This window comes from Coregonus lavaretus, assembly GCF_964263955.1.
Source record: "Coregonus lavaretus genome assembly, chromosome: 2".
NCBI classification, from domain to species: Eukaryota; Metazoa; Chordata; class Actinopteri; order Salmoniformes; family Salmonidae; genus Coregonus; species Coregonus lavaretus.
Genome location: NC_139989.1, coordinates 7,492,868 through 7,637,046, shown reverse-complemented (window position 1 = coordinate 7,637,046; position 144,179 = coordinate 7,492,868). Strand labels below are relative to the sequence as shown.

Below are 144,179 nucleotides of genomic sequence, written 5' to 3'. Positions count from 1 at the left end.
ATAAGCTGTAGACCACAATACCTACCAAGTTTTCATCTATATTTTTTGTAGCTGTCTATTTACCACCACAAACTGATGCTGGCATGAAGACCGCACTCAACGAGCTGTATAAGGCCATAAGCAAACAAGAAAATGCTGATCCAGAAGCGGCGTTCCTAGCGACGTTCCTAGTGACTTTAATGCAGGCAAAATTAAATCTGTTTTACCTAATTTCTACCAGCATGTCACATGTGCAACCCAAAAAAAAAAAACTCTAGACCACCTTTACTCCACAAACAGAGACCCGTACAAAGCTCTCCCTCGCCCTCCATTTGGCAAATCTGACCATAACTCTATCCTCCTGATTCCTGCTTACAAGCAAAAACTAAAGCAGGAAGTAACAGTGACTCGCTCAATACAGAAGTGGTCAGATGACGCGGATGCTATGCTACAGGACTGTTTTGCTAGCACAGACTGGAATATGTTCCGGGATTAATCCAATGGCATTGAGGAGTATACCATCTCAGTCACCGGCTTCATCAATAAGTGCATCGACGACATCGTCCCCACAGTGACCGTACGTACATATCCCAACCAGAAGCCATGGATTACAGGCAACATCTGCACCAAGCTAATGGCTAGAGCTGCTGCTTTCAAGGTCGGGACACTAACCGGACGCTTATAAGAAATCCAGCTATGCCCTCCGACGAACCATCAAACAGGCAAAGCGTCAATACAGGACTAAGATTGAATCCTACTACACTGGCTCTGACACATGTTGGAAGTGGCAGGGCTTGCAAACTATTACGGACTACAAAGGGAAACCTACATGTTTCAAGCAGACCACCATAGTCCCTGTGCCCAAGAACGCGAAGGTAACCTGCCTAAATGACTACCGCCCCGTAGCACTCACGTCGGTAGCCATGAAGGGCTTTGAAAGGATGGTCATGGCTCACATCAACACTATCACCCCGGAAACCCTAGACCCCCTCCAATTCGCATACCGCTCCAACAGATCCACAGATGACGCAATCTCAATTGCACTCCACACTGCCCTTTCCCACCTGGACAAAAGGATCACCTATGTGAGAAAGCTTTTCATTGACTACAGCTCAGCGTTCACCACCATAGTGCCAACAAAGCTCATCACTGAGCTAATGACCCTGGGACTAAACACCTCCCTCTGCAACTGGATACTGGACTTCCTGACGGACCTCCCCCAGGTGGTAAGGGTAGGCAACAACACATCTGCCTCGCTGATCTTCAACACGGGGGCCCCTCAGGGGTGCATGCTTAGTCCCCTCCTGTACTCCCTGTTCACCCACGACTGCGTGGCCAAGCACGACTCCAACACCATTATTAAGTTTGCTGACGACACAACGGTGGTAGGCCTGATCACCGACAACAATGAGACAGCCTATAGGGAGGAGGTCAGAGACCTGGCAGTGTGGTGCCAGGACAACAACCTCTCCCTCAACGTGAGCAAGACAAAGGAGCTGATTGTGGACTACAGGAAAAGGAGCGCCAAACACGTCCCCATTCACATCGACGAGGCTGTAGTGGAGTGGGTCAAGCTTTTCAAGTTCCTTGGTGTCCACATCATCAACAAATTATCATGGTCTGATTTAATTATTACTGAAACAGGATACAAGTGTAAAATTTAAAGATCCAGTCCATTTAAAAAATTGGAGGCCCCTTACACTTCAGTGTTGTGATGCAAAAATTCGAGCAAAATGTATAGCGCATAGAATAAAAAAAGTATTGTCGGACATTATTCATTCTAATCAGACAGGTTTTTTACATGGACGATACATTGGAGATACTATGAGGCAAGTACTGGAAACAATTGGAGACTATGAAAAATCTGGGAAACCAGGCCTGCTATTAATTGAAAATGCATTTGATAAAGTACGATTGGGGTTTATATATAAATGCCTGGAGCATTTCAATTTTGGAGAATCTCTTATAAAATGGGTTAAAATCATGTATAGTAACCCTAGGTGTAAAATAGTAAATAATGGCTATTTCTCCGAAAGTTTTAAACTGTCAAGAAGAGTGAAACAAGGTTGTCCACTATTGGCATATCTATTTATTATGGCCAATGAAAATGTTAGCTATTAAAATCAGATCCAACAATAATATCAAGGGATTAGAAAATCGAGGGCTTAAAAACGAAGGTGTCATTGTACGCTGATGATTCATGTTTTCTTTTAAATCCACAACTTGAATCCCTGCACAGCCTCATAGAGGATCTAGATACATTTTATAACCTCTCTGGATTACAACCAAATTATGATAAATGTACTATATTACGTATTGGATCACAAAAAAATACAATTTTTACATTACCATGGTGATGTGGATATACTCGGAATACATATCCCAAATGAAATAAATGAACTCACTCCAATACATTTTAATAGAAAGTTACCTGTCAATTTGTGGAAAAATCACCCTGATTAACTCTTTAGTATTATCCCAGTTTACCTATTTACTTATGGTCTTGCCTACGCCTAGCGAAAAGTTTTAAAAAATTATATGAGAAAAAAATATTCAATTTTATTTGGAACAGCAAGCCAGACAAAATTAAACTGACCTATTTATATAATGAATATGAATTCGGAGGACAGAAATTATTAAATATTTGTCAGAGGCGTCAGTGAAATGCGGTGGGCGAAGTCAAACGCAGGACACAGAGCTGATCAGAAAAAGTACTTTACTAGAAAGTAAACTGAGAATACACAATCTCCACACAGGGAGGAAATAACCCGCACACTAACGACTGCCGATAACGATAACAATCACACACAACATACAGTGTAAGACAGAGGGTTAAATAGGGAAGACAATACAACATAATGGGAAACAGGTGTACACAATCAAGACAGAACAAGTCGAACACAGAAACATAGATCGGTAGCAGCTAGCACTCCGGTGACGACGAACGCCAAAGCCTGCCCGAGAAAGGAGGAGGGGCAGCCTCGGCTGAATCCGTGACAGTACCCCCCCCCCCCCCCCCCCTTGACGAGCTGCTCCAGTGGGGGCGGAGGAACCTCTCGTACCTCACTCCTGGAGTGGACCAGCTACTACCGGCCTGAGGAGAGACACATGGAACGAGGGGTTAATACTGTAATTAATAGGAAGTTGTAACCTATAACAAACCTTGTTCAATCTCCTCAGGACTTTAAATGGCCCCACAAACCGCCGATCCAGCTTCCGGCAGGGCAGGCGAAGGGGCAGGTTTCGGGTCGAGAGCCAGACCCGATCTCCCGGTGCATACACCGGAGCCTCACTGCGGTGGCAATCGGCGCTCGCCTTATGTCGCCTGATAGCCCGCTGCAGGTGTACATGCGCAGCGTTCCAGGTCTCTTCCAAGTGCCGAAACCACTCGTCCACCGCAGGAGCTTCGATCTGGCTCTGAAACCAAGGTGCCAGGACCGGCTGATAACCTAACACATACTGAAAAGGCGTAAGGTTAGTAGAGGAGTGGCGAAGTGAGTTTTGGGCTATCTCTGCCCAGGGGATATATCCTGACCACTCCCCCTGCTGGTCCTGGCAATAGGACCTCAGAAACCTACCCACATCCTGGTTAACTCTCTCTACCTGCCCATTACTCTCGGGGTGAAAACCTGAGGTAAGGCTAATCGAGACCCCCAGACGTTCCATGAACGCCCTCCAGACTCTAGAGGTGAACTGGGGACCCCGATCTGACACTATATCCTCAGGTACCCCGTAGTGCCGGAAGACGTGTGTAAACAGGGCGTCAGCAGTTTGTAGGGCTGTAGGGAGACCTGGCATAGGAATGAGACGGCAGGCCTTCGAAAACCAATCCACAACGACCAAGATCGTGGTATTCCCCTGTGAGGGGGGAAGGTCCGTGACAAAGTCCACCGATAGATGAGACCACAGCCGTTGTGGAACAGGTAGGGGTTGTAATTTCCCTCTGGGCAGGTGTCTAGGTGCCTTACACTGGGCGCACACCGAGCAGGAGGAAACATAAACCCTCACGTCCTTGGCTAAAGTGGGACACCAGTACTTCCCACTAAGACAGTGCACTGTCCGACCGATACCAGGATGACCAGAGGAGGGTGACGTGTGAGCCCAATAGATCAATCGATCACGAACCTCGAGCGGCACGTACATCTGATCCTCCGGACACTGGGGGGGAGTAGGCTCGGTACGTAAACACAAATCGCGTGAAAAACATAGCCCATCTTGCCTGACGAGGGTTCAACCTCCTCGCCGCCCGGATGTACTCCAGGTTATGGTCAGTCAAAATGAGAAAAGGGTGTTTAGCCCCCTCAAGCCAATGCCTCCACACCTTCAGGGCTTGAACCACAGCTAACAGCTCCCTGTCCCCCACGTCATAATTGCGCTCCGCCGGACTGAGCTTCTTAGAAAAGAAAGCACAGGGGCGGAGTTTTGGTGGCGTACCCGAGCGCTGAGACAGTACAGCACCGATCCCAGCCTCGGACGCATCCACCTCAACTTGGAATGCCAAGGAAGGATCCAGATGAGCCAGCACCAGAGCCGAAGTAAACAGGTCCTTCAGATGCCTAAAAGCCCTGTCCGCCTCAGCCGACCACTGCAGACGCACCGGCCCTCCCTTTAGCAAGGAGGTAATGGGAGCCGCTACCTGCCCAAAGCCCCGGATAAACCTCTGGTAGTAATTGGCAAAACCCAATAACCACTGAACCTCCTTCACCGTGGTTGGAGTCTGCCAATTACGCACGGCCGAAACGCGGTCAATCTCCATCTCCACCCCTGACGCGGACAAGCGGTGTCCCAGGAAGGAGATGGACTCTTGGAAGAACAGACATTTCTCCGCCTTCACATACAGGTCATGCTCCAGCAGTCTACCAAGCACCCGACGAACCAGGGACACATGCTCGGCTCGTGTAGCGGAGTATATTAGAATGTCATCGATATACACCACTACACCCTGTCCATGCAGGTCCCGGAAAATCTCATCCACAAACGATTGGAAGACTGAAGGAGCATTCATCAGACCGTATGACATGACGAGGTACTCATAGTGACCCAAGGTGGTACTAAATGCTGTCTTCCACTCATCTCCCTCCCGAATACGCACCAGGTTGTACGCGCTCCTGAGATCCAATTTAGTGAAGAAGCGCGCCCCGTGCCATGACTCCGTCATACTAGCAATCAGAGGTAGTGGATAGCTGTATTTTATTGTGATCTGATTTAGACCACGGTAGTCAATGCACGGGCGTAAACCACCATCCTTCTTCTTCACAAAAAATAAACTTGATGACGCAGGGGAAGTGGATGGCCGTATGTATCCCTGTCTCAGAGATTCGGTGACATATGTCTCCATAGCCGCCGTCTCCTCCTGTGACAGAGGATACACGTGACTCCGGGGAAGCGCAGCGCCTACCTGGAGGTTTATCGCACAATCCCCCTGTCGATGGGGTGGTAATTGAGTCGCCTTCTTTTTACAGAAGGCGAGAGCCAAATCGGCATATTCAGGCGGAATGTGCATGGTGGGAACCTGGTTCTGACTTTCCACCGTAGTTGCCCCTACGGAAACACCTACACACCTCCCCAAGCACTGATTAGACCATCCCTTGAGAGCCCTCTGTTGCCATGAAATAGTGGGGTCATGAGAAGCTAGCCAGGGAAGCCCCAACACCATGGGAAACGCAGGAGAATCAATCAGATACAAACTAATTTTTTCCTCATGCCCCTCCTGCGTTTTCATCCTGAGAGGCGCTGTGACTTCCCTAAACAACCCTGACCCTAAAGGGCGGCTATCTAGGGCATGGATAGGGAAGGGCACATCGACTGGCACAATAGGAATTCCTAACTTATGGGTAAACTGACGATCAATAAAGTTGGCCCACTCCAGCGCTTTACCGGACAGACAGGAGATGAGGGCGGACACGCTCTCGTATCCCGAGGGGGCCGGGTGGATGGTTGCCTTGTAGAGTTCTACCTGGAGCAGAAAACCCTGACACCCGGCAGCTGTGCCGTCATAAGCCCTCGGGAGCGAGAGCCGAATCCCACTGGACCCCGGAGGTGAAGCGATGGGTATCGATGATGGTGGTGGTGTAATTGGAGGAGGTATAGGAAGACCTCCTCTCTCCCATCGCTCCATTGTGTTCACCACATGTTCCATGGCAGTGCCGAGAGCCTGGATCATGGCCGCTTGTTGTTGTACGCATTCTTCCATCGATACGGCTGGCACCGCTGCTCCTGCTGACTCCATGTCGTAGGTGTGTGATTCTGTCAGAGGCGTCAGTGAAATGCGGTGGGCGAAGTCAAACGCAGGACACAGAGCTGATCAGAAAACGTACTTTACTAGAAAGTAAACTGAGAATACACAATCTCCACACAGGGAGGAAATAACCCGCACACTAACGACTGCCGATAACGATAACAATCACACACAACATACAGTGTAAGACAGAGGGTTAAATAGGGAAGACAATACAACATAATGGGAAACAGGTGTACACAATCAAGACAGAACAAGTCGAACACAGAAACATAGATCGGTAGCAGCTAGTACTCCGGTGACGACGAACGGCGAAGCCTACCCGAGCAAGGAGGAGGGGCAGCCTCGGCTGAATCAGTGACAATATTAAAGCATTAGACCTATCACTAAAAGCTTCAGTCAAACAAAAGTTATACTTAAATCCGAACTGGTTCTCTAGCAAATTAGTAATATTGTCTCACCCAATGTTCAAGAAGGGCCTTTTTCCCTTTATTAAGATTACAACCTCTCACTTTCAGTTATCTCACTTTCAGTTATTTGAAAAGGAAATCATCTCCCAAATATCACTATTTCTAAAACAAGCCATAGAAAGTTGGTTGCAATTTCAATTTAATCCTCCAGAAACGACAGAACAAATAATGCAACAAATATACTAATTGATAAAAAAAACATTATTCTTTGAATAAAAAATAAAAAAGGTATAATATTTGTAAATGATATCATCGGTAGGACTGGTGGAGTTATGTCGCACATGCAGCTAACAAAAACATATGGAAATGTCTGCTCTACCCGAAATTACAACCAAATAATTGCAGCATTACCGCAAAAATGGAAGAGGAAAGTGGAAGGGGGTAAAAGTAAGGAACTTGTCTGTCGGCCCTGCATTAAAGAGCATAATTGGTTAAAAAAAATTGTGATAAATAAAAAAGTATACCAGTTTCATTTAAGGACCAACGGATTGACAGCCGTCCCATATAGAAATCCAATATGGATGGTGTTAAGAGATAGATGGGTGGTGTTGAATGGAGTTGAAGGATGGGACTAATAACAACTAACAACAACTAATAACAACAAGATAACTAATGTAACGCATACTGTGTCCATAATAAGTATATAGGTTCTGGTTGAGAGCTTTTGTGAAAGAGCACAGTTAGAAAGATATGTCATATAGAAGCAAACCGGATGGACATCATGTAAATGATCAGAGTGGTTGATGGTAGAGGAAGTTCAGGAGTAAAAACAAACAAAATATAATTATTGTAAAATTGACTGGGTCCATAAAATGTATATAGTATGTATAAGCTGGAAGTAGAGGCCTAAGCATTGTTGTTCACTAGTTTACTCCAATTAGGGAAGGGGTGGTGGGGTTGGAATGTAATAAAGGGAACTATATTTTTTTAAAGGATATGTATACATATATATGTATATTTATTTATATGTATGCATGTGTATATGTATGTGTATGTATATATATATATATATTTGCGATAAGAAAAAAACATATGGGGGAGTGATGCAGACAATTACATTGATGGAAGTTACAATCTATCTGCAATATTAAAGCTGATCTACCCCCTAAAAAAAAAAAAAAAAAAAATGAATATCATGGTCCAAACACACCAAGACAGTCGTGAAGAGGGCACGACAACACCTCTTCCACCTCAGGAGATTGAAAAGATTTGGCATGGGTCTCCAGATCCTCACAAAGTTCTACAGCTGCACCATTGAGAGCATCCTGACCTCTATACTAGGCGGTGTCAGAGGAAGGCCCAAAAAAATTGTCAAAGACTCTAGTCACCCAAGCAATAGACTGTTCTCTCTGCTACCGCACGGCAAGCGGTACCGGAGCGCCAAATCTGGGTCCAAAAGACTCCTTATCATCTTCTACCCCCAAGCCATAAGACTGCTGAACAATTAATAAAATGGTCACCTGGACTATTTGCATTACCCCACCCCCCCTAGCTGTTTATTATCTATGCATAGTCACTTTACCCCTACCTACATGTTAAAATTACCTCAATTACCTCGACTTACCAGTACCCCCTGTATATAGCTTCGTTATTTTATTGTGTTACTTTTTTTTTAACTTTAGTTTATTTAGTACATATTTTCTTAACTCTATTTTCTTAAAACTGCATTGTTGGTTAAGGGCTTGTAAGTCCCAATTCTGCTCCCGAGTGGCGCAGCGGTCTAAGGCACTGCATCTCAGTGCTTGAGGCGTCACTACAGAACCCCTGATTCGATTCCAGGCTGTATCACAACCGGCCGTGATTGGGAGTCCCATAGGGCGGCGCACAATTGGCCCAACGTCGTCCGGGTTTGGCCGGTGTAGGCCGTCATTGTAAATAAGAATTTGTTCTTAACTAACTTGCTTAGTTAAATAAAGGTCAAATAAAATAAAAAAATAAAAGTACAATGTTTGTTCCCACACTCAGGACTCTGACTCTCTATTGGTTATACAGACTCTTGGCCTCCCATCCTATTCTAACCACTTCTCGCCGGCTTTGTATTCATGTTACCTGATTAAATTGCTGTACAATATGATCTTGTTGCCATCTAATGCACATTCAAATGTCATAAATCAACACTGCAGAGCTCTCCCTGTCCTCTACCGTGCCCTGATTGTATTACTGCTGATGATATCTGGAAATGTGCATGTACACCCTGGCCCATCTACTGTTGCTAGCCCCAATTCCGAGTTATGCTCTGATATCTGCTTCACTGATTTCTGCTTTCCTAAAAGCCTGGGTTTTCTGCATGTTAACACTAGAAGCTTATTGCCTAAAATTGATCAATTGAAAGTGGGGGTTCACAGCTCCAATCCAGATGTGTTGGTCATTACTGAGACGTGGTTAAGAAAGAGTGTTTTGAACACTGATGTTAACCTTTCTGGTTATAACCTTTTTCGGCAAGACAGATCTTCCGAAGGTGGTGGACTGGCAATCTTTACCAAGGAACACCTTCAGTGCTCGGTTGTCTCCACCAAGTCTGTTCCCAAACAATTTGATTTGCTGGTTTTAAGCATTCAACTTGAATGTTGATGTTGTGGTTGTTACAGACAAGGAGCACATGGCTGAGCTCTTTCATCACCACTTCATTAAGTCAGGATTCCTATTTGACTCAGCCATGCCTCCTTGCCGGTCTAACATTTGCTCATCTCCCACCCCTTCTAATGCAACTAGCCCCGAGCGCCTCCCTCTTTTTCCCCTGTCCCGCTACAAAGCTTCTCCCTGCAGGCAGTCACTGAGTCTGAGATGCTAAAGGAGCTCCTTCAACTTTGATCTGAAAAAAACCTCTGGGTTGCTGCCCCTATCATCGCCAAGCCTATCTCTGACCTTTTTAACCTGTCTCTCCTCTCTGGGGAGGTTCCCATTGCTTGGAAGGCAGCCATGGTGCGTCCTTTATTTAAAGGGGGAGATCAAGCTGATCCTAACTATTATAGGCCAATTTCTATTTTGCCCTGTTTATCAAAAGTGTTGGAAAAATAATCAACTGACTGGCTTTCTTGATGTCTATAGTATTCTCTCTGGTATGCAATCTGGTTTCCGCTCAGGTTATGGATGTGTCACTGCAACCTTAAAGGTCCTAAATGATGTCACCATTGCCTTTGATTCTAAACAATGTTGTGCTGCTATTTTTATTGACTTGGCCAAAGCTTTTGATACAGTAGACCATTCCATTCTTGTGGGCCGGCTAAGGAGTATTGGTGTCTCTGAGGGGTCTCTGGCCTGGTTTGCTAACTACCTCTCTCAAAGAGTATAGTGTATAAAGTCAGAACATCTGCTGGCTCAGCCACTGCCTGTCACCAAGGCAGTACCCCAAGGCTCGATCCTAGGCCTCACGCTCTTCTCACTTTACATCAACAACATAGCTCAGGCAGTAGGAAGCTCTCTCTTGCATTTATATGCATATGATACAGTCTTAAACTCAGCTGGCCCCTCCCTGGACTTTGTGTTAAACGCTCTACAACAAAGCTTTCTTAGTGTCCAACAAGCTTTCTCTGCCCTTAACCTTGTTCTGAACACCTCCAAAACAAAGGTCATGTGGTTTGGTAAGAAGAATGCCTCTCTCCCCACAGGTGTGATTACTACCTCTGAGGGTTTGGGGCTTGAGGTAGTCACCTCATACATGTACTTGGGAGTATGGCTAGACGGTACACTGTCCTTCTCTCAGCACATATCAAAGCTACAGGCTAAGGTTAAATCTAGACTTGGTTTCCTGTATCGTAAACGCTCCTCTTTCACCCCAGCTGCCAAACTAACCCTGATTCAGATGACCATCCTACCCATGCTAGATTACGGGATACGTAATTTATAGATCGGCAGGTAAGGGTGCTCTCGAGCGGCTAGATGTTCTTTACCATTCAGCCATTAGATTTGCCACCAATGCTCCTTATACGACACATCACTGCACTCCTCTGTTAACTGGTAATCTTTGTATACCCGTCTCAAGACCCACAGTTTGATGCTTATTTATAAAACCCTCTTAGGCCTCACTCCCCCCTATCTGAGATACCTACTGCAGCACTCATCCAACAACAACAATACAACAACTGTTCTGCCAGTCACATTCTGTTAAAGGTCCCCAAAGCACACACATCCCTGGGTCACTCCTCTTTTCAGTTTGCTGCAGATAGCGACTGGAACGAGCTGCAAAAAACACTCAAACTGGACAGTTTTATCTCCATCTCTTCATTCAAAGACTCAATCATGGACACTCTTACTGACAGTTGTGGCTGCTTCGCGTGATGTATTGTTGTCTCTACCTTCTTGCCCTTTGTGCTGTTGTCTGCGCCCAATAATGTTTGTACCATGTTTTGGGCTGCTACCATGTTGTGCTGCTGCCATGTTGTGCTGCTGCCATGTTGTGTTGCTACCATGTTGTTGTCATGTTGTGTTGCTGCCATGCTATGTTGTTGTCTTAGGTCTTTCTTTATGTAGTGTTGTGGTGTCTCTCTTGTCGTGATGTGTGTTTTGTCCTATATATATATATATTTTTTTCATTTTTCATCCCAGCCCCTGTCCCCACAGGAGGCCTTTTGCCTTTTGGTAGGCCGTCATTGTAAATAAGAATTTGTTCTTAACTGACTTGCCTAGTTAAATAAAGGTGAAAAAAAAAAATGAAAAAAAGAGTAAGCATATCACGGTAAGGTAAGGTTACCTGTTGTATTCGGCGCATGTGATGAATAAAATTTGATTTGATTTGAACACCAGTGTAGAATTGGCATTGTGTTTTAGGTTATTGTCCTGCTGAAAGGTGAATTCATCTCCCAGTGTCCGGTGGAAAGCAGACTGAACCAGATTTTCCCACTACGATTTTGTCTGTGTTTAGCTCCATTCCATTAATTTTTTTATCCTGAAAATCTCCCTAGTGCTTAACGATTACAAGCATACCCATAACATGATGCAGCCACCACTATGCTTGAAAATATGGAGAGTGGTACTCAGTAATTTGTTGTATTGGATTTGCCCCAAGCATAACACTTTCTATTCAGGACCAAAAGTTAATTGTTTAGCCACATTTTTTGCAGTATTACTTTCCTGCCTTGTGGCAAACAGGATAAATGTTTTGGAATATTTGTATTCTGTACAGGCTTCCTTCTTTACACTCTGTCAATTAGGTTAGTATTGTGGAGTAACTGCAATGTTATTGATCCATCCTCAGTTTTCTCCTATCACTGCCATTAAACTCTGGAACTGTTTTAAAGTCACCATTGGTCTCATGGTGAAATCCCTGAGAGGTTTCCTTCCTCTCCGGCAACTGAATTAGGAAGGACACTGTGTTAACAAACCTCCAAACGAGCTTCAATGCCATACAACACTCCTTCCGTAGCCTCCAACTGCTCTTAAACACTAATAAAACTAAATGCATGCTCTTCAATCGAAAGCTGCTGGCACCCGCCCACCCGACTAGAATCACTACTCTCTCGGCAGGTCTGACCTAGAGTATGTGGACAACTACAAATACATAGGTGTCTGGTTAGACTGTAAACTATCCTTCCAGACTCACATTAAGCATCTCCAATCCAAAGTTAAATCTAGAATCGGCTTCCTATTTCGCAACAAAGCCTCCTTCACTCATGCTGCCAAACATGCCCTCGTTAAACTGACTATCCTACCGATCCTTGACTTTGGCGATGTCATTTACAAAATAGCCTCCAACACTCTACTCAGCAAATTGGATGTAGTCTATCACAGTGCCATCTGTTTTGTCACCAAAGCCCCATATACTACCCACCACTGTGACCTGTACGCTCTTGTTGGCTGGTCCTCACTACATATTAGTCGCCAAACCCACTGGCTCCAGGTCATCTATAAATCACAGCTAGGCAAATCCCCGCCTTATCTTAGCTCATTGGGCACCATAGCAACACCCACCCGTAGTATGCACTCCAGCAGGTATATCTCACTGGTCATCCCCAAAGCCAACACCTCCTTTGGTCGCCATTCATTCCAGTTCTCTGCTGCCAATGACTGGAACGAACTGCAAAAATCTCTGAAGCTGGAGACTCTTATCTCCCTCACTAACTTTAAGCATCAATTGTCAGAGCATCTTACCAATCACTGCACCTGTACACAGCCCATCTGACATTAGCCCACCCAACTACCTCATCCCCATATTGTTATTTATTTTGCTTATTTGCACCCCAGTATCTCTATTTGCACATCATCTCTTGCACATCTATCATTCCAGTGTTAATACTAAATTGTAATTATTTTGCACTATAGCCTATTTATTGCCTTACCTCCATAACTTGCTACATTTGCACACACCGTATATATATTTTCTGTTGTATTTTTGACTTTATGTTTTGTTTACCCCATATGTAACTCTGTGTTGTTGTTTTTTATCGCACTGCTTTGCTTTATCTTGGCCAGGTCGCAGTTGTAAATGAGAACTTGTTCTCAACTGGCTTACCTGGTTAAATAAAGGTGAAATAAATATAAATAAATAAAACAGATGCAGTGCAGATAAATGAAACACTTGCAGCGAGGACACACACACTTTTTGCAGCTCATCCTTTTTCACCCAATGCTAGCCGGACTTGGCTTGTGGACTATAGTGACTGGGTGTATTGATACACCATCCAAAGTGTAATGAATAACTTTACTATGCTCAAAGGGATATTCATTGTCTGCTTTTAAATTTTTACCCATCTACCAATAGGTGCCCGTCTTTGTGAGGCATTTGAAAACCTCCCTGGTCTTTGTGGTTGAATCTGTGTTTGAAATTCGCTGCTTGACTGAGGGATCTTACAGATAATTGTATGTGTGGGGTACAGAGATGAGGTAGTCATTCTAAAATCATGTTAAACACTATTATTGCACACAGAGTGAGTCCATGCAACTTATTATGTGACTTGTTAAGCAGATTTTTACTCCTGAACTTATTTAGGCTTGCCATAACAAAGGTGTTGAATACTTATTGAGTCAAGACATTTCAGATTTACATTTGTATGAATTGGTAAACATTTTTAAAAACATGATGGGGTATTGTGTGTAGGCCAGTGACCAAAAAATCTAAATTCAAACCATTTTAAATTCAGGCTGTAAAAACAAAATGTGGAAAAAGTCAAGGGGTGTGAATACTTTCTGAAGGCACTTTATGCTTATCACCGCCCACCAGTGTCTATAGATTGCAGTCTAATTTTACCTCCTGGAATGGTGGGTGTCAAGCCGTGGCCGATTGGTGCCTCCAAGCCTGCTCCTAACATCCCCGTAAGTCTGTACACTTGGCACTTGCGGCAGATTTAAGAGTGTTGAGGTGAGGCAAGGCCACTTTCCACAAGTGAACATGGGAGCCTGGAGGACTAAATCATGCTAGGACGATGTGGACAACTTGGCTATGGTCACTGACTCTAATACTCTGGCATAATTATGTTATCATTTGTTGTTGGTGTGTAGAGCTTTCCTCTCCATTATTGTGAGGTTAGGACAAGATTCACACACAGTTCATGGAAAAGTTCGAATTGAGGGGCGATGAAGTTTGTGCCGTTGTCCATTATCAAGACATGAGGTGTTCCAGAATCTGGGAGCACAAAGATGTGTATTGTAGCATTAGAGGACTTCCATAGCCCCAACTAAGATGCATTAACTGTTCCTGTACCCTGTCGTCTCCATATTGTGTTTACATTGTGTTATTGTGTACTGAAGTTACAGAACCAAATCTCTGATGAATGCCCTCCTTGCCTGGTCCGTGAGTTTTGGTGGGCGGCCCTCTCTTGGCAGGTTTGTTGTGGTGCCATATTCTTTCCATTTTTTAATAATGGATTTAATGATGCTTTGTGGGATGTTCAACGTTTCAGATATTTTTTTTATAACCCATCCCTGATCTGTACTTCTCCACAACTTTGCCCCTGACCTGTTTGGAGAGCTCCTTGGTCTTCATGGTGCCGCTTGCTTGGTGGTGCCCCTTGCTTAGTGGTGTTGCAGACTCTGGGGTCTTTCAGAACAGGTGTATATATACTGAGATCATGTGACACTTAGATTGCACACAGGTGGACTTTATTTAACTAATTATGTGACTTCTGAAGGTAATTGGTTGCACCAGATCTTATTTAGGGGCTACATAGAAAAGCGGGTGAATACATATGCACGCACCACTTTTCCATTATTTATTTTGTAGAATTTTTTGAAACAAGTAATTATTTTCATTTCACTTCACCAATTTGGATTATTTTGTGTATGTCCATAACATGAAATCCAAATAAATATCCATTTAAATTACAGGTTGTAATGCAACAAAATAGGAAAAACGCCAAGGGGGATGAATACTTTTGCAAGGCACTGTACAAGGTATCATGCTCGCTACGACATTAGCATATTAAACATTCCAATTTAATCAGATAGGTCAACACGTGTGTCATTGAAAACTCTTCACCTCATTAACATAAATATTATAGCCAGGATCAGAGCAGGCGTACCAATCCGCTGTATCGCAGCTTCGGGATCATCGCTTTACTAGCCATGACCCAGAGATGCTATTAGCATGAGATGGTATTAGCATGTGATTCTGAATGGTTGATCTTTAGGTGGGCTTCGTTTGTAATGATTCGTTTGAAGGAGCTCATTAAGAGGCATGGCCACAGGAGCCATAAAAAAGGTTGTAAATGCCGGAGGACAAAAGGACAGTCAAACTGCTCTTATACATTTCAATAGCAGTTTGGGGTTGATGGTGCGTTCAGCCATTTTACAATTTATTATGATTTGGTATTTTGAATGCTAAGTGAATATTGAGAGAATTGTCATACAAACATTGGTTATGGCATATGAAGCACAACTCTGCCAGAATGAATGTAAGCCTTTAACACAGACATAGTTCAATATTAATGCCATCAACAACTATTTATAGGGAGTCACATTAACATTCTTTGTGTGCTGCAATCCTTGTCCAAATGTATTTTCTCATAAGATAGAAATAACACAATAACGCTAATCACATCTTTTTAGTGGAATTATTAAACAGGTTCTGTTCGAATTCATTTCTAATTTATCCGTATAAATCATAATATTATATCAGTTTTACAGCAGTTATAGAATCTCTCCATCTCATAGATCATCTTCATTAACAATCATATGAAGCCACCTAATAAAAAGACAGAGTGGTATTGTTACAGTATGTGTGGAAAACCCCCAGAGCAGATAATAGCAATGGTGGACACTGGAGCCATTATCCCTGAGAGCTTTGTCTGATCTACATTTTTTTTGTCATTTAGCAGACACTCTTATCCAGAGCGACATACAATAGTGAGTTCATACATTTTCATAGTTTTGTGACAAATAACATTTGATTTGATTTGATATAAAGGAATCCTAGGACCATATCTCAGAACAAAACCCATTTGGAGACTCTACTGACCAATCCCAAAGCAACCCCTATAGCTCCTACCAGATCTGACAGGGTTTCATACTGTAGGTGTAAGCAATATGATAAAAAGTCCCCCTAACCTATTACCTATCCATTCCTCCCAGATCTCCACAAGTGAGTAGGGGATAGGGGTTAGGGGTCGGTTTGGGATTGGACATAGGTAGGAGATTAGAAGTAAACGAGAGGGAGAGGAAGATAGCGAGAGGAAGAGGGGAGGAGAAAGAGAGGTGGGTAGAAAGAGAAATGTTTCTATTACATATGAAGAGTGGGAGGAGGGTAAACCTATTAGTAGCTCCTCCATGCTTATGAAACAGCAAACTAGCCCCGATATACATTCTCCCCATTTAGGTTTCCTGCGTCAGCGAACGTTGTACCCACTAACAAGTTGTCCTTTCCCCTTCAAGGCGTGATAAATAATGCATTTTCAATCATGTGCTGGAGACGAATGTGAATGCGGGGATGTGCACCCCACCCTCCATCCAGTCCTTACATACAGCACGTGCTGAGCTGAGCTGTTAACAACATAGATCTGTCGGTGCCTCCTCCTCCTTGCCGCTGTACTGTAAATGTTGTCCATGTCTCTGTCACTGTCATTGGACCCCAGCAGCACATCTGGGTGATATTCATTAGGCACTAAAACATGAATGTACTACCTGGATTTGTCTAATAAGAAATAGTCATTTTTGCTTTCTGTTGCAAAACGTTGTCTGCTGCATGCTCTAATGAACACGACCATGGTTTTGGCACCCATGTTCTTTAACATATGCAGTGTTGTTATTGATTGGTGGATGAGAGGGGAGGTGTTGGGTCGGAGGGGAGGAGTGTGGTGACACGTTACTGTGACATGTTAGCAGGAAGTGTCTCTCTCCATGGTGGTGGGCGTGTTCCCCCGTTGCCATGGTAAGGTTGCCTGGGAACGTGGAAGTGAAAGTGTAGAATGTTTACGCTTATTAAATGTCCCTACAGACACCGACCTCAACCATCCACAATGACTTCCCACCCCATTCACACCCCACCCTATTAATCTGTCCAACATAGGTCTTAGACAATATTTCTGTGTTCAAAATACACACATCCAATATATTTCACAGTTGTAGGGTGCCAGTCATATTCTGAGAAACCCCCCTTATGCATTTATATAGGATTTATGATAGTGGTTGCATGTTTGCACTTCAAATGTGGGTGTTACACAGCTATTCAATATACTAGGCTTTTGCTCAGAGAAACTCGGGTTCGGGAATCCTTTTTCATGATTTCTTCATCATGTGGCCATTGGTGACGTCAGACCGTGGTTGCCAGAGGTATATCCAGCAGCTCTATTAGGAAACAGAGCTCTCAAGGTCTCTCTATGTACTCCTGGATAACACATTAGTGCACAAGTCCGGCGGCTTAGAGATGGCCAGGAGCAACAGTACATCACACCCTTCTCTTAATAGAGCCAGCCTCAGTTCCTGTGTTTGTAGTCTTATAGCTTTCCACATGCCCCCCAACCGCGTGATCCTTCATGTGTCAAACCAAGAAGAGGGAGCACACACATGTGGGTTTGTGTACACACACACACACCCGCACTTACACACCCAAGCAAGCCCCCCCGCCGTATTAATTATATATACAGTCACAATAGAGGCGGTTTGCAGGAAAAAGCACATGATCAATAGTTTCCTGCTTGGTTTAAGCGAATGATGGGAGGGCCTTGATTTCCCTAGGGGGCTGTTCTAGGCCTCTCATCTAAGGGAGGAGGAGAAACGGATATCTCCCCCATAAAACTTGATTGTTAATTTTGAGCGAATGGGGACAGCGATTAAAATGGATGACATTTCAAAAGCATAATAACAATGCAGCCATGATTGACTGCGACTGATCTGTGGCCGGCATGCTATTATTGTTACTTGAAGGCTTACTAGAAGCCAGGAGAATGATATGTACCAATATTTCATATTTCGCTAATGGTTTTTTTTTCTGTCACAAATGTAACCAGCATGATATGAACATGAATGAGTTCTCTGATCCCTAGTACCACTCCAATATCTATATTGAAGGAGTTTTTTCCCCCTTCCATTACACCTCTGAAGTGCTATCGCGTAGACTCCTCAACTCTAGCTCATTTCGGTGGAGTGTTGCTATCTCTCTATGGGAAGATAAGCCATCCCCTGAAACCCTTATCTGCTCAGAGGGAGGACTGCCCCTTAATGAAGTGCACTGTATACACACGCACGCACACACACACACAGACACACACACACGCACGCACACACATGCACACACACACTTGTTTACTTAATGCCTAATGCCTTTATTGAAGTTGTAATCTGAAAGGCAGGTGTATTGAGGGAGGAGGGAGCACTTTGTAAAAGGTTGGATTAGAGGGGCCCTTGCTAGTTTAATGGATTAATGGATGGTTCTCATTTGTATCCTTATAAACCTGTCAAGAACCTGTTAGGAACCATTACGGCCGAGGATTGCTTATAGAGGAAACAGAAAAAAGAATGAGTAAGGAATCTCCTTTCGTTTTATGTTATTCTAGCAAGTATTTATCTTACATTTAACCAGGCATGTCTCTTGAGCTTGAAAACATATTTTTTAAGAGAGACCTGGCAAGAAATCTAGTAATATAAATATTTTTCTATTCTTGACAACAAAATACAAAAATATCTCTTCACTTGTTGACATCCTAACTGAATCCTAATGATATGTATGAAAACTATTTGCCCATTGGAATCCCATATTGTATGTCGGATAAACCTGTAATGTGAGAAAATGCTCAATATCACATGAATGTAGTGAAATGGTAATTATAAAGTAAATATTCACATCGTCAGTGCTAGAAGACCTCTGGGAATATTTGACTAGCTGGACCCACACACACTAAAACGCCTCAGAAAAAGCCAACCACCGTTTTTCTCCACCATCGTGATGTCGCAAAAGGCAGACCCTGCATGGCTAACATTGTATTTATAGCCCCAGGAAGTAGGCCACTCTCCATCGCTTACATCCTAGCATACATCTTAAACATGTTACACAATAATGCGGTTATGTAACAATTCAGAGAAGTGGCACTTAGGGGTTACCGGGTGCAGCCCATCTAAGAGCTCTCTGCGATGCTCCAGCAATCTGTATCTTACTGGGAATCTCTGATACGTTGGGATGAAGGAGGAATGAAGGAAGACAATATCCAGTATCCTGATCCACCCTTGCGGTGTAAACACATGTAAATTCATATGGACAAACTGTATGCATCAGGATAAATGAAGAATACCCACTGGGCATACCACCTAATTTAAAAGTGGAAATGTGGGTAATATTTGGTTGAGACGTTGATCAATGAGATTTCAACCTTTATTCGCCCACTCAAAAAGACAGCCAGAAGTTTGTTGTCATCTACAGTGAGGGAAAAAAGTATTTGATCCCCTGCTGATTTTGTAAGTTTGCCCACTGACAAAGACATGATCAGTCTATAATTGTAATGGTAGGTTTATTTGAACAGTGAGAGACATAATAACAATAACAAAATCCAGAAAAATGCATGTCAAAAATGTTAGAAATTGATTTGCATTTTAATGAGGGAAATAAGTATTTGACCCTTCTGCAAAACATGACTTAGTACTTGGTTGCAAAACCCTTGTTGGCAATCACAGAGGTCAGACATTTCTTGTAGTTGGCCACCAGGTTTGCACACATCTCAGGAGGGATTTTGTCCCACTCCTCTTTGCAGATCTTCTCCAAGTCATTAAGGTTTCGAGGCTGATGTTTGGCAACTCGAACCTTCAGCTCCCTCCACAGATTTTCTATGGGATTAAGGTCTGGAGACTGGCTAGGCCACTCCAGGACCTTAATGTGCTTCTTCTTGAGCCACTCCTTTGTTGCCTTGGTCGTGTTTTTGGTCATTTTCATGCTGGAATACCCATTCCCGACCCATTTTCAATGCCCTGGCTGAGGGAAGGAGGTTCTCACCCAAGATTTGACGGTACATGGCCCCGTCTATTGTCCCTTTGATGCGGTGAAGTTGTCCTGTCCCCTTAGCAGAAAAACACCCCCAAAGCATAATGTTTCCACCTCCATGTTTGACGGTTGGGATGGTGTTCTTGGGGTCATAGGCAGCATTCCTCCTCCTCCAAACACGGCGAGTTGAGTTGATGGCAAAGAGCTTGATTTTGGTCTCATCTGACCACAAAACCTTCACCCAGTTCTCCTCTGAATCATTCAGATGTTCATTGGCAAACTTCAGACAGGCCTGTATACAGTATGTGCTTTATTGAGCAGGTGGACCTTGCGGGCACTGCAGGATTTCAGTCCTTCACGGCGTAGTGTGTTACCAATTGTTTTCTTGGTGACTATGGTCCCAGCTGCCTTGAGATCATTGACAAGATCCTCCTGTGTAGTTCTGGGCTGATTCCTCACCGTTCTCATGATCATTGCAACTCCACGAGGTGAGATCTTGCATGGAGCCCCAGGCCAAGGGAGATTGACAGTTATTTTGTGTTTCTTCCATTTGCAAATAATCGCACCAACTGTTGTCACCTTCTCACCAAGCTGCTTGGCGATGGTCTTGTAGCCCATTCCAGGTTGTGTAGGTCTACAAACTTGTCCCTGACATCCTTGGAGAGCTCTTTGGTCTTGGCCATGGTGGAGAGTTGATTGCTTCTGTGGACAGGTGTCTTTTATACAGGTAACAAGCTGAGATTAGGAGCACTCCCTTTAAGAGTGTGCTCCTAATCTCAGCTCGTTACCTGTAGAAAAGACACCTGGGAGCCAGAAATCTTTCTGATTGAGAGGGGGTCAAATACTTATTTCCCTCATTAAAATGCAAATCAATTTATAACATTTTTGACATGCGTTTTTCTGGATTTTGTTGTTGTTATTCTGTCTCTCACTGTTCAAATAAACCTACCATTAAAATTATAGACTGATCATGTCTTTGTCAGTGGGAAAACGTACAAAATCAGCAGGGGATCAAATACTTTTTTCCCTCACTGTAACTGTGTTATCACTGCTAGTAGATACCCATAGACTTCCAGTCATTGTGCTAACGCTAGTTAACAATGGTTTGCCAAACTACCTCTAACTTCCTTCATACTGGACACAGAGACATAAAAATGGAATCCACGAGTTCATCTGACTCTGGGGAAGTAGATAAAGGGCCTCATTGCCAAAATCCCCAAGTATCCCTTTAAAGGAGATGTATCTAATGCTTGGATAGTTTTATCTGAGCCACTGGCTTAATCCTATTCTTTAACTTTTATTTTTGGTTTAGTTGGAGACGTGCATCCAACATATAATTTGTTAACTTGTCGACAAGTTAATAGGCTATTTACTGTATTGCAAAAGTGCTATTGAATTGTGTTTGGTTGTCAACGCAAGCAAATATCAACATTTGAAGGGGATGTATCTTTTGTACCACTGACTTAGTCTGGCTTTAATTCCAGTTTGTCTACAAATTAATAATTGATATATGTTGGATTTACGTCTCCATCTCAATCGAAAATAAAAGTTAAGATTAGGTCTAAATCAAATCAAACTTTATTAGGGGTTTACAGCAAAGCTGTGAAACCTATTGTTATTCGCTGAATTCTCAAATAACTCAAACAAAGATTGGTAACTTTTTTCTAATGGCACACAGAAACTAGATGCCATGAGTAACTTGGTCAAAAATAATGTAATCGATTGGCCTATGGGTGGCGCTGTTATAAGCAGTCTCACTTAAACCCTCATATCCGTCGCCCATTTGACTTAGAGACTTGAAACTTTGTATGTAGGTGTCTTTCCTCATTCGGAACAGATTTGCCTCAAAGACCCATAAGGTCCGCCAGGATAGATACAGTATTCCTCCATCACCAAATTCGGTATGCAGGCCCATGGTACATCTATTAACTTACTTTGAGAAAAGCTAAAGGATTGGTTAAGAGATGGCTGAGTTATTGATAAATCATCAAAGCCATTACCATGATGAACCATGTTATTTGGCATTGATATCTTAAAATATAAGGAAACTAGGCCTCCCGAGTGGCGCAGCGGTCTAAAGCACACATTACTACAGACCTGGGTTCAATCCCAGGCTGTGTCGTGACCGGGCGGCACACAATTGGCCCAGCATTGTCCGGGTTAGGGGAGGGTTTGACCGGGGACGCTTTACTTGGCTCATTGTGCTCTAGCGACTCCTTGTGGCGGGCCGGGCGCCTTCAGGCTGACTTCGGTCGTCCGTTTAACAGCGTTTCCTCTGACACATTGGTGCAGCTGGCTTCCGGGTTAAGAAGCGCGGTTTGGCGGGTCATGTTTCAGAGAACGCGTTACTCGACCGTTGCCTCTACCGAGCACGTTGGGGAGTTTCAGCGAGGAGACAAGATCGTAATTGGATATCACAAAAAAGGGGGGTAAAAAATAAGGAAACTAGTAACAATTCACTTGTTTGACTATTTAACGCTAATGATTAAAATAATCGTAAAAAATATACTTCTCATGGACTAAAAGTCAGATTCACTCCAAATGTGGTATTTGGACTCATCACAATAGTCCCTAAAGTTAGAGAAAATAACATTGATGCATTCAAAGATGGCCACACTATACCATAAGATGCATATTAGCAAATATGCTCTCATAAACCATATGGCCAAATGACACCAAATTCGGATGGTACATGTCTTAAAGGTCATGAACAGTCAAAATCATGTTTTTAATGAAATTTGATGATGTTTGGATAAAACCAGATCAAAGTATGATGGCCAAAGTATGAAAAATGAATGTTGCTTCTACATTGATAAAGTTTGATCGTAAAGTTACTGGTCCGCTACCCCATGTCAAACACTTGGATTCAGGAGGTGGTATTATTAAGGGGCAGTGGCGGCTCCTGAAAAAATTCTCAGGGGGGGCAATTTTTCTGATGATTTAGGTGACCTACACACATTTTAAAAAAGATATGTCCAGCAACAACATGAAGACAGGGGCAGCATATAATTCAATACCAGAAGCATTTATTGACTGATCTCAAAAGTGTTGGCTTACCAGGGTTGGTGGAGCCCTCAGTTTCATCTTTGCCTCGCAAAGCTAACTCAAACACTCCGCAAAACTTCACACACTGGATTAGCCGGCTGAGGATGTGGCGGTTCTTGCTAATGTCGTAGTAAATATATTTGTTATAGTGAATATGGAATATGATATGTTGAGTAAAATGTTGTGCTAAGATCTATTTAGGTCAGGAGCTGGTTATAAGTTCTGTTCCTATCCAATAACAATGGACAAAAGGGTCCTATCTTGTCAGCCTTGTCAGCAGGTGGCCAAGGACAACACCCACGCCATAGGCCTCTCAGTTCTTCCAACTCACGAGTTCTTGCTCTGAGGACACACACACACACACACACAAACACACACACACACACATCATCACTGTTAAACACACACACACACACACACACACACACACACACACACACACATCATCACTGTTAAACACACACACACACACACACACACAAAAATCCCCTCTCTTAGGCTGAACATTTGAAGACAGAGAACCCGACTCAGAGCCAATGCAACAGTGACAGTAGCCTGGAGGGGACCTCGCCCAACTCATCAGGACCAATCAGAAGATCAGAACTACTAGATTCAACCTACTTCATTTATTGCATAAAATGTCTGCACACAATGTTTCGGGGCTCTCTTCAGATAATAATAATAATAATAATAATATGCCATTTAGCAGATGCTTTTATCCAAAGCGACTTACAGTCATGCGTGCATACATTTTTGTGTATGGGTGGTCCCGGGGATCGAACCCACTACCTTGGCGTTACAAGCGCCGTGCTCTACCAGCTGAGCTACAGAAAGTGGATACTCATGGATGCGCATCGCAATTGTAAAATGTCAACACAATTGGAGACACCACGTCATTTTTGGAGACATGTTATTGACAGTAAACTATTGTAGATGCGACTGCTAACTAAATAAAACATTTTAGCTGGCTAGCTAATCATCTTAGCTAAATGTGGGGCAAACAATTCAGTTATTTACCGTTAATTTGAGGGATTGGGGTGAAAGAAATCGAGTTACATAGTGATACTTTACGATATACTGTATTGACAATATCGCAATATTTTAGCGCTAGTTGGCTGTACCTGCACCAAAACACCATTATTGTTCCTTCATAGCTTGTTCTCAATCTTTTCACATTGGGAGCCAATTTGTTTTCAGCACTTTTATTTCCATGACTGATCAAAACTCGTTCTCATGGCTTTCTGATCCCTCTGCAACAGACATATGGTGCGCAATAAAATCACAGTATCGAATCGCAATACGTATAGAATCATGAGACTCGCAATGCATATATCTTATCGTGAGGTTCCTGGCAATTCCCAGCCCAAGTTCATTTGCCACAACAAATCTCTTCGCTAGCAAACGCGATGTCTTCTCCAAAACGGCAATGTGTCTCCAGCAATGTTTACTTTTTTGACGTTCTATGGCATCTCCACTTTCCAAGCATATATGACCACATGTAATATTTTGGTAAGTGATGCAAATAGTGAACTATGTAGGGCCAGGATGTAAAATATATGTAGCTGCAGCAATTTCTCTTATCTGATATGGTAAGTAATGGGGCTTAATGTATAGCTCCCTAAGAGTTTGACGAATGGGTCCGTGCACGCGATTCCAGATATCTTTATCTCTGAATAAACTGCCTTTATTATACCATATCCACCCTGTCCAAAGTCTCTACTTGGTCTCAGTTCTCCAGTAAACTTGTGATTATCAACACTAACCTCATCGTTGTGGCGGCGGACAGCTAGCCTGTATCCCTCATCCAGTTGAGTGGCAATGTTATTTTTTCGTTCGTACCAATTTTTGGAAAATCCTCGGGTGTAGGACTTTCCGCCTTTAGTAGAAACCTGTTGAATTATTAAATTTGGTCTGGGAGGTCCTAATTGTTTCGTTGCCAATTTATCTTGATTTGTTCGCCGACAAAAAGGAACTTCTTTCAAAGAGACAATCGAGTTGCACTGCCATTTTGACAGTAATAGTGAATTGATTGATGAGGCTACCCGCTCTTTTCTTAGTTACGTTCATGGTTATGTTACGTATGACGAAAGCGCGTAAGTGCAAGCCCTCAGACACCCATAGAGATTGTATTGAAAGCTCTGATATTTGAAAAAAATAGATTTTACATGGGAGTCTATGACAGACTTCTGGGCGATTTTCAACCTGACTGAAATCGACCCAAAAGGGGGGGTGGCCATTTGAAGCACGACTTTAGCCTGATTGGACATTTAGTGGCAGATCAGACCAGACGTCTAGATTACAACACTGATAACTACTGTTGCCGTGATATAATTGATTAGAAAAAAAATCCCTTCCTTTTCCCGTTTGGCAGTGCGTCGCCCATATCGCCCTATTGAACACACCGCCCCTGTTAAGGGGATATGGTGACATCCCCCTAACTCTCATTTTAATACACCAATGGTAACATGACATTCTCTTACCTAATTTAAATAAGTACTGCCTTGTAACCAACATTGGAGAAGGCGTGTTTGCAGAGGGGCACAGTTTATATAGCTAGATAGTTACTCTACTGGTCCCAACATTTGGCTGTAGGGTTTCAGCAAATATAATTAAAAGTTTACACTATTAATCTATGGCAAAGATACTTATATGTTTCCACTTTCATCTGTGTCTGGAATGAGGGAAGGGTCGTTCAAAACTCTGACGCAGTTGTCATGTCAACACATCTGTCCGTGCTGCTGTGAACCACATCACAAAAGACATTACATTTACATTTTACATTTTACATTTTAATCATTTAGCAGACAAATGGAAGATGTATAAAACATTTCTACATCATTAGCTAGGTTTCCATCCAATTGGCGACAGATTTGCAAGCCGATATTCTCAAATCTGCATAAAGAAAATATGTTAATTTTCCCACCAGTGGTGTGTTTCCACCCAACGGATTTGTTGAATATAATATAAGATCCCCGCCCACTCAGCCTGTCTTTTCAAACTTCCTGGTAGTTAGTCATGAGAGAAAAATTACTTTTTGCTCAAATTTGACAATTTCTATGGGTGATATTTGAGTCACTCAAAAGGCTCTTTTATATGGGAATCAGAATGACTGTTTGGGACCTTTAACTTAGTTTGAGAAAAATAAATATGATTTTACGTGTCCATTTAAACCACTGTAAATCCACTCCACAGTGGCCTATCAACTTACGACTTGTCATCCCTATCATGGACGTCCCTAAGATGAACCACACTGAATTTGGTATTGATATATCAAAAACAAGGAAACTAATCATCTGCAATCATCTTCTCCTCATGAAACTTACGTCAGATTCACTCCAGATTTTGTATTTAGACTCATTAGATCAGTCTTTAAAAAAAGTTGCTGCATTCAAATATGGCCACACTGTACCTATACATTGCATTCGGAAAGTATTCAGACCCCTTGACTTTTTCCACATTTTGTTACGTTACAGCCTTATTCTAAAATGGATAGCATTTTTGTTTTTCCTCATCAATCTACACACAATACCCCATAATGACAAAGCTGATTGAGAGAATGCCAAGGGTGTGCAAAGCTGTCATCAAGGCAAAGGGTGGCTACTTTGAAGAATCTCAAATATAAAATATATTTTGATTTGTTTAACACTTTTTGGTCACTGCATGATTCGATATGTGTTATTTCATAGTTTTGATGTCTTCACTATTATTCTACAATGTAGAAAAGAGTAAAAATAAAGAAAAACCCTGGAATGAGTAGGTGTGTCCAAACTTTTGACTGGTACTGTAAGTATTCAGACCATTTACTCAGTACTTTGTTGAAGCACCTTTGGTAGCGATTACAGCCTCGAGTCTTCTTGGTTATGACACTACAAGCTTGGAACACCTGTATTTGGGAAGTTTCTCCCATTCTTCTCTGCAGATCCTCTCAAGCTCTGTCAGGTTGGATGGGGAGCGTTGCTGCACAGCTATTTTCAGGTCTCTCCAGAGATGTTCGATCGGGTTCAAGTCTGAGAGCATTCAGGCCAAAGAGTTTAATCTTGGTTTCATCAGACCAGAGAATCTTGTTTCTCATGGTCTGAGTCCTTTAGGTGCCTTTTGGCAAACTCCAAGTGGGCTGTCATGTGCCTTTAACTGAGGAGTGGCTTCTGTCTGGCCATTGGGTTCTTGGTCACCTCCCTGACCAAGGCCCTTCTCCCCTGATTGCTCAGTTTGGCCGGGTGGCCAGCTCTAGAAAGAGTCTTGGTGGATCCAAACTTCTTCCATTTAAGAATGATGGGGGCCACTGTGTTCTTGGGGACTTTCAATGCTGCAAAAAATGTTTTGGTACCCTTCCCCAGACCTGTGCCTCAACACAATCCTGTCTCGGAGATCTACAGACAATTCCTTCGACCTCATGGCTTGTTTTTTGCTCTGACATGCACTGTCAACTGTGGGACCTTATATAGACAGATGTTTGCCTTTCCAAAGCATGTCCAATCAATTGAATTTGCCACAGGTGGACTCCAATCCAGTTGTAGAAACATCTCAAGGATGATCAATGGAAACAGGATGCACCTGAGCTCAATTTCGAGTCTCAAAGCAAAGGGTCTGAATACTTAAATTTTACATTTTAGTCATTTAGCAGATGCTCTTATCCAGAGCGACTTACAGTTAGTGAGTGCATACATTTTTCATACTGGCCCCCCGTGGGAAACGAAAACCCACAACCCTGGCGTTGTAAGCACCATGCTCTACCAACTGAGCTACACGGGGCCCTTAAGTAAATTAGGTATTTCTGTTCTTTGTTTTTTATACATTTGAAAGAAATTCTAAAATCTTGTTTTCGCTTTGTCATTATGGGTTATTGTGTGTAGATCGATGAGGAAATTAATTCATTTAATCCATTTTAGGATAAGGCTGTAACGTAACAAAATGTGGAAAAAATCAAGGGGGCTGAATACTTTCCGAATGCACTGTAGATGCACATTAGTACATACATGCAGTATGCTAATGCTAAAAATACTTTTAAAATCTTCTTCTCATGAACCATAAGTCAGATTGACTCCAGATTTGATATATAGACTCAGTGAATTAGCCTCTAATGAATTTGAGAATGATTAGTTGCTGCATTCAAAGTCGGCCACACTACACTACTAGATGGTACCACATCACACCTGGGCTATAAGAACTGAACCGATGGACAAGGGTCCATGAAATTCGGGAATGTAAACCTTAGGTATATGTTCTTAGAAGATGTGTGAAGATAAAGTCACTGCAGCCTTAGACGGCTGCACCAGACCAGTTGGTGGCACTATAGATGCCATTGGCACTAGTGGCACCATAGGATACTAGAGCAATACCTATTGATCAGGTGAACTTTGTCTCATGCAAATTAATGTTAGATAAAAATTATGTAGACGAACAATGTGAAATATCGTGAAAATAACACTGACATTTTTTCACATATCTTAACAAGTCAAATCAAATCAAATTGTATTTGTTACATGCACCGAATACAACAGGTGTAGACTTTAGCGTGAAATGCTTACTTACGAGCCCTTTCTCAACAATACAGAGTTAAAAGGTAAGACAAATGTGCTATATAAAAAAGGAAATAGTAACACAATAAAATAATAATAACGAGGCTATACAGTATACAAGGAGTACTGGCACCAAGGCAATGTGCAGGGTTATGATGTAGTTGAGGTAATTGAGGTTATACAGTGCCTTCAGAAAGTATTCACACCGCTTGACTTTTTCCACATTTTGTTGTGTTACGGCATGATTTTAAAATTAATTAAATTGAGATGTTTTATCACTGGCCTACACAAACCCCAAAATGTCAAATGTTACAATGTCACGATCGTCATACGAAGCAGACCAAGGCGCAGCGTGATATGCGTACATCTCTTTAATAGGTACTTTTCAAACAGCAACAAAAACAACAAAACGAAACGTGAAGTCCTCGGTCATGAACACAAACCAACACGGAACAAGATCCCACAAAAGACAAGTGCACAAAAGGCTGCCTAAGTATGGTACCCAATCAGAGACAACAAGCAACAGCTGATTCACGTTGCCTCTGATTGGGAACCACCCCGGCCAACATAGAAAACACATGAACTAGAAACTGAACATAGAACACAAAACATAGACCCTACACACCCTGGCTCAACATATAAGAGTCCCCAGAGCCAGGGCGTGACATACAAATTAATTACAAATGAAAAGCTGAAATGTATTGAGTCCATAAGAATTCAACTTTTGAATGAATACCTAATCTCTATACCCCAGAGAGAGTGTGTGTGTCTGTGTGTGTGTGGGTGTGTCAGTGTAGTATGTGTGGGTGTGTGGGTAGAGACCAGAGAGTGTGCATAGAGCCGGTGCAAGAGAGTCGATACAATAGAAAAGGGGGTCAATGCAAATAGTCCGTATAGCCACTTGATTAACTGTTCATCAGTGTTATGGCTTGGGGGTAAAAGCTGTTCAGGAGCCTTTTGGTCCCAGACTTGGCGCTCCGGTACCGCTTGCCATGTGGTAGCAGAGAGAACAGTCTATGACTTGGGTAGCTAGACTCTGACTATTGTTAGGGCCTTCCTCTGACACCGCCTGGTATAGAGGTCCTGGATGGCAGGGAGCTCGGCCCCCAGTTATGTACTGGGCCATACGCACTTTCCTCTGATGCCAAACAATTGCCATACCAAGTGGTGATGCAGCCAGTCAATATGCTCTCAATGGTGCCGCTGTAGACCTTTTTGAGGATCTGAGGGCCCATGCCAAATCTTTTCAGCCTCCTGAGGGGGAAGAGGCATTGTCGTGCCCTCTTCATGACTGTTATGGTGTGTTTGGACCATGATAGGTCCTTAGTGATGTGGAAACCGAGGAACTTGAAGCTCTCAACCCGCTCCACTACAGCCCTGTTGATGTGAATGGGGGCATGCTTGGCCCTCCATTTCCTGTAGTCCACGATCAGCTCCTTTGTCTTGCTGACATTGAGGGAGAGGTTGTTGCCCTGGCACCACACTGCCAGGTCTCTGATCTCCTCCCTATTGTCTCATCGTTGTCGGTGATCAGGCCTATCCCCGTCATGTCGTCGACAACCTTAATGATGGTGTTGAAGTTGTGCGCAGCCACGCAGTTGTGGGTGAACAGGGAGTACAGGAGGGGACTTAGCACGTACCCCTGAGGGGCCCCCGTGTTGAGGGTTAGCGTGGTGGATGTGTTGTTGCCTACCCTCACCACCTGGGGGCGGCCCGTCAGGAAGTTCAGGTTCCAGTTGCAGAGGGAGGTGTTCAGTCCCAGGGTCCTTAGCTTAGTGATGAGCTTAGAGGGCACTATTGTTTTGAACGCTGAGCTGTGGTCAATGAACAGCATTCTCACGTTATGTTCCTTTTGTCCAGGTGGGAAAGGGAGTGTGGAGTGCAATAGAGATTGCATCATTTGTGGATCTTTTGGGGCAGTATGCGAATTGGTGTGGGTCCAGGGTGTCTGGGATGATGGTGTTGATGTGAGCCATGACCAGCATTTCATGGCTACAGTTCTGAGTGATACGGGGCGATAGTCATTTAAACAGGTTACTTGGCGTTCTTGGGCACAGGGACTATGGTGGTCTCCTTGAAACATGTAGGTATTACAGACTGGGTCAGGGAGAGTTTGAAAACGTCAGTTGGTCAGCGTCTTGGTAATCCGTCTGGCCCTGCTGCCTTGTGAATGTTAACCTGTTTAAAGGTCTTACTCACATCGGCTATGAAAAGGGTGATAACACAATCGTCCGGAACAGCTGGTGCGCTCATGCATGGTTCGGTGTTGCTTGCCTCGAAGTGATCATAGAAGGCATTTAGCTCGTCTGGTAGGCTCGTGTCACTGGGCAGCTCCCAGCTGGGTTTCCCAATAGTTTGCAAGGCCTGACACATCCGACGAGCATCGTGATTGATACCAGAATTGGTGTATAAACTCAATACATTAAGTAATGACTTTAAGAATGATTAACTGCTGCGTTCAAAGATAACCAATCTAGAGCACTAGACTAAATTTCACCTGCGTCATCTGTGTGGTATTGCGGGATAAACATGGTAATGCTTTCACTGATTGCACATAAAGGAAGATAGTTCCTACATTGCTTGCTTTGCTGTCCAACTGATCTTGTGTCATATCTGTCATCCTGTGAACCCCGTTCATTACTGCTCGCAGCTATATTTTAAAGTGCATTTACTGTTTGATTTGATTTAATCCTTTTCTTTAAATTAGATTATTGGTTGAAATGGAGACGTGAATCCAACATATCAATTATTAATTTGGAGACAAAGTGGATTTAAAGCTAGACTAAGTCAGCGGCACAGATGGAAATATCCAAGCAGAAAATATAATTAAATATCTAGTTTGTCTGCAAATTAATAATTGATATGTTGGATTCATGTCTCCATCTCAACCAAAAATCAAGTTAAAGAAAAGGACTAAATCAAATCAAATCAAACTTTAAACACATTTTAAACAAAGTTTGATTTAGTCTTATTCTTTAACTTATATTTTTGGTTGAGATGGAGTCATGATGAAATCCAACATATGAATTATTAATTAACTTTAAGATTCCATTTGAAATCAACCAAAGCTTGAAACCCTATATGTATTGTCTATTTTTAGTTGAACCCTGGGTTGAATTGAAAAAATAGCTGTTGATGACTTTGCAAATGCTATATACTGTAGGCCTAAATAGTGTCATTGATGATATATGACTTATAAAGTATGGTAAAATTGTATTTGCTCTGTTAAACCTTCCCTTTGGAATGAATTCGATAGCAACAGTGAATCTATTTACGTACAGTGGGGAGAACAGGTATTTGATACACTGCCGATTTTGCAGGTTTTCCTACTTACAAAGCACGTAGAGGTCTGTAATTTTTATCATAGGTACACTTCAACTGTGAGAGACGGAATCTAAAACAAAAATCCAGAAAATCACATTGTTTGATTTTTAAGTAATTAATTTGCATTTTATTGCATGACATAAGTATTTGATCACCTACCAACCAGTAAGAATTCCGGCTCTCACAGACCTGTTAGTTTTTCTTTAAGAAGCCCTCCTATTCTCCACTCATTACCTGTATTAACTGCACCTGTTTGAACTCGTTACCTGTATAAAAGACACCTGTCCACACACTCAATCAAACAGACTCCAACCTCTCCACAATGGCCAAGACCAGAGAGCTGTGTAAGGACATCAGGGATAAAATTGTAGACCTGCACAAGGCTGGGATGGGCTACAGGACAATAGGCAAGCAGCTTGGTGAGAAGGCAACAACTGTTGGCGCAATTATCAGAAAATGGAAGAAGTTCAAGATGACGGTCAATCACCCTCGGTCTGGAGCTCCATGCAAGATCTCACCTCGTGGGGCATCAATGATCATGAGGAAGGTGAGGGATCAGCCAAGAACTACACGGCAGGACCTGGTCAATGACCTGAAGAGAGCTGGGACCACAGTCTCAAAGAAAACCATTAGTAACACACTACGCCGTCATGGATTAAAATCCTGCAGCGCACGCAAGGTCCCCCTGCTCAAGCCAGCGCATGTCCAGGCCCGTCTGAAGTTTGCCAATGACCATCTGGATGATCCAGAGGAGGAATGGGAGAAGGTGGTCTGATGAGACAAAAATAGAGCTTTTTGGTCTAAACTCCACTCGCCGTGTTTGGAGGAAGAAGAAGGATGAGTACAACCCCAAGAACACCATCCCAACCGTGAAGCATGGAGGTGGAAACATCATTCTTTGGGGATGCTTTTCTGCAAAGGGGACAGGACGACTGCACCGTATTGAGGGGAGGATGGATGGGGCCATGTATCGCGAGATCTTGGCCAACAACCTCCTTCCCTCAGTAAGAGCATTGAAGATGGGTCGTGGCTGGGTCTTCCAGCATGACAATGACCCGAAACACACAGCCAGGGCAACTAAGGAGTGGTTCTGTAAGAAGCATCTCAAGGTCCTGGAGTGGCCTAGCCAGTCTCCAGACCTGAACCCAATAGAAAATCTTTGGAGGGAGCTGAAAGTCCGTATTGCCCAGCGACAGCCCCGAAACCTGAATGATCTGGAGAAGGTCTGTATGGAGGAGTGGGCCAAAATCCCTGCTGCAGTGTGTGCAAACCTGGTCAAGACCTACAGGAAACGTATGATCTCTGTAATTGCAAACAAAGGTTTCTGTACCAAATATTAAGTTCTGCTTTTCTGATGTATCAAATACTTATGTCATGCAATAAAATGCAAATTAATTACTTAAAAATCATACAATGTGATTTTCTGGATTTTTGTTTTATATTCCGTCTCTCACAGTTGAAGTGTACCTATGATAAAGATTACAGACCTCTACATGCTTTGTAAGTAGGAAAACCTGCAAAATCGGCAGTGTATCAAGTACTTGTTCTCCCCACGGTAGTAGTTAGTGACAAATATCAAATCCAAGCAGGGGTAGCCTTCGGTACAACCCTGGATGGGAAACTGAAGGGATAGCTGTAGATAGATCAGCTCTCCAGTAGGAGGTGCTTCCCAGTTTACCGTTTTTTTTTTCCTGATAGTGGATATGACGTAGAAGATCTGACATTGTTTCAAAGGTACAAAATCATCACATTTTATACAAGGTTTGTCTATGTTGAAAATTGGTTACCATGATGACATAATCCTGTGGTCAAAATGATATCCTCAAAACAACAGTTAGAGACCTTGGGACTATAAGGTTCTATCTGACAATTTGGTCAAAAATGAGTTATTCACATAGTTGCTCTTTAGGAGGTCCTTCACATGTGAGATATGTCAAATTTGTGAAAAAGTCCTAAAAGAACACTTAAAGAAAACAATCTATCTGCACAAACACCTTTGAACTTGGCGCTATAAGGTTCTATCCCCCACACACACACACACACACACGCTCTTTATGGTAAAAACTAATAAATACAGGTGCCTTAGGCCCATTGGAGAGGCATGCTGTTTTTGTCTTGTTCTATGTCAATATGAAAACCTCCATGGAAGGAGTATTTCACTACAATTACAAACATACCACATTTTATTGATAACTAGCAAGTAGTTTACTGACTTTGGGTGTCAGAGACTAGAAAATGTATCAGTTTACTCATCCAGAGCTAAGCTTTAGCAATGTTGCTAGTTCTCCATAGGACATAGTGTATTTGTCATTTTAGTGAACTATCGCTTTAACAAATGTGTGATGAACATTAATTAATATATTTGATCATGTGATTAGAAAGAAGGAAGGGTATTCTCTTTATTTAATCATTAAATGTTTGTACTTTTCTATTGAAATTGAAATAATTGTAAAATTCTGTGCCAGATAGAACCTTATGGCTGAACCCAGATTGACATTTCAGTACCATAAGGTTCTATCTGGGTTTGCACCGCCCCAATAAAACAGATTTACAAATGTTGATACTCTGCACTTTAGGTACCTTTAAGGGGAGGACCTTAATGGGTTATGAAAGAAGAATTCACTACAAAGCAGTTCTGAGATCTGGGATGTGAAAACTTTGATGCTCAATATCTCAGAACTATGCTTTGCGCAGATAAACCTTTATAGTCCCAAGGTCACGAGATTACGTTGCTGACTTTTTGCAAATCCAATGTATTTTCCACGTCACAATATGTTGACAAATTACGTTGAAACAACGTTGATTCAACCACTTTGTGCCCAGTGGGTAGCGACTATCTGATCCCGGCCATAATATGGACGAGGTTGTCGATGCATCGGTATTACATTTTACTGGAACAGGTAAACCCAAGGTGTCACACACGACAGAGAACTATAATGTCATATTTGCATTGATATGTGACCAAAACGATGGGTTCGAAAGTAGTAGCCTATATGGCTGCTAGGATACGAGAGACCCCATTCAATAAAAAACAGTATTTAGTCAACAATAATATTTACCCAGTGCAGCGGGAACTCATCTGTGAATTGATATGAGGTTGAGTTGTTCTGTATTTCTCAAAGTTAACATTGTTTTGTAGAAAGCATGAATTCAAAGCAGCGCTCCCCTGCAGCGCATTAAGAAATACAGTGCTCTCAGAAAGGATTCACACCCATTAACTTTTTCCACATTTTGTTGTGTTACAGCCTGAATTTAAAATTGATACGTTTAGATTTTTTTGTGTGTGTGTTACTGATCTACACACAATACCCCATATTGTCAAAGTAATTTTTTGAGTGAAATTAATCAAACAAATAAAGCTAAAATGTCTTGAGTCAATAAGTATTCAATCCCTTTGTTATGGCAAGCCTAAATAAGTTCAGGAGTACAAATGTGCTTAACAAATCGCATAATAAGTTGAATGGACTCATTCCGTGTTTAATAACCCCACACATACAATTATCTGTAAGGTCCCTCAATCGAGTAGTGAATTTTAAGCATAGATTCAACCAAAAAGACCAGGGAGGTTTTTCAATGCCTCGCAAAGAAGATGTGTAAAAAAAAAAAAAAAACTGATGCTGAATATCCCTTAGAGCATGGTGAAGTTATTAATTAGGCTTTGGATGGTGTATCAATACACTCAGTCACTACAAAGATACAGGCGTCCTTCCTAACTCAGTTGACGGAGAGGAAGGAAACCGCTCAGGGATTTCATCATGAGGCCAATAATTATTTTAAAACAGTTACAGAGTTTAATGGTTGTGATATGAGAAACCTGAGGATAGATCATCAACATTTTAGTTACTCCACAATACTAACCTAAATGACAGCGTGAAAAGAAGGAAGCCTGTACAGAATAAAAAATATTCCAAAACATGCATCCTGTTTGCATCAAGGCACTTAAGTAATAGTGCAAAAAATGTGGCAAAGAAATGACCTTTTTGTCCTGAATACAAAGCGTTATGTTAGGGGCAAATCCAACACAACACATCACTGAGTACCACTCTTCATATCTTCAAGCATGGTTGTGGCTTCATCATGTTATGGGTATGCTTGTCATCGGCAAGGACAAGGGAGTTTTTTAGGATCAAAAGAAACAACATACAGCTATAAGCACAGGCAAAATCCTAGAGGAAAACCTGGTACAGTCTGCTTTCCAACAGACACTGGGAGACTAATTCACCTTTCAGCAGGACAATAACCTAAAACACAAGGCTAAATCTACACTGGATTTGCCAAGACGACATTGAATGGCCTAGTTACAGTTTTGACTTAAATCGGCTTGAAAATCTATGGCAAGACTTGAAAATGGCTGTCTAGCAATGATCAACAATCAACTTGACAGAGTTTAAAGAATTGTAAAAAGAATAATAGCCAAATATTGTACAATCCAGGTGTACAAAGCTCTTAGAGACCTACCCAGAAAGATTTACAGCCGTAATCTCCACTAAAAGTATTGACTCAGGGGTGAGAATACTTATATAAATTAGACATTTCTGTATTTCATTTTCAATACATTTGCAAACATTTAAAAAAACATGTTTTCACTTTGTCATTATGGGGAATTGTGTGTAGATGGGTGAGAAAAAAAAATCAATTTAATCCATTTTGAATTCAGGCTGTAACACAACAAAATGTGGAATAAATCAAGGGGTATGAATACTTTCTGAAGGCACTGTATGTTATGGACTTTTCCCCTGAAGTCCAGCTCCGCTGATTGACTGAATAGGGCCTTGTGTATATAGAATTCTTCTTCTCCGTTTCAAAGGCCTACTAAAAAGGTGCCTGGAGGACGCAAAGCGGCTCCCAATTCCTTAAACCTCCCCAGTATTATTAAAGATTCAATCTATCAGGCAGTCGGGCAGAAAGTATGTTCTACCAACAGGGATTTACAAGACAGGCCATGCCAAATAAACACTCTCCCATATGAGTTTCAGGACCAACTTTTATTAAAATTGCACATAAAAAAGCTTAATAACTTCTCACAAGAATAAGGAAGCTGTCTCATCGAATGTGGAAGAAGTTAAGGTTATTTCCTCAAGACTAAACACACACAAACACATACACATACACACACAGACACACACACGCACACACACACACACACACACGCACACACACACATCAAATAAAAATCAGACAGAGCACGATAATTTCATGTTTGCTTTTCATCAGTAGGGACTGAGAAACTGGTCAGAATTGAAGGAATGATGGATGGCGCTAAACATTTTTTTGTCTTATTTCTTGTTTGTTTCACAAAAAAATATTATTTTGCATCTTCAAAGTGGTAGGCATGTTATGTAAATCAAATGATACAAAACCCCCAAAAATCCATTTAAATTCCAGGTTGTAAGGCAACAAAATAGGAAAAATGCCAAGAGGGATGAATAGTTTCGCAAGCCACTGTAGCCAAACATTCCTAAAAACAACTAACTCCATAGAACTAAACATCAATATCCAGCAACAATTATCAGAATGTCACAATACTCTGATTCTGAGAACGAACTGTCAGTTAAAGACTTGGTTGTGTCTCCCTGTCAACCATGCCCTTGGGACTGTGGAGCTGTGGTATCTTATCAATAAAGGCCAGAGGCTGATATTGTCTCCAAAGGAGAACAAGGAGCGTACTGCATCTCCAGAGAATGTCATACCGCCTAAATAATTGCATTTATCATAGCAACGGATCATTGATTGGCAGCCCTTTCTCCTTTTGTTCTCCTTAGCTGATGAATGTGGACGACAGGGTGCATAGGAGGCCTTTAGTAAACATCTATAACAGGATCTTCTCATTCATCCTGACAAAGGAAATGTTGGCTCTGGCGAAAGAACGGATGAGTACTTATTGACAAGCTGAAGAAGAACAGATGACTGGCTTTTCTTTCTATTGCTGCCATGGCAAGTCTGTCTGGTCGTCACAAACCACCTTAAAGAAGAATGATTACTGACTCAATCTAAAGGATATGCTGATGATGACGTCCAAGCTATACAGCAGAATATCTTCTCTATTATACTTCATTCAATACATTTTTTCACTTTTCACTTTTCCTTTTGGACCTTTTTTCATTCACTAAGACAACTGCAAAAATATCAAATATCATACATTTCATCAATTAAGTAAAGCAGATTTACCTGACTGATGATATTTATGATATTTAATATATATTTATTCCGTTGTGTTAGAGAATAAAACAAATATCATAAAGAAAAATATTATTTAAGGTGATGTTTGTGACAACCAGACAGTAGGAAGAAAGGCAGTCATTTATTCTTGTAAATAAGTATTCATCAGATGGCTGATTGAGGACCTTTTTTCTATTGATGTGTATAGTTTTTGTAATTACAGGGCTCATCTTTAAAAGAGACCTTGGTGTCAGCACGACTCCCTGTTAAGACAAAGGTTAAATAAAATCAACTTTGCACATGATGGAGTGTTATTGAGTGTTTTGTCGCCACTGCAGAAATAAGGACCAACGTCTAGTTTTGGATTGTCATTGTTCAACTTTGTTCAAATCCAATCGGTTTTCCACGTTGATTCAATGTCATCAGATTGAATTGTATTATTGAAATACGTGGAAACAATGTTAATTCGACCAGTTTTTGCCCAGTGGGCTATACATTTTTCAAGACACTCTTGGCACAGCTCCAAGTTAAGACCTGGTTCACTATAAACTCCATTATAAACTGGGTGGTTTGAGTTCTAAATGCTGATTGTCTGAAAGCCGTGGTATATCAGACCGTATACCACAGGTATGACAAAACATTTATTTTTACTGTTCTAATTACGTTGGTAACATGTTTATACAGTAATAGCAATAAGGCACCTCAGGAGTTTATGGTATATGGCCAATATACCACGGCTAAGGACTGTATCCAGGCACTCTGCGTTGCGTCATGCATAAGAACAGCTCTTAGCCGTGGTATATTGGCCATATACCACACCCCCTCGCGCCTTATTGGTTAAATATATCACATCAATATAAGAAAATAACGCTCAACAGTGACAACAGGAGTGAAATACCTTTCTTTTTTTTTTTATCAAGTCATCAATGTATTTCTCCGATATGTTATAAGGAATTGTTTGGGCACACCAGAAATTATTCTACCAGCCCTGGGTTCAAAAAGTATATATTTTTATTTAAACTACTTTTGCTCAGTGCAACCTAATCCTGTGACCAGTTAGGACTGATTGCTCCCATTGTGAAAATCTTTATTTCCCCTGATGCTCGCCCGAATTGTGTAAGCAGTTAGCAGCCCATTCAATATGCCTCTCAGTATGTTGTGTCACATAGCTGGATGGCTTCACCATGGCTACTTTACCCAGGCAGGCAGGCTGGGCGGGCTTAACAGGGGTCCCTTGGCTGTCAGATTGGGATATAAGCAGTGGTGTAATTCCACCATTGATTTCACACACTGAAATTAATGACCATCTCCTCCAGGTGTTTCTGTGTACGTTACTGACGAGCAGCAGGCTAAACGGATGTGTTATTCTTATCACACACTGAATACACAAACACCACACACACATGCACGTACACACACACACACACACACACACAAAAATAATCCTGAACACTGACATTCAAGAAGAGGCACCACCCCACAGTGGGGCTGTGAAGATGCCAATATTTCCATGGCAAAAATTAAAACACAAAGCAGACCAAACTCTTTGGTAAAATATTGTGTGCTATAGTTTGGAAAATACAGTGAGGGAAAAAAGTATTTCATCCCCTGCTGATTTTGTACGTTTGCCCACTGACAAAGAAATGATCAGTCTATAATTTTAATGGTAGGTTTATTTGAACAGTGAGAGACAGAATAACAACAAAAAAATCCAGAAAAACGCAATTGATTTGTATTTTAATGAGGGAAATAAGTATTTGACCCCCTCTCAATCAGAAAGATTTCTGGTTCCCAGGTGTCTTTTATACAGGTAACGAGCTGAGATTAGGAGCACACTCTTAAAGGGAATGCTCCTAATCTTAGTTTGTAACCTGTATAAAAGACACCTGTCCACAGAAGCAATCAATCAATCAGATTCCAAACTCTCCACCATGGCCAAGACCAAAGCGCTCTCCAAGGATGTCAGGGACAAGATTGTAGACCTACACAAGGCTGGAATGGGCTACAAGACATTGCCAAGCAGCTTGGTGAGAAGGTGACAACAGTTGGTGAAATTATTTGCAAATGGAAGAAACACAATAGAACTGTCAATCTCCCTCGGCCGGGGTCTCCATGCAAAGATCTCACCTCGTGGAGTAGCAATGATCATGAGAACGGTGAGGAATCAGCCCAGAACTACACGGGAGGATCTTGTCAATGATCTCAAGGCAGCTGGGACCATAGTCACCAAGAAAACAATTGGTAACACACTACGCCGTGAAGGACTGAAATCCTGCAGCACCCGCAAGGTCCCCCTGCTCAAGAAAGCACATATACAGGCCCGTCTGAAGTTTGCCAATGAACATCTGAATGATTCAGAGGAGAATTGGGTGAAAGTGTTGTGGTCAGATGAGACCAAAATCAAGCTCTTTGGCATCAACTCAACTCGCCGTGTTTGGAGGAGGAGGAATGCTGCCTATGACCCCAATAACACCATCCCCACCGTCAAACATGGAGGTGGAAACATTATGCTTTGGGGGTGTTTTTCTGCTAAGGGGACAGGACAACTTCACCGCATCAAAGGGACGATGGACGGGGCCATGTACCATCAAATCTTGGGTGAGAACCTCCTTCCCTCAGCCAGGGCATTGAAAATGGGTTGTGGATGGGTATTCCAGCATGACAATGACCCAAAACACACGGCCAAGGCAACAAAGGAGTGGCTCAAGAAGAAGCACATTAAGGTCCTGGAGTGGCCTAGCCATTCTCCAGACCTTAATCCCATAGAAAATCTGTGGAGGGAGCTGAAGGTTCGAGTTGCCAAATGTCAGGCTTGAAACCTTAATGACTTGGAGAAGATCTGCAAAGAGGAGTGGGACAAAATCCCTCCTGAGATGTGTGCAAACCTGGTGGCCAACTACAAGAAATGTCTGACCTCTGTGATTGCCAACAAGGGTTTTGCCACCAAGTACTAAGTCATGTTTTGCAGAGGGGTCAAATACTTATTTCCCTCATTAAAATGCAAATCAATTTATAACATTTTTGACATGCGTTTTTCTGGATTTTTGTTGTTATTCTGTCTCTCACTGTTCAAATAAACCTACCATTAAAATTATAGACTGATCATGTCTTTGTCAGTGGGCAAACGTACAAAATCAGCAGGGGATCAAATATTGTTTTCCCTCACTGTATATATCAAAGAGGTGTTGTGAAATCTCATAAGGATGGGCTAATGATTAGGAGGGTAGAAAATCAGAAGTCAATCAGAGTGTGATACATTTCTTCCCCTTGGCCCAGCCAACCTCCGTTCTCCCTGGGCTTGAAGATGTGCTGAAACGGCTGCCGGGTCTGTAGCACGGCCGGCCAGCCCATGATTTATTGAGATGATACCAATGACTCCAATTTGTTCATTTTAACAAAGCAGCGTCAATTATGTATGCACCTTTATTTCTGGCCGGCAAATTAATTACCCTGTTTGGTTTCAGAGGAGAGCGGACTAACCGACCGTCGTCCAATTGCGAGTTCATCTTCTCGATGGCAGCAGAGAGAGAGAGAGAGAGAGAGAGAGAGAGAGAGAAGCTGTACTGATCATCCGTCATTTAGGAGTTCAGGAAATGGCAACACCGGGCCAAGCGGAATGGTAATGGGAAATAAATGGTGAAAGAAACAATGATAATTGAGGACATTCATCCTTTCTGCTGCCTCGTTGGAGAGAGAAGGGCCGTTGGAACTGCTTGACTTCACTCAAGTGACTTTAACTGTCTCTATTGTTAGCTCTGCTAGTTTTCAAATGGCCAGTGGTGGAATGGTGACATTGTGGATCCACTGAGCTGTTCCCCTCGAGAATGTTATTGTTAATAAGTAAAATGAAGGTTGGATTCGAACACATTCAATTTGTAAGCGAGATCGGCAACGTTCTGATCACAGAATAACAGTAGAACATTATATTGTATCTCTACGGTTCTGATCCTGATAGGCCTGCAGTGCAGTCTAAGGTGTGGTCTAGAGTAGACAATTGCTTAATTGAAGCTGTTTTTCTGTTTTTCCTAACTATTTTCCTATGTTCTGTCCTCTGTGCATTTGCCAGTTTGTGGGATTTTTTCCCACCCAGCTTTTTTTACCCTTGTCTCCATGCTGGCATGCCTACCCTTCCCATCGCCTCGGCAACAGTATTTGAACATCTGCCTCTGCCCGGGCACACCACACTGCTGGGTTAGATTAGAGGCTTCATACTGGACTGGACAGACGCTCCTCACACACACACATACACACACACTACTCTTTATTTCTCTCTGCTGCTCTCTCTCTCCTCAATTTTATTTTCTCTCTCCCCATCTAGGTTTTTCTCTGTTTGTCTCTCGCTCTCCTCTCTTCCTCCCCTTCTCTTCCTCTCTCACACTCGCTGTTTCCTCTCTGCCACTCACTTTCTCTATTTTTCCCTCTCCCTTGCCAGTGGTGTTGATTTTACCTCAGATGATTATACCTACAGGTGTAGGATCATAATTTGACCTTTTGTTGCTGAGAATTTTCCTGAGCCACAAGAAATGCAGATGAGCTTTGTGGTTTACATAAATTCACTGAAAACCCACACTAACACACAGTTATATTTACATTTACGTCATTTAGCAGATGCTCTTATCCAGAGCGACTTACAAATTGGTGCATTCACCTTATGATAGCCAGTGGGACAACCACTTTACAAATTGTTTTTTTATATATATATTTTTTTTAATTTTAAATTTTTTAGAGTATATTCTTAATTTTCATTAGTTTTATTTATATATAAAAAAAAATTGGTTCATATTTTTCTCTTAATTTTCTTATTTTTTCATTTGTATTATTAAAAAAAGAAAATTGTAACAGATTTGTATTTCTTTATTTTTGTGGGGGTGGGGGGGGGGGGTAGAAGGATTACTTTTATACTATCCCAGGAATTCCTTAAAGAGGTAGGATTTCAAGTGTCTCCGGAAGGTGGTCAGTGACTCCACTGTCCTGGCGTCGTGAGGGAGCTTGTTCCATCATTGGGGTGCCAGAGCAGCGAACAGTTTTGACTGGGCTGAGCGGGAACTGTGCTTCCGCAGAGGTAGGGGGACCAGCAGGCCCAGAGGTGGAAGAACGCAATGCCCTCGTTTGGGTGTAGGGACTGATGAGAGCCTGAAGGTAAGGAGGTGCCGTTCCCCTCACAGCTCCGTAGGCAAGCACCATGGTCTTGTAGCAGATGCGAGCTTCAACTGGAAGCCAGTGGAGTGTGCGGAGGAGCGGGGTGACGTGAGAGAACTTGGGAAGGTTGAACACCAGACGGGCTGCAGCGTTCTGGATGAGTTGTAGGGGTTTAATGGCACAGGCAGGGAGCCCAGCCAACAGCGAGTTGCAGTAATCCAGACGGGAGATGACAAGTGCCTAGATTAGGCCCTGTGCCGCTTCCTGTGTAAGGTAGGGTCATACTCTGCGAATGTTGTAGAGCATGAACCTACAGGAAGGAATATTAAGGGATATTAACAGTATTGCACTTTTCATGTAGCCTACTTTTGGCCAGCTAATATCCTAACCACCGATCAAGCAACATTATGGACTAAATGTTCAAATCCTGTTGCTGCAGGATTATTTTGCTATGACAACATAGGTCAAATTAAGATCCTACACCTGTACACCTATATATCTATATATCCCCACAGGAGACCACTGGTCATTCAGATACAGTTATAAATTACTTTATCATACTCAACAATTCTCATGAAATGTACAATAAGTGTTACGGCCTATATTGCAGTAACTAATCCGTAGATGTTTTAAGTTAAATTACACTAATATTACTGTAAGAGAATGTAAATACTTTTTCAAACTTGCCATTGGAGATTGATGGGGGCTTGATCAAATCTCTTCTGACTCCTCATAATAATGGATCTCTTAGACCAACCCGATAACGCCGTGTAAATTACTTCCGATCTTATCTCAAATTTGTCAGACTACAGTATTTCTGCTAAACGCAGAGCCAGGGAAGGGAACGAAACCAACTGTCAGGTTCTTCCCCCATCTTTTGGTATGAAATGTTTCCCTATCAAATAATTAAAGATTAACTAAGTCGTCTTATCAGTTTTCGTTTTCTTCCCACTGATTTACGAGTCTAAAAGGGTTAATAAAGCCAACTCAAATTAACCCAGATAAAAATCTGCTCCGGATATAAATAAAACAAGCCAGGTTATTTTTTTGGGAACAAAGGCCAACGTGATACATGTTCCTCCTGCAGGAGTGAGACTTCTTGTAGGAGATATGCATCTGATGCGTTGGTGAGGCTGCATCTCCTTCACCAAAAGCGGATGCACTGTTTGTGTGCATATGTTTACTGGAATGGAGGCGTGGAGGTGGAGGCACACAAACCTGCAGTGCTGGAGGAACCCTCTGCCTCGGCTTGGGAGCTAATTTGCTGCCACAGGGTTGACAGATTGAACAGAGGTATGCCACCTGGGGGAATACACACACTCACGAGCGTGCATGTATACACACACACGCACAAACACATGCGCACGCACGCACACACACAGCTGTCAACTTTGGCAGGGTTGCTCTCCCTCTCTCTAAACCACAACCCCCCAACCCAAAATGACAATAGAAATGCAATGTCAGGTCAAGGCTGTATAGTCTGCGACTCTTTGCATGTCCAGGTAAAGACAGGATGATTTATGATAGCCATACTGGCTATATAGGCAATTCATTGCATTCTTTTGTTTCCCTCAGGTTTCATTTTGCTACGTAAAGTGTGCTCATACGAGTCATATACAGTGGGGAAAAAAAGTATTTAGTCAGCCACCAATTGTGCAAGTTCTCCCACTTAAAAAGATGAGAGAGGCCTGTAATTTTCATCATAGGTACACGTCAACTATGACAGACAAAATGAGATTTTTTTCTCTCCAGAAAATCACATTGTAGGATTTTTAATGAATTTATTTGCAAATTATGGTGGAAAATAAGTATTTGGTCAATAACAAAAGTTTCTCAATACTTTGTTATATACCCTTTGTTGGCAATGACACAGGTCAAACGTTTTCTGTAGAGGAGCCTCTTAAAGAAGAAGTTACAGGTCTGTGAGAGCCAGACATCTTGCTTGTTTGTAGGTGACCAAATACTTATTTTCCACCATAATTTGCAAATAAATTCATAAAAAATCCTACAATGTGATTTTCTTGAATTTTTTTTCTCAATTTGTCTGTCATAGTTGACGTGTACCTATGATGAAAATTACAGGCCTCTCTCATCTTTTTAAGTGGGAGAACTTGCACAATTGGTGGCTGACTAAATACTTTTTTTCCCCACTGTACATGACCTTTAGCTCATTGGGAAAACATTACTGAGAAAATGTTTGTGACTGGTTAACAATTGAAAGGTGAAACATTTCTCTATTGTTTCCACAAGGACCCTCACACAATGGCTCCATTGTGACCTAAACAGATGCAGGATCTTAATTTGACCAGTTTCTCATAGCAGGAAATATTATTGTGTGGATTATAATTAATGGACATTTTTGTCGGGGTTGATACATTTTTGGTTAGGGCAAATGAAGTCTGAAATTTTAAAATGGAAATCACAAACTTTAGAATCCTTTCCAAACCTTGAACACACTACAGGTTTGCATTCCCTGCTGTGCAGGACATTTCCTGCAACAACAGGGGGATCAAATTAAGATCCTACATCTGTATGCTGTCTTTTCTAAAGAGGCTATGATATTTTCTCCCCATACGAAGGTCATCCCTGAGCTGTGTATAGATCTTTCTCCTTTGTGCATTGGCTCGCCTTTGTTTCTCTCACCGGAGCAGCCTTGCAGTTTTGAAAGTAGCCACACGTAGCATTCCCTCCCTCTTTCCCCTCACTCTCTTTCTCAATCTCTCTCTCCCTCTGTCAGTCGCTTGCTCATGCCCCCCCCCCCCCCCCCCCCCCCCCCCCCCCTCTCTCTTTCTCTCTCGCTTGCTCGCTCTCGCTCTCGCTCTCTTCTTCTCTCTCCCTCTTGGTGTCTCTCTGTTGTTCGCTCTCTTTCTTGCCTGATAGCTCTCTCTCTCTCTCTCTCTCTCTCTCTCTCTCTCTCTCTCTCTCTCTCTCTCTCTCTCTCTCTCTCTCTCTCTCTCTCTCTCTTCTCTCTCTCTCTCTCTCTCTCTCTCTCTTTCTCTCTCCCTCGCTCTCCCTCTGTTCCTGCTTTCTCTGTCTCTCTGTCTTTCTCTCTCTCACTCTCCCCATACCCACACCATACACTGAAAATGCACCCAGTCGCTATCGACTGTTCCGGTCTGCTGTTCCGGTCTCTTTCCTCAACTGATGAATAAGATTAAATAAACATGAACAATTAGGAAAAAGGCCATACAGTGGGACAAAAGTTTAAACACCAGCTATGTACATGCATATGAGTCTTTGGTGTGAGGAGTCAATCATATCCTATCAGGGAGTGGGAAATAACATATTGCCTCCAGGGCCAAATCGCAGATTCATTTGAAGAAGCACTAATACTTGTAATCAAATCAAATTAAAGTTGATTAGACGCTTACACAGATTTGCTGATGTTATCGCAGTTACAGCGAAATGCTTGTGTTTCTAGTTCCAACAGTGCAGTAATACGAGCAATGAGCAATGTCAGAGACCAGAATATAAATATAAATAATATTCTAGTCATGGCTCATCCTATATAACTACTGCTGTACACACCTTTTCTATTCACGTACTGTCCATACTGTCTTTAAACACCATTATACAGTGGGGAGAGCAAGTATTTGATACACTGCCGATTTTGCAGGTTTTCCTACTTACAAAGCATGTAGAGGTCTGTAATTTTTATCATAGGTACACTTCAACTGTGAGAGGCGGAATCTAAAACAAAAATCCAGAAAATCACATTATATGATTTTTAAGTAATTCATTTGCATTTTATTGCATGACATAAGTATTTGATACATCAGAAAAGCAGAACTTAATATTTGGTACAGAAACCTTTGTTTGCAATTACAGAGATCATACGTTTCCTGTAGGTCTTGACCAGGTTTGCACACACTGCAGCAGGGATTTTGGCCCACTCCTCCATACAGACCTTCTCCAGATCCTTCAGGTTTCGGGGCTGTCGCTGGGCAATACGGACTTTCAGCTCCCTCCAAAGATTTTTTATTGGGTTCAGGTCTGGAGACTGGCTAGGCCACTCCAGGACCTTGAGATGCTTCTTACGGAGCCACTCCTTAGTTGCCCTGGCTGTGTGTTTCGGGTCGTTGTCATGCTGGAAGACCCAGCCACGACCCATCTTCAATGCTCTTACTGAGGGAAGGAGGTTGTTGGCCAAGATCTCGCGATACATGGCCCCATCCATCCTCCCCTCAATACGGTGCAGTCGTCCTGTCCCCTTTGCAGAAAAGCATCCCCAAAGAATGATGTTTCCACCTCCATGCTTCACGGTTGGGATGGTGTTCTTGGGGTTGTATTCATCCTTCTTCTTCCTCCAAACACGGCGAGTGGAGTTTAGACCAAAAAGCTCTATTTTTGTCTCATCAGACCACATGACCTTCTCCCATTCCTCCTCTGGATCATCCAGATGGTCATTATCAAACTTCAGACGGGCCTGGACATGCGCTGGCTTGAGCAGGGGGACATTGCGTGCGCTGCAGGATTTTAATCCATGACGGCGTAGTGTGTTACTAATGGTTTTCTTTGAGACTGTGGTCCCGTGTAGTTCTTGGCTGATCCCTCACCTTCCTCATGATCATTGATGCCCCACGAGGTGAGATCTTGCATGGAGCCCCAGACCGAGGGTGATTGACCGTCATCTTGAACTTCTTCCATTTTCTAATAATTGCGCCAACAGTTGTTGCCTTCTCACCAAGCTGCTTGCCTATTGTTCTGTAGCCCATCCCAGCCTTAAATAAAATAGCCTTGTGCAGGTCTACAATTTTATCCCTGATGTCCTTACACAGCTCTCTGGTCTTGGCCATTGTGGAGAGGTTGGAGTCTGTTTGATTGAGTGTGTGGACAGGTGTCTTTTATACAGGTAACGAGTTCAAACAGGTGCAGTTAATACAGGTAATGAGTGGAGAACAGGAGGGCTTCTTAAGGAAAAACTAACAGGTTTGTGAGAGCCGGAATTCTTACTGGTTGGTAGGTTCTTACTGGTTGATCAAATACTTATATCATGCAATAAAATGCAAATTAATTACTTAAAAATCATACAATGTGATTTTCTGGATTTTTGTTTTAGATTCCGTCTCTCACAGTTGAAGTGTACCTATGATAAAAATTACAGACCTCTACATGCTTTGTAAGTAGGAAAACCTGCAAAATCGGCAGTGTATCAAATACTTGTTCTCCCCACTGTATATATATATATATATATATATATATATATATATATATATATATATATATATATATATATATAGTGGGGGGAAAAAGTATTTAGTCAGCCACCAATTGTGCAAGTTCTCCCACTTAAAAAGATGAGAGAGGCCTGTAATTTTCATCATAGGTACACGTCAACTATGACAGACAAAATGAGAAAAAAAAATCCAGAAAATCACATTGTAGGATTTTTAATGAATTTATTTGCAAAATGGTGGAAAATAAGTATTTGGTCAATAACAAAAGTTTCTCAATACTTTGTTATATACCCTTTGTTGGCAATGACACAGGTCAAACGTTTTCTGTAAGTCTTCACAAGGTTTTCACACACTGTTGCTGGTATTTTGGCCCATTCCTCCATGCAGATCTCCTCTAGAGCAGTGATGTTTTGGGGCTTTTTCTATGGGGTTGAGATCTGGAGACTGACTAGGCCACTCCAGGACCTTGAAATGCTTCTTACGAAGCCACTCCTTCGTTGCCCGGGCGGTGTGTTTGGGATCATTGTCATGCTGAAAGACCCAGCCACGTTTCATCTTCAATGCCCTTGCTGATGGAAGGAGGTTTTCACTCAAAATCTCACGATACATGGCCCCATTCATTCTTTCCTTTACACGGATCAGTCATCCTGGTCCCTTTGCAGAAAAACAGCCCCAAAGCATGATGTTTCCACCCCCATGCTTCACAGTAGGTATGGTGTTCTTTGGATGCAACTCAGCATTCTTTGTCCTCCAAACACGACGAGTTGAGTTTTTACCAAAAAGTTCTATTTTGGTTTCATCTGACCATATGACATTCTCCCAATCCTCTTCTGGATCATCCAAATGCACTCTAGCAAACTTCAGACGGGCCTGGACATGTACTGGCTTAAGCAGGGGGACACGTCTGGCACTGCAGGATTTGAGTCCCTGGCGGCGTAGTGTGTTACTGATGGTAGGCTTTGTTACTTTGGTCCCAGCTCTCTGCAGGTCATTCACTAGGTCCCCCCGTGTGGTTCTGGGATTTTTGCTCACCGTTCTTGTGATCATTTTGACCCCACGGGGTGAGATCTTGCGTGGAGCCCCAAATCGAGGGAGATTATCAGTGGTCTTGTATGTCTTCCATTTCCTAATAATTGCTCCCACAGTTGATTTCTTCAAACCAAGCTGCTTACCTATTACAGATTCAGTCTCCCCAGCCTGGTGCAGGTCTACAATTTTGTTTCTGGTGTCCTTTGACACCTCTTTGGTCTTGGCCATAGTGGAGTTTGGAGTGTGACTGTTTGAGGTTGTGGACAGGTGTCTTTTATACTGATAACAAGTTCAAACAGGTGCCATTAATACAGGTAACGAGTGGAGGACAGAGGAGCCTCTTAAAGAAGAAGTTACAGGTCTGTGAGAGCCAGAAATCTTGCTTGTTTGTAGGTGACCAAATACTTATTTTCCACCATAATTTGCAAATAAATTCATTAAAAATCCTACAATGTGATTTTCCGGAAAAAAAATTCTCAATTTGTCTGTCATAGTTGACGTGTACCTATGATGAAAATTACAGGCATCTCTCATCTTTTTAAGTGGGAGAACTTGCACAATTGGTGGCTGACTAAATACTTTTTTCCCCCACTGTATATACACAGTGCCTTCGGAAAGTAAAAATCCTCAGCAATCTACACACAATACCCCATAATGACAAATTGAAAACTGGTTTTAGAAATCAATGAAACAAAAATACCTTATTTACATAAGTATTCAGACCCTTTGCTGTGAGACTCGAAATTGAGCTCAGGTGCATCCTGTTTCATTGATCATCCTTGAGATGTTTCTACAACTGATTGGAGTCCACCTGTGGTAAATTAAATTGATTGGACATGATTTGGAAAGGCACACACCTGTCTATATAAGGTCCCACAGTTGACAGTGCATGTCAGAGCAAAATCCAAGCCATGATGTCAAAGGAATTGTCCATAGAGCTCCGAGACAGGATTGTGAAGAGGCACAGATCTGGGGAAGGGTACAAAAAAAATTCTGCAGTATTGAAAGTCCGCAAGAACACAGTGGCCTCCATCATTCTTAAATGGAAGAAGTTTGGAAACACCAAGACTCTTCCTAGAGCTGGCCGCCCGGCCAAACTGAGCAATCGGGGGAGAAGGGCCTTGGTCAGGGAGGTGACCAAGAACCCATTGGTCACTCTGACAGAGCTCTAGAGTTCCTCTGTGGAGATGGGAGAACCTTCCAGAAGGACAACCATCTCTGCAGCACTCCACCAATCAGGCCTTTATGGTAGAGTGGCCAGACGGAAGCCATTCCTCAGTAAAAGGCACATGATATTCCACTTGGAGTTTGCCAAATGGCACCTAAAGAATCTCAGACCATGAGAAACAAGATTCTCTGGTCTGATGAAACCAAGATTGAACTCTTTGGCCTGAATGCCAAGCGTCACGTCTGGAGGAAAGCTGCCACCATCCCTACGGTGAAGCATGGTGGTGGCAGCGTCATGCTGTGGGGATGTTTTTCAGCAGCAGGGACTGGGAGACTAGTCAGAGTCGAGGGAAAGGTGAATGGGGCGGCGCACAATTGGCCCAGCGTCGTCCAAGGTAGGGGAGGGTTTGGCCGGCAGGGATGGCGTTTGCAATGCCAGGGTTGTGGGTTCGATTCCCATGGGGGGCCAGTATGAAAAAAATAATGTATGCACTCACTAACTGTAAGTCGCTCTGGATAAGAGTGTCTGCTAAAATGTAAAATGATGATGAATGATCCTTGATGAAAACCTGCACCAGAGCGCTCAGGACCTCCGACTGGGACGAAGGTTCACCTTCCAACAGGACAACAACCCTAAGCACACAGCCAAGACAATGCAGGAGTGGCTTCGGGACAAGTCTCTGAATGTCCTTAAGTGGCCCAGCCAGAGCCCGGACTTAAACCTGATCGAACATCTCTGGAGAGACCTGAAAATAGCTGTGCAGCAACGCTCCCCATCCAACCTGACAGAGCTTGGGAGGATCTGCAGAGAAGAATGGGAGAAACTCCCCAAATACAGGTGTGCCAAGCTTGTAGCGTCATATCGAAGAAGACTCGATGCTGTAATCGCTGCCAAAGGTGCTTCAACAAAGTACTGAGTAAAGGGTCTGAATACTTATGGAAATGTTATATTTCAGGGTTTTCTTATTTATAAATTAGCAAAAATGTCTAAAAACCTGTTTTTGTGTTGTCATTATGGTGTATTGTGTGTAGATTGGTGAGGGGAAAAAAATGTAATCAATTTTAGAAGAAGGCTATAACGTAACAAAATGTTGGAAAAGTCAAGGGTTCTGAATAATTTCCGAAGGCACTGTATATATACACTACCAGTCAAAAGTTTGGACACACCTACTCATTCAAGGGGTTTTCTTTATTTTAATTATTTTCTACATTGTAGAATAATAGTAAAGACATCAAAACTATGAAATAACACATATGGAATCATGTAGTAAACAAATCAAAATATATTTTATATTTCAGATTCTTCAAATAGCCACCCTTTGCCTTGATGACAGCTTTGTACACTCTTGGCATTCTCTCAACCAGCTTCACCTGGAATGCTTTTCCAACAGTCTTGAAGGAGTTCCCCCATATGCTGAGCACTTGTTGGCTGCTTTTCCTTCACTCTGCGGTCCGACTCATCCCAAACCATCTCAATTGGGTTGAGGTCAGGGGATTTAGAATTCAAGGCACACTTAACCAGCATGGCTACCACAGCATTCTGCAGTGATACACCATCCGATCTTGTTTGGGCTAAATGGGTCTATCATTTGTTTTTCAAGAGGACAGTGACCCAACACATCTCCAGTGACACTCTAATGTATTTGTCCTCTTGCTCAGTTGTGCACCGGGGCCTCCCACTCCTCTTTCTATTCTGGTTAGAGCCAGTTTGCGCTGTTCTGTACGAGATCTTCAGTTTCTTGGCAATTTCTCGCATGGAATAGCCTTCATTTCTCAGAGCAAGAATAGACTGACAAGTTTCAGAAGAAAGTTATTTGTTTCTGGCCATTTTGAGCCTGTGATTGAACCCACAATTGCTGATGCTCCAGATACTCAACTAGTCTCAAGAAGGCCAGTTTTATTGCTTCTTTAATCAGCACAAAAGTTTTCAGCTCTGCTAACATAATTGCAAAAGGGATTTCTAATGATCAATTAGCCTTTTAAAATGATAAACATGGATTAGCAAACACAATGTGCCAATGGAACACAGGACTGATGGTTGCTGATAATGGGCCTCTGTACGCCTATGTATTCCATAAAAAAATCAGCCGTTTCCAGCTACAATAGCCATTTACAACATTACCAATGTCTACACTGTATTTCTGATCAATTTTATGTTCTTTTAATGGACAAAAAAATTGCTTTTCTTAATGGTGTTTAAAGACAGTATGGACAGTACGTGAATAGAAAAGGTGTGTACAGCAGTAGTTATATAGGATGAGCCATGACCAGTGGGTAAACATTAAAGTGACAAGTGTTCAATGACTATGTACATAGGGCTGCAGTCTCTAAGGTGCAGGGTAGAGTACCGTATGGTAGCTGACTAGGACAGTGACTAAGGCTAGTAGTGACTGTTTAACAATTTGATGGCCTGGAGATAGAGGCTGTTTCTCAGTCTCTCGGTCCCAGCTTTGATGCACCTTTACTGTCTCCGTCTTCTAGATGGTAGTCGGGTGAACAGGCCGTGGCCCGGGTGGCTGAGGTCCTTGATGATCTTCTTGGCCTTCCTGTGACATCGGTGCTGTAGATGTCCTGGAGGGCAGGCAGTGTGCCCCCGGTGATGCAATGGGCTGACCGCACCACCCTCTGGAGAGCCCTGAGGTTGCGGACGGTGCAATTGCCTTACCAGGCGGTGATATATCCCGACAGAGTGCTCTCAATGGTGTATCTGTATAAGTTTGTAAGGGTCTTAGGGGCCAAGCCAAATTTCTTCTGCCTCCTGAGGTTGAAGAGGCGCCGTTACGCCTTCTTCACCACGTTGTCTGTGTGAAGGGACCATTTCAGGTTGTCAGTGATGTGCACGCCGAGGAACTTTAAGCTTTTGTATGAGCGTAATATCCATTAATTCAATTTTATGACACCATCTGCGACATGCTGAAATGCCAGAGCAGCAGTTAGCACTTCACTAAGCCCTCACCTCACCTTAGCTTACCTCTGATTTACAAGGAGTCATACAAGTGTGACTGTGGAATCACTGCCACAACACAACCATAATGGCCTGGTCCTTGTCGTGAACATAGACATAGACTCCAAACAGACCAGCTGCTAATACATGCCTGTTAACACGTGCAGTATGTATCCATAAGGAAAATGTGTCATTAGACATCATACTGACGTAATTTTCTGGTTGTTTAGTTGGAGACATGTCCGAAAAAAACAGACCTAATAACCTGCCCAGGGACTGCGGTTGAAAATTTGCCGGCTGGCTAAAACCAGCACTTTTACTGAAACGTTGATTAATGTGCACTGTCCCTGTAAAAATCTAAATAAACTCAAACTCAAACCTTAACCAGGTAATGAAAGGTGTCTGGGAAATAGGCCTACCTCCTCTCTCTCTCTCTCTCTCTCTCTCTCTCTCTCTCTCTCTTTCCAATAGTTAATGGGGTGTTATACACCAAAGCGCTGATGTTAATTTACGAAACCCCTGAGTAACTCATTTTACTGTTTCCATGGGGGTTCTATAAATTGGTAGGCTGTTGATTATTTCGTGGTAGAGGGAGCAGAGTGTGGGGAGCATCAGGGCAGCAGGGGATGGTGAGCATCAGGTTTGGCTATTACAGGCGGTGGCTGAGGCGCTGCACGTGGGCCCCAGAGGATGTGACAGGGGAGAGGAGCGTGTGGGGTTATAAATCAGTCGCGGCGCTGCCTGCGCACACTGGTGATCTATTCTGCAGGAAGGAAGAGGGGAAGGGCTGGAGTCACCCTCCCCTCCCTGCCCTCTCCACCCCTCCTTGGGGCCCATCCAGGCCCATAAGAATGCAGGTGGTGACCTGGAAGACCGTCACCTCGGCTAGGGAGTGCTGAGCGACGAGGGCTGAGCGGGGAGCAGGAACTATGGGCAAGATTAGAGGAGTGGCCTGAGACATCATAGATCAACACCTTCAGTGCCCCTGCATCGGGTTCCAAGAACACCCACACGCCCACATGCATAGATGTACAAACAGCAAACAACCACATACACACAAACCCTCCCGCATGCTCACAGTCACACACATTAATACAGAAGCAAATAGACTGATGACTTGCTGACACACACACACACACACACACACACACACACACACACACACACACACTGGATGAATGCTGCAATTGGTAATTGTAGCCACAGGGCAGCATTTAGTCTTTTTCATGAGGAAGTTGACCCCACAGTGCCTTTCACTCTCCATTGCTAAACTCCCCAGCCAGAAAGAAATGGCTCTAACGTTTTCAAGCCCCAGTACCACAGCACTCTGTCAACTGTCATCTTTACCCATCCCATGTCTGCTCTGGGCTTTCTTTACATGATCAATTATCAAATAGGGGAATAGTTTTCAACTAAATGTTTTGGTTAATAATGATGACATACGACAATCCTCCGAAGTATCAACAACTGTGTTTTTTGTTTGATGCATCATAATTTTATCTGCAATTATATCAAAATGAGATTGAGCAACATTTACAAACAAAATTAAATGAGCAGAAATGTGCATTCACATGAGGCCATCATTCAGGTTATTAAGGTACAATTCAGGATACTTACATTTATAGATTTAGTTCATATAATTGATGTTCTATCTTCATCTCTATAATGCCCCATACCTACTGACAAATCGTGAAATAAATAATCTGTGATTTTTAAATTCATGACCTTTCGTTTGAGGGGAATTTATGTAAATCAGGTGTAGCTTAGTGGATCCCTTCAGACTAGCTATCCATTTCATTATGATTGATGTGAATTTATGCATTTTTATGGCCCAAAAATATCACTATGGCAGAATGAGTTAAGTGGAATTAAATTGACTGTGTTTTTGTCTGTGCATCTTGACCATTTAGATAATTTTGCTAGTTTGTCTTCAGGTTACCTCATCTAAACTACAAGCACCAACACATTTCTACTAAACGAATGCCTTCTCATTTTCCAAAAGCATGATACTCTAGGCCAGTGGTTCCCAAACTGTGGGGCGTGTGGGGTCGCAGGGGGGAGCGGAGTAAGGAACTCAGTCTGGCTTTCAACTTACTCTTGAAAGTAGTAATAGTAGAATGCACAAGGTGAAATTTAGAAATTGGTTAGTGCATCATCAGTTTTCCTCGTCATGTCAGTCATTGCATACCTTAGAGAGCGATTTGTAACTTGTCAGAAATGCCCAGATCAACTAGCCCATGTTTAGCTAGGTTTTTTGTTGTAATGTTTGAGTCACTCAAATATCACACGAATACACATTTGACATGGCAAAATGTATAGAATTGCAAGAAAATGAGCTTTAAAACGGCAACATTTTGCAGAATGTGCAAAAAAATGTATCCACCAAAAAGAGGGATGTCAACAGTTTGTGTGTTGAACAGTGCTTGTGCCCATAGAAATGGCGTGCGCTGTAGGCAACATTTTCGTGGTGCAAAAGTGCAGATATCTGTGCAAAAAATACTGTAAACCTCATTTGAATCTGGCAGCATGATATTATGTAGACTTTTCTTCAACAATGTGCAATGCAAATCCTGCTGCCAGATTATAATAAGATGTACAGTATTTTATTTTCTCCACAGATTTGGGCTTATTGGCACCACGAAAATGTCAAAATATATTATGTCCTGAATTTCAAAAGAGTGAGTAGATAATTTTACAGTTCGCCCACAGATTTTCCTGAAGAAAATGTATTTGTCTCTTCAATGGTGCATAGGCCTACAGATAAGAGCTTTTGGACATTATTAAGTAGATGGATATGTTTCCCCTCCACTTAATTGCTTATGATTGATTTGATGTTTGCCAGAGATATTGCTTTGCTGGAAAATGATTTCCTCCACTCCGTCAAATATTGACACAGTTCCAGCTCTGTGAGTCATATGAGATGCTTCCCTCAAGATCAGCATACAGCAAATGTAAATGTAGCAATCACTCCAACACATAGTGGACAGATTGGCCTCGGCTTACATTTTATCAAGAGCTATATTTGTATAGAAACATATCATATTTTTGATGTGGGTAAAGGCTTCGTATAGATCTGTGGGCGAGAATGCTATCTTGTATATGATAATCACCTCTCATTATGAAACATAATGGGGAGCATTAATCATTGATGGACATTAGGAACACATTGTGACCATAGAGGACTTACATCATGATATTCGCCTGCTATGACCACAGCCATATACTGTATATATTAGGCTCTGCTGATGACGGGGCACTTATGCAAGGCCGTCATGTGATGTTCCCTGGCCGTGCATCAAATCCTCCAGCCTCACAGAGACACAATGCTGGTGCCTACGTGGACATACTGCACGTCTATCAGTACATTAACTGAATGTGCCGTGGTGTGTGTGTGTGTGTGTGTGTGTGTGTAATGTGATACAAGCAACCCCAAGAGGAAACAAACAATATGTTGACATCTATCATATTGTCTCTCCTTCAACAGAACGCTATCACACACCACATGCCGTTCAAAGAGCGCAGCCATGTTGGCCTCTCATAAGTATACTCATTTTCACATCTGAAAGCTAGCCGTCCTCTAATCTCATTGCTAGCTGTCATAGTCAGAATTGATAACCACATACTGGTAACTGTCAAAAGAATGGAAACACTTGTGTAGCCCAACACCATCTTTAGACGCTTTATGTTGGCGTTTCCTGTATTTTGGCAGTTAAACGTATGTCCTCCTCCAGCTCGGCATGTCAGTATGGTTTGCTGAATCATGGGAATACCTGTCCTGCCTGTTGAGTCATGGTGTGCCCTCAAGGGCGCAATGAAATCGATACACTCTGACCGGAAAGGACTGCTAGCACGCCATTCACCTATGTGTGTGTGTGGCTGTGTGTGTGTTTGTGTGTATGTGTGCCATGTTGGTGTGCCTCTGTAAAGTATGCTGATACATATCATTAGTGTGTGTGTCCTGTGCATACAGAGGAACTATGTGTTATTCACCTGAGGCTGTGTGTGTGAAAAGGACTCTCAGTGACATGTTGTCTTGAGCATAGCCGTGGGAATTAAGGGTGCTGAGGGTGCTGCAGCACCCCCTGAAAATTCTGAATAAAAAGAAAAAATATGAATACATTTCTGTCTCTCATCTTGAGGACATATGGTCTTGAGGACATATTGTATGGTATGCTACTGTTGATGTGGTTAACCTGTACATGCCAAGTTACATACAGTTATGTTAGCGAGACAGTCTACTGTCATTCCATTCACTGGTGTGTCTGACAAGACCTTCAGGGGGATGTACTGTTGACTGACGAGTCTTTTACCTGTACGTAGCATGTACAAACCTGCTCTGAGATTTGATCCAATGTTCAGAATGACATAACTCACTCCACATTGTCCAGGAGGCCTTGTAAGACATGCTGCCTGGCTCATATATAGGAGTGTGTGAAGTAGTGTAGTGCCAAAGACAAGGAGACCACTGTCACCATAGACCTTCTCTCAACTGATAAGCACTGTATTAGTACTGTAGTATGAAATCTGCCACTAAACGGAACAGGCCTTTCTATATTGGCAGTGGTTGTTATACAATTGTTCCTGATGTATGGCCAGTTGCTACCTGCGATACAACAAAAATAGTAATTACACCACAGTTGTAGTGGATGGGTTGAATGAGGGAGGTCATCAGGGCTGTGTGTTGACTGATGATAGTATCACACCGTTTGTCTTTTTCTAAAAGCTACAGAGCTTTTTCAAACTGAGCTGTTGTGCACCATGCCATTTGATTAAGTGAGATTAATGTTTCATTCAAACATGAAAGAGTAAACTGATTGTGTTTAACCACAAAGGATGCATTGGCTATAAAAGCGTCTGTCGACAGGTTAAACAAAAGGTGCCGCTAGGATCAACCACTGTCTTAAGGATATGTTAACCTTTTCTGCTGTTCCCATGGCAACCATTAAGGGTGGAGGGATAGATGAAGTACATAAACGTGAAGAGGGAGCATTTTACACACTACTGCTGGTCAATCAGTGCATGTGAATACCTCATCTACTGATTTAACCAATGTAATTTCCACTGGTTTGATCTCACACAACTAACTCTTGACACCAAACATCCTTTGTTTCGAGGATGTGTCTAAATCTGAAAGTTTTGCTTTGAGTCCCTCTTTCATGATCCCTCTCTCTCTCTCTCTCTCTCTCTCTCTCTCTCTCTCTCTCTCTCTCTCTCTCTCTCTCTCTCTCTCTCTCTCTCTCTCAATTCAATTCAATTTCAATTTCAATTTAAGGGCTTTATTGGCATGGGAAACGTGTGTTAACATTGCCAAAGCAAGTGAAGTAGATAGTAAACAAAAGTGAAATAAACAATAAATATTAACAGTAAACATTACACTCAGAAGTTTCAAAAGAATAAAGACATTTCAAATGTCATATTATGTATATATACAGTGTTGTAACAATGTGCAAATAGTTAAAGTACAAATGGGAAAATAAATAAACATAAATATGGGTTGTATTTACAATGGTGTTTGTTCTTCACTGGTTGCCCTTTTCTTGTGGCAACAGGTCACAAATCTTGCAGCTGTGATGGCACACTAAGGTTTTTCACCCAGTAGATAAGGGAGTTTATCAAAATTGGGTTTGTTTTCGAATTCTTTGTGGATCGCTGTAATCTGAGGGAAATATGTGTCTCTAATATGGTCATACATTTGGCAGGAGGTTAGGAAGTGCAGCTCAGTTTCCACCTCATTTTGTGGGCAGTGTGCACATAGCCTGTCTTCTCTTGAGAGCCAGGTCTGCCTACGGCGGCCTTTCTCAATAGCAAGGCTATGCTCACTGAGTCTGTACATAGTCAAAGCTTTCCTTAAGTTTGGGTCAGTCACAGTGGTCAAGTATTCTGCCACTGTGTACTCTCTGTTTAGGGCCAAATAGCATTCTAGTTTGCTCTGTTTTTTTGTTTGTTTTTCCAATGTGTCAAGTAATTCTCTTTTTGTTTTCTCATGATTTGGTTGGGTCTAGTTGTGTTGTTGTTGTTGTTGTCCTGGGGCTGTGTGGGGTCTGTTTGTGTTTGTGAACAGAGCCCCAGGACAAGCTTACTTAGGGGACTCTTCTCCAAGTTCATCTCTCTGTAGGTGATGGCTTTGTTATGGAAGGTTTGGGAATCGCTTCCTTTTAAGTGGTTATAGAATTTAACGGCTCTTTTCTGGATTTTGATAATTAGCGGGTATTGGCCTAATTCTGCTCTGCATGCATTATTTGGTGTTTTACGTTGTACACGGAGGATGTTTTTGCAGAATTCTGCACTCTCTCTCTCTCTCTCTCTCTCTCTCTCTATTGAATTCGTTGTAAAATTGAAATGAACTAAATCTGGGACTTCAGTGCAGATCTACCGTTACGTCCAAGACTGACGTTTCTTTGAGATGAAAAAAACAAAAAAAAAACAGACTGCGATAGAATATCTATCAAGGCCCATATGTTAAGGGAAGAGGAAAATATCAGATCGAGTTTGAGCTAACCATGAAACAGAGGCACGATCCTATCCGAAGCCTGAATACTTTTTAATCTTCACAGTCCTGTCCACTTGGCCAATATCCCAGTAACTTACTAACACAAATACTTTAGTCTACTACAAGAATGAGACTAAGATCATTTCCGGTTCTAAAGGCTTAAACATATTAGTGACAATATAGAATACACCTAATGTTAATTATCCACGTTATTGACTTGCTATATGCAGTCAGATCATTTGGCTAACTCATTCAAGCAGTGATCACACTTTTGGACATTGACAGTGAAATACTAATTTCTTCTTTCTTCAGCTCAGAGAAGCTGTGTGTGTGTGAGTGTGTGTGTGTATCTGTGTGTATGTGTGTGTGTATGTGTGTGAGTTGGAGGCCGGCTATTATCTGCTCCTGTAATGTCACTATGAGAAATATCCAGCCAGTCTGTAAACTGTGTCCCGTCCCCCCGTCCCTGTCCAAACCAAACCTGGAAAGAATAAGAGGTTACATATTCCATTCCTCTAAAGCTAAGTATGCGAGCCATCCCTTGTGTTGTTAAAAATATGTTGCTGAGGTAGCAAATGTTTATAACATGTCATTACATAACTTGAACTAAAATGCCATGTCTCACCCTAGTGTATAAGAGAAGATCCACAGTTGGTGATTAGCCAACATATTCTCCCTAGTTCAGGAATGCTTTCTAGACCAATTTCATAATTAATGCAATTTATCTTTGGACGAATTCCAATGTGTACACTGTGTAAAAACAAAGACATGTGTTTCCAAGTTATGACATAAAACCCTTTGATGTGTGCAAGACTTGTTTGACGAGTTGCCAGATTTTGATAAAGCTGATCTACTTTCTTACAACTACAGACTAGATATGCATGGTTTATACAAGGCTATAGGCCAATGGCTTTATATATGGCTCTGCTTACATGCAACATGTCATTGTAACATGCTGTTAGAACTACAATAACCAATTGAACTAGCTACTTACATGACCCCCTACTATGCTGGGATTTGTTTTGAGCCTATGTATGAAATTGTGATATTTCTTATTTGATCAGTATTTGATCAGTGTCTCCTAAAGCGGTTATTCATAATGGGTCACTACAGATATGTGGATAGGCCTATAAGTGAGCAATTGAAATGTGTACATACATTATAGGCTACATTATTACCTGCCATTATTGGTAATTTCCTTTTGTTCATATGGCTTAATTGATTTAATGGTTGTATCTCCAGAATGTTGTATCTCTAAGATACATAATCATGTAATGAAAGCAGACTTACCTTTATAAATAGCAGAACGAAAAGTGTACAGCCTTTTCCAGAAAACAGACCAGATTTTCATTCCAAGCACTGTTGTTGTAAAGCCAAAAATAGGCTTATGTTTAGATGTGGGCATCAGCATTATTATTATATATTAATTTTTTTCCCTGTTGACCTTTATTACCAGTGTGTATAATTTAATTCCCTTTCTAAGTCTTACTTCTTGTCTAGTATTTTCACTGAAATTAAAGCATTGGTTAAAGCTCCAACATTGCTGCACTGCACTCCATACCCATGCCTCTTTGATTGCGTTCCTGTCTTTGTATTTAAACATCCGGGTTTTCCCACTGGCTGTGCTGACTCTGGCTTACTCCCCCTCTCAGAAGCCATTTTGGACTCAGTTCAGTTTCCTGCATGTGAATATCGGACCCTGTCCTCAGCCATTCACGACTACACAGTAGAAAAGGTTAACGCGCACCGCGGAGCGAGACAATTGTTTCTTTGAAACATCGAGTTCATTTTACCTTGTCGATTTTACATTTTGGATTCGACCGATCCTTTCCCAATGGATTTGTTTATATTTAAAACTTATTTTTAGCCCATGCAATTTTGTTGCATTGGGGGGCTGTACACACAAAAGCAACGCAAACTCTTGGTGCCGTGGACATCGAAGGCCTTGGGACATTTGGCTCGTTGTGTTGTGCGGATCATCTTTTTAAATGTTCACAAAGGAAAATAGGTTAAAAAGGAGAACATCTGGTGTGTTTCTTTTTAATTAAAGGAATATGTTTGCTTCCTGTCTGACTTTTGCACTTCTGGGAACTTTTTTTGCAGGTAAGCACCCTATTTATGTAATAGGCATTCGCTTAATATTGGGGTAGTGAATTGGCAATCAGTTATAGAATGTATTCAGTGATTTCAAACTGTAACAGAAAAGCAGAACGCCAATTCGGATTATTCTAATGTACCCAAACCTAGGATAACGTGCTGTAGGTAGTCGTTTTACTATTGATATTGGCTTTATCGAATGGTACAAAAATGACACTTATTTAATGGCATTAAAATAGCCAGTGCAATAATTAAATGGTTAACATTTTGTATGTTTGTTTTTTTGAGCATTCATGCGAGAGGTTATTTAGGCTTTTCGGTGCATTGGTACATTGTAGATCAATAAGTAACCGTAACTCGCGACCAGATACAATTTCCGAATGAGTGTTATGGTAAATGTATCAAAATCTTCAATGATCAGTCATGAAAATATAAGTATCGCATTTATTTGAAAATGGCAGCTTATAGTATTTGGCTCAAATACCGGTTTTCTTTAGCCTACAATGAAGTCATTTGGCCTCATATGTTGCAAATATATAATTGCTTTAGAAGTGTGCATGCGACTCTATTGGAAAATGCATAGATGGAGATCCACAAAGTGATGGATTTGAAAATGTTTACACGTTTATCAGACACATTTATCAGTGTATTTTGACCTGTGTAGACTAAATTAAACCACATGATTGAAGATCTCTCTCCATTGAAGCGCGCCGACAGGTGTTGATACTGATGTGAATTATACTTATTTCAGATCACCACAATAAGTAGTAGAATTCCACACTTATTTCGCACAGCCCACATCACTTGTAGCGTAATTGTTCATTAATGTATTCTTTGGCATGTATTCTTTCAGAGCAATAGGATGAGAGAGTACTTCAAATAACTATTTTTTAAAATAAGCATTCTACTCTGGATTTCCACGCGAAATGTGATTGTTCTTGTCTCATTATCTAGTTCAGTGACGCATACATTTAGCCCTATCTATACCTGTAGGCTCACAGATTACATTTTTGACAATTTGTTCATCACTGCTGCTTTGTACCAGTCAAAAGTTTGGACACACCTACTCATTCAAGGGTTTTTCTTTATTTTTGACAATTTTCTACATTGTAGAATAATAGTGAAGACATCAACGATGAAATAACACATATTTGAATCCTGTAGTAACCAACAAATTGTTAAACAAATGAAAATACATTTTAGATTTTAGATTCTTCAAAGTAGCCACCCTTTGCCTTGATGACAGCTTTGCACACTCTTGGGATTCTCTCAACCAGCTTCACCTGGAATGCTTTTCCAACAGTCGTGAAGGAGTTCCCACATATGCTGAGCACTTGTTAGCTGCTTTTCCTTCACTCTGCAGTCCAACTCATCCCAAACCATCTCAATTGGGTTGAGGTCGGGTGATTGTGGACGCCAGGTCATCTGATGCAGCACTCATCACTCTCCTTCTTGGTCAAATAGCCCTTACACAGCCTGGAGGTGTGTTGGGTCATTGTCCTGTTGAAAAACAAATGATAGTCCCACTAAGTGCAAACCAGATGGGATGGCGTATCGCTGCAGAATGCTGTGGTAGCCATGCTGGTTAAGTGTGCCTTGAATTCTAAATAAATCACAGACCAGCTGTTTTGGCTGTGCTGGATGTACTGTGTAATGGTCTCACTGAGTGCATTCAGTGGCTCCCTGGCTAGCAGCAGAGGTAGTAGAATGCAGCTCTGGTGCTCTGCTCTTATCAGCTGATGATCCACTCTGTTGAGACAAAGGAAGCCGGATCCCTGCCCATGGCTCTCTATCTCTCTCTCTCTCTCTCTCTCTCTCTCTCTCTACTAGCAGGAGATGCTGACCCGAGTCATAGCATCTCTCCTCACGCACTCATTCCTGTCGATTCATTGGCTTTTGCTGAGTGGAGGACAGACTGCGATTGTCCCGGTATGACAGCACGGCGTCAGCCGAGGCAGGGGCTGCGTCCCCTTGTGCAGATTGGCCTTGCCCACCGATCCGTGAGCGTGTGCATGTTAGTGTGTGTGACAGCAGGACTTGGGGCTTGGAATGCTGTTACAGTGCTCTCTCATCGCAGCATTACTGAATCAGGAACAATGGTGTGTGTGTGCTGTGCAGGATTTTCAAAGGTTTGGCCACATGGTGTAGTGGAAATGGGGGAGGGGTGGCTCTGCGAGGATGGATTACTACTCTGAGTTGTAATGGCCACCGCTTAACCCTCTCTTCTATTCTCTATCTGAGAAACACACATCTGCACGCTGCTGCATATCATCCCCATATTTGCCGGTGAATGCATTTGTTATCATTTTCATATGGATACATTCTATAGTGCATGGACAGGAAATGGGGAGTGGGAAAACACTGTGGGAAATGGGGGATGGGTAGCCTCTAGCTGGAGAAGGGATTTAAAGTGACAGTGTGTATCCCCCCCCCGCCTTGGATTAAAGATGTCGAGCTGTAGGAGATTCATGGCATAGTTGTTTGGGAGAGAATAGACCAGATATGTTTGTCGGGACAGCTGGGACTGTAATTCAAAGCTTAGTTTTTTCAGGCTACAGTGAGATGAATGTGTAATATACATACACTACATGACCAAAAGTATGTGAACACCTGCTCATCGAACATCTCGTTCCAAAATCATGGGCATTAATATGGAGTTGGTCCCCCCTTTGCTGCTTTAACAGCCTCCACTCTTCTGGGAAGGCTTTCCACTAAATGTTGGAACATTGCTGCGGGGACTTGCTTCCATTCAGCCACAAGCATTAGTGAGGTCGTGCACTGATGTTTGGCGATTAGGCCTGGCTCGCAGTCGGCGTTCCAATTCATCCCAAAGGTGTTCGATGGGGTTGAGGTCAGGGCTCTGTGCAGGCCAGCCAAGTTCTTCCACACCGATCTCGACAAACAATTTCTGTATGGACCTCGCTTTGTGCGCGGTGGCATTGTCATGCTGAAACAGGAAAGGGCCTTCCCTAAACTGTTGCCACAAAGTTGGAAGCACAGAATAGTCTAGAATGTCATTGTATGCTGTAGTGTTAAGGTTTCCCTTCACTGGAACTAAGGGGCCTAGCCCGAACCATGAAAAACAGCCCCATACCATTATTCCTCCTCCACCAAACTTTACAGTTGGTACTATGCATTGGGGCAGGTAGCGTTTCCTGGCATCCGCCAAACCCAGATTTGTCAGTCGGACTGCCAGATGGTGAAGCGTGATTCATCACTCCAGAGACCACGTTTCCACTACTCCAGAGTCCAATGGCGGCGAGCTTTACACCACGCCAGCCAACGCTTGGCTTTGCGCAAGGTGATCTTAGGATTGTGTGCGGCTGTTTGGCCATGGAAACCCATTTCATGAAGCTCCTGACGAACAGTTATTGTGCTGACGTTGCTTCCAGAGGTAGTTTGGAACTCGGTAATGAGTGTTGCAACCGAGGATAGACGATTTTTACGTGCTTCAGCACTCAGCGGTCCCGTTCTGTGAGCTTGTGTGACCTACAACTTCGTGGCTGAGCCGTTACAATAACAGCACTTAATGTTGACCGGGGCAGCTCGAGCAGGGCAGACAGTTGATGAACTGACTTGTTGGAAAGGTGGCATCCTATGACGGTGCCACGTTGAAAGTCACTGAGCTCTTCAGTATGGCTATTCTACTGCCAATGTTTGTCTATGGAGATTGCATGGCGGTGTGCTCGATTTTATACACCTGTCAGCAATGGGTGTGGCTGAAATAGCCTAATCCAGTCTTTTGAAGGGCTGTCCCCACATACCTTTGTGTATATATAGTGTATTTAGGTGTATGATATGCTTTGTTTTGGTTGTACATCTTCCCCATTACAGTATGTTTTGACTTGAGCTCTTTGCATGTTTTTGGCACCATGCACACAGCATAGGCCTATTTTTTGTCGAAGGATAATATCTTTCAAATCTCATTCGGAGAAGCTTTTCCAAACCGAATGACTGTATGAGCCCACAGATAAGGTTCTGGTTTTGTTTGGAGCTTTTCCCTCAAACCCAGAGTCATAAATCAATCTTACTGATAAAGATGGCACCATCTTGTTTTTGCTTAGTTTCCCCCAACCTCTTAAAGAAATTCTATGTTACTTTAGTATACTTTTTAGCCAGTAGTTCTGAAAGTAACACTCATGTGCCAAAGGTGGTCCCCGAAAATTGCTACTACTTCGCATATGTGCACCACATCGTTGCTCTCTCTGTCTGCTGTGTGTGCATCTTGCTAGCTGTCACTCAAATCGCGAGGGGTTAAAGCTCATTGGCTAGAACTCGAATTGCTAGGGGGCTGGCCCATGTGGGGAGAAATGTAGGGAAAATGGCACAGCACAGCTTCCAGAAAAACAGTTGCTTTCAAACTAGGGATTTCGTGGCTAATTGAGGTAAGACAGTAATTCTGCTCATAGATTATGCATGTATGAACTACACATCGGCACATCCAGCCCAAAGCGAGAGGTTTAAAACATACTTACTAGTCACCAAAGTTCCGGAGCATGTCTTTTAACTTGGTGTAGAAAGCAATGAGCACTTAACAGGACAGGCTGGAATTATTTCCTAAAGATCCCAAACTCTGCTTGACTCAATGCTGTTCATTCATCAACACTTCTATTCATATCATGTTTGTGCAGTCATTTCCTCGAATGGAAAAAAACAAGCAGAACATCTCCCATTGCATAGAAATCTGGTCCCCAGAGCAAAATCATTCTCAATGCTTGTTGTGAAAGTGAATCTCAAATAGAAAAAGCAGAGATTGTTCAGTTCTTGGAAGAGGAGTCATTGAGACCGATGTTGTTCTCCTACGAGTAGCAAGCCTATAGTACATGTACAGTGCCTTCGGAAAGTATTCAGACCCCTTTACTCTTTCCACATTTTGTTACATTACAGCCTTATTCTAAAATGGATTAAATACTTTTTTCCCCTCATCAATCTACACACAATACCCCATAATGACAAAGCAAAACAGGTTTTTAGAATTTTACAATATTTTTTTACATACATAAATAAGGTGTTTTTTTTATAAGTATTCCGGCCCTTTGCTATGAGACTCGAAATTGAGCTCAGGTGCATCCTGTTTCCATTGATCATCCTTGAGATGTTTCTACAACTTGATTGGAGGCCACCTGTGGTAAATTCAATTGATTGGACATGATTTGGAAAGGCACACACCTGTCTATGTAAGGTCTCACAGTTGACAGTGCATGTCAGAGCAAAAACTAAGCCATGAGGTCGAAGGAATTGTCCGTAGAGCGCCGAGGCACAGATCTGGGGATGGGTACAAAAAACATTCTGCAGCATTGAAGGTCCCCAAGAACACAGTGGCCTCCATCATTCTTAAATGGAAGGAGATTGGAACCACCAAGACTCTTCCTAGAGCTGGCCGCCCGGCCAAACTGAGCAATAGGGGGAAAAGGGCCTTGGTCAGGGAGGTGACCAAGAACCCGATGGTGACTCTGACAGAGCTCTAGAATTCCTCTGTAGAGATGGGAGAACCTTCCAGAAGGACAACCATCTCTGCAGCACTCCAGCAATCAGGCCTTTATGGTAGAGTGGCCAGACGGAAGCCACTCCTCAGTAAAAGGCACATGACAGCCCACTTGGAGTTTGAAAGGCGCCTAAAGGACTCTCTGGTCTGAAACCAAGATTGAACTCTTTTGCTTGAATGCCAAGCGTCATGTCTGGAGGAAACCTGGCACCATCGCTACGGTGGAGTATGGTGGTGGCAGCATCATGCTGTGGGGATGTTTTCAGCGGCAGGGACTAGGAGACTAGTCAGGATCGAAGGAAAGATGAACAGAGCAAAGTACAGAGATCCTTGATGAAAACCTGCTCAGGACCTCGGACTGGGGCGAAGGTTCACCTTCCAACAGGACAACGACCCTAAGCACACAGCCAAGACAACGCAGAAGTGGCATCGGGACAAGTCTCTGAATGTCCTTAAGTGGCCCAGCCAGAGCCTGGACTTGAACATCTCTGGAGAGACCTGAAAATAGCTGTGCAGTGACGCTCCCCATCCAACCTGACAGAGCTTGAGAGGAGCTGCAGAGAAGAATGGGAGAAAGTCCCCAAAAACAGGTGTGCCAAGCTTGTAGCGTCATACCCAAGAAGACTCAAGGCTGTAATCGCTGCCAAAGGTGCTTCAACAAAGTAATGAGTAAAGGGTCTGAATACTTCCGTTTAAAAAAAAAAAATGATTTCATAAAAATGTCTAAACCTGTTTTTGCTTTGTCATTATGGCGTGTTGTGTGTAGATTGATATGATTATAGGAAAAAACTATTTAATCCATTTTAGAATAAGGCTGTAACGTAACAAAATGTAAAAAGTCAAGGGGTCTGAATACTTTCCGAATCCACTATAGGTCAATTGTACAAAAATAGGCTGTGACCATGACCGAATTAACACACGTCAGCATCCGTTCAATGTCACAATGTAAGTAACTGAAGGGAGACCTTTCTTCCTCTCGTCGTCACCACCTCTGTGTCAGTGACTCGCAAGCAAGGGTCTCATTTTTGAGAGTGGTGTTCAGAATTGGACACATTTACAACAGCCAGCAGAGAGTGAAAGAGAGAGAATTTGGGCCGAGCAGTGAGTGAGATCAGCGCTGCCTGTAGAATTTCCTTCTCGTGTCATCCGCCTCACGTTGTGCGAGGCTTGGCATGGTCTTTCATAACATGTTGCGCAAACACGGGAAGAAATGTATACAATGCCCCGCTCGCATGCATTCCTTATGTAATTGGCTTCGGTCCCCGAAAGTGGAGAAACGTGGCTTCTATTAATTTGTTGGTTTTACTCTGGCTTCTTTCCTAATTAACTGCAGATCTCCAAAACCCACAGTGTGAATCGGGGCTAATTTGATAAGCGCAGATCAAAAAAGCCGGTTGCAACACAAATGTCCTTGTAGCTCCCCTCTCACAGTGTATGGGAAACATGAGCCTTCCATGTTTGACTCTGCTGCTGCTTGGCACCAATTGCGCCTTTTGGCAGGTTTGAACCAAACCTAAGTTACCGTGCCTTCAGAAAGTATTCATACCCCTTGATTTACGCCACATTTTGTGTTACAACCTGAATTCAAAATGGATTAAATATATTTCTTTCTCACCCATCTTCACACAATACTCCATAATGACAAAGTGAACAGCTTTGGCAGCGATTTACAGCTGTGAGTCTTTCTGGGTAAGTCTTTAAGAGCTTTGCACACCTGGATTGTACAATATTTGCACTTTCTTTTCTTTTTTTATTCTTCAAGCTCTGTCGAGTTGATCATTGCTAGACAGCCATTTTCAAATCTTGCCAAGCTGATTTAAGTCAAACTGTAACTAGGCCACTCAGGAACATTCAATGTCTCTTGGTAAGCCCCTCCAGTGTATATTTGGCCTTGTGTTTTAGCTTATTGTTTTGCTGAAAGGGGAATTTGTCTCCCAGTGTCTGTTAGATAGCAGACTGAACCAGGTTTTCCTCTAGGATTTTGCCTGTGCTTAGCTCTATTCCATTTATTTTTATCCCCAAAAACACACTAGTCCTTGCCGATGACAAGCATACCCATGACATGATGCAGCCACCACCATGCTTGAAAATATGAAGAGTGGTACTCAGTGATGTTGTGTTGCATTTGCCCCAAACATACCGCCTTGTATTCAGGACATAAAGTTCATTTCTTTGCCACATTTTTTGCAGTTTTACTTTAGTGCCTTATTGCAAACAGGATGTGTGTTTTTGAATATTTGTATTCCTTTTCACTCTGTCATTTAGGTTAGTATTGTGGTGTAACTACAATGTTGTTGATCCATCCTCCGTTTCCTCCTATCACAGCCATTAAACTCTGTAACTGTTTTAAAGTCACCATTGGACAAATGGTGAAATCCCTGAGCGGTTTCCTTTCTCTCCGGCAACGGAGTTAGGAAGGATGCCTGTGTCTTTGTAGTGACTGGGTGTTGATATACCATCCAAGTGTAATTAATAACTTCACCATGCTCAAAGGGATATTCAATGTCTGCTTTTTAAAATTGTTTAATAATCTATCAATAGATGCCCTTCGCAAGGCATTGGAAAATCTCCATGGTCTTTGTGGTTTGTATCTGTGCTTTGAAATTCACTGCTCAACTGAGGAACCTTACAGATAATTCTATGTGTCGGTTACAGAGATGGGGTTGTATTTAAAAAATCATGTTAAACACTATTTCACACAGACCATCCAACTTATTATGTCACTTGTTAAGCACAAATTTACTCATTAACTTATTTAGGCTTGCCTTATTAACTCAAGGCATTTCAGCTTTTAATTTTTAATTAATTTGTATTAAAAAAATATACATAATTCCGCTTTGTCATTATCGGGTATTGTGAATAGGTCAGTGACACAATCTCAATTTAATCCATTTTAAAGTCAGGCTGTAACACATTAAAATGAGGAAAAGTCAAGGGGTGTGAATACTTTCTGAAGGCACTGTAAATAAATGGAACACAGTGGCCCAGTGAGCGATACCATTTTCTCTCCCATGGAAAAGACGCAGTTTGAAAGGAAATGGAACATGTTTGCGTTGACACAGCGGCTGAATTGATGATTGCGTAGGGGTAAATGGATGATGTGCTGCCTATTGGGAAAAGCACACAAGTACTGATTTACTCTTGATAATGCAACTACAGTTAGTCTGCCAGATGTATCAGCTATTTGCTAAGCTAAAGCATTAATAGAATCTACCCAAACCATTCTTTATATAGTCTGTTACAGGAGACCGATGCATAAACCAGAGCGGATTGCAGTTGTTTGGGGTCATCTTAAGTGAACAGGCTGGTCCATGCTTGGGGATGGGCAACCCTTAAGCCTATAGAGATGATGTTTTACTTTTAAGAGAGAGGTGGTTAATTTGCACAGTATCTAGGCCTTGTGAACTTTTTTCCTCTGCATGGGTCTGGGAAACACGCAGAGTTTGCTGACAAACAGGCATTGCTTGCCAAGCCTTGGATAATGTCCCAATATAGCTATATCCTTGTGTGCCCAAGTCTATTATTTCTTAAGTGTGAGCTCCAGCATTTGAAGAGGGAGGAAGCTTGTGAGCGTCCCCGCTCGGTCGCGTGCTGCTGAGAAGCCACACTGGTCTGGCCCCAGCGTTTGTTTACCTTTGCCGATAACACTTATCTGGGCAAAGCTGCATGGGTGGAATGCCATACGTAAACAATGATATTCGGCAGGGCCTTATCTTGGCGTAGGCCGCGTCGTACATCATACGCAGCACTCAAAGTCCTCCTGAACATGCGGTGGGATGGGATTAGCCAAGCGCTTAACTCCAGAGGAGCTCCAGAGGATACGTGCCATGTTTCATAGCATGATAATGAATTACCAATGTTTACTGTTTAGCACAAAACGCAGAGATCAAGCTTTTAGAGTCAATTCCAGATCCCTCTTGGGAAATGGATGGATAACATACAACAATCTATACTGAACAAAAGTAAAAATACAACATGGAAAGTGTTGGTCTCATGTTTCATGAGCTGAAATAAAAAATCCCAGAAATGTTCAAATGCACAAAAAGCGTATTTCTCTCTCATGTTGTGTACAAATGTATTTACATCCCTTTTAGTGAATATTTCTCCTTTGCCTAGATAATCTATCCACCTGACAGGTGTGGCATATAAAGAAGCTGATTAAACTGCATGATCATTACACAGGTGCACCTTGTTCTGAGGACAATAAAATGCCACTTTAAAATTTGCAGTTTTGTCACACAACACAATGCCACAGATGTCTCAAGTTTTGAGGGAGAGTGCAATTAGCATGCTGAATGCAGGAATGTCCACCAGAGCTGTTGCCAGAGAATTTAATGTTAATTTCTCTACCATACGCCGCATCCAATGTCGTTTTAGAGAATTTGGCAGTATGTCCTACCGGCCTCACAGCCGCAGACCAAGTGTAACCACGCCAGCCCAGGACCTCCACATCTGACTTCTACACCTGCAGGATCATCTGAGACCAGCCACCTGGACAGCTGATGATACAGAGGAGTAGTTCTGTCTGTAATAAAGGCCTTTTGTGAGGATAAACTCATGTTTTGGCTGGGCCTGGCTCTCCAGTGGGTGGGCCTATGCTCTGCCAGGCCCACCCATGGTTGCGCCCCTGAACATTCATGTGAAATCCATAGGTTAGGGCCTAATTAATTTATTTCAATTGAATGATTTCCTTCTATAAACTGTAACAATTGAAATTGTTGCATGTTCTGTCCATATCCACCTTTTTCTCTCTAGAAAATAAATGAGATTCCAATTTGACTCTTTGCCTCTTATTTTGGTCCTCTGTAGCTCAGCTGGTAGAGCACGGCACTTGTAACGCCAAGGTAGTGGGTTCGATCCCCGGGACCACCCATACACAAAAATGTATGCACGCATGACTGTAAGTCGCTTTGGATAAAAGCATCTGCTAAATGGCATTATTATTATTATTATTATTATTATTTTATTGTAAACAAATCATTTTAAAAAAAAACAATGGTGTATATATGTGACCATTAGGAGCCACAACAGAAGCCTCTAGTTATTGAAGTAATGTATGGTAAGAACTGATGCTGTGTTCTCTGTCTTGGAACTGTTCTGTAGCAGGAGTACCATGTCATGCGCTATCCATTTAAAGTTGCCGGGACATTCTCTTCTCTATATTTGAGGTGATCACCAATACCCAGACTGATATCATGACATCAACCTTATAGCCCCAACCGCTAGACACTTTGTCGTTTAGCAGACACTCTTACCCAGAGCGACTTACAGGAGCAATTAAGGTTAACTCAACCTGGCCTGCAACAGAGAGAGGTTAGCTGGAACTATTTTTCTATGCTACTTTCACCAACCTAATCCATTTGGAGTTACGGGAAGTGTCTAGAGAGGATGAAGCTAGTATTAATGGGGGAAAAATCGATACTTACATATCGCAATGTAATTTTTGAATGATATTCTATAAATATTTGACTCGAGTATCGATTAGTAAAAAAATTACTGTAGGTAGCATTAGCTAAAGCTAGTCTGCTGTACCTGCGCCAAAACTCCAGTATTTTTCATCCTATAGTTTGTTCTCCATCTTCTTTTTAAATAGTGAACCAACAAGTTTTCAGCACTTAAAAATATTGCGATACTGGTATCGTCACAGCCCTAGTATCGGATTGCAATACATATCCTATCGGCACCGAAGTATCATTATAATATTGTATCGTGAGGTCCCTGGCAATTCCCAGCCCTATATGCTAGGGGTTGGTTTCGCACTGGGTAGAATTCTCTCTCCCTCTGTCCTCTGATTTCCTGCTCCATCCATTCGCCCCATTTGAGAGCAATGGTTGCAATAACTCACTTGGTGCTAGAGGGGAAGGGGGTTGGGCACTAGTTTTGGAGTTCCATTCACCGTGGGATTGATGGCCCTCATGCTCCTGTGTCTGAAAGAAGCCTCCTCTTCCCCCAGAGGACCTGCGGGGGGTCTCTCCCCTCCCTGGGTCTCTCCACTCTAGACCCAGCCCCTGTGGAGGGCCCCTCTCTGCTTTTGTGTCCCTCCCACTGACCCACCCCTCCTTCTGTGCGGAGATGTGTCAGGCAGACTGCTGCTGAGGCCTGTTTGTCGAGCCCCTGTCCCCCATGCTGGGGGGATTGAGGCTGGGCGTGGGACTGAGAGAAGAGGCATGGGGCATGGTGGTCACCCACTCACCTTTTGAGCTTAGCAGGGTATTGACACCACCTCCCTCAGATCCACATGTTGTTCCTGTCAGGGGGGAATGGCGAGAACAAAGATTCCCTCTTACGTCTGGGTTGGACTCTGGAGGAAGTGGACGTGTGAAGAACCGTTCTGCAATGTGTGTGTATAAGGGATGTTCGCTTAAACCGCAGAAAGGTTTAAACAATAAGGTAATGCGAAACATTTAGGAAAATCACCTCAAAGATGAATGAAAAGTGTCACCTCTACTTGAAATGACATCCAATGCTCATTCAGGTTTCATTCAACATAGCCTACTTCCCTTTCAATTTTACTTTGCTGTAAATGCTTTCCTTCGACACCTCCTTTGACACGTTCTGTCAGGGAACAGGAAGTGCAACATACTCTGAAGGCCATGTAACATTTGTTTCATATATGGCCTAAATTTTTCAACTACACAAGCAGTTAGGCTAGTTCACCCCAGATTCTCACACCTTTTTTTGTATCTCAAAATAGGTGCCCATCATCTAGATGGGCCAATCCTTACTATTCAGTTGGTATGTAGGCCTGTGGATTTGGCTGATTTTTATTTTATTTTATTTATTATTATGAACTCAGTTTAACTTTTGGACTGCTTCTGAAAACATGTAACTAACTTTCTGGGCTGAACTATCCCTTTTAGCCCTCTGGATCTAGATAGTGTTGTTGCTTTCTCTCAGACGGATGAGTCAAGGCTTTTGATCAGGCTGTATATTGCTTTCATTCAACACTCTTCCCCCCCTCCATTCCTCATCTCCCTCAAACCTCACGCGCCATGCCTGTGCTGTGTGTGGACTGTGGAGCTAGTTCACTATTCTCTTCTGCTCGCCCTCCCTTGCTTGAACTTGGGGTTTTTTGAGATGGAGATGACGGCGGCAGCTGCTCGTCTGGTTTTCTCCTGGTCTGCCTTCTCCAGATGGAGGCGTACGCTGGTTCATGTTGGCTCCCAGGCTTCTCTGATGACCCTTGCGTCTCGGGCCCAGCTGTCGCAGACCGTCAACACACATACACTTACACAAACTTCTGTTTGGCAAGTTCTCTGATGTCTTCGGCATCCTGTTCCAGTATGCCCTTGATGTGACCAAGAGGGAGCAAAATGAAAAACCCTGCTGCATGTGTTGTGTGGAGCATGTCGGTTGTACAGAAAGGGAACATTTCAGACCTTGAAGCCATTTCTCTGTGCCTTTTTAGAATGATTCCTCTTATGATGCAGCCTGTGACTTGGCTTCAATATACATACAGTAACAGTCAAAAGTATGGACACAACTACTCATTCAAGGGTTTTCCTTTATTTGTACTATTTTCTACATTGTAGAATGATAGTGAAGACATCAAAACTATGAAATAACACATGAAATCATGTAGTAACCAAAAGTGTTAAACATTCTTCAAAGTAGCCACCCTTTGCCTTGATGACAGCTTTGCACACTCTTGGCATTCTCTCAATCAGCTTTCCCAACAAGGAATGCTTTTCCAACAGTCTTGAAGGAGTTCCCACATATGCTGAGCACTTGTTGACTGCTTTTCCTTCACTCTGCCGTCCGACTCATCCCAAACCATCTTAATTGGGTTGAGGTCGGGGGATTGTGGAGGCCAGGTCATCTGATGCAGCACTCCATCACTCTCCTTCTTGGTAAAATAGCCCTTACACAGCCTGGAAGTGTGTTTTGGGTCATTGTCCTGTTGAATACCAAATAATAGTCCCACTAAGCGCAAACCAGATGGGATGGCGTATCGCTGCAGAATGCTGTGGTAGCCATGCTGGTTAAGTGTGTCTTGAATTCTAAATAAATCACTGATAGTGTCACCAGCAAAGCACCATCACATCTCCTCCTCCATGCTTCACGGTGGGAACCACACATGTGGAGATCATCCGTTCACCTACTCTGCGTCTCACAAAGACACGGCGGTTGGAACCAAAAATCTCAAATTTGGACTCATCAGTCCAAAGGACAGATTCCCATCGGTCTAATGTCCATTGCTCGTGTTTCTTGGCCCAAGCAAGTCTCTTCTTCTTATTGGTGTCCTTTTTAGTAGTGGTTTCTTTGCAGCAATTTGACCATGAAGGCCTGATTCACGCAGTCTCCTCTGAACAGTTGATGTTGAGATGTGTCTTTTACTTGAACTCTGTGAAGCATTTATTTTGGCTGCAATCTGAGGTGCAGTTAACTCTAATTAACTTATCCTCTGCAGCAGAGGTAACTCTGGGTCTTCCTTTCCTGTGACGGTCCTCATGAGAGCCAGTTTCATAGCGCTTGATGGTTTCTGCGACTGCACTTGAAGAAACTTTCAAAGAAATTTTCCTTATTGACTGACCTTCATGTCTTAAAGTAATGATGGACTGTCGTTTCTCTTTGCTTATTTGAGCTGTTCTTGCCATAATATGGACTTGGTCTTTTACCAAATAGGGTCTTCTGTATACCACCCCTACCTTGTCACAACACAACTGATTGGCTCAAATGCATTAAGAAGGAAAGAAATTCCACAAATTAACTTTTTAAGAAGACACACCTGTTAATTGAAATGCATTCCAGGTGACTACCTCATGAAGCTGGTTGAGAGAATGCCAAGAGTGTGCAAAGCTGTCAAGGCAAAGGGTGGCTACTTTGAAGAATCTCAAATATAAAATATATTTTGATTTGTTTTTGGTTACTACATGATTCCATATGTGTTATTTCCTAGTTTTGATGTCTTCACTATTATTCTAGAATGTAGAAAATAGTAAAAATAAAGAATATCCCTTGAATGAGTAGGTGTGTCCAAACTTTTGACTGGTACTGTATGTATCATATTGTAAGCCAAGGCGACAGCCAACACGTTGCATGAATCCTTGGTTTTGTTCTAGCCTTGTTTAATTGAAGGCTACCGTGACCGTCTAGAGAACTGCCATTCACTATTAATGGACAATGAAGTTTGGAGGAGTGTGGGAGAGGGTCACATATTCCCCATAGCCCTGTGAGGGTAGCAGGCCGAACCATAGACATGTTGATGGGCAAGATTCTCTCCGCGGAGGGAAGGGCAGCAACAACAGAGGGAGAAGGTCACAGGGGGCGAGTCTTTGTCATGGTAAACCCAGTAACTTGACCACCTGCTGTGCATAATGCCCCAACAATGGCTGTCTACAGCTGCATGGGAAATCCCCTGTAGCTCAGTTGGTAGTGCATGGTGCTTGCAACGCCAGGGTTGTGGGTTCGTTTCCCACGGTGGGCCAGTATGAAAAATGTATGCACTCACTAACTGTAAGTCGCTCTGGATAAGAGCGTCTGCTAAAATGTAAATGGGCAGCCCCCAAGGATGTAGACTGACTGAAAACTTTATCACACCACCAGGGGAAATGTAAAGATTAGAGGCTTATTTTGGGAATTGAGAAGCTTAAATTTAAACAGCTAACATTTTCTCTGAGCTTAATAAAAATAAATAATACAATATATATATATATATATATATATATATATATATATATATATATATATATATATATATATATATATATATATATATATATATATATATATATATATATATATATATAGTGAGAGAAGGTCATCCTCTAGGGTGTGTGATTAGCCAAAATGTAGGTTAGACTAACACAAGCTGGCTAATAGGGGGCTCAGCATTTTCATATTGTCTATTTGTTAGGTTCAATCTCAGGTCCGGCAAACTTCCCCCAAGACCGAATCCTACAACTAAATATTTACACAACTCAAACTTTTACGTCAGTTAGGATTTGGCCCCTAACATTTCTGTCTGGCAGTTGAGACACCTTGAAATGGAACGTCGGGAGTTGAGCCCCTCTCTCCCTGGTGTTGCTGAGGCTCAGTTGGTCCATTGTCTAGGGCCCTTTTGTACGCTCACTGAGGGAAAACACTGATTGCCACACATTGAGCAAGAGACTGATATTATGCTGGTGCTGTCAGATGGGCAGCAATGTATTCAGAGCCATGCAGACCCAAAATAAGTCTGAAACATTGCAGAGTGTCCTGGATTGAGGTTAATCATATCCTCGTATTGAAAACTGTGAAGCTGACTTGCCTTGAGCTATGTGGCCAGAGTTATTTATTCTGCTTATGTTGCTTGTAGTGTGGTTGGTGAACATCAATGCCAGCTGGATTAATTGTCCTTGAAATATCGATGGTTTATATTGTGACAAAGACAGCCTTCAGAAGATCAGACTTTGTAAACAGACCTTGTTGACAATACTGAATGTGCTGTGCAGTAACTTCAGACCTATGCTATGCTGCCACCTCTGCATAAGGTATGCGGTTCAGGCCTGGTCTTGACCTAGTTTCGGAGCCCCACTACTCACACAAATGTGAGATTCCAGCGTTTCAGTCGGAAGGTGCTCTCTGCAGACCCTGATGCCTGTTGGTTTTTGACGGGAATGAGGGAACCGTGCGGTCCAATGTCTGCAGCTTGCCCGTATCCCCATCTCTCTTCTTCTCTCTGGAAACAGGCTGACCTCAGAATCCCTCCCCTACAGTTTCCCCTCACACCGCCTCGCGCCACTGCTCCATTGGCAGGCATCCCGTCCGCTCCCGTTCCCTCTCCCTCTCTCTTTATATGTATTCTTGACCCCGATTGTATTATTATTTTTGCCTTGGTCCGTGGTTATGCGGTCAAGTTGTGGTTGGTGTCTTGCCAGCATCTATAAATAGCAGAGTGTTGGCGTTAGTATCTGAATGAGGGGGAGCTGCGCAGCGCAGAAGGAAAAGCCCTTTTTGGCATCCAGCTGGATGCCAGCCAAGGCCTGGCTGAGTGTAGCGTGGCGGTGGAGAGTGTTTTTTGGAGGTGTCGTAGTAAAGAGGAGTGAAGAGCTGCTTTTTGGGGGATTTTTTTTTCCTCACGTCTCGTGTGTTTTTTTCTTTTTTTAAATGAAGGGATTTATTTAATGAAGTAATTTAGCAGACGCTCTTATCCATAGCGACTGACAGTAGGAAGTGCAAAAAAAAATCGTACTGTTCCCCCGTGGGAATTGAACCAACAACCCTGGCATTGCAAGCGCCGTGCTCTAACAACTGAACCACACGGGACAAGGGAGCATTATGAATGTGAAGAGGCACTGGCTTCTTTTTGTATCTCCTTAGCCTGCGTAGTCGTTGTCAGAGTTCAATTGAATAATGTTGGTTGCTGTTTGCTATCATTTGGGTTTTTCTCGAATAGGCAGAGGTTATGTGAGTTGAATTAGGGCGGACTTCAATGCTAGAACAGAAGGCTTTGGTGTCCTCAAAATGATAGACAGCAATGTGAAGTTAACTCTTCATCCAGAGTCTTCAGTCATTCATCATATACACAGAGTGTACAAAACATTAAGAACACCTTCCTAATATTGTAAGCAACCCCCCTCTTTACCTTCGAACAGCCTAAATTCCTTGGGGCTTGGACTACAAGGTGTCTAACGTTTTCCACAGGGATGCTGTCCCACAGCGGTGTCAAGCTGGCTGGATGTCCTTTGGGTGGTGGACCATTCTTGATACACACTGGAAACTGAGTGTGAAAAACACAGCAGCATTGCAGTTCTTGACACACTCAAACCAGTGCGCCTGGCACCTACTACCATACGCCGTTCAAAGGCACTTAAATCTTTTGCCTTGCCCATTCACCCTCTGAATGGCACACATACACAATCCATGTCTCAATTGTCTCAAGGCTTAAAAATCCTCCCCTTCATCTACACTGATTTTGAAGTGGATTAAACAAGTGACATCAATAAGGGATCATAGCGTTCACCTGGTCAGTCTATGCAATGGAAAGACCAGGTATTCATAATGTTTTGTACACTCAGTGTACATGGGACTAGCGCTATTAAAATTAGAAAACGATGATGATAAAATACCTTCTCAATATGTCAGAAAATATCATATCTATAGGTCTTATAAAAGTTTGCACCTCTTTTCTCTAAGATATGAAGCATGACTTTTACTTGAATAAACCTTTGGGATGCATGTATGTCGAGACACAGTAGGTTTGCCAGATGTATGTGTCTGAGATGTATATTATCATGCAAAATGACCATATCCGTGTCATTAACACTCTTTGTCGTCATCAGATGCGGGGTCACACACACATGCAAATTCAAATGACCCTATTTGATCATATGGATTTGAAAATTAACTGCTCAATGGAACCTCATTATGGCCCAAACCTTGTTATGGGCCTGGGTTTTTTAAGAGACAAAACAGAGCGTCTCTGTCTTTTACAGTAAAGAAATGCAAGTTTTCAGCCTGTTTACTTGATGCATCTGGCAAAGATGAATCAGACACATTGATGGGCTGTGTATAGCATGGTTTGGGGCGGCAGGTAGCTTAGTGGTTAAGAGCGTTGTGCCAGTAACTGAAAGGTCGCTGGTTCTAATCCCTGAGCCGACTAGGTGAAAAATCTCTGTGCCCTTGAGCAAGGCACTTAACCCTAATTGCTCCTGTAAGTCGCTCTGCATAAGAGCGTCTGCTAAATGACTAAAATGTAAAAATGTAAAATGTTTGGAGAATCCTTTTCATCATGTGTGAAAAACATACACGTAGTTAAAGTCCACATCGGCGCAGCATCCCTTGTCATTGTCACCACCGCCTATTCACTGTGTGAGAAAGGTGACTTTGCCCCAACTACAGCTATAGGCTTCCATTCAGGGGTATAGTCAAGCATCCGTTCAGGGAAATTGCGTGTTTCAAATGTAAGCCCATCTCCATAGTGATGAGAAGGGCCTAGGCCTTCTCTGTTAGGAGGATATTGGAAAAACAGAATGGGTCTTTTGTGAGCGGAGCTTAAATCCGCTTTTCAGTTTAGTTATTTCATAAATGAACCACAATGTTATTTTCCAACCTCACAATCTGATTCCGTTTCTCTCAGCAGAACAACTTGATGTTGTGTAATATCTTTCTGAAAAAGAGAATATTAAGATATGGTTTGGTTGAACATGAGTGTTTGGCGCTCTTGCTAATGTTTAGAAGAAATGTTGCAAGAATGAGGTTGAAACACCTTTTTAGATATTTTTTATCTTGTAAGGTCTGTTGTTTTGGTCACCTGCTTTCCCTGACAAGAATGGGTCCGAAAAGCTAAGTGTTCCAAAGTTCTATTTGTACTTTTGTTTATGTCAGTATAAACCTGCACTCTAGGCACCGCAAACAAACCGTTCAATATGTCCTAAGCCCATGCCTTTTTCATTGGCATTTTTCTTTCCACTGGTCATTGCTGACATCAATTTATAGAAACTGGTTGAAAGTAGTTTCTTGCTACACTCTTTTTACCTTTTCTATGGTGCTCATGGAAAGGTTGCACTCTAGCCTTGACATTAATGTACAGAAAGCAGATGACATTTGCTGGGCCCACGTCGTAGGCAAGGCCTAGTTTCATCTTTTCATTCACAATGACAAACGCCAACCTTCTAGCTGATGAAAATCTCATACCTTGCATTACATGGAACCTTAGTGGTGGAAAAAGTACTAAATTGTCATACTTGAGTAAAAGTAAAGATACCTTAATAGAAAATGAACGTCACCCAGTATAATACTATTTGATTAAAAGTCTAAAGGTATCTAAGTTTTAATTGTACAGTGTTGGAAAAAGTACTAGATTGACATACTTGAGTAAAAGTAAAAAGTAAATGCTATACATCAAATTCAGACGACACAAATGTTCTTGTTTAAAAAATGTACAGACAGACTGGCACACACCGACACTCTGACAGTATTTGTGTTTAGTGAGTCCGGCTGCTCAGAGGCAGTAGGGATGACAATGTGTTATTGATACAGTGAGGGAAAAAAGTATTTGATCCCCTGCTGATTTTGTACGTTTGCCCACTGACAAAGACATGATCAGTCTATAATTTTAATGGTAGGTTTATTTGAACAGTGAGAGACAGAATAACAACAAAAAAATCCAGAAAAACGCATGTCAAAAATGTTATAAATTGATTTGCATTTTAATGAGGGAAATAAGTATTTGACCCCTCTGCAAAACATGACTTAGTACTTGGTGGCAAAACCCTTGTTGGCAATCACAGAGGTCAGACGTTTCTTGTAGTTGGCCACCAGGTTTGCACACATCTCAGGAAGGATTTTGTCCCACTCCTCTTTGCAGATCTTCTCCAAGTCATTAAGGTTTCGAGGCTGACGTTTGGCAACTCAAACCTTCAGCTTCCTCCACAGATTTTCTATGGGATTAAGGTCTGGAGACTGGCTAGGCCACTCCAGGACCTTAATGTGCTTCTTCTTGAGCCACTCCTTTGTTGCCTTGGCCGTGGGTCATTGTCATGCTAGAATACCCATCCACGACTCATTTTCAATGCCCTGGCTGAGGGAAGGAGGTTCTCACCCAAGATATGACGGTACATGGCCCCGTCCATCGTCCCTTTGATGCGGTGAAGTTGTCCTGTCCCTGTAGCAGAAAAACACCCCCAAAGCATAATGTTTCCACCTCCATGTTTGACGGTGGGGATGGTGTTCTTGGGGTCATAGGCAGCATTCCTCCTCCTCCAAACACTGCGAGTTGAGTTGATGCCAAAGAGCTCGATTTTGGTCTCATCTGACCACAACACTTTCACCCAGTTCTCCTCTGAATTATTCAGATGTTCATTGGCAAACTTCAGACGGGCCTGTATATGTGCTTTCTTGAGCAGGGGGACCTTGCGGGTGCTGCAGGATTTCAGTCCTTCATGGCGTAGTGTGTTACCAATTGTTTTCTTGGTGACTATGGTCCCAGCTGCCTTGAGATCATTGACAAGATCCTCCCGTGTAGTTCTGGGCTGATTCCTCACCGTTCTCATGATCATTGCAACTCCACGAGGTGAGAACTTGCATGGAGCCCCAGGCCGAGGGAGATTGACAGTTATTTTGTGTTTCTTCCATTTGCGAATAATCGCACCAACTGTTGTCACCTTCTCACCAAGCTGCTTGGCGATGGTCTTGTTGCCCATTCCAGCCTTGTGTAGGTCTATAATCTTGTCCCTGACATCCTTGGAGAGCTCTTTGGTCTTGGCCATGGTGGAGAGTTTGGAATCTGATTGATTGATTGCTTCTGTGGACAGGTGTCTTTTATACAGGTAACAAGCTGAGATTTAATCGTTACCTGTATAAAAGACACCTGGGAGCCAGAAATCTTTCTGATTGAGAGGGGGTCAAATACTTATTTCCCTAATTAAAATGCAAATCAATTTCAAAAATGTTTGACATGCGTTTTTCTGGATTTTTTTGTTATTATGTCTCTCACTGTTCAAATAAACCTACCATTAAAATTATAGACTGATCATTTCTTTGTCAGTGGGCAAACGTACAAAATCAGCAGGGGATCAAATACTTTTTTCCCCTCACTGTAGGTGTGTGAATTGGACCATATTGCTGTCCTGCCTGCCTGAGCATTCGAAATGTCACGAGTACTTTTGGGTGTTGGGGAAGAAGTATGGGAGTAAAAAGTACATATTTTCCTCAGGAATGTAGTGGAGTAAAAGTTGTCAAAAATATAAATAGTAAAGTACAGATACCCCCCAAAACGACTTAAGTAGTACTTTAAAGTATTTTTTCTAAAGTACTTTACACCACTGCAGTAGTGTTGTGTAAATTCTGGTCAGTTTAATGAACCATCTATCTCTGCAGTGTCTGGTAACTAGCTCGAGACTAGTCTTACGTAGCATTTTGAAATCTTGGATGGATAGCAGTTTCTTGTTACTTCTCTCCAGGTTATGGTCTTTAATATCACTTGAAATGCTTTGTAAAACTGTCAACCACTAGAAATATAGGTTTTCTATTTGTCCCTTCACCCCCTCCGTTATAGTTTGGGTTTGTTTTTATGTGTTTGTTAGATCCACTCAAGAATTCAAATATTTTAAATGAATATTGTGTGTTTTCAAGATTTGTATTCAGTGAATCACCTTTTGTACAGGTAGGCTATTCTACAAGTAGGAAAACTCTACTTCTTGTTGTGTAAGTACCCCAGCTTCCCCCAGCTTTAGAGTCAAAGCAAGTCATTATTAATTACATTTACATTTTAGTCATTTAGCAGACGCTCTTATCCAGAGCGACTTACATTTTCATACTGGCCCCCCGTGGGAAACGAACCCACAACCCTGGCGTTGCAAACGCCATGCTCTACCAACTGAGCTACAGGGGACTAATTAAATGCTATTGACCTGTGAAACCAGCATATTAACCAAGCAAGAATGACCTTGTTCAGGGAGGTAACCAAGAACCCAAATGACCACTCTGAAAGAACTACAGAGTTCCTTGGCTGAGATGGGCAAACCTTCCAGAGGACAACAGTATCTACTGCACTTCACCAATCTGGGCTTTATGGGAGAGTGGCCAGACGGAAGCCACTCCTGAGAAAAGTGCACATGACTGCACGCCTGGAGTTTGCACAAAGGCACGTGAAAGACTTGAGAGCATAAAAATTCAGTGGTCTGATGAGACAAAAATTTAACTATTTGGCCTGAATGCAAACCGCCATGTCTGGAGAGAACCAGGTACAGCGCATCACCCATCTAACACCATCCCTACCGTGAAGCATGATGATGGCAGCATCATGCTATGGGAGTGCTTTTCAGCGACAAGGACTGAAAGACTGGTAAGGATAGAGGGAACAATGGATGGAGCCTAATACAGGCAAGTCCTTGATGTGAACCTGCTTCAGAGTGCAAACAACCCTAGACTGGGGTGACGATTTATGTTCCAACAGGACAATGACCCCAAGCATATGGTCAAAGCAATGCTGGAATGGCTTCAGAACAAGAATGTGAATGTCCTTGATTGGCCCAGCCAAAGCCCAGACTTGAATCTCATTTGAAAATCTGTGGAAAGACTTTAAGATTTCTGTTCACTGCCGCTCCCAATCTAATTTAACAGAGCTTGAGAAAATCTGCAAGGAAGAATGGGAAACAATCCCCAAATCCAGATGTGCAAAGCTTGTACAGACCTACCCATAATGACTCAAAGCTGTAATCACAGCCAAAGGTTATTCTACAAAGTATTGACTCCGGTGTGAATACATATGTAAATGAGATTTCTGTATTTCATTTCCAATAAATTATGACAGCAGATAGCTACCAACAGCTGGCAGACATGTTTACATTTGGTTAGTTTTATCAGTGTTATTTAGATGGAAGATGTGAGCTAAATGCGCTATAGCTAGCTAATGTTACCATAGAGGTAGAAAAATAGCTTCCATTTCCATTCTCATGGTCTCTGCTGGTGCTGCTGGCTGTTTGAGATGCTTAAACCACATTGATGGTAGGGACAGCATCCACTTTGAGAAACAACTTCTTGCTGAAGCCCTCCTTCCATTGATAGTCGTGGAAGTTCTCAGGGATGAAATGTGCCTTGCAGATTGACGAGTAGACACCGAATTCGCCTGCGTCATTCTCATTAATGTATTTTAAGTTTTTCATCGTGTGATGAATGATGTGGGACGTTGTGGGATTGTTTTCAGTAGATGGAGTTGATTTGGAGAACCTCAAACCCAACTTTTAGAACAACATAAAATTATAACAATTGATTTAAAGAGTTTGTAATTTGGGAATGTTTTCTTGGGGTGCTCTAAATTACTATTATATGTGTTTCTGGCATTGAGAGTTTCTACACTGCCTTTAACCCAATGAGTAACGGCGGCACGTTTTGGACTTCTAACCCCTTTTTAAATATAGTGTGTTTGAGTTCTGGGTTGTACCATTGGATTTGTCCATTTCTTCTGCATCCGTAGATACCAACCACTAGTATGTGGGATTAACGGGGGCTAGAGTGGTGTTTGTGAGACAAGGGCGCGTCTTTTATACAAAAAAGTATGTAGAGTCCGAATGGTTTAAGCTACAAACTATTAAAAGCAATCGATGAAAAGCTGAGACTCTCACGAACACGCACATGCATGTTCTGCTCTATGACGCTCACAAGCCACACACAAGTCGTTAGAAGGTAAGGGGTTTTTCTACATAGTTCATAGGAAATCTCAGGATATCGTGTCTATAATATTGTAATAAGCTCACATAGTTGCTGTCACAAACTCCAAACTAGTTGGATATTCATTTCCCAGTGAGCAAACAATTTTTGTACTTACAGCATTCATTTAAATTCATTTTTATCAGCTTTTTGCTTTGGCTAAACTTTTTTTTGTCAATAAAACTCATGAATGCAGCAGTTTATCAAATTGTTGTGCGTTCTACTTGTAGCCCTGGTTGTCCTGAAAAGAAAATGGTAAAACACTTCATTGTGAGGCTGAACATCTGGCCCTTCATTGGACACTGTGTTAACAAACCTCCAAATGAGCTTCAATGCCATACAACACTCCTTCAGTAGCCTCCAACTGCTCTTAAACACTAGTAAAACTAAATGCATGCTCTTCAATCGAACGCTGCTGGCACCCGCCCACCCGACTAGAATCACTACTCTCGACGGGTCTGACCTAGAGTATGTGGACAACTACAAATACCTAGGTGTCTGGTTAGACTGTAAACTCTCCTTCCAGACTCACATTAAGAATATCCAATCCAAAGTTAAATCTAGAATCGGTTTCCTATTCCGCAACAAAGCCTCCTTCACTCATGCTGCCAAACATGCCCTCGTAAAACGGACTATCCTACCTATCCTTGACTTCGGCGATGTCATTTACAAAATAGCCTCCAACACTCTACTCAGCAAATTGGATGTAGTCTATCACAGTGCCATCCGTTTTGTCTCCAAAGCCCCATATACTACCCACCACTGTGACCTATACGCTCTTGTTGGTTGGTCCTCACTACATATTGGTCGCCAAACCCACTGGCTCCAGGCCATCTATAAATCACTTCTAGGCAAATCCCCGCCTTATCTTAGCTCATTGGTCACCATAGCAACACCCACCCGTAGTATGCGCTCCAGCAGGTATATCTCACTGGTCATCCCCAAAGCCAACACCTCCTTTGGACGCCATTCCTTCCAGTTCTCTGCTGCCAATGACTGGAACAAATTGCAAAAATCTCTGAAGCTGGAGACACTTATCTCCCTCACTAACTTTAAGCATCAGTTGTCAGAGCACCTTACCGATCACTGCACCTGTACACAGCCCATCTGAAATTAGCCCGCCCAACTACCTCATCCCTATATTGTTATTTATTTTGCTCATTTGCACCGCAGTATCTCTATTTGCACATCTCTTGCACATCTATCATTCCAGTGTTAATACTAATTGTAATTATTTTGCACTATAGCCTATTTATTGCCTTACCTCCATAACTTGCTACATTTGCACACACTGTATATATATATTTTCTGTTGTATTTTTGACTTTATGTTTTGTTTTACCCCATATGTAACTCTGTTGTTGTTTTTATCGCACTGCTTTGCTTTATCTTGGCCAGGTCGCAGTTGTAAATGAGAACTTGTTCTCAACTGGCTTACCTGGTTAAATAAAGGTGAAATAAATAAATAAAACCGATGCAGTGCAGATAAATGAAACACTTGCAGCGAGGACACACCCACTTTTTGCAGCTCATCCTTTTTCACCCAATGCTAGCCGGACTTGGCTTGTGGACTTTGGACTTGTCATGGAGAAGAACATACTTGAATGCTTCCTAATTTTTTGTGCTGCGTTTATGAAGACCCTGAAAAGTCTCCTTTCCTTGCTTCTGAGGACTATTCAATTTAGAATAATTTTTTGGAGACAAAGGGAGCTCCTTGGCTGTAATGGTGACATACTGGTAGTCATCCACAATGATGGGCCTAGCTTGAATATGCAATGAGTCTCACTGTGGCTCTTATCTGACAGTAAAACAGTTTAACACTTTGGTGTTGCTCGATTAGCCGTGTAGTAAACAGGTATACAAAACAGGTATAGAGCAACTTAAATGTTTTACTAACAGTTTTGCCATGTCATGCACTCAAAGGCATAAGTTAAAGGGTTCATGATCAATGCTGCAAGTGAAGTCATTCAGTTGTCTCAGTGATTTCAGTTTCTAGGTTAACGAAACAAGACCATCTTCTAGGGAGTAATTTCTATCCTTCTTAGTATATGAACAATGGTCTCCAAGTGGTGGTGTTTGATTGATTGTACACAGACCTATTGTTCTTACAGCAGATGCATATGGTCCCTCATGCATAGCCTATGGTGCTCAAGGATACTCTATAAAACCATGGCCCACAACAAGTGTTGATAGCAAATTCAAGAATGAAATAATTGAATAGCTTCAGATTGTCTCAGCATATTTTGTGGAAGGCACCACAACAACTCCAGCTCTGCAACAGTAACTAGACTTTGTGCCCAGTGGCCAAGCAACAGTGGCATCCTCTCTTCTGCCGAGCTGACAATACAGTCCAGTGTACACAACAACTCCTCTCTTGCCTTTCTGCATCAATTACACATTTGCTTTCCCCTGCACCATGTCGTCCCTCTAAGAAGCCCTCAAAGGCCAAATGTTTGTAATGAACTTCTCCAGCTGTGCTGATGAATGGATTCACTGTATGCCGTTAAGGCATTGTAGAACTGTCAATGATTATCAAAACTCTTATGCAAGCAGGTTGTCATTGCTTGTAGTGTTTAATTCAAAGGCTGTTGATTGTAGAGTGAGCATGGTATGGTATCTGATTTCAATGGCTATTTTAATAATTTGGTTCTCAGGTAGACCTACATTTTAGCTTCGCTCTTAACTTCCTATTACTGTCTAGTAACTGTTACCACTTACCTTTTTCAGCAGTTTTGTACAGATGTATTAATGCAATCCTCCCCTAGACGTGAAATTAATTGTGGCCAACATGTCATCTAGTCACGCTTTTCTCAGTCACTGGCATGTTAAAGGATCAAATCAATAGTTATTTGACTCGCATCACTCCTTAGTGGACTAAAATTAAATAAACCAAAAGCATTGCTTCTTGTGCAAAATCAAACCAAGCCTTACTGATTTCAATATACTCTGAGTGTACAAAACTTTGTGCTCTTTCCATGACATAGACTGACCAGGTGAGTCCAGGGGAAAGCGTTTGTACACTCAGCGTAGTCTAACATGCTGACCAGACCAGCTCTGCACGTGCGTCTGCGTGCACATGTTGATTTTGTCTTTCCCAACAGATGCGTTCATAACATGCAGATTAAAATACTAAAACCAACTGTGAACCAACTATATTAATTTGGGGACAGGTCGAAACATACATGGACATTTAGCTAGCTTGCTGTTGCTAGCTAATTTGTCCTGGGAAATAAACATTGGGTTGTTATTTTATCTGAAATGCATATGGTTATTTTTTTCTTTTTTTGCTGGATCGTTGTAGAATTTTGACCCATGTTGAGTCATACAAAATCGTGTGTTCTCTACATTGATAATTAATCCACAGATAAAAAAGGGGAAACCTAGTTAGTTTTTAGTTTGTTTTCTTTGATAAATCTCTTTGTTCATCCTTCTGTGGATTTTATATGGCGGTTGGCAACCAATTTTAAGGTGCACTACCGCCACCAACTGGACAGGAGTGTGGACCTCGTTCATCTTTCAATCACCCACGTGGGTACACACCAATGAGTAGATGGGAGAGGCGGGACATGCAGCACATCAAGCATCTAAAATAGAACCAAGTTCTATTTTAGCACCTGGCTACGCAGTTAGGGTGAAATGATTGAACATGTATGTGTACATTTTATTTTGCAAAGCTCGCGCACGCAATGTGGGTGGTCTGTTCAGCATGTAAACTGTATGTTTGTGCTTTGAGGAATAATTGTCATACATTGTTTTCTGTACATGCAATTGTTGCCATAGGCTTGTCTTGTTTTAATAGCTATGTACCCAGATGTGCAGAAGTAAACACATGGCTCTCAAGTGAGTGCCTTTTGACCTCATCCAGTGGCCCAGTTTCCTCTGCAGGAAGCGACTGGCTCAGTGTGGGGATCAGAGAAGGAAGTGTTCTCTGCTCAGGTAGCTGCATCTGCCAAGAACAACACTGGGCCTCTCCAGTAGCTCGAGAAATGGTCCCTGTGCCGGGGGTGGTGTGTGTGTGTAAGTGAGTGAGATAGGACTTTGCCAGGACCAGTTAACCAAGGCGTGGGGTGGGCGTGCAAGGCAGCTGAGTTGAGTGGGCGCGGAATGCCAGGGCAGGCCGGGAGTTTATGGAGTCCTTTATTTACACGGCCGGAGGGAAGACAGAGCGAAGAGGATCTCCCCATCACGCCCTACTGGAGCAGAAAGACCCCCCCTCCTGCAAACTCACCTTGTGAAAAGCCATCTGAAACGGTGCCTTGCGCTTCTCCTCGTAGACCTAGAAAATATGACCCTGCGGCAATGCCAGATTACATGACAAAACTTTACAATAGTATTAGGATGGAAATGAGAATGTACAGGACTGATATAGGGCACATTTTATGATTAGTGCTTTATTTATATATATATATATATATATATATACTAGCCTGGCTATAAGCTTTCACCATTCTGGACATCTATGTCACATTGGTTATAAGGATATAGCACTGACCTACATGACCATAGCGCGCAGCTTACGTGACAGACCCACCTCATCAAGCTCTTCAATGGTCTGGCAGCAAGCAAATTGTTTGGAAGACCCTCTTTTACCTGCAGCAAAAAATTCACATCTCAGGCTTGTCAATACGTAGCCTGCAGGCATTTCAATACGTGGCCTGCAGGCATTTCACAGCCCAGGAACCTCTTCCTAATGGCAGCCATCTCTCGTTCTGAGCTGCCTGATTTTTCGGCGGTCTGTGGTGAAGAACGGGAATCTGGTTCGCAGAGTTGTCTGTATGAGCTTTCAGGCTGTTAATGTTTAGAAGGCCAGTTAGCGAGCTAGCTGAATTATTACCGTGGGTTGCATTAATGTGTTGGGGCTCTATAAGCTAACATATGGATTTTTTTTTAAATGGTCATACCAAGGATTATTTAGTTATTTGATTTGGAATTTTAGGACCCCTTTTAGGTATCAAAAGAATATGAATTTGGCCTTACTGCTATTAGCCCATAGAAACGTGTTGAATAACAGATTCATACATGGAAAAACGGATAGTCAAATTTATCAAAAGGAAGTTTGTTTTAAAGTGTCTGTCCTATCTGAGAGATATGAAAGATCAGGAAATTATTTATATTTGTGCCCATTGAATTTGTATTTATTTATTGGCACTTAACTACTTCCATATATACTTCCATATTTTAACTGATACCGGGCTGCCTTCAGATGAGGCTTGTGGGCTTCCTAGACCAAAACCACCGTGGTCGCGAGAGTCTCACCTTTCCATAGAGGGATCAAATTAGTGTGTAGCCCAAACTGTTTGGACGCTACAGACAGAAGTTGGCAGATCGGAGGTACTGAGCAAAACGGAGAACACCATTGTGTTTGTGAGAGTCTTATCTTTCCATAGTGATCATTAGTTTGTAGGCCAAACTGTTCAGACGCTACAGACGTTTTTGTGAGAAGACCGATCTTCGGGATGTCTCATCGTCTGACAAACACTGCTGTAGCTCGGCCACCTTCCACAGCAGATCCGGAAGGCCACCATTGGCGGATGCGGTGGATTGAGACGCAGCCCATGCAAATAAAATGATATCTTTAGCTTAAACAGACAGATATTGATGGGTTTTTTATTATGCTAATTAGATTTTCCGCTGGGCGTGGACATCGGGTTAAGTTAGATGGGGAACGGTGGTGAACTGCAATTTTCACTGATTTTCAATGGGATTTGGCTGGGCCACTCAAGGACTTTCACATTCTTGTTCTAAAGACATTCCAGCGTTGCTTTGGCTGTATGCTTGGAGGTCATTGTCTTGCTGGAACGCAAAACTTCGCCCCAGTCTAAGTTCGTTTGCACTCTGAAGCAGGTTCTCATCGAGGATTTCCCTGTGTTTTGGTCCATTTATTGTTCCCTCTATCCTTACCAGTCTCCCAGTCCCTGCCGCTGTTAAGCATCCCCATAGCAGGATGCTGCCACCATGCTTAACGGTAGGGATGGTGTAAGACGGGTGATGAGCTCCAGACATAGTGCTTTGCATTCAGGCCAAAGAGTTACATTTTTGTCTCATCAGACCACAGAATCACTTGCCTTTTTCTTAGGAGTGGCTTCCGTCTGACCACTCTCCCATAAAGCCCAGTGCTGTAGAGACTGTTTTCCTTCTGGCAGGTTCTCCCATCTCAGCCAAAGAACTCTGTAGTTCTGGCAGCATGGTTATTTGGCTCTTGGTCACCTCCCTGACCTAGGTCCTTCTTGCCCGGTTGCTCAGTTTGCTCTGATTCGATGCAGAATCTGGGTAGTTCCATATTTTTTATATTTCCCAATGATGGAGACCACTGTGCTCTTGGAAACTTAACATTCTAGAAATTGTTTTATACCCTTCCCCAGATACAGTACCAGTCAAAAGTTTGGACACACCTACTCATTCAAGTGTTTTTCTTTATTTTTACTATTTTCTACATTGTAGAATAATAGTGAAGACCTCAAAACTATGAAATAACACATGGAATCATGTAGTAACCAAAAAAGTGTTAAACAAATATATTTTATATTTGAGATTCATCAAAGTAGCCACCCTTTGCCTTGATGACAGCTTTGCACACTCTTGGCATTCTCTCAACCAGCTTCACCTGGAATGCTGAGCACTTGTTGGCTGATTTTCCTTCACTCTGCGGTCCAAACCATCCCAAACCATCTCAATTGGGTTGAGGTCGGGTGATTGTGGATGCCAGGTCATCTGATGCAGCACTCCATCACTCTCCTTCTTGGTCAAATAGCCCTTACACAGCCTGGAGGTGTGTTGGGTCATTGTCCTGTTGAAAACAGGTAGGCCTACTTAAGAAACATGTTAATATCGGGTGCATTACCTTTTATTGGTCTTTGGCTTAACAATGCTAAAGTTAGCAGTTGGTGACCGTGGTTAGGTAAGCAAAACCAAAGCATGGATTACCGTCTCTCCTTGTCCAAACTCCTTTCAGGGTAAATTTAATAATTTGGGTGAACTGTCCCTTTTAATATATGTCCTAATTGATTAGTCGTTCAACTGGTGCCCTTATAGATCAGAGGAACTAGGCTATTCTGACACTTCTTCAATAGTGCCAAAGAAGAAAGCTGATGAAAGTCAATATCTATTTTAAGGTTCAAAGCTTGTATTGGTTTGTTATACGTTTTTCATCCAGATAGCCACATCAATGCACTTCCTCGTCTGAACACATTTTTCATGTGTCTTCATCTCTGTGATATATGCAGATCAGCATTTGATAAAGCCTATGATTGGTGCAGAATATCTCCCTGTTTTACAATTTGGTTGTTTTGTAAGGAAAACTACTGAACTTGTCTCTTAACACCACAGATTTTCTTTTTCAGTTTCAAAATGTTTTGCTACACGGTGTCCTTCTGAACATGACCCAGGTATTTAGGCCTCAGCTAAGCTATCAGTAAGAGTTGGGTAGGGGCTTCAGTGTTATAGGGCCTACAAGTTTAGTGAAACGCTACTCGTAAGGTTTTCAATTACTGACATGACGAGGAAAACTGATGATGCACCACCCAATTTAAAAATTGCACCTTGTGCATTCTACTATTACAACTTTCAAGAGTAAGTTGAAACCGGACTGAGTTCCTTAATAGGAAATATGTATTAATACCCCTCGTGCCCCCCACAGTTTGGGAACCACTGCCTTAGAGAATAAATGTCATGTTTTGGCACCCAAGAATTTGCCAGGGTTTTGTCAAGGCTTCACAACTCAATTCTTAGAAACCTGTTGGAAAAGCGAGGAATGTGTGAGAATATATGGATGTGCCTTGGTTTGTTAATTCTCATTCTTATTGTGACGTATGTGCATTCTTATTAGTGATAAACCTGCCCCAGGCATTCCTGTGGAGAGCTATGCTAGTCCCACTGTAGCTACTTTAGTTGGAATCTTATGGGCACATTCCATACTCTTCAATGCTGCTGAAATTATCTAAGCTCAATCAAGGTGCCTCATTTGTATATTTAAAGCATATTAGAGAGAGTGTAGAGGAAGCTTGTGCACTATAACATGCTGACCACACCACTCGCGTCGCGTGCGTTGCAAAATACGTTTACACATGCATGTTATTCAATCATTGCACCCACACTGCTCGCGCGCGTCAACGAGTGTCTGCGTAGCCAGGCGCTAAAATAGAACTTGGTTCTATTTGTGACGCTTGACGCGCTGCAATTCCTGCCTCTCCCATCTCCTCATTGGTTTTTAGGAGCATATACCCACGTGGGTGATTAAAAGATTAACTGAAGTCCACCCTCCAGTCCAGTTGGTAGTGGTAATGCACCTCAAAGTGGGTTGCCAACCGCCATATAAAGTCCAAAGAAGAAGAAGAAGAAGCCTGAAGGAGGAGAGATTACTAGAAACAAACTCGGTTTACCCTTTTATCTGTGGATTAATTGTTGTAGTAGAGGACCTTGTGCATTTCAGGTAAAATAACAAACCAGTCTTTATATCCCAGGACAAATTAGCTAGCAACAGCAAGCTAGCTAGCTAAATTGCAATAAATGTTTAATGCTTTTTTTTTAGTAGGTTCAGAGTTCGTTTTGATATTTCAAGCTGCGTCTCCTGATCGCGTCTGGTGTGGGTGGACAAAATCAACATGCAAGGGTATATTTGGGCATATATATTATTTATTTACACAATACCCAGGACCCTGTTCATATTCTAGCTCAGCAATATTGTGGACATTTATTATCCTTGGCTCTTGTAAAGTGTTAAGCGTATTGTAATGTTATGTCAGTGAAGCTGTGAAAAAGTTTGCGTTCTGCTGGTTAGAAAGGACAATGCTCTAGCCACATACATGGGCACAAGGCCTGGAAATGAACTCTGGCAGACAAGCGTCTCAACCATAGTGGGTGAACCACAGGCTTTTCATGTGGTCCCGCCGCCCGCCATGCCAAACCCCAAGCCAGAGAAAGAGCAGTGATGACAGATTGTGTATCCAACATAGTATTCTCGCGCTCGTTCTCTCTCTGGATCAAAAGTAAAGATTAGGCCTGCATACAACTCAACAGCAGGCAATGACCTCATCTTTGTAGGAATTGTAGATGTTTGTAAATATGACTCACATTTGCTTGATGAACAAGACTGACATTTTAAGTAAGAATGAAGTTGGTAGCAACTAGTGGTGTGTTTATGACTGTTTTGCTACAAATATTGAGACATTTCCCTGGAAGTATGCTTCAGTGTCTTCTTGTATAGGCTTTGTTGTAAGTATATTTTTCATACAGCGTGATGTATTTCTTTTTTTGTAGGCCTGTTATCCGGTTGGTAGGCCTAAGCTCCCTGTCTCACATAATAGTGTTGTGATACTCATGTAGCCTATCCTGTTAGGGTGAAAGCTTCGAGTACCCAGCCATGGTAAAGCCCCCCCAAAAAAATCCAAGTCATAGCTCATTCCGGGGCTACAGATGTCCCCAAAAAAATAAACACGCACCGTAATATAATTCCTCTGTTGTTTATACACCAAACAAGCCTCGGAGGCTAGTCGAGAAAATCTCAATATGTTTTGTGTGATAAAGTGTTTGCCGCTGTGTTCTTGCGGTTTGCCAAATTCTTCTTCTAATTACACACCGAGGTACTTGTAAGGAATGCGGGAGCACTGCTCGCAGTTGTGCCTCGTTCTGTTCCTGTGACCCTGTGTGTGTGCACAGTAGTGCAGACTGACGCCGTTTATGAGCCATATGAAATGTGTTGGACTTTCCCAATTTGTTTTCAGCACTTTTATTTCCATGACTGATCATTTTCTCATGGCTCTCTCATCCTTCTGCAGCAGACATATGGTGAGCAATATGTTTGGAACGTCGAATCGCAATTAAAATCACAGTATTGAATCGCAATACATATAGAATTGTGAGAATCACAATACATATCGTATCGGCACCTAAGTATCGTGATAATATCATGAGGTCCCTGGCTATTCCCAGCCCTACGAGAAACATCTTAGTTCGAGCTCAGTTTTTGGGATGGCCTTTTGGTTGCGATTTAACACGTTTGGTTCATTTCACGGGGTGATATCTAGACTGAGCTGTTCTCACTCTCTAACAATTCTTTGGAAGGTGAGTAAGCATGAGTGGCAAATGTTTAGGTCTAGATTGTTGTGCCTCCGACTTGAATGCAATCGTGTTACGGTAATGTTTGAATTTGGCACTATTCACTTCAGTGAATTTAAGTTGATGAAACAATTGTTTGTTGGCATGCATCATCTACCTATAAGTGAATCAACCATTTGTGTTATTGTATTTAAGTTTTAACAAGTCTTGATGATTCATAGTGTGTTATGTGGACAAGAAAATTGGAAAATAAGTTCATGTAACTGAGAAAGGACTTTGCAATTGCCCAGTGTGCTTCTGGGAAACTGGATTTAGAGTTTCTCCTTTGGCTTCATGAATGTGTGGAATTCTAAGAGAATTTGCCTCAGTTGAGTGTAAATTGGTTTCTGATTGAGTATTTGCTCTATAACCAGTGGCTATTTAGCACCAGAGCTTGCCAACTGCTGTGGATGAACAGCAGTGTTTGGTCCGGCCAGTTCAGATTGGTGCCACACCCCCTTCAAAACATCGCTGTACAGCTAAGATTGAACATTACTGACATATTGCACCGTCTTCCTGGGGAAAGGATTTTTTTTTTGCTAAGTCACTCCATTTCAGGCAGTCAGTACTGAACAAGATGTTCTGTTTTGAAGTGCCGAAGATGCGCTAGAACAGATGGTTTTGTCTTTTGTGCCTGAAGTAGAATAAAGCTGTTTGGCTGGCTGTAATGATCCACTGCTCTTTTTCTATTGACTAGGAAGCAGCAGGCCTCTCTCACTAGCATCTCTCTCTCTAGTTAGGCCTGGGCTTAGTTTACTTGGCTTTTACGGCGTCCCAATTTTACAGTGTCTTTTAAGACCACCAATGATTATCAGCACACTAAACATTTTTCTTTCTTTTTTTTATTTTGGTTATGTCATGCTGTCATGAATTAGCCTGCTCAAAGCGCTGTTGCCAGCCCCACTGTACGCGGGCCAGAAAAACTCTGGTAACAGTAAAATTATATTGCCCACATAATGTAAAGGGGGAGACCAGTGGATGTAACGTGCACCTCAAAGGCCCAGTGTCTGAAGCGGCATTTTGTGTGCATACTTCCTTTTGTTGCTCCTGACATCTGCTATCGCCATTAGCCTTAATATCCCCATGGAACCCTGTAAATTCAGCTCCTGAATGTTGATGAGGGTCCATTGCTGAGGCAGCGGGGTTTTAAGTATTCAACCCGTCGTGCAGCAACACGAACAGGACATTGGCATCGAGCTCCGTTTCCAGTCTCACACTGATCCCGGGTTGTGTGTGTGTTTCTGAGGTTAGTGTTTATGTACACCGTATGTGTGTTTCTCTCTCTGTCTGTGTGTGTGTGTGTGTAAATTAGGGGTTGAATAGGGCTTTGTCTGGGGGAGTGGGGCGACGTCGTATGCTCCCACATTTCCTGTCGCCTAGCGACAGTAATGCACAGATTGGCAAGAACATCTGCCGTGGTCGGCGCTGCCAAATTTGTGTTGTATAGTAAACTCTCTCGTTCACCCTCTCTCACTCCCTCGCTCCAGCGGGGAGGGGAAGAGGAGCTCGCCTTCCTGCTGTTCTTTTGGCCTGTTTTCTTTTGGAAGGAGCAGTGTTTTCTCTCCATTCACACACACCACCAGGGTAATCCCCCTGATGACCTTTCACTCCTCCACCAAGGGAAGGATACGCCGCCCTTGTCAAGCGGCCAATTGTAATATTTCCGGCAATGCAGAGATAAGGCCTCTATGGCTCGGGATTGTTGCCAGGGATGGGCAGTTGAAATTTGGTGACATTTTGTTTGAGTACTCGAATGAAAAAAATACATATTTTTAGAACATAAGCCCCACACTGGAAACAAATATGTGCGCATGTATCTATACTGAACAAAAATATAAACGCAACATGCAACAATTTCAAGATTTGACTGAGTTACAGTTCATATAAGGAAATCTGTCAAATTGAAATAAATACATTAGTCACTAATCTATAGATTTCACGACTGGGCAGGGGCGCAGCCATGGGTGGGCCTGGGAGGGCATAGGCCCACCTACTCGGAAGCCAGGCCTACCCACTGGGGAGCCAGGTCCAGCCAATTAGAATGAGTTTTTCCCCACTAAAGGGCTTTATTACAGACCAAAATACTCCTCAGTTTCATCAGCTGTCCGGGTGGCTGCTCTCAGACGATCCCGCAGGTGGAGAATTCGGATGGATGTGGAGGTCCTGGGCTGGCGTGGTTACATGTAGTCTGCGGTTTTTATTCCGGTTCGACGTACTGCCAAATTCTCTAAAATGAACATTTTAGAGTGGCCTTTTATTGTCCCCAGCACAAGGTGCACCTGTGTAATGATCATGCTGTTTAATCAGCTTCTTGATATGCCACACCTGTCAGATGGCAAAGGAGAAATACTCACTAACAGGGATGTAACAATTTGTGCACAAAATTTGAGATAAATTAGCTTTTTGTTCGTTTGGAAATGTTCTCGGATCTTTTATTTCAGCTCATGAAACATGGGACCAACACTTTACATGTTGCGTTTATATTTGATTCAGTATATATGCCAACAGATTGCAGTTATGCCGAATTAATCATAACCATTACAGATAACTATTCCTAATTGTTAAATTGCTCCATTTATATATTCAGTCTAAAAAAGCAAGTGCCATTTTAAGATGAATTTATTGAAACCGTAATATCAACTGGTTACATTATATAATCGTTATACAATCTTCAAAAAGGTAGCAACACAGACGGAAGCGGTAACCCAGACACGTCACACAGGCTATAAAGCTGAAGCATCCGTTTAGAATGTTTTCTCACCACAAAAGGCCAGTTGCGGGTAGTGGGAGAGGCTGGAATTACGTGACACTGCGCCAACATTCTGCTAATTTTCTCATCGATGAGATAATCTGATCTCAATAAATTTTTCTGTTCCCAAAACTGAAATCGGTTTCAAACACAGTGCAGTAAGTTTTATGGACTTGACGCTTTGCCAAAGTTTAAAACGATTCTGTTGTTTTAGATGGAGTGCAAGGTCGAAGATTTTGTTTATTCTGCCTGTTCTTTGGAATGTTCTAAATTGATGAATAATTCCACATTGAACACTGCATGGTGATGAATTACGGCCACGACATCTGTTTGGTGAGTAGGCCTAGGCTTAATGATTCTGACAAATACACTCTTTGTCTTTATCAAACTAATGTTTTTACATGTCTATGTTTAGGGAGGTTATAGCCTAGGATAACCAATTCTAAAAGACACTAGCAGTTTGCAAAGTAGTTTAAGCGGAAAATAGACGGGACGCAATTAATCCAAAACTGCAGCTCATTGTTGGAACACATTTCCCTACTTCAGTCATCCAGTCCATTTTGAATTTGTGATAAAACTGTCGTCATTTGGCAAGGAATGTAGCTTGTGTATCCCATCAGATACGTTTTTATAGGCATTTATTTCTGTAGGCCTAATGGGAGCTTGTGTGCGCAATCAGCACGCGTGTGTGGGGGAAGCGGTCCGAACACAGTTAAGTGAATGAGAGACATAGGGGAAAGGGAATTTAGGGAGAAGAACTGTGTGATGCTTGGTTTCTTTTTTGTTGTGCCCTGCAAATGCACATGTACAAATGGAATACTAGAGTCAAAGCAAATGAACGTTGTTTTCAAGACCAAATTTCACTTGCCCGTTCAGGCAGCCTCGAAGCACATTCCACCAAATAGTTTTACAGTATTTGAAAAAAATATGAGTGCTGGGTAAAGATCAAGCTTTGACGTCCGTTCGGGTACTAAATTACTCAGGCCCATCCCTAATTGTTGCTATGGACTGAATGGCTCTAGGGATCGTTGCTATGGACTGCTAATGCCACTGGCTGTTAAACATTTGAGCTGAGTGAAGATTTGTCAACAATGGTCTCAAAAGATTTGTAAAATGGTAGCTTTTACCCTTCAAGCTCATTTGGTTTGCAACAGGTTTTTAATGTATTCTTCTTCCAGCAAGTATTTCTTCTATCAATGAAAACAATATCTGGGTGTATCTTTTATTTATATTTCCGGATATCTAACATTTTATTAGATATAAGGAGTAGACATGCTCCAGATACTCATGTCCTTAATTGTATTTACGGAGCTAGGATATGCTCTATAATTGGACAGTTTCTACATGCAGGGAGATATCTGGGGTGGGATACGCACCTGATGCACATGCGTCCACTTACAGTGGGGAGAACAAGTATTTGATACACTGCCGATTTTGCAGGTTTTCTTACTTACAAAGCATGTAGAGGTCTGTAGTTTTTATCATAGGTACACTTCAACTGTGAGAGACAGAATCTAAAACAAAAATCCAGAAAATCACATTGTATGATTTTTAAGTAATTAATTTGCATTTTATTGCATGACATAAGTATTTGATACATCAGAAAAGCAGAACTTAATATTTGGTACAGAAACCTTTGTTTGCAATTACAGAGATCATACGTTTCCCGTAGGTCTTGACCAGGTTTGCACACACTGCAGCAGGGATTTTGGCCCACTCCTCCATACAGACCTTTTCCAGATCCTTCAGGTTTCGGGGCTGTCGCTGGGCAATACGGACTTTCAGCTCCCTCCAAAGATTTTCTATTGGGTTCAGGTCTGGAGACTGGCTAGGCCACTCCAGGACCTTGAGATGTTTCTTACGGAGCCACTCCTTAGTTGCCCTGGCTGTGTGTTTCGGGTCGTTGTCATGCTGGAAAACCCAGCCACGACCCATCTTCAATGCTCTTACTGAGGGAAGGAGGTTGTTGGCCAAGATCTCGCGATACATGGCCCCATCCATCCTCCCCTCAATACGGTGCAGTCGTCCTGTCCCCTTTGCAGAAAAGCATCCCCAAAGAATGATGTTTCCACCTCCATGCTTCACGGTTGGGATGGTGTTCTTGGGGTTGTACTCATCCTTCTTCTTCCATCAAACACGACGAGTGGAGTTTAGACCAAAAAGCTCTATTTTTGTCTCATCAGACCACATGACCTTCTCCCATTCCTCCTCTGGATCATCCAGATGGTCATTGGCAAACTTCAAACGGGCCTGGACATGCGCTGGCTTGAGCAGGGGGACCTTGCGTGCACTGCAGGATTTTAATCCATGACGGCGTAGTGTGCTACTAATGGTTTTCTTTGAGACTGTGGTCCCAGCTCTCTTCAGGTCATTGACCAGGTCCTGCCGTGTAGTTCTGGGCTGATCTCTCACCTTCCTCATGATCATTGATGCCCCACAAGGTGAGATCTTGCATGGAGCCCCAGACCGAGGGTGATTGACTGTCATCTTGAACTTCTTCCATTTTCTAATAATTGCGCCAACAGTTGTTGCCTTCTCACCAAGCTGCTTGCCTATTGTCCTGTAGCCCATCACAGCCTTGTGCAGGTCTACAATTTTATCCCTGATGTCCTTACACAGCTCTCTGGGCTTGGCCATTGTGGAGAGGTTGGAGTCTGTTTGAGTGTGTGGACAGGTGTCTTTTATACAGGTAACGAGTTCAAACGGGTGCAGTTAATACAGGTAATGAGTGGAGAACAGGAGGGCTTCTTAAAGAAAAACTAACAGGTCTGTGAGAGCCGGAATTCTTACTGGTTGGTAGGTGATCAAATACTTATGTCATGCAATAAAATGCAAATTAATTACTTAAAAATCATACAATGTGATTTTCTGGATTTTTGTTTTAGATTCCGCCTCTCACAGTTGAAGTGTACCTATGATAAAAATTACAGACTTCTACATGCTTTGTAAGTAGGAAAACCTGCAAAATCGGCAGTGTATCAAATACTTGTTCTCCCCACTGTACATATTTGTAGAATATTCTAACTCCGGAAAGGGTATGTGTCAACATGCTGACATACAGTATCTAAGCCTTTATACTTAGGCATGAACGAATCCACATTTTCAGAAATGTAACATATCTGTAGTCATCCGTATTTCTCAAATTCATAATTTCAATAGATATCCTTACATGATATGTAATATTCATCCTAGTATGTCTGATCGAAAATGGGCTAAATCCGACACATGATCATAGTCCAGCGGCCAAATGATTTGACCTGTTCAGGCGCTGAAAACCATTGTGCTTCTTCAAATGAAGGTGACATATCTGAGCATACATTTGCACCATATTCAGTAGTAGGCTATACAAGACACGGAAAGGCAAACATCATCCTATTTAATCCAAGTTGCTATTTCCAAAGCACATCTCTGCTATTTCTGTTTAAAAAATGCAGCATAACAAATCCAGAGCTCCGATCACAACACATGTTTTCTGTAAAGATACAAATCTAGGCCAATCTTTGCAAAAAATGTGTTTTATTTATTTAACTGTTTGTTATGGATGCGATGGGGCAGATTGGGTCGTCAGCGGTGGGCCCTCGCAGTCCAGACCCAATGTGGTGGTAGTGTTGGTCTGTGATCCACTCCAAACTCTCAATGCATAAATCATTAATCAAAATTGCAGATATTACAAGAATATATTGTCATTTCACATAATCATACCACAAGGTAGCAACACTCATGACAAGAAAACTAACTGGAACTAGCAGGCTTATATTAACCAGTAATACAAAATATGCCTAAATGTTTTAAAACGTTAGCTATCACCTTGAGGCTTGATTAAGGGGTAAAAAAAAAAGAAATCCCTGAAGGGAAGGACATTTTGTTATTTGTTAGCTAGCTAGGCTACCATTTAGATTTGACCCCCCCCCCCCCCATCAAGCCTAGCTAGCTAGCCTACTGGCTGCTGGCCAAATTAGCTAACGTTCTTGATTCTATTTACTAAGATAAATAAAACATCTCAAATTAGCTACTCACTTTAGCGTTAACTTCTTTGAGGTATTTTCTGAACAGCTTCTCAATTTGTTTCTCCAGTTGTCAGTTCGACCACACACCATTTACACACTCATTTGTGGCGCCTAAATTAAAACATGGAATGCCACAGCAGAAAATGTGATTCTTGTTGCTAGGCTACCAGTTACAGTGGTTTTAGCAATACAAAAAATTATAGCTAGTGTCTGAAAGAATGATATGGATTTAATATTTGTCAAATTCTCGAGCATATCCTCAACTCAAATAAGCATCAGAAATTGTCCTTATTTAGCATATCAAAAAGCATATCAAGATCCTGATATGGACCTCAGTCAAGAGCATATGAATTGTATGTGCTGAGAAAATATACTATGTAGGCCTACTGTCAGTATATGTCATCATATAGAGAAAATAAGATGTCCACGTAGGCCTATCTCAGGAAATCTAATGAGTCAATATATCCGGATTTCATGTGGGGAAAACTCAGAGATGCATCAGAAATCGTCCTGTACAATATCAAAAACGTGTCATGTAACGATATCCCCTGATTATGGACCCTTTTCACCCAGTGTTTCTTTGTCAAAGAAAAATGCAGCTCTTTCTGTGTGTTTCTGTACCAACGAGGTTATCTGAATGACCTCATTCTCTGCTACCCAGAAAGTGTCAGAGGTCAATGGTCTGTCCCTTCACATCCCCCGGCCATGCTCTTTGATGATCACAGCCGTGGCTTCAGATGATGATGAAACCCTACCTCTTCTCTGAGGCGTGTTGACGCTTCTTTGTGTGCTGGCAAACACTGCACTCGCCTTCAGTCTGTAGCAGCCTACTGTGTATTCTCTCACTCTCTCTCATTCCCTCTCTCCCCTAAACTACTCTACTTCTCTCGTTCCCTCTTTCGGCACATACTCCGCTTTCATGATCAGAAAATGTTATCAAAATAAGGCGTGAGTAATGTCTCGAATGCCGTTTTGACAGAAGAGGAAATTGAGAGGAGTTTCTGTGCGCCACAGGGAGGGGGTGGCTCCAGTGCTTCTATCTGTGGCGCTGTGCCGGGTGCCATGCCCTCATCAAATACGCCCACCACTGACCACCGCCACAGCAATCACTGCTACTGTACCACACTACGTGATACCGGAGAATCCCCTGCCTCAGTTGGAGTGCTTCAGTAGCAAACTTTTCTTTAACAAAAACCCGTTGACACACAGGGGTTGTGGTTTTATAGGTAATCTGTGATTCTTGATCAGTCTTGACTTGCATATTTGGTTTATTTAAAGGAAGAGCATCTTTTTGATTATGTCTAGATGTGGAACTTCTGAGAATGTTGTACCAAACACAGCTTTGGGTTTTGGTATAAAAAAAAGCACTGTAAAATCACCAGGAATTCAGCTAAAAGTGAGTTGTGTATCAATGTAATCAAGGTATGAAATGATTGTTTTCAAATTCGATCAATTTTTGTGTTTAGTTGTGGTCAATTTGTAGTATACAAATTATTATAATTAAAGTATGTTCCCGCCCCCCGACCATCCTCTCCGACAAAAATAGGCCTGCAGCTGAATCTAGTGGCCTACCCCTGTTACAGGGTGTATTTAACCATCAGTTATAGGTTACAGGGTGTATTTAACCATCAGTTATAGGTTACAGGGTGTGTTTAACCATCAGTTATAGGTTACATGGTGAATTTAACCATCAGTTATAGGTTACATGGTGTATTTAACCATCAGTTATAGGTTACATGGTGAATTTAACCATCAGTTATAGGTTACAGGGTGTATTTAACCATCAGTTATAGGTTACAGGGGGTATTTAACCATCAGTTATAGGTTACAGGGGGTATTTAACCATCAGTTATAGGTTACAGGGGGTATTTAACCATCAGTTATAGGTTACAGGGGGTATTTAACCATCAGTTATAGGTTACAGGGGGTATTTAACCATCAGTTATAGGTTACAGGGGGTATTTAACCATCAGTTATAGGTTACAGGGTGTATTTAACCATCAGTTATAGGTTACAGGGGGTATTTAACCATCAGTTATAGGTTACAGGGGGTATTTAACCATCAGTTATAGGTTACAGGGGGTATTTAACCATCAGTTATAGGTTACAGGGGGTATTTAACCATCAGTTATAGGTTACAGGGGGTATTTAACCATCAGTTATAGGTTACAGGGGGTATTTAACCATCAGTTATAGGTTACAGGGGGTATTTAACCATCAGTTATAGGTTACAGGGTGTATTTAACCATCAGTTATAGGTTACAGGGTGTATTTAACCATCAGTTATAGGTTACAGGGGTATTTAACCATCAGTTATAGGTTACAGGGTGTATTTAACCATCAGTTATAGGTTACAGGGGGTATTTAACCATCAGTTATAGGTTACAGGGTGTATTTAACCATCAGTTATAGGTTACAGGGGGTATTTAACCATCAGTTATAGGTTACAGGGGGTATTTAACCATCAGTTATAGGTTACAGGGGGTATTTAACCATCAGTTATAGGTTACAGGGGGTATTTAACCATCAGTTATAGGTTACAGGGGGTATTTAACCATCAGTTATAGGTTACAGGGGGTATTTAACCATCAGTTATAGGTTACAGGGTGTATTTAACCATCAGTTATAGGTTACATGGTGTATTTAACCATCAGTTATAGGTTACAGGGGGTATTTAACCATCAGTTATAAGTTACAGGGGGTATTTAACCATCAGTTATAGGTTACAGGGGGTATTTAACCATCAGTTATAGGTTACAGGGGGTATTTAACCATCAGTTATAGGTTACAGGGGGTATTTAACCATCAGTTATAGGTTACAGGGGGTATTTAACCATCAGTTATAGGTTACAGGGGGTATTTAACCATCAGTTATAGGTTACAGGGGGTATTTAACCATCAGTTATAGGTTACAGGGTGTATTTAACCATCAGTTATAGGTTACAGGGTGTATTTAACCATCAGTTATAGGTTACAGGGGTATTTAACCATCAGTTATAGGTTACATGGGGTATTTAACCATCAGTTATAGGTTACAGGGGGTATTTAACCATCAGTTATAGGTTACATGGTGTATTTAACCATCAGTTATAGGTTACATGGTGTATTTAACCATCAGTTATAGGTTACAGGGGGTATTTAACCATCAGTTATAGGTTACAGGGGGTATTTAACCATCAGTTATAGGTTACAGGGGGTATTTAACCATCAGTTATAGGTTACAGGGGGTATTTAACCATCAGTTATAGGTTACAGGGGGTATTTAACCATCAGTTATAGGTTACAGGGGGTATTTAACCATCAGTTATAGGTTACAGGGTGTATTTAACCATCAGTTATAGGTTACAGGGTGTATTTAACCATCAGTTATAGGTTACATGGTGTATTTAACCATCAGTTATAGGTTACAGGGGGTATTTAACCATCAGTTATAGGTTACAGGGGGTATTTAACCATCAGTTATAGGTTACAGGGTGTATTTAACCATCAGTTATAGGTTACAGGGGGTATTTAACCATCAGTTATAGGTTACAGGGGGTATTTAACCATTAGTTATAGGTTACAGGGGGTATTTAACCATCAGTTATAGGTTACAGGGGGTATTTAACCATCAGTTATAGGTTACAGGGGGTATTTAACCATCAGTTATAGGTTACAGGGTGTATTTAACCATCAGTTATAGGTTACAGGGTGTATTTAACCATCAGTTATAGGTTACAGGGTGTATTTAACCATCAGTTATAGGTTACAGGGGTATTTAACCATCAGTTATAGGTTACAGGGGGTATTTAACCATCAGTTATAGGTTACATGGTGTATTTAACCATCAGTTATAGGTTACAGGGGTATTTAACCATCAGTTATAGGTTACAGGGGGTATTTAACCATCAGTTATAGGTTACATGGGGTATTTAACCATCAGTTATAGGTTACAGGGGGTATTTAACCATCAGTTATAGGTTACAGGGGGTATTTAACCATCAGTTATAGGTTACAGGGGGTATTTAACCTGGGCTAACAGTGCCCCTATGATGCTTGACTAAACTAACGCTCCTCTTCTTTCTCTTTCTGTGCCAGGACCAAGCCATGGAGAGGTGGACACACAGGAGTGCTTGTTCTATAATGTCAACTATGAGATCGAGAAGACTAACCAGAGTGGGGTAGAGCGCTGCGAGGGTGAGAAGGACAAGCGGTCACACTGCTACGCCTCATGGCGCAACAACTCTGGCACCATAGAGCTGGTGAAGAAGGGCTGCTGGCTGGATGACTTCAACTGCTATGACAGGTAGAATCTCCTACCATTGTGCCTCTCCTTTATTGTACATTCATTAAACTCTGTCTTCCTCCGCCTAAAAGATTAGAGTCCTTGTATTCTTGAATAGTCTCTCAGGATGGGAGTGCTGATCTAGCATCAGGTCCCCCCTGCCCATATAACAGTATTCATTAAGGTCTAAAGGCAAAAATGGATCCTATATCAGCAGTCCTACTCTGAGACGCTTTATCAAAACAGACCCTGGTGGGGAGCTGAGGTAGAATCTGTGTGTCCCCTATGGTTGTATAGGCGAGTTTAAATATCGACTCAATGGCATCAAATGTTTTCATTTCCCCAGTGTGATCAAAGTCTCAACAAATGTTAGTGAAGCACAATCATACGTCACTGTATGATAATGACTGTTACTCTAACCATCAGATATCACCGTATATAAAACATTAACATTACTGCATTGACTTCACCGCTGGCATGTGTGTGCAAACTCACACAAGATTGTCTCAGACGTTTGCTTGCATTACCGAACATTTTTGTTTTCATTTCATTTATTGGAAGCTTTATTGGATTCTATATTAAATGTCTCTCCGTCAAACTGGAATATTCAATTATCCCGCGCCTGGCGGGTCTCGTAGGTGCTCGATAACTTCTCGGGAGAAGTCAGGTGGAGTGGTGCGGTAGATTTTTCAACCAGTTGCCTGCTGCCATTGCAATCTATTTCCGGCCTTGCTCCCGAGACCAAGATAAATCATTAAATAAATGGATCCGGATAAGAAACTTGAATACAGTCACTTCTCCACAGATACACATTAGAGAGGAGCAAAGTGCCTTAGGTTTTGACTAGGACCAATCCACCGCATTGTTTACAGAGAGAGACAAATGTTGTATGGATGTGTACATGGTTTGAATGATCAACTCGAAAATAATGTATCTGCAGGATATTTGTAGAATAGCTGAAAAACATTGTTTTGTAGTGTTGAATGAGAAAAGCCAAGGTACCAATGCATTAAGGGCTTTTGTTTTGGGATATTTAACCAGACGTTTCCTAAAAGCTCAATTCTAAAGCTGCGTTAGCATCCCACTATAAAAAAGGCTATCTATGAAACGATTCTCCGATCCCTCATCAGTGCGAAAGTGGCCCAGCAACAATGACTGATCTTGAAACGCAACGGCAGCAATCCGAGTTTGTTTAAAACTAGAGGTCACCACTTCTTAAAATAGCAGACGAGCAGTCTCCGGTGCATGTTTGAAAGACCAAACATTGAAGTGTGTTGAGTGACGGGCTTAAGTCTGAAAGCTTTTTTTTAAATGCTCAGGACTGTTGTAGATTAGACTTCGGTAAAGATATGTTATTTTGCCGGCATGGGTGAGGTGGTCCGACTTGCTCTGAATTAATTGTGCAACATAATACCCTGTGGGATCAAAGATCCAGGTACCTCGAATGCATTGATATATATGCATTGAAATAGTGAAGCATTTAAGTTGATCCTGGAGGCCACAGTTAACTCAGTGTGATCCCTCTAATCTAGACATACAATGGATGTCTTCAAATGTCAATCTTCAAATTCGCATCATGATTACAAGCATGTTTCTGGTTGGAGTTCATATTGGGACAGCTTGAGGAGACTCTCACAAGGCTAAGCAGCCCTTAATCCCGGCCTCCTTCCAGTGTTGTCAGGGGCGACTGGCTGGCCTCGCCATTGGCTCTGGCTCTCTGAGGAGAGAGGACACTGCCCAATGACCCGACACATTGCTGACATGGCCCGACACTGCCGATGTGCCTGGCGCCAGCAGAATCATGGCGACACCGCCACTCCTCCCACTCCTGTCCTCCACAGAGGTCAATAAGTCGTTTCGCAGAGGGCCAACAGTGTGAGCGTTGCAAGGCGAGGGAAGGGAATGGAGGGAGGTGGTTAGCTAAGGGTTAGTTAGGTGTCTGAGCAGGTCATAGGCTCTAGTTCGGTCTCCGGAGTCTTGTTCAGTAGGGCACGCTGTAGCAAAGCTTTTTAAAACATCTGACAACAGAAATTTAAAAACAGTTTCTTATTGGACAGTTTCAGATAGAACCTTCATGTTTCACTGCTTTTCATAGTGTTCTGAACATGACATGCCATAGGGTATAACCACATTCTCTCTGAAGTACTGAAGTAAATGGAAAGCTGAGGCGCTCCCTTCGCTACCCTAGACTAAAGCATTTCCCTTTGACGGTCACTTAAATGTTGTCTCTCATTCTTTTGTTCTTTCTCTCAGGCAAGAGTGTGTGGCGACAGAGGAGAATCCTCAGGTGTTCTTCTGCTGCTGCGAGGGGAACTTCTGCAACGAGAGGTTCACCCACCTGCCTGACGTCAACGGACCAAGTTAGTAAACCTGTAGGACTCGGATCTCTTTCCTCTGTGTTACATCCATATAAATAGAAAGTAGATATGACCACAGTCCACCCGTCACAGAACATGAAAGGAAAGGTCCGTGCTACTAATTACATTTATATGGTTAGGCTACACCTTGGTTAAAATGTTCTACACATTCTGCTCTGGCCTGTGCAGATCAGAAGATCCATATATGATGGGGTTCCTGATATGTTAAAACACCTCAAGGCATTGTTAAGATCTGATATACCTTGCAGACCTGTGTAGAATTTTGTGTTCCTGGAATGCACCCCTGATCACTCCCGTACTCCTCTTTCTGGCGTCAGATGTCAACGGCTAGTCAAATGTAGACATTATATTGACCTATATCTGAATTAGCTTATGTCGTCATTTTGGAATATTTGATTTTCCCATTTACTGCTCGCTCCATTTGTTTCAGAACCAATATCACCCGCTTTGCTGTGGTATCCTACTATTATGATATCTTGGTATGTTATCGTGGTATTCTAACCCTGCCTGGTGTGAAGCCCAGTAGGTTATTATATTTGACATCCATGTAAGACCTATACCAGCTTTAAACCCTCACCCAGGGTTAAGTATTGACTTTGTTCCACAAACAGTCCTCACAGTGGGGTATTGTAAGATCTTAAACACAATGGACAGAAATGTGCAAGAGGCCACACGAGTATTGAATTACACCCCGTTTGCAGACTGACGCTCGGAAAGTTAGGGGCAATTCTGCGCAGGAGAATAGCACCTCTAACATTTTACAGCTCCCTTTCCTCTCCAGATATTCTTGAGCACACAGATATCCAGACAGGCAGCAAACCTATTTGTGTGTTAAAGCCAAAGCTTGGCTTAGAAGGGTGAAATAAACCTATAGTGTGTGCCTAATCAATACCTCTGCCAGTTGCCCCTCTCCTCTTTCTCCCCTCCCTCACTCTACCTCTCTCTCTCTCCCTATCCTTCCCTCCTTTACACTACTCTCTCCCTCTTCTCTCCCCTTCTTCCTCCCTCTACCTATCCTCCTTTAATTTTCCCTTCCTTCCTCCCTCCATCTTTCCTCTCTCGCTCTCTCCCCCCTTGCTCCTCTCCATGGCTGCTTGGTAACACTGTGTTCTGTCCCTCTCTCTCTCTCTCCTTCCAGTGATCAAGCCGCCTCCCCCCACGCCCACCCTAGTCAATGTGCTGGTCTACTCACTGCTGCCTATCACCATGCTCTCCATGGCCCTGCTGCTGGCCTTCTGGATGTACCGCCACCGTAAGCCGCCCTATGGCCACGTGGACATCAACGAGGTCGGCCTATTCCCCTCCCTAGCTACGTATCTTTCACTTTTGCTTCCAGTCCCTCTTCTGTTCTCATCTTCGAATGACTGAATTTATTTGACATGTTTAAAATGGATGTAGACTTGCCTCAGCCGATTTGGAACAATACACACACACACAAAAAAAAACAATTGAGGATTAAAATCAAAATAAAGTTACTACTTATTGTGGTCCTCCTGTCTGTCGGTATTGTTGGCTCTCTTTGTCTGTAGATATAGCTGTTTACTTATCTTCTGTGGTGCTACTTCTTTCCAGTTTGTGGTTTCTCACTCCTGTATTCTCTTGCCCTTTCCCTTTTCATCCCTTGTTTTTGGGAGGCCATCTTGTTAGCAGCTCCTAAGCTGCCAAGTAGGCCACACAGGACCTCTGTTAACGACTAGCTCCATCTAGAGGTAGTCGGGTGCCACTGGGGTGGGATATAGGTCCCTCCTATATGACCGTTGTTAGTTTACTACTGTCAGTTGTCAGTATGTGTACATCTACTTTACATTAGCCGTTGTGCATAAGGGCTCATCTGTTTTTCTTCTTAACTGTTTTGCAACAGAATATTAGAATTCATATTTTACATTGATATAAAAGCTCCAGGTATTATAAGTTGTGAGTGGCAATCAATCCTCATAACCGTGTTGAATATAATGACCCAGTCTTTCCCTGTACTGACCTCTGACCTCTTTATCTACCAGGATCCTGGCCTAGTTACCCCTCCCTCTCCCCTGGTAGGGCTCAAACCCCTGCAGTTGCTGGAGATTAAGGCCAGGGGGCGCTTCGGCTGCGTATGGAAGGCCCAGATGATGAATGAATATGTGGCTGTCAAGGTCTTCCCCATTCAGGTAAGTGGCCAAAAGGTGGATTCAACTGTCTGTCTGTCTGTCTGTCCTCTGAAGCCTTGGTGTAACATTCCTGCTTTATTTGTGTGTCCTCCCACAGGATAAACAGTCATGGACGAACGAGCGGGACGTGTTCCTCACGCCGGGGATGAAGCACGAGAACCTGCTGCGCTACATCGCTGCAGAGAAGCGCGGAACCAACCTGGAGATGGAGCTGTGGCTCATCTCTGAGTTCCACGAGAGGGTGAGGAGGGAGACGGGGGTGGAGGCAGAGGTGTTAAGGTGTGGGGAGGTTAGGTTTGGGGGAGGAAGTATAAAACTAGCTCTAAGTCTGGGTCATTAGTTTACATCAGTTAGCCATCACAAGGTCCCGCCACTGAGCTTTAGCAATGTTCTCTAGGCGTTCATATCAGGTTTGCTACAGAGACCCACCATTTTATTTATTTATTGGCACTGAGGAAGCTGTGTTTTGTTGCTCTGAGAGGTATTGCCTTTTAATTTTCCTCGCTGTTTAATTTTCAATAGCGTGAAAGTTGTTTGCTACAATTTAATAACACTCAATTTGACAGACCACAGTGGGTTGGCTGGCATTTCATTGATCTCAGACATTAAACGATGTGAATATGAATGATGTCAACCCTGTCTCTGCAGTTGAATACACTTCTATTTTTCCCAGTTCAATCATTGACAAGCTATTTAGTGTGCTCTGGGGATGTCTTAATGTAGCTAGTTGTTAACAGCTCCACTTCTCTCTCTGTCGCTCTCTCATTCTTTTTCTCTTGTTCTGTGTATGTGCGTGTGTCTGTGTATGTGTGTGTGTGTGTGTCTGTCTATGCTCCAGGGCTCCCTGACGGACTATCTGAAAGGGAATGCAATCAGCTGGACTGAGCTGTGTCACATCGCTGAGACCATGGCCTGCGGGCTGGCCTACCTGCACGAGGACGTGCCCCGCTACAAAGGAGAGGGACCCAAACCGGCCATCGCTCACAGGTAAGGCACACGAGGACAGCACTTAGGTGTGTGTTAGTGCTGAGCGAATTTTAAACAACTAATTGACCGACGTCGGTTCAATAATTAGAATTCCATTTCGTTTCGTGAGATAAATCAGATCCAGCCTGAACTGTGCGATGTTGTAGTTTCCAACTGGCCAATATTCTACATAGTTTAGCGCATTAAATGTGGTCATTAACTACAATGACCACAATCCATTGCGCATCTACTTGTCCGGTCTGAGTTTCTTTTATGCCTGCTACGGAAGAGACAAGAATGCGAGATTGTGAGGTGATATAGAGAGCAGCTGTTGCTTCGCGAGGTATCTCTATATGAAAATACATGATCTAAGTGATTGATAGTTGGTATTCAGCAGTCATAAAAAAAGTATGCCTTATTTATTTTGAAGAACTACAAAATGGGGATTTTGTCAGACAGCATAGGCAGCAGCTCTATATAGATGAGATGATGACTTGGAATTAAATAATAGTCATCAAGTAAAACAAATGTAATATACATAACTGAAATATTTTATTAAAGTAATGTGAATAAATGATAGTTAATAAGTGATAAGCAGTAATGAGCAGTCACTACCATCATGGGACTTTTATTAATTGTTTTATTCTGCGTTGTTACAGCATTCAACCCGCATTATGCATAGTGCATTTAATGTAAAATAAATAAATATCGAAATTGAAAACGTGATTATTTAAGAATCGAACCGAAACAGAACCGACCTGAAAAAGCCATAATTGCTCAGCACTAGTGTGTGTTTGCAAAAAAAAAGAGAAAGAGAGGAACATTCGACTTGGGTTTCGAGCAGCTTTTTGTTTTCTCAATGACCTATCTGGCTAAGTAAAGATGAGGTTAATCCTATAGCGTATTGATGTTTATGCTGAATCTTTGTTCTGTCTGCGGTCCCCTGTGTCTTCATTCTGCAATCAGGAGGCATCTACCCCTGAGGGAGTCTGTTATTTTAACAGCACTCAAACCTCTGGACTGCAATATTTTTCTGCAGGATATCAAAATTGTTTACAGTTTATTCCATTGGGAAAACACTTCAATTCGGTTATAATCAAACCGAGCCATAAGTCTAGACATGACTGTTCTCTGTGGGAAGTGAGTCTGTCTTCTTTATTTGTGTGTAGTTCAGGATAAGGTCAGGCTTTCAAAAGAGGGGGGGGGGGGGGAGAGAGACTCTCAGGCCAATCATTGATGTTAATTGATTGGCTAAAAAAGAAAACTATGTTAGAGTTGAGTAGGGAGAAAAAGTTTCAAAATGGGGAGGTTCTACCTGACCATGTCCAGTAACAACACACCTTTTCGTTTTCCGCCGCAAAACATTTTGCTACATTGTGCCCTACTGAACATGACCCAGCTCGGCCCTCGAGCCATGTGGTTAAATAGCACTGCTCTAAACCATCACTGATCCCCCTTCCTAACTGCCTTCTCCCCTCCAGGGACTTCAAGAGTAAGAACGTGATGCTGCGGACGGACCTGACGGCCATCATCGGGGACTTTGGGCTGGCGGTGCGGTTCGAACCGGGCAAGCCCCCAGGGGACACTCACGGCCAGGTGAGTGGGCCACCATCAGTCTGGTTGCGTCCCAAATGGCATAGAGTTAACTACTTTTGACCAGTGTACAGAAATTAGAAAGCCATTTTCAGCCACGAAAATGTATCATACAAACTATGAACAAGGAACATCATGAAGACACTGTTTTAAAGCTAGCTCCACGTACTCACACGACAAGGAAGTGTGTGTGTGTGCGTCCGCTTGTTTGTGTGTGTAGTGGACCTTGTCTGACGGTGTCTTGTCCGTCCAGGTGGGTACCAGGCGCTACATGGCGCCGGAGGTCCTGGAAGGGGCCATAAACTTCCAGCGGGATGCCTTCCTCAGGATAGACATGTACGCCATGGGCCTGGTGCTGTGGGAGCTGGTGTCGCGCTGCAAGGCGGCCGACGGTGAGTAATACACACATGCAAACAGGCACACAGGATCCTACTCTGCGATTTATCAGCAACCATACCACATTGGAATCAGGATAAGAACTTTTAATGCTTTGTAATCGACAAATGAGAAAACATGACTGTTGATAGCTTATGGGTAACGACGTAGCATGTCCTATAAGGCGTTCCATGCTAAGACACGTTGCTGTTGTGTTGTATGGTCAGGCCCGGTGGATGAATACATGCTGCCGTTTGAGGAGGAGATCGGCCAGCACCCGTCCCTGGAGGACTTACAGGAGGTGGTGGTCCACAAAAAGATGAGGCCGGTCTTCAAGGACTGCTGGCTCAAACACGCTGTGAGTATGCAAGCTCTTTCGCCAACGCAGAGAGCAGTGGGTCAATACTGTGATGTACTTACAGCAGTACAGTTTGATTCACATTTCCCACAATATGTCACCCAGGTGTAACTTAAGCGCATAAACATGATGTTGCCTCTGTCATATTAACTGAACCATATGAACAGTCAACAGTTAATACACATTTAATACATGTAATAAACACTGAATAAGCAGTTAATACATGTAATAAACACTGAATAAGCAGATTGGTTTAGCTAAGTGCTGAGATGTTCCTGTCTCCCAGGGCCTGGAGTCGATGTGTGAGACTATAGAGGAGTGCTGGGACCATGACGCCGAGGCGCGCCTCTCTGCTGGCTGCGTGGAGGAGCGCATCTCACAGATCCGCCGGCTGACCAGCCCCCCTACCTCGGACTGCCTGGTCTCCATGGTGACCTCTGTCACCAACGTGGACTTGCCACCCAAAGAGTCCAGTATCTGAGTCTCAACCGTACCACCACCAACCCACCCAACGCAGAGCGACAACAAGCAAGCAAGCATACAAAACAACCACCCTCGTCTTCTTCTTAAGCCTCAGCGGATCTCAGAAAAAAAACATGAATGCAGCTGCTATTTTATCCTGACATTTTTTTTCTATTAATTATAATTATTTGTATTTTATTTCCGATCGGATCACTATTACCAGCACACTTCTTCTCTACTGTTGTTTTTTTATCAAGAAAGGACAAGAAAAAAATACTTTTAAAAAAGCTACATGGACATCTCAAAAGCGCATTCAGGTGCCGACTTATGAATGCTGGTGCAGGTACCTCAGATGTTTTCAGCTCTCAGTAGTTTATTTTGGTTTAGTTTATTCCTCTTTTTCTGTCTTCTGGACAGGATTGCCTGTGACAAAACCAACCAACTCACTCACCCACCAACCAAGCAACCATCTACCACTTTGGACAATACAACGATGCTGCAAAAACCTTGTAGGAACATTAAGACTGTTACACACAACTAACCTTCCTCAAGGGATTTTAGTTTTCAGAAAACTTTTCCTTTCCGACAGCGTGTCCCATACGAACCTTCGGAACTAACGGGTGTCTCTAGAACACAGGGAAAAGTGGAAGACAACTGGACTAATTTATTTTTGTTTTTTTCTATGTTCAGACTGGTGACTATGGATAGGGTTGGCTAAAGCATTCTTATGAGTGCATGTTGAAAAGTTCAAAAGGAAATGGCTTACATTCAGAGATTGGACATCACAGCATCTGAATAGTGCATTTGGTTTGGTATGGAACTACTTCTCAGGTATCCAGTCTCAAGGGGTCAGGAGATGTTGATTTGAGGTGATATCGCAACGCGTCCTGTAAAGTAGGGCGAGAGCCACAACTGCCGCCCTTGATGGGTCGGTGGGGGCAAACTTTAGTGGGAGGGGCTTTTCTGACTTGGTTCAGAGCCTTTTTATCTGAGATCAAAATGGAGTCTAAACACGGAACGTGCCCAAACAACTACAAAACCCACAATAGGTGCAAGACCCTGGTGAAGATATGTATACATTTTAGGTGTGAGAATGAGTGTGTGTATGTGTTTGCGTGTGACTATTTGTGCAGTTATCGTGAGAGTGTGTGTGTGTGTGGCGGAGAGAGATGAAGATTAAGACCGTGAAAACAGCTGAAGATAAGTTAAATGTCTTTCTTTTCTTTTTTGATGTCTTTTCTTTTTTTATTTCTCCTTCAGTCAGTATATTGGACATTGGGAGCTAAGGACCTAGACTCTTATCCACAGAGACCCATCTTAGGCCTCAACAAAAGCCTATATCCTTCACTGGTGTCGAGCGGGAGGGAGTAAAGTTCAATCATCACTGCCTGGTCCATTTGTGATTTACCTCTTTCGCACAGGGACCAAACTTCGAGTTTGGACCGGGTAGGTCCTGCATTGTAGAACTGTTTTCGACAGGGCACCGAGCGTAACAAGCGGTTTAAACTTAACTTCATTACGATTAGTTACACGTTCTCATTCATTAGAAGGAAAAAAAGAAACTGAAAACGAACATGGAACTTTTTTTGTCTTAAAAGTGGCACGCAAGAAACCACATTTCTGTATGCCATAATGTAACAGTGAATGTCCACAATGCTGCTGTTTCAACTCAAAGATGAATATATTTCTGTGTATTCCTTTTTTTCTGTGGGTTACATGTGCAACTCTCAGTAGTAAAGGAAACATGCATACAATAGCAAAAGTACGTTGGTAGACATGACAAGGCTTCCGAGGTGAACAATAAAATCTAGTAGAGATAAAATATAAAACGAAAACGCAAAAAAATTAAAATAAATCATGAACCACAGACCACCTCAAACCAGAAATACCTCAGATTTTTCTACGTGTACGAGTTCTGTTATATATTTTGTTAGTTGTGTTGACTTATAGTAAGTATATTTTAATGTGAGTTTTTTGGCTTTTATGATTAGGGAGTTTTGGAAAAATAAAATAGTGCTACCGCGTCATGTTGTATAAATGAAAGAAAATTGTGTAAATAGATGTATACAGTTGTAGAATTCTACCTATATATGACATCTAGGCATTATTCATGATTTGTGCTGGCTTTTTCCCCCCCAAGTCTTTTTTTCCTCTCCGTTACCTAAAGGGACATTGAACCTTGTATTTGGTTTTCCTCCCAAAAAAACAAATATCCACCCACCACCACCGTGTCTCACCTGTAATATTTTTGCATACCCCATGATATACCTTTGGTTTGTCATTGCTTTTAAAATGTATTTTAATGACTTATCCCATTCCTTGATTAAAATATAAAGCATTTATATGGAAAATACTAATTGAGTACCAAGAGATACCATTGAATTTCCTTATACAAAGCAACGCGTCTCCAAATTAGTTTCTCTCTCGATTTATAGCGTTCTAACTTTTTAAAGCATAGTCATATTTTTGTGAAATTGTTCTCAATTGATGATTGATTTGATAGCGCCTTCAAAGGGGGAGGGGAAAGGTTTAGTGTCCCTGGATTCTCATCCCCTTCGTCTCCTTTCACACATTGACTGACGAGGCACCGTGGCGGGGCTTCAGCACCTTAAAAACACTACATCCTACAGACCAGAGCTTGTAAGTTATTATTGAAGATGTCATACGTTCTTTTAAGGTTCTACATAGTTTAGCAGCGTTCCACGTGTGTGTAAGTGGAACCATGTGCGCAGTGTCTTTCAGGGTGTTTTAGTGATACCCATGGAGAAGCGAGAGCTTCGAGACACTCATGACTTCAATCTCTTGTCATCATGAACCCCAGTGTTTGATGTGGGCCCGCATATCGCTGCGATCTGGCTGCTTTGAGTAGTAAAACCACAGCTAGCTTTATTTGAGCTTTTGGGGTTAGGAAACTTGAACATATATTTAGGTCTGTAAAGAGACTACTTTTCAAGGAGCCCCTCTTTCTCTGTGTGATATTTGCAGAGAGGGCAAGAAAATAATAAGAACTTATTTTGCCAAGGTAGCACGCTCATTTAACACTTTTTTGTTTCTCTGGATTGACTCCCCACTATTTTATCATTAACCAGGATGGAGGTATTCTTGGTTTGATTTCAATGCCTTGTTAGCAAATCAGGGTTATTTTTGTGTCAAATGATCAGGTTAGTGTTTGATGTCTATCTTTTCAGGAAGCTTATTGTAACACGATATGGTTTACTGTATTTCTGCTATAAATGTGATGGGATCAAGAAATTGCAAGTTTGGATATAAAATGTAGCAAGCAATATCTACAGCAATAGTTCTACATATTTCTGATATGACAGAATAACCTCATAGGTACTGCAATAGGCCCTTGAGCTAGTGACCAACCAAAACATCTTGTTCAAGATGCGCTTTGTTGTGAAGAGGAAGGCTGGTGGGTTTGCAGATCCCAAGTCATTGTCATAATGCTCGTTGAGTTATGATAGGTTGACCTTTTCTTCTGTTATAGACCTTTAACCATGGGAAAAATTTAGCCAAATTCCTTGCACCTAAATCTGAAAGAGGGGGAACCAAATTCTTTCTTTTTTAAATTTTTGAGAGGGTTTGTAATCTGTCCCCACTCTCTCCCTTTGCTGTTAATGTGTAACAAAGTCTTTGACTTTGATGATTTGAGAAGCTAGACAAAATAATCTGACGTGTTCTCCTTTATTTGACCTGCTTTTACCTTTTTGCCGCCTTTTCAAGAGTTAAGTGGATTCATTTGATGGGGAGGGAGTGGGAGTGCAGGGAGTAAGGTCTACAAAGTGAGTGGTTAGACTTCAAAATTGAAATCTCTAAGGTTTCTTTCTAAATAGTGGCCTGATGCACTCTCAGCATTACATATGCCATGCGGTCTTAAGGGTTTAATTCGTTCTATTTTTGGGGGGATTATGCAGTACCAATCGGTGGTTTTAAAGTTTTAGCCTCGATGGGAAAGGCAAGTATTACTCTGGTCTTTCATCATTGTCTGGGTTTTTACTCAGGTGCCATTTTTTTAATTATTCTACCGTCGCTCTAGTTTTTTATTTGAGAGCATAGGGATGGGAAATGGGTGCTGGACTTAACACATCTTTCCAAATGAATGTTTTAGCTTTAGTGCATTGGACATAGGGTAAAATCAGTGATCTATTACTACCAATACTCACATTTGGGTTCATGATGACAAAGCTGAAGTCTTGGAATACAAACAGCATGTAATATCAGTATTATTGCTGGAGCGTTGGACTTAAATTCTGAGGTGTTCTGATGTTGTGCCTTTATTTTCCTCATGGTCGTTGCTGAAGCCACCGCTGCGGCGCCCCTCTTTGTTTATTTGTTATTAGTACCTGACAAAAAAATGCTATGTGTATATATATATATATATATATATATATATATATATATATATATATAATGTGTATATATATATGTGTATATATATGTATATATACATGTGTGTATGTATGTATGTGTATATATATATATATATATATATATATATATATATATATATATATATATATATATATATATATATATATATATATATAATGTATGTGTGTATATATATATATATGTATATAATGTATGTATATATATATATATATATATAATGTATATATAATCTAATATCTAATATAAAAATATTAAAAAGTGACCAGCTGTAATTCTGGATGCAGTCTTAGATCCAGGTTGTTCAGGAACCAATTACCTCAGACCTCACGTGAAACAGTGTTGCTAGCTGGATAGTCGTCGATACTACAGAAAAATGATGTACACTTTCGTCATACCAACAGGAAACCTTGTTTGTACTGGTGTAACATGTATGATCCACCCCTTGACAATGTGAAAACCCTCTTCCTTTCCGAGCTTCTCACCTTTTTATTTTTCAACAGCAAAGAAATGGTATTGTATGGAAAACCATGTTCAAGTGCTTCCTATGCTACTTTACCAACTGAAATTGTTAGTGTACTCTGGTTTGACAGCTCACTGTCATCTGGCAGAACTGAAGAAAAATAAACATTCAATTGGCTGAGATTTCATTATAGTCCTGTCTAGCTCGCAAAAAATCCCTAACAACACTAATTACCATTGTACCCTTAGATTGGTCATCAATCCCTCATATTTACTTCTTTTTACTTTACCCAATACCCAACTCTCTATGAGCATCTTTTAGTGTTACTACGTTACTTATTTACTGTGCACGGGCAGTCACTCAGGCCATGTGAACATTACCTCGTTTTCCCAGAAATCAGTGTTCAGGTCTTGTGTCAAGCAGCAGCTGTGAGCCTGGGCAATCGACTTACCCTCCTTAAGTATTAAGACCTTCCCCAGCAGGGGAGAATTATTGATTCTAAATGCCAATGGCTAAACGCTAAGAACGTCCAATTTCTTTGTAGCATCTGGGTTAGTAGAGCTATGCTTTAAAAAGCCACTAATTCCATACAGTGCCAGTTTCTTTCGCTCCTTTAAAAACTGGTGGAATTTGCTGTTGGTTAACAATGTCAGTGCCGAATGTTAGTTTTTTTCCTACTAAGAGCTCATCATTTGCTCTTTGCACATGGAAGTGTTCAACCAAACAAAACCGAAAAACAATTCCACTGCAAGGACGGATTCACAATGTCTTTCTTCCAAGACCCACCAAAACAAGGGTGCAGGATTCGGCAAATGGGTAAAGGGGGGTTTCTTGTTTTGTCAAGGGGTCTTATTTAAAAGTGATGTTTCTCTACCAGGATACGTGAAATGTAAATGTTGTAGGTTATGTTTCACTATTGTAGCTAAATTGTAGAACAGAGATGGCTTGTACTACTGAATTTAACAAATATACTCAAATAAATCTGTATAAGATAAAATGTATACAGAGTTGAGGTTGTTGCTGTAACCCCTCTTTTGGATTGAAGAATATGTTTAAAAGTTTTATGTATATGAAATGCGCTGGAAAAATCCAACATCCATTGTATTGCCGTAATGACATGAGGACTTTTTCAACGATCATTGTAACATAGTTCTTTAATTTGCAGTGGATCATTGTTCCTTTTTACTGTGGTAATTTTAGAACTCAGTATCCAAGTAGATTTGCCTAGTTGTTGGGGTGTGGCTGCTTCTACTCTGCACTTGGTGCCAGAATAAACCAGTATGAATGTAGTATTTGCCCAGTGTGAAACAACTACACCCTGACTGTTAGAGAAAAAATACTAGAAAGGATTATTTCAATTGTATCTTTTTGTATATGAAAGTAAACAATAAAATACTGTTAAAGCATTTGATTGCAGAATGTGCCTACTTTGTGTGTTGACCATTTCGAATGACAGTTAATCAGAATTAAGTTTTATAATGTGCTAGGATATTAATCATCACACCATAATAGAAGAGATTCTATCAATCACAAGTTTTTGATCATGTTGTGTGAATTCTGTGTAGCCACAGTGGCCTTGAAGGGAGCTGACGATGTTGCTTCTCTGGAATGCTACGTTGCTACAACCGTAAAATGCTCTACCTGCAGTGAACTACCATGCACAGGAGTGGGCTAAAAGCCTCAACGACTGATACTTAAGCCAGAATGTGCAGTAATCTTGCGTATATGAAAATGAAATATGTGAACTCTCCAAGGCTCTTCTATGGTATGTCCTAAAATAATTTACAGCACAGCAGCAATTGAGTGATTTATTTGACTATTTTCGATTTGTTCTTGCTTGACGTAGTGTTGCCTATTCAAGTGCTTTGTGCTAACCTTGTCCCCATGCTCAATTGGTACCGCATAAATATAAAATTTGATTGTGGTATATATCATGATACACTGATGAAAAGCTATATATAATTTTTGCAAATCAATTAAGAATGTCCTTATTTTGTATTTGTATTTTCACTCTGAATTTAGGCCCTCCATACAAACACCCTGCGGTTTGGTTCTGTGATAGGCTAAATCTATTGATTAGTGTTGAAAGGGCATTCTTTAGAGATTGATTGTAGTTCCAATGAAATACAAAATGCAAAACGTGTTGATAGAAATTCAAATACATTTTTATCCAGAAATGCAAGACCAGTAAATTCCTTGGCTGCCGCTCAATATTTTTATACCCCTGCCACAAGAGGGCAATGTTTATATTTCTATTACTTCCTTCACCAAGCTTGCTTTGTTGTTGTTGACCACACCTGTTTAAAGTTCAAACCTTTCAAAGGAAGCTGCCTGGTAAACGAAACCAACCGGCAACTTGATTAGCGTCACGGCATCAGCATAAAGACTTTAGGTTTTCCTATTTTGCCTTCAAAATAAAAGTCTGTGGTAAAACGCTATGTGTTTGATACGAAATCAATACTTTTTGCGTATTTTGATAGTGCATAATATTAAAATGTTACAAAATGAGAACTAAATCGGGAAAATTCTAAACTAAACAGATTTGTACTTTTATATAAGATATATTATACATTGAGAAATGATTAAATGGATGTAAAGAACATAATATTCTACCGACCCTACTGATCTAGCACTAGAATTATATATGGTGTTATTTCTTCGGGGACTGTGGTCTAAATACCCAGCAGATCTTTCTACTATCAATTTCATTGGCTTAGAGAGAAAAATGTATTCTATGTGCCGATGTAAAAGTGGAGTTGGGAATACTCAGTAGGGTCTTTATAAGCTGTATACTGTATTGTGTTATTTCATATGGGACTCTGGTCTAAGTTCCCAGCAACACCTTCTACTCCACCCAATCTATTGGTCCCAATGCAATACACAGTTAGTTTGGCTGACGTGCTACCCAGTGAGCTGTGACTACCTTGAGGGCTGGTGTCAGCCAGACAAATACACTATAGGCCTATACATTTCATATTGGCTTATATATAATCTTTATTTTTTTTTTTTATCTGTGCAGAAGTAAAAATGTGGTTGGGAGTACTCTGTACACCCTGTAGAATCTATATACAGTGCCTTCGGAAAGTATTCACACAATACCCCATAATGACAAAGCGAAAACAGATTTTTAGAATTTTCTACAAAAAACAGAAATACGTTATTTACCTATAATTATAAGTTTTCAGACCCTTTGCTATGAGATTCGAAATTGAGCTCTGGTGCATCGTGTTTCCATTGATCATCCTTGAGATGTTTCTACAACTTGATTGGAGTCCCCCTGTGGTAAATTACATTGATTGGACATGATTTGGAAAGGCATGTCAGAGCAAAAACCAAGCCATGAGGTCGAAGGAATTGTCCGTAGAGCGCCGAGATAGGATTGTGTCGAGGCACAGATCTGGGGAAGGGTACCAAAAAATTTCTGCAGCATTGAAGTTCCCCAAGAACACAGTGGCCTCCATCATTCTTAAATGGAAGAAGTTTGAATCCACCAAGACTCTTCCTAGAGCTGGCCGCCGGGCCAAACTGAGCAATCGGGGGAGAAGGGCCTTGGTCAGAGAGGTGACCAAGAACCTGATGGTCACTCTGACAGAGCTCTAGAGTTCCTCTGTGGAGATGGGAGAACCTTCCAGAAGGACAACCATCTCTGCAGCACTCCACCAATCAGGCCTTTATGGTAGAGTGGCCAGACGGAAGCCACTCCTCAGTAAAAGGCACATGACAGCCCGCTTGGAGTTTGCCAAAAGGCACCTAAAGGACTCTCAGACCATGAGCAACAAGATTCTCTGGTCTGATGAAACCAATATTGAACTCTTTGGCCTAAATGCCAAGTGTCACGTCTGGAGGAAACCTGGCATCATATCTACAGTAAAGCATGGTGGCAGCATCATGCTGTGGGGATGTTTTTCAGCGGCAGGGACTAGGAGACTAGTCAGGATCGAGGCAAAGATGAATGGAGCAAAGTACAGAGAGATCCTTGATGAAAACCTGCTCAGGACCTCAGACTGGGGTGAAGGTTCACCTTCCAACAGGACAACAACCCTAAGCACACAGCCAAGACAACGTCTCTGAATGTCTTTGAGTGGCCCAGCCAGAGCCGGGACTTGAACCCGATCGAACATCTTTGGAGACCTGAAAATAGCTGTGCAGCAACGCTCCCCATCCAACCTGACAGAGCTTGAGAGGATCTACAGAGAAGAATGGGTGAAACACCCCAAATACAGGTGTGCCAAGCTTGTAGCGTCATACCCAAGAAGACTTGAGGCTGTAATCGCTGCCAAAGGTGCTTTAACAACATACTGAGTAAAGGGTCTGAATACTTACGTAAATGTGATATTTCCATTTTTTATTGTGAATAACTTAGCAAAAATGTCTAAAAACCTGTTTTTGCTTTGTCATTATGGGGCATTGTGTGTGTAGATTGATGAGGGGAAAAAAATGTTTTATACATTTTAGAATAAGGCTGTAACGTAACAAAATGTGGAAAAAGTCAAGGGGTCTAAATACTTTCTGAAGGCACTGTAGCTCAACATGTAAACAATGTGAGTTTCGCTATTCTCTGCTTCAGATGACAGATGTCCATAAGGCCAGTAATGCCATCATACTCTATCTAGGTTTATGGCTGCATTGGCGATGCATGCCATGTGATAACTTGCAAAAATTGATTCACATAGCGTATATTCTTATTGGTGTTCTTTAGTAGTGGTTTCTTTGCTGTAATTCGACTATGAAGGCCTGATTCACACAGTCTCCTCTGAACAGTTGATATTGAGATGTGTCTGTTGAACTCAGAGAAACATTTATTTGGGCTGCAATTTCTGAGGCTGGTAACTCTATTGAACGTATCCTCTGCAGCAGAGGTAACTCTGGGTCTTCCATTCCTGTGGCGGTCCTCATGAGTGCCAGTTTCATCATAGCGCTTGATGGTTTTTGCGACTGCACTTGAAGAAACTTTCAAAGTTCTTGAAATGTTCCGGATTGACTGACCTTCATGTCTTAAAGTAATGATGTACTGTCAATAGTGTGCAAAGCTGTCATCAAGGCAAAGGGTGGCTATTTGAAGAATCTCAAATATAAAATATATTTTGATTTGTTTAACACTTTTTTAGTTACTACATGATTCCATATGTGTTCTTTCATAGTTTTGATGTCTTCACTATTATTCTACAATGTAAAAAATAAAGAAAAACCCATTAATGAGTAGGTGTGTCCAAACTTTTGGCTGCTAGTGTATATTCTACAGACCCTAGTGAGTAATCCCAACCCCACTTTTAGTGCAGCACCTAGAATAGTTTTCTCTCTATAAGCCAATATGTACTGTATTTCATATATACGGCCGTAATTGGGAGTCCCATAGGATGGCTCACAATTGGCCCAGCGTCGTCCGGGTTTGGCCGCGGTAGGCCGTCATTGTAAATAAGAATTTGTTCTTAACTGACTTGCCTAGTTAAATTAAGGTTAAATAAAATAAAATAAAAATAAAGAACACAAATAAAAGTGCAAATGTTACTTAAATATTAACAAAAGCGGATCATTGTTAATGTTTAGACAATTATTTTTCACATATCATGAATAAATACAGGTAAATGAAACGTTTCTACTATAACGTGGGGGACTTTTATTTGGAAAGTTTTTCGAAATTCCGTGACCCGGAAGTACTTTTTTAGTGTTGCCCACGAAACGCTGGCGGTAACTTCTAGCTAAAAACACCAAGCAACAAGAAGATACATTATTTGAAAGTATTTTATCTGTTGAATATTATAAAGATGGCAGCAAATGTTAAATTATTTAGATTTGTTGGTGGTTTTGTGTGTGGTGCTGCCGTCACCACTGGATCATGTGTTGCAGTGATGAAACTTTACAAGGATGAGGACACAGAGGACCAGAGAGAGCCTGAGAAAGGTTTGCTTTTAAGCTAGTAACAGTATTTAGCTAGCTAGCTAAGTTAAGTTAACTGTTACCTGTACTGAAATTGGAGAGTATACACAGATGATACGTGATGATTACTTAATGAACCATTATCATTGCTGATTCATATTAAACTTAGCCACTTCAGAAGAAAGCCAAATGTGGCTGTATTTTCACTGTCAAATAGATTGGTAGAATTTTGCATTATTTGTGAGTTCTGCCTATGTAAATAACATCAGTGCTTTGTTACAGTTCCTCAGGCACAGCAGGACATAGGGCGGTATGGCTTCCCCTTGACAGGAGCTGAGATACGATACTATGCCAACCACACATTGTCCTACGACCAAGCCAGGAAAACACCAAGATGGGTCGCAGAGCACCTGTCACATGAGAAACTATTGGGTAATAATGTTGTAATAATGGTGTAATGATAATCTAATAATGTAGTCATAATATCCCTATGAGCAAGAACGTATTGTGCTCACTGGGATAGTCATAATAATGAGAGACAGCTATTATACAGACATTCTAGATGTAGATAAATTCACTTCTTCTTGCTGCCGCAGGGAAAGCCGACAGAAAGCACTGTAAATTCAAGCCAGACCCCAGTATCCCAGAACCCTTCACTGCACACAATGCAGACTACCTGGGCAGTGGCTGGTCCAGGGGCCATATGGCCCCCGCAGGAGACAACAAGTCCTCAGAGGTACCCAGCACATCACACCTATCCAACACATTGGTGATGTTTAGTATCGTAGGTTGAGCTTGGTGTATTGTCTTGTCCTTAGTTGATGTGATTTACACCAGTGGTTTGTTCAGACCCTTTCTTGTTTTGATGGTATGTGAGGTGAATTGGTCTCACAGAATTCTCTCCTTTCTGTCCCTATCAACAGCAGTCAATGGCTGAGACCTTCTACCTGTCCAACATTGTGCCCCAGAACTATGAAAACAACGCTGGCTACTGGAACAGGTATATGGGAACTCCCTGTGATATTCATTGCATTTTTTCCACAAGTTAGGTGATACCAATTGGTCCTAGTACTGTATATAAATGGAATGACCTATACTGAAATGAAATTCTCTCTTAATCTAAGCTACTGTACCTTGAAGCCTAACTTTACTTATGATGAATGGAATGATCATTTTCAAGTCTGTCAACCGTGTGTTGCCCCAGTATAATAGACTATTTTGTATTCCAGACTGGAGATGTACTGCAGGGACCTGGCCAAGCGCTTTGATGACGTGTGGGTCATATCGGGACCTCTGGTCCTTTCTGAAGAGGGGGCTGGTGGGAAAAAGACAGTGTCCTACCAGGTAACTGAAGCTGTTAGGCGGACCACACTGTACAGTCCAGGGTGAAGTTTCCCCTAGGTACAGATCTAGGATCAGCTTCATCTCCCTAATCCTAACCTTAACCATTAATGGGGGAAATGCAACTAGGGGCAACTGTACAGTGTCCACTCAATGTCAGTAGTTTGTCTGAGAGCTCCAAAAATAAATGCACTGGCATACAGTGCATTTGGAAAGTATTCAGACCCCTTGACTTTTTCCACATTTTGTTACGTTAAAGCCTTATTCTAAAATGGATTGTTGTTTTTTCCCCTTATCAATCTATACACAATACCCCATGATGACACACCAAAAACAGGTTTTTAGAATGTTTTGCAAATGTATTAAAAATAAAACATGGAAATATCACATTTACATAAGTATTCAGACCCTTTCCTCAGTACTTTGTTGAAGCACCTTTGGCAGCGATTACAACCTCAAGTCTTCTTGGGTATGACGCTACAAGCTTGGCACATCTATATTTGGGGAGCTTCTCCCATTCTTCTCTGCAGATCCTGTCAAGTTCTGTCAGGTTGGATGGGGAGCGTCGCTGCACAGCTATTTTCAGGTTTCCCCAGAGATGTTAGATCGGGTTCAAGTACGGGCCCTGGCTGGGCCCCTCAAGGACATTCAGTCACTTGTCCCGAAGCCACTCCTGCATTGTTGGCTGTGTGCTTAGGGTCATTGTCCTGTTGGAAGGTGAACCTTCGCCCCAGTCTGAGCGCTCTGGAGCAGATTTTCATCAAGGATCTCTCTGTACTTTGCTCCGTTCATCTTTCCCTCGATCCTGATTAGGCTCCCAGTCCCTGCCGCTGAAAAACATCCCCACAGCATGATGCTGCCACAACCATGCTTCACCGTAGGGATGTTGCCAGGTTTCCTCCAGACGTGACGCTTGGCATTCAGACCAAAGAGTTCAATCTTGGTTTCATCAGACCAGAGAATCTTGTTTCTCATGGTCTGAGAGTCTTTAGGTGCCTTTTGGCAAACTCCAAGCAGGCTGTCATGTGCCTTTTACTGAGGCGTGGCTTCCGTCTGGCCACTCTACCATAAAGGCTTGATTGGTGGAGTGCTGCAGAGATGGTTGTCCTTCTGGAAGGTTCTCCCATCTCCACAGAGGAACTCTGGAGCTCTATCAGAGTGACCATCGGGTTCTTGGTCACCTCCCTGACCAAGGCCCTTCTCCCCCGATTGCTCAGTTTGGCTGGGAGGCCAGCTCTAGGAAGAGTTGGTGATCCCAAACTTCTTCCATTTGAGAATGATGGAGCCCACTGTGTTCTTGGGGACTTCCAATGCTGCAAAAAAATGTTTGTACCCTTCCCCAGATCTGTGCCTCGACACAATCCTGTCTAGGAGCTCTACGGACAATTCCTTCAACGTCATGGCTTGGTTCTTGCTCTGACATGCACTGTCAACTGTGGGACCTTATATAGACAGGTGTGTACTTTTCCAAATCATGTCCAATCAATTTAATTTACCACAGGGGGACTCCAGTCAAGTTGTAGAAACATCTCAAGGATGATCAATGGAAACAGGATGCACCTGATCTCAATTTCGAGTCTTACAGCAAAGGGTCTTTATACTTATGTAAGTAAGGTATTTCTGTTTTTTATGTTTAATACATTTACAAACATTTCTAAAAACCTGTTTTCACTTTGTCATTATGGGGTATTGTGTGTAGATTGATGAGGAAAAACATTAATTTAATCCATTTTAGAATAAGGCTGTAACGTAACAAAATGTGGAAAAAGTCAAGAGGTCTGATTACTTTCCGAAGGCACTGTATATAATTGGTATAATCTTTCCCCTCAAACTCAACTCTGGACCTCGAAGACAGTTCCAATGCATTTTGGCTTTGTTCCCTATAATCTGGGACTGATTTAGACCTGGGACACCAGGTGGGTGCAATTCATTATCAGGTAGAACACAAAACCATCAGGTTCCGGACCCCGTTAGGGTAAGAGTTGAATACCCCTGATCTATATACTACATTATGCAACGGGTGGGTCTAATTCTGGATGCTGATTAGTTAAAACCGCATTCCAGCCGGTGTCTATTCCACAAGTTACCACCGGCTAAATCTATGATGTTGAAATGCCTATTTCTCTGTTCCATCTGACTGCGCAATCCACTGTCTCATCAGCTCAGCCAGGCAATTTATATTCTAGATCTGTCTCTCCGACATTTGCAACATTGTTTCAATATTGAAATTCGATCTCCAGCTGTCCTATGGTAATGAACGTGTCGGGAGTCGGGACGAGACAGACAGGCTGGCAGTTTTTCTCAGCCAGTCGAAATCACGAATCAGCATAATTTCTATGAATATATACAAATAAATGTCAATAGAAAAACAAGAAATGCAGCTAGTTTGCTGTCATTCCAGCTTCAGTTTGAAGTGATTGTTAGCTGTCTCTTCTGAACAGTGGCCTGGCGAGAGAGCAAATGTTCTATGCCAGGCTAAATCGCACATCATTAGCTCATTGTTATGGATGTATCCCAAAAAAATCACTAGAAAACAGCTTAAACAAACGCTAATGCAGCTACTTTGCTGTTATTCTGTCTGTACTGTTTGACGTGACTAAATCCATAGATTTAGAACAAAAATACTTAACGACTGGGTCGCTTCTCTGGCAAACGAACCGATAGAACGAACAACCAGCCGGCTTGGGTAGCAACCCTAGATTTCTGTCGGGACTATATATCATGGAAGGATGAAATAGTATGAATAAATTCATGTAAATAACTTTTTTAAAGAATATATGTCAATCATTATTTGAATATGTTGGCAACCCGTATTAAAGTGATAATGCCCACAAAGCCGGTGTTTGGGGGATATATTGGCACGGTTTGCCGGCCCGAGACGAACACCAGCTTCTCAGGCATTATCACTTAATTATACAACGGGTGGGTCTAATCCTGAATGCTGATTGGTTAAAACCGCATTCCAGCCGGTGTCTATTCCACAAGTTACCACCGGCTAAATCTATGACGTTAAAATGCCTATTTACTCTGTTCCATCTGACTGCGCAATCCACTGTCTCATCAGCCCAGCCAGGCAATTTATAAACTTGATCTCCACTATAAAAAGCATCTAGACATTATCTCACATTTCTTTTAGACTAACATTTTGTTTTTAACAGCAGAGATTTGTATAAACCTTGCCGTCTGTCTCTCCGACATTTGCAACATTGTTTTAATATTCAAATTCGGTCTCCAGCTGTCCAATAGTAATGAAGGTGTCGGGAGTTGGGACAAGACAGACAGGCAGGCAGCGTTTCTCAGCCAGTCGAAATCATGAATCAGCTGGCATAATTTGTATGGATATATACAAAGAAATGTCAATTGAAAAAAGGTAAAACGAAACAAAATGCAGCTAGTTTGCAGTCTTTCCAGCTTCAGTTTGAAGTGATTGTGTTAGCTGTGTTGTTGGCTAGTTCCTCTGAACAACAGTGTCCTGACGAGAGAGCACATTTTCAATGCCAGGTGAAATCGTGCCTCATTAGCTCATTGTTATGGATATATCCAAATGAATGCCACTATAAAACAGCTTAAACAAATGCAAATGGTGCTACTGTTGTTATTCTGGCTGCACTGTTAGATGTGACTGTAAGTTAGCCGTAGTTGGCTAGCTAGCAAGCAAGGGATAAGAACATTGCCAGCCAGTATGGCAATGGAACATTTAGAACGAACGACTGGGTCGCGTCCATAGATACAGAACAAAATACTGAACGACTGGGTCGCGTCTCTGGCAACCGAACCAATAGAACGAACGACCAGCCGGCTTGGGTAGTAACCCTAGATTTGTGTCGGGACTATAGCTTGTGAATAAATTCATCGAAATAACGTTTTTAATGAAAATATGTCAATCATTATTTGAATATGTTGGTAACCCATTGTATAAAAGTGATAATGCCCTTGAAGCCGGTGTTTGGAGGATATATTGGCACGGTTTGCCGGCCCTCGACTTCGTCTTGGGCCTAACAACACCTGTGCCAATATATCCTCCAAACACCGGCTTCTCTGGCATTATCACTTAATTAGAAACTGATTGGTTCAAGCCCTGAAAGCTGATTGGCTGACAGCCGTGGTATATCAGACCGTATACCACGGGTATGACAAAACATTTATTTATACTGCTCTAATTATGTTGGTAACCAGTTTATAATAGCAATAAGGCACCTCAGGGGTTTGTGGTATATGGCCAATATACTCCGTGTTGTGTTGTGCGTAAGAACAGCCCTTATCCATGGTATATTGGCCATATACCACATCCCCTCGTGCCTTATTGCTTAATTATATCATGGCATTGTTGAATACTCGTTTCTGATTGGCTTGAAGAGCATTCTAGAGTGTGCATTATTTCCCTATAACACACAGTATATCAGCAGTACAATTCAATGGCTACAGGTCATTCTTACATGTTCTATGTTTGAGCTGCATTTGAAAGCAAAAGTCACATTGAAAACATTACTGGCATTGCTGAATTCAATTTTCCTAATAGCAAGCTAGGACTGATGGTTTGGTTAGCTAAACTAGTAAGTCTGTTCGTTTGGTTACCAAGGCAACTACTGTAGCTATCTAGTAAACTTGCTAGTACTTCAGTGGATGTTGAACACATTTCTACCTGCAAATGAAACACATTTCTAGCTGCAAATTACATTGACATTTTAGTCATTAAGCAGACGCTCTTATCCAGAACAACTTACAGTTAGTGAGTGCATAAATTTTTTCATACTGTGTTAAATTATAGCACTAGCGGAGTGGACCTAACCTTCCAAGCAGTGGCATTATTTTCCAGAGAACGCATAGAGCCCCGAGTTGATTATCTCTTTTATACCATGGCTATAATTTAAGATATTTACATATACAATGAGGGAGGAGGCAACATGATGGTTCTTTTCTGGACATTTCACAGTGCAGCCTCATGGCCACTAGATGTCACTGTTGCACAAAAGATCCCTCTTGTCGATGAAGCCAATCTTCTTTTGAAGTGCTTCCAACCCACAGAAATCACACAAGTACTAAGTTGTTATTTGTTCATGGAGACTTTTGTACACTGCTCCTATTGTCATTAATAAAAGATGCCTGCTCTCCCTTAATATTAGTCTTACTCAACGTCAAACAACACTTGCTAGATTCTGACAGTGGCTGTTTAGTAGCTTAAAAAAACAACTGCCAGCTGGTTAGGTTAATGTTTGTTTTCCTATGCGTTAGTTAGGTTGGCATCGAAGCTTTGCCCCCCTGTGGCTGGTCTATCAGAGAAAGGGTGCTATGAGTGTTTCTTTGTCCTCCAGTGAGGCCCAGAGTGTAAACACACAAGGACAGACGGTTGCCCTAGGGCAGGGATCATCAACTAGATTCAGCCGCAGGCCGATTTTGTCCTTGAGTCGATGGTCAGGGTGCCGGAACATAATTACAAATAATGTTAGACTGCAAATTGACAGCAAGAAGCCCAAACAGATATAATATTTGACTAAAACATAATAATTTCAAACCTTGCTTACATTTGTATACGATCACATATATCTCTATTATTCATGGGAATACTTTGGAACAGATTTTCTAAATTAAAATCACTTGGAGCTGATTTGCTGGTGTTTTTATTCTTTTATGTCCAACAATAAAAAATTATAATAAATAAAATAACACTTTTTGGGGGGCCAAATAAAATCACAGTGACATGTGTATGTGTTCCCCACCAGTTGGGGAACCCTGTGCTGGGGCTGTTACCTAGACACACAGATCATCCGTGACAGGGGCCGTGTTCCACCCGTTGAAACCCCAAACCCACCTGGGGCCTGAGCTACAGCAGTGGGGATTAAACACACACGACACATACCCACAGTTTATTATTTCCTTTTGCTACCTCTCCAGTTGCCATGGCAGTGCCCCCTGGGTATTGCCAGGCAGTGATTGTTTCCTGTGAGGGATTGAGAGGTTTAGAGGGGACTCTCGGGGATGCCCGCCTTAGGTTGGTACTGCCAGCCTCTAACATCCGCAGTGGAGAGGCCTGGAGTGCAGTGTCTTCATCCCAGATGATCTCCCTTGGAGTGGGGTCTCCCTGTGGTTTATCAGGGGCCAACACACTGTCCCCCCCATCAGCAGGAACAGGACTCCCACCTAGAGAGGAAGAAGAGAGAGAAAGAGAGTGAGAGGAAGGGATGGAGTGGAGAGAGAGAGAGTAGAGAAGAGTGAAAGCTCTGTGTAGTAGGCCTACCTTGTGTCCTTATGGGAAGATATATACACTACCAGTCAAAAGTTTGGACACACCTACACATTCTTTATTTTTTACATTGTAGAATAATAGTGAAGACATCAAAACTATGAAATAACACATATGGAATCATGTAGTAACCAAATGTAGTAACTAAATATATTTTATATTTGAGATTCTTCAAAGTAGCCACCCTTTGCCTTGATGACAGCTTTGCACACTCTTGGCATTCTCTCAACCAGCTTCATGAGGTAGTCACCTGGAATGCATTTAAATTAACAGGTGTGCCTTGTTAAAAGTTAATTTGTGGATTTATTTCCATCTTAATGTGTTTGAGCCAATCAGTTGTATTGTGACAAGGTAGGGGGGGGGGGTATACAGAAGATAGCCCTATTTGGTAAAAGACCAAGTCCATATTATGGCAAGAACAGCTCAAATAAGCAAAGAGAAACAACAGTCCATCATTACTTTAAGACATGAAGGTCAGTCAATCCGGAAAATTTCAAGAGTGCAGTCGCAAAAACCATCAAGAGCTATGATGAAACTGGCTCTCATGAGGACCGCCACAGGAAAGGTGGACCCAGAGTTACCTCTGCTGCAGAGGATAAGTTCGGTAGAGTTACCAACCTCAGAAATTGCAGCCCAAATAAATGCTTCACAGAGTTCAAGTAACAGACACATCTCATAATCAGCTGTTCAGAGGAGACTGTGTGAATCAGGCCTTCGTGGTCGAATTGCTGCAAAGAAACCACTACTAAAGGACACCAATAAAAAGAAGAGACTTGCTTGGGCCAAGAAACACGAGCAATGGACATTAGACCGGTGGAAATCTGTCCTTTGGTCTGATGAGTCCAAATTTGAGATTTTTGGTTCCAACCGCCGTGTCTTTGTGAGATGCAGAGTAGGTGAACGGATTATCTCTGCATGTGTGGTTCCCACCGTGAAGCATGGAGGAGGAGGTGTGGGGTTGCTTTGCTGGTGACACTGTCTGTGATTTATTTAGAATTCAAGGCACACTTAACCAGCATGGCTACCACAGCATTCTCCAGCGATACTCCATCCCATCTGGTTTGCACTTAGTGGGACTATCATTTGTTTTTCAACAGGACAATGACCAAACACACCTCCAGGCTGTGTAAGGGCTATTTTACCAAGGAGAGTGATGGAGTGCTGCATCAGATGACCTGGCCTCCACAATCCCCCGACCTCAACCCAGTTGAGATGTTTTGGGATGAGTTGGACTGCAGAGTGAAGGAAAAGCAGCCAACAAGTGCTCAGCATATGTGGGAACTCCTTCAAGACTTTTGGAAAAGCAGTCCAGGTGAAGCTGGTTGAGAGAATGCCAAGAGTGTGCAAAGCTGTCGTTAAGGCAAAGTGTGGCTGCTTTGAAGATTCTCAAATATAAAATATATTATGATTTGTTTAACACTTTTTTGGTTACTACATGATTCCATTTGTGTTATTTCATAGTTTTGAAGTCGTCGCTATTATTCTAGAATGTGGAAAATAGTAAAAATCAAGAAAAACCCTTGAATGAGTAGGTGTTTCCAAACTTTTGACTGGTAATGTGACTATATATATATATATATATATATATATATATATACAGTGGGGGAAAAAAGTATTTAGTCAGCCACCAATTGTGCAAGTTCTCCCACTTAAAAAGATGAGAGAGGCCTGTAATTTTCATCATAAAAAATCCAGAAAATCACATTGTAGGATTTTTAATGAATTTATTTGCAAATTATGGTGGAAAATAAGTATTTGGTCACCTACAAACAAGCAAGATTTCTGTCTCTCACAGACCTGTAACTTCTTCTTTAAGAGGCTCCTCTGTCCTCCACTCGTTACCTGTATTAATGGCACCTGTTTGAACTTGTTATCAGTATAAAAGACACCTGTCCACAACCTCAAACAGTCACACTCCAAACTCCACTATGGCCAGGACCAAAGAGCTGTCAAAGGACACCAGAAACAAAATTGTAGACCTGCACCAGGCTGGGAAGACTGAATCTGCAATAGGTAAGCAGCTTGGTTTGAAGAAATCAACTGTGGGAGCAATTATTAGGAAATGGAAGACATACAAGACCACTGATAATCTCCCTCGATCTGGGGCTCCACGCAAGATCTCACCCCGTGGGGTCAAAATGATCACAAGAACGGTGAGCAAAAATCCCAGAACCACACGGGGGACCTAGTGAATGACCTGCAGAGAGCTGGGACCAAAGTAACAAAGCCTACCATCAGTAACACACTACGCCGCCAGGGACTCAAATCCTGCAGTGCCAGACGTGTCCCCCTGCTTAAGCCAGTACATGTCCAGGCCCGTCTGAAGTTTGCTAGAGTGCATTTGGATGATCCAGAAGAGGATTGGGAGAATGTCATATGGTCAGATGAAACCAAAATAGAACTTTTTTGTAAAAACTCAACTCGTCGGGTTTGGAGGACAAAGAATGCTGAGTTGCATCCAAAGAACACCATACCTACTGTGAAGCATGGGGGTGGAAACATCATGCTTTGGGGCTGTTTTTCTGCAAAGGGACCAGGAAGACTGATCCGTGTAAAGGAAAGAATGAATGGGGCCATGTATCGTGAGATTTTGAGTGAAAACCTCCTTCCATCAGCAAGGGCATTGAAGATGAACTGTGGCTGGGTCTTTCAGCATGACAATGATCCCAAACACACCGCCCGGGCAACGAAGGAGTGGCTTCGTAAGAAGCATTTCAAGGTCCTGGAGTGGCCTAGCCAGTCTCCAGATCTCAACCCCATAGAAAATCTTTGGAGGGAGTTGAAAGTCCGTGTTGCCCAGCGACAGCCCCAAAACATCACTGCTCTAGAGGAGATCTGCATGGAGGAATGGGCCAAAATACCAGCAACAGTGTGTGAAAACCTTGTGAAGACTTACAGAAAACGTTTGACCTGTGTCATTGCCAACAAAGGGTATATAACAAAGTATTGAGAAACTTTTGTTATTGACCAAATACTTATTTTCCACCATAATTTGCAAATAAATTCATTAAAAATCCTACAATGTGATTTTCTTGATTTTTTTTCCTCAATTTGTCTGTCATAGTTGACGTGTACCTATGATGAAAATTACAGGCCTCTCTCATCTCTCTCAAGTGGGAGAACTTGCACAATTGGTGGCTGACTAAATACTTTTCCCCCCCACTGTATATATATATATATTTTTTTGACAATATTGTTTAAACCAGAGCTATATTTCTTCCACCTGGTTTGTCACCCTGGTTATCAGTGAGAAATGTCCAACATTGCTCGTCCCTGTCCAGTTGGCTATGTTGCTGACATGTCTTACAAACGATACTATGTCTAAGCCTATGCATGTGTTTTATTTTTGGTACTTTCCTTCACAACCCCAATTTTCCTTTATGACCTTACGAAGGGAAATGTAATCATAGTGTACAGTCTCTACTCCCGTTAGTTAGAGTAATGTAACCGATTTAAAGGTCTCCCTGATTTGTCAAGGCCTTAGTTGGAGCCTCATGCACTTGGCAGGTGTGGTGAATGATTCTCCCATTAACTGAATGGTTATTGCCCCTCTAACAAACCTCTGTGTTGTTATTGCAGAGTGGGTGAGGTCACTCTTCAAGGGAAGGAACCCATACACCTGTCACCGTCAGCACATCAAGACTATCGTATTCCATCTCACAACAAGTCGTTCAATGTGTACATTACTGTATGTGTTTCCTCGATACCAGCTTGTTTTACAGTATAGACTTTAAGCTCAATGGCCTAGAAATTTTTTCCCACCTAAAAACAGAGGCGGAACAAAAACAGACAAACATGAGCAGTGAAGTGAAACAGAATTGTGCAGGATGAAAAAAGAAACCCTAGAGGGCTTATGAGAGTGTCCTAACCCTAACGGTTATTTAAATAATTAATTACAAATATAATAAATCAAAAACAATCCTACTAAGGCCGAGATTCAATCAGATCAAGCGTTAACCAGCAATAGCTGAGAGCGCATAGCTGATGTTTTGGCAGTGTCAGAGGTGGAACTGCGTTGGAGCTGTCAAATCGGTGAGCAGCTGCTTTTGTGATCATTGTCATGAAGCGTTAGAAGTTCAGAATGACAAAATTGAGGCTACAGTGGCTTGTGAAAGTATTTACCCCCACTTGGCATTTTTCCTATTTTGTTGCCTTACAACCTGGAATTAAAATTGATTTTTTGGGGGTTTGTATCATTAAGATTTACACAACATGCCTACCACTTTGAAGATGCAGCATATTTTTTATTGTGAAACAAACAAGAAATAAGACAAAAAAACTGAAAACTTGAGCGTGCATAACTATTCACAAAGTCAATACTTTGTAGAGCCACCTTTTGCAGCAATTACAGCTGCAAGTCTCTTGGGGTATGTCTCTATAAGCTTGGCACATCTAGCCACTGGGATTTTTGCCCATTCTTCAAAGCAAAACTGCTCCAGCTCCTTCAAGTTGGATGGGTTCCGCTGGTGTACAGCAATCTTTAAGTCATAACACAGATTCTCAATTGGATTGAGGTCTGGGCTTTGACTAGGACATTCCAAGACATTTAAATGTTTCCCCTTAAACCACTCAAGTGTTGCTTTAGCAGTATGCTTAGGGTCATTGTCCTGCTGGAAGGTGAACCTCCGTCCCAGTCTCAAATCTCTGGAAGACTGAAACAGGTTTCCCTCAAGAATTTCCCTGTATTTAGCGCCATCCATCATTCCTTCATTTCTGACCAGTTTCCCAGTCCCTGCCGATGAAAAACATCCCCACAGCATGATGCTGCCACCACCATGCTTCACTGTGGGGATGGTGTTCTCGGGGTGATGAGAGTTGTTGGGTTTGCACCAGACATAGCGTTTTCCTTGATGGCCAAAAAGCTCAATTTTAGTCTCATCTGAACAGAGTACCTTCTTCCATATGTTTGGGGAGTCTCCCACATGCCTTTTGGCGAACGGCAAACGTGTTTCCTTATTTTTTTATTATTCAAAGTTTCTGATATTTCTTTATAACCCAACCCTGATCTGTAATTCTCCACAACTTTGTCCCTGACCTGTTTGGAGAGCTCCTTGGTCTTCATGGTGCCGCTTGCTTGGTGGTGCCCCTTGCTTAGTGGTGTTGCGGACTCTGGGGCCTTTCAGAACAGGTGTGTATATATACTGAGATCATGTGACAGATCATGTGACACTTAGATTATACACAGGTGGACTTCATTTAACTAATTATGTGACTTCTGAAGGTAATTGGTTCCACCAGATCTTATTTAGGGGCTTCATAGCAAAGGCGGTGAATACATATGCACGCACCACTTTTCCGTCATTTATTTTTTATAATTTTTTGAAACAAGTTATTTTTTTCATTTCACTTCACCAATTTGGACTATTTTGTGTATGTCCATTACATGAAATCCAAATAAAAGTCAATTTAAATTACAGGTTGTAATGCTACAAAATAGGAAAAACGCCAAGGGGGATGAGTACTTTTGCAAGGCACTGTACATAGAAATAATGATGGTCAAATTGAACATCATCAAACAAAATAATGAGGGTTTCTATCAGACTAATCAAGGTGTAGATTACATCTCACATACCAGTGTTCAAACTTGTAAACAAAGCTGCATGGGATTTCTCTTAATGCGACTCCATGCAGCATGTCCTGTTTAGGTGCCGCTTGTGGATTTGACAGCTCTAATGCAGTTCCACCTCCGATGCCGTCAAAACAACAGCTGCAGGTATGCGGATGTCTTCTGAAGCGGATCTGCCTGGCTCCTGGTCTTTGGTTTTGGATTATTTGATGTGGCCATTAGAGGCTACTTTAATCTAGAACAAACAACCGTTACCATAAATCAGCGTGCACCTGTCCTTGAGATCTCAGGGTGCTGAAGGCATACGTGCATCTGTTCCTTTACGAGGCATCCATAAACTAACGGATTGTCTTATCTCGGAACAGCCTAGTCCACAATCTATCGAGGCTCAGGTAGACCAAAATGTGCAAAACGCAAAAAAATGTGTTTTAACATGATTTAACGTAATGTGTTGTTATTTGTGCAGGTTATAGGCAAAGACGACGTGGCCGTCCCCACCCACCTCTTCAAAGTCATCCTCGTCGGGAAGGACCAATCGGCATCTGGCAACTTGGCTAACAAACAATCATTATCAGAAACCTTGGCCCTCGGGGCCTTTGTCATACCCAACCAGCCAATCGGCTTCAAGCGCCCGCTGATGGACTTCCAGGTGAGTCTATCGGAACTAGAGAAGATGTCGGGCCTGACCTTCTTCCCCAAAGTGGAGCGGACAACTCCGGGCCTCCCCAACCTGTGTGACAGGGATTCCTGCCACCTGATGGACTTTAAGGATTTCACCCTGTACCTCACAGGCAGGAAGGTGGGCAGTGCCCGCACCACGGTGAAGCTGGAGAAGAGCATGGCGGAGCTGAAAGAGCAGGGCATTGCCCCGGACGACTACCTACTCAAACTGTACCAAGAGAAGAAGAAGGAGCTGGAAAACAAAGAGCATAACCTGGCTCATCTTCCTTAGGGCACGAAGAGAAAAGGTTTTGTAGCGAAAACAAAAATGAGGGTTTCAAATTGGACAAGTCCACATAGTCCCTCACGTTTTCATTGGTTTGGTGCCTAATGAACACAACCCTGGATGGAATGTGCATTATGGCTCTATTGAGCGAGCGACTGGTCGAGTGGCTGTTTTGCTATGGGTTACATAGTTTGTTAGATTGTTGATTGAATAGATTTTTCTGTATATTTCATAACGCTTTTTTATTTTTCCCATTGGAAAGTGTATTTCCCATGCCAGAATTACAAAAAATGTTTTCAAAACGGGGATATTTTATTTACACTGAACAAAAATATTAACACAACATGCAACAATTTCAACGTTTTTACTGAGTTACAGTTCATTATAAGGAAATCAGTCAATTGAAATAAATTCATTGACCCCAGCACAAGGTGCACCTGTGTAATGATCATGCTGTTTAATCAGCTTCTTGATATGCCACACCTGTCAGGTGGATGGATTATCTTGGCAAAGGAGAAGTGCTCACTAACAGGGATGTAAACAAATTTGTGCACAAAATCAGAGCGAAATAAACATTTTGTGTTTATGAAACATTTCTGGGATATTTTATTTCAGCTCATGAAACATGGGACTAACATGTTGCGTTTATATTTTTGTTCAGTATATTTTACTGACACCATTGAATGTTCAAAGTTACTTGTTTCAATTGATGTGTTGCCATATTTCCTCAGCAAACTTCCATTTGTTTTTCAATGGCAGAGTAATACTCAGTATTAACAATATTAAACTCACACATCTACTGTCATTGTATTAATATCCAGAAAGTTTACTCTTATCATGCCCAACAATATTGCTCTTCTTCACAGGTATTTCATTAAATATGTTCTGCTAATGTTATGTTTTGTTTTATCTGAGTAGCCATATTGGCCCATCACTTCGAATGATTAGCTTGTCGTGTCCTATGAGGGACCCCTCCGTCTAACTCAATCAGTTTATCAAGCTTTTACGGGTACTAATTGTTAATAGAGACCCAGGCGGAATCATGCATTTCCTGTCGCTACTAATTGTATTGGGACATTTCAATTGGACCACAGGAAAAGAAGGGCACATGGATCACCAGTGTAATGGATCAGCTTGTTACAGAGAAGCACTATTGGTCGCTTTATTGTTTGTATTACCTCATAGCTGACTTCAGGACATTACCACTCAACCACTCCCACCCACCAAATGGCCCAGGCGGATATCAGATATACAGTGGTATCACATCACTAAAGCCTAGCCCCCATCACTCGCTCATCATCATCCACCTTACACACAAAAACACACACACACACACACAGGATCCTACTCAGCGATCTATTATCAACCATAGCATATTGGAATCAGGATGAGAACTATTAGGCCTAATGCAGTGTAATTGACAAATGAGAACACATAAACACACACTCTGTCTACTCTACACACACTGTCTGGCAGACCAGAGCTGCATCTCAATATTATAAAGCAGTTTCATCTGCTTGTGTTCTCTCCTTGAAACTCCCATGCTTGATGCCTACCAGGAATTTGGTTGGACCTCTCCAGTCTTGTCAGATTACTACAGGTGAATGAAAGGATACAGGGGATAGATAGGTGGCCATTTTCAACTATTGAGATGCTAGATTTGTCAGTCGTCTAGCTTTAATGATTTGATGCCACTTTACAGTAGGTTGGGGCGACAGTAATCCAGTCTGAGCTCAGCTGGCACTGCTTAACTAGTTAGAGTCCCACTGTGCCACCCTGTTTGTCAGGGATCACCAGCCAGGGAAGGTCAGGAGCAAGGGTGGCACTGGGGACCATGTGATGATATATTATGTAGAAATACGTTGTTACTTTTCCAATGTAACCATGGTTTTATTAATAATCAACTGTTCATTAGGATCAACATCTCCCAACAGCTAATAAATATGGAGAGCAGAGAGGTTCTCCATTGGAAGATGGGACCTATTTAAAGTAGATTTTCCTCACCAGAGAACCATTCACACTGCAAATCGGTGCTCTTACTGTGATTGTAATCCTACTCTGAATGGAGAATGCTGTCATTTTCACCTCCCAAGGTAAATGAGCCTGAAGGCAAAGAGAGGCTTTCCCATTTAGAGTGATTCAGGAACTGTGTGTTTAACACAGACCGATCAATTTGCATGGGAAATCTATATGGAGAGAGTTGAATCTAGGATGTCATCTAGGACTGTTTATCTTTTTATCACCTACATCCTCTTAACCTTACTAACGCAGACGCCATAAAGGAAGTTGAATGCAACTGGATCAAATGTAACCAAATGTATTGTGTAATCCAGGTCATTACATTGTAAATTACATGAGAGTTCATACGCTCACATGGCCTTTGGGAGATATCATAATATTTTCAAAGGTATTGGCTACAGGTGTTTAAAATTTGAATTGAATGTTTTATCATAGTGAATATGCTACTGAGAGAAATACTTGATACACACAATAAAGGTCAGATCCAAACCGTACCGTGCTGGTTCGGTTGTTTTCCTTTCACATTGTCCTTTCCAGCATGGCTACAAGAACTATGGAGTGGAAAAGGGTATATTTAATTCCAAGCTGGACTCAGGGATAGACATAACATATTAAGTGTAACTCTTGTCTCCCTCCATTTAGTATGAAATGTTACGTTTCATATGGTATGTACTAATTTGTGGATGTCCTTCATCCATTTGTATGATATGTTATTAATTACAATTTGTTGTGGCTAACGTTAGCTAGGTGGCTAACATTAGCTAGGTTAGGGGCTAAGGTTATGGGTTAAGGTTAGGGTTAAGTCTAGGGTTAAGGCTTAAGGTTAGGGTTAGGGGTTAGGGGAAGGGTTAGCTAACATGCTAAGTAGTTGTAAAGTAGCAAAAAAGTAGTAAGTAGTTGCAAAGTTGCTAATTAGCTAAAGTTGCCCGTGATGTGCACGCAACCTTTGGGTTGCTAAACGTTCGCATTATATGCCTCCCCGACCAACCTCCCTCCTTTCGTTTTTGGCTTAAGTAACCTTCTGTCTTATGTAACCATACCAAACATAACATATCATACTAATTTGAGTGTCAAAGACTTACGTTTACTATTTTACGTCTAATCTTTGAGGCCAGGCTGAATTAATGTAGGCCTACTATTTGCACCGGCCAAAAATTAAGGATATCTTATTGCCCTGTTTGGAGGCATTGTTATTCATATTAGACCAGATTTTATAACTCACAGTGCTCTATCAAGCAATTGCAGGTTACTTTAGCACGTGTGCATTAAACATAAAATGAACTCTTTATTTTTCACAGTGCAGCTTAAGTCATCTGAAACTCATCAAAAGGCACTAACTAGGGTCTTGTTTGCTACTGATGCAGGAACACTATCAGGTGGCTTTCACCGCTGAGAGCAATCAGAAAGTTGATGCAGAAACTAGTAGTTGCTGCCCACGACCTCCACAGGACCAATCTCCAAGAGCAGGAAGTGGTGGGAGTGAGCGGTGGCATGGGCGGTTTTGACGGTGGCATGGGCGGTTTTGACAGTGGCATGGGCGGTTTTGACAGTGGCATGGGCGGTTTTGAGTGGCGTGTATTTCAATTGCAACGTGAGTCCTGTGAGTGTGTGTGGGTGTGTGTCATATCTGCAAGTTAGTGTGTGTACCTGCATGCATGTGAAAGTGTGTGTCTGTGTAGGCTTTCATGCATGTGTGTATGACGGTGCAGTGTTTCTCTTCCCCATGCAGACTTGTGCTATTGCTGTGTGTGGAGCAGCTGCGTTGGCCAACCCAAGGCTGTAATTAGCAGCCCCAGTCTGCCACGGTGTCGGAGTGAATTCCCCCTCAGAACAAATTGCCATGTAAGCAATTAGTCCATCTATGCTCTGCCCGTCCTCTGGTTTACAGCACAGTAGAAGGGATGTTCTGGCTTGCACAAGACTACTAGGAATTACCAACAGTTTCCCATATATCTGTTTTGACTGAGCGGAGATAGAGTTGGTAGTATTCATTCTCAGTATCCAGTGTTTACAGATCTGAGCAGATGATGAGGAGAGGAAGTTGTATTGAGACTATTGAGAGCCCCGATGGTGATGCACAAGGCTACTTACTTATAATCAACATTGTTATGTATGTAGGGCTACACACCTCTGGGTGGAAAACATTTGTTTCACTCTCTGACATTGTCCCTCACTTCCTCTGTGCCCCTTCATAGACCAAGCTCCAAGAGTTGC

At 42.1% G+C, this 144,179-nt stretch overlaps 2 protein-coding genes across 3 annotated transcripts; both read left to right on the top strand.

Annotated features, from left to right (window-relative positions):
• Nucleotides 1–61,684: 61,684 nt before the first annotated feature.
• Nucleotides 61,685–115,374, top strand: acvr2ba (activin A receptor type 2Ba). The gene is made up of 11 exons (XM_084144153.1): nucleotides 61,685–62,119; nucleotides 106,655–106,862; nucleotides 109,095–109,201; nucleotides 110,358–110,506; nucleotides 111,220–111,366; nucleotides 111,464–111,607; nucleotides 112,205–112,353; nucleotides 113,814–113,928; nucleotides 114,179–114,317; nucleotides 114,528–114,658; nucleotides 114,945–115,374. Exons 1-11 carry the CDS (start codon nucleotides 62,071–62,073, stop codon nucleotides 115,137–115,139), a joined length of 1,533 nt encoding a protein of 510 aa, XP_084000279.1. The 5' UTR covers nucleotides 61,685–62,070; the 3' UTR covers nucleotides 115,140–115,374.
• Nucleotides 115,375–121,598: 6,224 nt separating this feature from the next.
• Nucleotides 121,599–140,842, top strand: exog (exo/endonuclease G). 2 transcript variants are annotated; one of them, XM_084181455.1, is made up of 7 exons: nucleotides 121,599–121,740; nucleotides 125,823–125,876; nucleotides 126,135–126,284; nucleotides 126,449–126,588; nucleotides 126,776–126,852; nucleotides 127,082–127,196; nucleotides 139,467–140,842. In XM_084181455.1, the coding sequence occupies exons 1-7, from the start codon at nucleotides 121,680–121,682 to the stop codon at nucleotides 139,950–139,952; spliced, it is 1,083 nt and encodes a 360-aa protein (XP_084037581.1). In that variant the 5' UTR covers nucleotides 121,599–121,679; the 3' UTR covers nucleotides 139,953–140,842. The 2 variants fall into 2 exon arrangements, with proteins under 2 accessions (XP_084037581.1, XP_084037582.1); XM_084181456.1 differs by lacking the exon at nucleotides 121,599–121,740 and having other exon boundaries at nucleotides 125,640–125,876.
• Nucleotides 140,843–144,179: the final 3,337 nt, after the last annotated feature.

Bases quoted from the DNA above. Each gene is read 5' to 3' on its own strand.
- exog (XM_084181456.1), top strand. From the start codon at position 125,741: ATGGCAGCAAATGTTAAATTATTTAGATTTGTTGGTGGTTTTGTGTGT. The intron at 125,877-126,134 runs GTTTGCTTTTAA...GCTTTGTTACAG, and splicing joins CCAGAGAGAGCCTGAGAAAG to TTCCTCAGGCACAGCAGGAC. The intron at 126,285-126,448 runs GTAATAATGTTG...TTGCTGCCGCAG, and splicing joins GTCACATGAGAAACTATTGG to GGAAAGCCGACAGAAAGCAC.
- acvr2ba (XM_084144153.1), top strand. From the start codon at position 62,071: ATGTTTGCTTCCTGTCTGACTTTTGCACTTCTGGGAACTTTTTTTGCA. The intron at 112,354-113,813 runs GTAAGGCACACG...TCTCCCCTCCAG, and splicing joins AAACCGGCCATCGCTCACAG to GGACTTCAAGAGTAAGAACG. The intron at 114,659-114,944 runs GTGAGTATGCAA...CCTGTCTCCCAG, and splicing joins ACTGCTGGCTCAAACACGCT to GGCCTGGAGTCGATGTGTGA.